This window comes from Leguminivora glycinivorella, chromosome Z, assembly GCF_023078275.1.
Source record: "Leguminivora glycinivorella isolate SPB_JAAS2020 chromosome Z, LegGlyc_1.1, whole genome shotgun sequence".
Taxonomy (NCBI): domain Eukaryota; kingdom Metazoa; phylum Arthropoda; class Insecta; order Lepidoptera; family Tortricidae; genus Leguminivora; species Leguminivora glycinivorella.
In genome coordinates, this window is record NC_062998.1 from 32,478,035 (window position 1) to 32,622,213 (window position 144,179).

Consider the following 144,179-nt stretch of genomic DNA (forward strand, 5'->3'; position numbering starts at 1 on the left):
CGCGGAGCGACCGGCGACACGTCTGCCTCCGATGAGCCGCTCACGGCATCTAATCGAAAGGAGAATTCTGACAGCAATGGCGAATGTATGGAAATTTTACGATAGTTTAAATTTAAGGTAAAATTTCTTTGTTGCCTTTGAGAGGAAAAATATAAAAAACCTCAAAACTTGTAGTCCATTTATCTGGCTTTTAGAATCACATAATGTTATAACTAAGGTATTGAATTTTTTTAACAAAGTTTACTAAACGGCAACATACGTTTTTCTCATTTTAGGTCAACTTTGTGTGGGTTTAGTTATTACACCGTTAATAATTGGAGATTGTGAATAGTCAAAAGTTGTAGACACACTCTTTAAGATAATAACTACATTTATTTTATTTCATTTAATTTAGAAATGTGAGCAGCATTTGTTAAACGCCGAATGCACTTTTCGAGGATTTCGTACGACCCCCTCTGTTTTAATTGTCAATGGTAAAGAGCGTCCAAAACAGTAAACATTATCCCAACTAATTTCTATGACAGACAGATAAAAAAATTGATCGTAATATTTATGAATAATTTAGTAGCTTGTCATTGACAGGTCCTACCTATTAAATATTAAAGAAGCGTCGCTGAAACAGCCGTTTGAACAGCCCTAATACACCTATTTGTTACGCGTAAGCCCTTTTGTCTTGCGGCGTCAAGATTAATGGTTTTTGCAAAGTATGCATTGTGTTATCTGTAAATGTGTAAAGGCCGGTCGCTGGTCGCGGCCTGTGGAATCTTTAATGTGGAACTGAGCAGGAACTGGGGATGCTGCGGGTGCGGGCGCCGGGGTGGCTGGCGGCGGCGGGCGCGCGGAGGGCGCGCGGCGCGGGCGTGGGGCGCGGGCGGCACCCGCCCTGCCGCCTGCCGCGTCCGGGGCGCCCGCCCTCACTCCGCCGATCCCGTGCGCGAGGTTCGACGCTCGCGAGCCTCCGCCGTCGGCCGTACCCGTTGTGCTCGAGCGAAAAACTTCTTTAACTACAAAAATGAACAAATCAAAACCTCACTACATTTTTCCGGTGACATAACACGAAGTAGTAGGAGATGTTAATGATTGTCATTCGCACGTTATAGATGAATAGTGTAGTTGACCTTTATTAATAATAAGCAACACTACTAATAACAAAAATGTCGCTCGTTGTAAAATTAAACCGTTTCAAGGTCCTGAAATGTAAATCTGAGAAATATGCGAGGTTGCAGTTCAGAGGTAAGTTTTCTTATGTCTAAAATGTTTTGTTATGAAGTTATAATTAAAAGCTAAGTAGTCAAGATTAGTTGAATATTTGGTATTTTGTAGTTGTGCAAATAAATGTAACCTTTTAATCAAGCTTTAGTAACCCTGCTTTGTAAGTTTTTAAATGAAAGGTGTTTTCGTGAACTGAAAGGCTAGTTTTCTTTACGCTCTACTTTATAAAGTTCCGTCATAAAATTTAATGAACCGTTTAACCCGCTCACCGCAAACTTTGCGAACGTTATTTCAGAAGGAGAATGCTATAGGTATAGTGACATTCAATTAAGAGTGCGCGAATGTGTTTTATTACTGGGACATAGTTGTTAGCCTTACATATATGATTTATTGGGAAATTAATAGTAAAGAGACAGAGAGCGAGAGAGTAAGAGTAAAAAGTAGGTATAACTACTCGTAACATACCAACTGTTACTTACGCGTTTTAAATTTACCAAAATATTATTTTAAAATGAATTCATTTAATGGATTTATCAATGGACTTGACATTAGAGCACTCATCCTAGAGGCACAGCTATAGCCATTCTTGTTCGAGAATATACAATGAGAGCGAATTTCATAATTATTTTAACATTTTATCAACTGTTGCTTTATTGCCGCCATGTCCATATGAATGAGGCTTTTGTGACGTGTTTTTATTGTGCTATTTTACTGAACGATTGAGTAAAGTAGGTAAAGTATTTAAAATATGGGTGATGGGGTGAGGTGGCGTGCTGTCCGTGGTCGTGTAGCAACAAGTCCGTGGAACCGTACGGCGTACTTGTTGCGGCGTGAGCGTGACGTCAATGCTGAGCCGCGGGTGAGCGCCTCTTTGTTGCCCAACTACGATAGTTTACCCGTAATACTATTTTATATACAATCGTGATATAATACAAAGCTTTTCAGTCAAGTACCATGTTTAGGCCACGAAGCTTGCTGAGTGGCCTAATAGTACGGTACGAGAGTGAAAAGCTTAATTATATCACTATTGTATACAATACTTTTTCTATGAGTCGTCATCTCCATCATCAATGGACGAAAAATATCATCATTCAAGTTAAAATTAATGTTAATAGTGTCGTTCACCGTTATATCAACATTGAATTACCTGGCAACCAATTGTTTGTAATAACCGTCTCTGATTGGTCGATAACGCGATAGATAAAATAAAAATGTGTTTCAGATGCAGAAAAAATTAGTTATTGCAAATTAGTATAGAATTTGTATGAAGTTCTATTTTTGAAATTTTTTCAGTTAACTAAAGTGAAGTGTAATGAAATATTATAGTCGACTAAGTGTCAAAGACTACCCAACACTGAAAAGTCAGCACGTACGGATAGTTTAGTCTGCAACTGTGATCATTTCAAAAATAGAACCTCATACAGGTTCTATTAAGCTAATTTGAGATACCTACTTAGCAATTTTTTTTTGCATTTGAAACACATTTTTATCTGTCGCGTTATCGGATTGGTTGCCAGTAAATTCAATGTTGATACAACGGTGAACGACGCTATTAACTTTAACTTGAATGATGATATTGTTCGTTCATTGATGATGAAGATGATGTCTCATAGAAAAAGTATTGTATGTATACAATAGTGATATAATCAAGCTTTTCACTCTCGTACCGTACTATTAGGCACTCAGCAAGCTTCGTGAGTCCTGCTGAGAGAACTAAACATGGTACTTGACTGAAAAGCTCTGTATCCGTAACGTATAACGTGTTTCCGGTAACACTCAAAACCTCAGACACCCCAACTGATTTTTATTTTTTTAAACTCATCTAGAGTATTCATTATTTAATCCGATGGTTACTTTTTTTTAATTGAATTTTTAATTTTCTGTACAGCTCTACTTGACTTTTAGCTCTACACTCAATAAAATAATTGCTAACTTCCATCATAAACCATAAAATTATTTATTTATGTACGTTACTGCAACGACATAAGGTTTACCAATAGACAGCTAAGATGTCACTGTAAAACACTTAGCAATGCGATATACACAATGTTGTATTACGAGTACAATAGAATAGGCACGTAAAAAATAACTAATGATATTAATTTAAATAAAAATATTACCCCCATCAAGATATAGCTCAATCGATTCTACTCTCGATTCTGAGCAAACTGTTTTCAGGTTTTTAGTGTTAAGTGAAACACGGTGTATTTATATCACGATAGTATAATAGTATTTTCCCTTCACTAGCTCGGAAACACGTGTTTTGTCCTTTCATACCAGCGGGTAAAAACGCATTTTATCCACTAGTGGGTAAAGTAATTTGACCTTGAATAAAGTCAAATTAACTGCTTTAAAATTGATAAAAGTATGTGAATCTAGTAATAAAGATGATTTACCACCTGTGGAACCACTGAAAGCAGTGATAAACGCATTTTTTGCGTTGTAGTTTCCTCGCTACCGTGAGGGGAAAAGTTTTGTGTTACACTCGGGTGCAAATGTATTTTACTTCTCGTGTTTTAAAAAACTAGCAAGTTCAGGATTCTATTTTCGAACCACTCGCTTCGCTCGTGGTTCAACTATAGAATCCTTTCACTTGCTCGTTTTTCAATTCCACACTCGGCGTTAAAATACAACTTTGCCCCCTTGTATAACAAATAACTATTTATACAATTGTGATATAATACAAAGCTTTTCAGTCGAGTTACATGTTTAGGCCACGAAGCTTGTACCTGGAAAAATACTAATCGGATGTAGGTACACACACACACCTACATAAGTAGGTACATAACACACATGATACCTAGGTATTGATGTAGTGGAATAAGGGCGATTACAGACTAGTGTGATTAATTATTATTAAGACGCCTATTGAAAGCCCATTTTAGGAAATCGTAGCATAGAAATGTAGCGAAACGTAGGTGTATACAAATCAAATGTATTGAAATAGGTAGAGCGTAGGAAAAGCTGGGCTGCCACCGCCCTCTAATGCCTAATTAAATTGAACATGATTTTATTCGACTTTATTTTGACATTTTATAAGTCTTCGTTATACTAAAATTAATTTAGGTAATTAGAAATAGGGACCTACCTATTAGCACTCGTTTTAGATTATACACCGTGTTTTTTATTTACCTTACATACGACACGTATTTAGGCTCACTAACAGAAGTTACCTGGTAATTATAAGTATAGCTCTTTGTTAACCGCCGCCTCAAATATCTCAAGGAAGGTGGTTTTCAATTCGTCTGTATGTTTTTTTTAATGTTTGTTCCACGATATCTCCGTCGTTACTGGAGCGATTTTGAAATTTTTTTTTTGATTGAATGTATATGCTTATAGATTGGTCCCATTTTTCTCAGAACCCAGTTCTGATGATGGGATCCTGGAGAAATCGAGGGAACTCCTCAAATCTGAAAGGCATACATATGGTGATTTTTGTGTTTTTAAAGGAACAGCATGCATTTACGTACGGAACAGTGACATTTGGTGCAGTGGAACTGCTGATGATGGTCAGAATGGAACTCCTCAAATCTGAACGGCACGCTTATAGTGACTTTGTTATTTTTATGAGAACAGCATGCACTTACGTCCAGAACAGTGACATTTGGTGCAGTGGAACTGCTGATGATGGTCAGAACCGAACTCCTCAAATCTGAACGGCACACTTATAGTGAATTTGGTATTTTTATAAGAACAACATGCACTTACGTCCAGAACAGTGACATTTGGTGCAGTGGAACTGCTGATGATGGTCAGCACCGAACTCCTCAAATCTGAACGGCACACTTATAGTGACTTTGGTATTTTTATAAGAACACATTAATGTATCATTAGTACTAGATACACAGTCAGGCGAAAAAAATGGCTACAGTCAAACTCTAGATCTTACGAAAAAGTACAGAGTTGGTGACTTATTAGTCATTCGCCGACCGGCGTCGAATGAAAATGTCGTCGTGCTCGGTTAAGAATTGTAAAAATAGCACAAAAAAACACAAGAAAGACAGTGGGATGAGTTTTTTTACGTAAGTAATTCAAATGTATTGACAAATTATGTATAAACTCGATGCAATTTCGTGTTTTAGAATAAATTTAATTAATTGCAAAAATAAAGGATTTTCATGAAACAAAAAGGTACGGAGTCGCTATTATTTTATTTACATTTACTTACATACGTTTTCTTATACATGTGCCTATTGACGAAAAAGTAGGTAGGCAGTGTACAGTAGCCATCAGATATATGGCAACGAACGAGATGTTCAAAAATATCTGAACATACACTCACACGTTTTCTGATATCTTTGAGTAACTCGTACGTTGCGATATATCTGACTGTATATTTTTAAAATACGTGTAGCAAACTTGAAATGGCAGATTTCATCACTTTGTCTCGTATGTACTTTAATAGCGTTATATTTTAATTCAAGATTCCCTCGGGATCCCAAGGTGGTGACAACACCGTCCGTCTACATTACTAATTAAAACTTAACCAAATATACTCAAAATAAACTAAGAAATGCCATCAGCATCCTCGGTTAAGTGGCTCTAATATAGGCCTATATTAGAATTAAGTTTTTAGTTTCATTTATACTGTAATTACTCTGTATCTATTTTGTCAGGAAGTATTAGTTTACAAGACTCATGCCTACTTGCTATCCCGAATCCCTTCATTATCGTAATTGGAAGAAAGTATACCTACCAGTGCACAAATTACTTATTCACATCACCTTCCGTCCTTAAATGGACTTTTTCTTCCCCGCTAGGAGAGATCAAAGTGGTACTTTTCTTCCCTGCTAGGAGGGATCAAAGTGGCACTTTTCTGTTCAAGGGCATTTATTTGCCGGTATAAAATATATTTTTTTGATAAACTTGTTGATTTGTTGAGTTATTATCTCATCATCCCCCTAGCGTTTTCCCGGCCTAAGGTAATGGCGCCTATTAACGTGGTACTTAAGGAAGATTTCAAAAGATACCAAAAAATTAAGGGTATCAATGCTCATTAACGACCACAAATATTTTTTTTATGGAAGAGTATTTATTGAACTATTAGTTTTGAAGAGTTCATTTCTCAGAGAAGAGGATCATTTTAGTTTATTATATGTCATAAAATGATTATTGAAGCCAACATACCTAAATTTTCTATTACCGTGGTAATGAACAGGCTGCAGTTCTATTAACGCGAATTGAGATTTCATTACCGAGGGTATGAATGACAGTGTTTTTCTGCCATCGGTAAATAGAAACCCATCTCAAAATTCGGAGCTTAATACCGACGGTTGAATATACAAATTATGACAAATACATATACCTATACTATCCTCCTTTATGAATACCCACAGAAGACTCAGTTTCACCTAAGAAATCTGTACTTACGGTACACTAAATGCCATATTTTGATACAAGACTAATATGTCGCTCGGTAATAGATACTTCTATAGGAACCCATACAAACCCAAACAAATATTGCATGGATCGGTAATAAATTCTTATATATTCTATTACCGAGGGTTATCAATCGTACCATCGGTAAGGGGGCGTCCATTAATCGCGTCATACTGGATAGGGGGGGAGGGGGTCATGAAAAAATCACCAAATATCACCATGGGGGGTGGGGGGGTTAGGAACATATCACGTGTATTTTTTTTGTTACACTAACGTAAAGAAAAAATCATATTTCTGAGCTATTTCAACTTTTACAGTCAGAACTTGCGTTGTGCAGTGCAAAGAGAACAGAATAGAATAGAATATAATATAATTTATTCGTGAACACAGTCAAGATTAATTACCTACACATTACAACACAAACAGAAAGGAATGAAGTGCCACGAAATGGCCTCATCTCAGCGTGTTGCTGGTGACTTCCAGCGCTGATCTTCCGATGAGACCATCAAGTAAGAAAAAAAGAGCTGTGTGCAGTCGGTTATTTTTAATTCTCAAAGATTTTTTGAGTTTGCCCTCATCACGTGTACACGGACAGTCGGTTATAGACGGTCAACCTAATCATGGCACTGAAAAAAGGCGGCAAATTTGACAAATGTAGAGTTCGTTAGAGAGTGTTAGGGGGGTGGGTACCCTAACAAAACATTTTTTTCCACTTTTTATTTTACCACTTTGTTGGCGTGATTGATATACATATTGGTACCAAATTTCAGCTTTCTAGTGCTGACGGTCACTGAGATTATCCGCGGACGGACGGACGGACATGGCGAAACTATAAAGGGTTCCTAGTTGACTACGGAACCCTAAAAAGACGAAACAAAAATGAATGTACATGTAATATTCAAACGCACTCAACACTTTCAAAAGATTTGGTAACTCCTTGCAGCCCCAGTGAGTGAAATTCGTAATTTGAGTTTTTTCTTTTAAGTCCAATTTAGGTTTGACTATATATTTCTAATAGGTTTTCTTGTAATCTGTACATTAAAGGCTATCTCGGGTATTTTTTTGAAAATTTTATGCTACATAATTAGTTTCGGAGATAAGGGAATGGTCATTTTTGCCTGTATTCTTAAATTACTTGACTGAAAATTATTAAAAACATATATTTTTGAAATACGTATAAGGGCCATCTTTTCAAAGTTGCCCATCCCACTTTTTTTGTAACATGGGTATTTTTACGCGACTCATATTCAGAAACGCGAGGTCTTTTGATCGTGATAGGAGAAAAAAATGTCTCAAGATTTCCATATTTTTTTTTTAACCTTCCATTCCGTTACCGTCATACAAAATGTATGAAAAAATGGTAACGGAATAGGGAAAAACCTTGGGACACTTTTTTACTCCTATTAGGATTGAAAGAGCTCGCGATTCTGAGTGGAAAGCACATAAAAAATTCCAAATAAAAAAAAAGTGGGGTGGAAAACTTTGAAAAAAAGAAATGGCCCATTTAACGCTCTTTCATTTGATATGTAACACGCTAAAAAAGTATTTCAAAAAACTTTGATTTCTAATTTTCACTTTTACCCCCCAAAAGTGGCCCCTAGAGATGTTTTTTTTTATTATTTAAATTACATGCCCGTCTTTGGGTCACAAGTTTACATATGTGTGCCAAACAAGTTAATCGGTTCAGTTGATTGATTCGTGGGTTGAAAAAAAAGTCTACTTAAGTTGCCAAAAAATTACACGTCATATTGGCCAGGGGGGGAGGGGGTCCTGAAAATATCACCAAAGATCACCATGGGGGAGGGGGGGGGTCTAAAATAAGTCAAAAACGTATGACGCGATTAATGGACGCCCCCTAATAGGCATTAATTGGAGTATTATAAAATCTAATTCCGACCCATAAAAACAAAGTCATACAGATGTATTTTCATTACAAATCAAAATAAAATATTGCAACCTTATATTAAAACCAAGTTTACATAACTGGTAAGTAAGCATCAGACTTTATGTCAATGTTTAAAAAAATTGACAAATTAACGGCTTTCATAGAAACTACGAAATCAGTCATGAAGTTTTTGCTAAAAATTAAGGTTTTGTTGAATAATTTTCATACCGCGTAAATAGTTCTTTGATAGCGTGAATAGATCAAGATTGAAACAACTGTAAGACATTATATAACTGATCACATATACTTAAAATAAAGCAAAAAGAACTAATATCCCTACTTTAACTATTACTGTGGTATACCACAGTAATAGAATCTACTCACGAAATGGCGCCTTTCACCGCTGTCTTTTAATTTCCACTTTAAACACATTTCCAGGCTAAACAATACGTAAAAAGTACTCAGAAGTCATGTAGAAAACTATAAACAATAATTTGAAATGCATAACTTTCACCTGTTTGCCATAATTATTACGTAAACTACTAAATGAGATTGGAGTTCACTTAGGTTTAGCGTCACACGTCAGTATGACACAACCTCTTCTCGCGGCCCCGTGGCAAAAACTGTCAAATAGCGAGCGTCTTCTTTCATTCACACTCTCTATCGCCTATATGTGCGTTAATCAACTAATCAGGCTTCCTTTGTGTGAGTAACTTTTTTTAAGAAAATGGTCGGTTTGCTTATAAAATGCGTATTTGCAAATGCGGCGGTAATGGACGTCGATTTCGATACCCGCGTTGATAGCCGCCGTTACCTTATGCCTCGGCTCAGGGAGAACCTAGGGGTCCGCTTTGCTGAGTTATTATCTAATAGTATTAAATAAATCTGTTTCATCTCTATGTGAAAAGCAGTATGTGTCACACGGTAGCAAAATTATTTTCACCTTGGGCATTAACACTTGAATCCTTCATTACGCTCAGGATTCCATTTCAGAATCCCTCGCTACGCTCCGGATTCTATTATATAATCCTCCGCTACCTTTAGGATTCAATGTACGCCCTCGCCGTAAATTTATCATTTTGCTCCCCTGAGTCACAATCTATTATTTGGGTTATATTTATCGAAATAAATATTGTTGCCGGTTTTACAGGTGGTTAAAGGTTTTCACGATTGTTGTATGGGAGCCCCCTTAAAAACATATTTTATTTTGTTTTTAGTATTTGTTGTTATAGCGGCAACAGAAATACATAATCTGTGAAAATATCAACTCTCTAGCTATCACGATTCTTGAGATAAAGCCTGGTGACAGACAGACAGGCAGACGGACGGCTAGACGGAAAGGGCCCCCACAGACGGGAGACAAAACTGTTTTGTCTCCGTCGCTCGGTCTATGGGCTAGTATGAAGGTGCGCACACGAGGCGACGCAACTTTTCATACAAATACGAAAGTCGCCGAGCAACTGTTGCCTCCGTGTGCGCGGGGCCAAAGTCTTAGTAATAGGGTACCGGTTTTACCCATTGGGTACGAAACCATAAAAAAAAATTATATTTACAATGAAAACCTAGGTATACTGCCAATTTGGCAAACAAGTGAATTTGTTTATTATAATAGATGTCTTAAGTCAAACCTTGTATAAGTATAAAATGTAAAAAGTGTAAATAAACTTATTTTGTTATAAGAGGTTTTTTATTACTCAACGTGCCTAATATTATTTATGCGACTCCATGCATCCGATATTCTGATGACTTGTAGTTTTGACATTGATTGTTAGGGTTCCGTACCAAAAAGGTACAACAGGAACCCTTATGGTGCGACTCTGTCCGTCTGTCTGTCCGTCTGTCACATTCCTAAATATCTCGAGAACTACTAATGCTATCAACTTGAAATTTGGAATAGTTGTGAACATTGTAAACCTCTACAAATAGAAAGTATAATTTTTTTAAATATATTAATTTTAATTGTAGAAAATGGCCAAAATGAAAGGGGGGCAAACTGTAAATTTCAAGTTACTAGGTCAAGTGGGGTATCGTTGGAAAGAGCTCAAATTGAACGTAAATAAACTATTTTTAATAATTTTTTGTTGTGGAAAAAAAAAGAATTTTGAAGGAAAATGTAAAAAAAAATACCGCCCCCCCCCTTATCTCCGAAGTTTACCAAAGAAAAATTATGAAAATTTTAGTAAACATTGGTTTTATGCTATATATTATAGGAAAAATATAATCGTGTTTGTATTTTGAATACTTTTTTTTTATTCACAAAAAACTTTTCAGATTTTTACTTTCAATTTACCCACCCTTGCGGATGTATATCGTACTTAAAATTAATACGAGATGTTACGTAAACCATATTCTGTCCAATAAAGTAAAAACTGTTTAAATCGGTTAACATTATAAAGAATTATCCCTGAAAAACCAGGTCGCGCAAATTAGTTAGCAAATTGACCGGGAGATGGCGCTATACACTGTAATACTCATTAGTGCCTATACTTTTGTCTTCTAGTCAAGTCATTAGAGTTATATGAAAATATGAGATTATTTTTACTAGGTAGTTTCAAAGACATATATAACTCCGTATAGACAGATAAAGTCTAAGAAAAAATCGTACCTCAGTACCATACCGAAAAAGGTACGGTGGCCTAGATGGCATTACACCTTTGGGGTACGCTCAGCTAGATGGCGCTATTATTAATATTTGACATTTTAAAACATATCAAGCTAAGAATATGGGCCAAATTGTCAAAACTGAGGTTCAAAAGTTTTAAGCCTGTGCCAAGAGATGGCAGTCTATGCACTGTGATAACACATTTTACTTTGACAGTAACTCTCTATAATACTCGATCCTCTTTGGTAGTTTGAAAGAAAGTTTGTACGGAACCCTCGGTGGGCGAGTCCGACTCGCACTTGGTTGGTTTTTATTTTTCAATGACGTTTCAGTAGTTGCCAGTATCGCGGTGATCGGACGAAAATGTTTATATGTTACTTATTTGAAAACTCGTATCGAACGGTTCATGAATTTGATTTTACGGCTTACATAACAAATTCGGTTTTCAAAAAATAGATATATTTTGATTTTAGGTTTAAGTTAGCGTTATTTGCACCTATCTGAATAAAGTTGGAATGTCATTTGAGGCCATTTTTTTCGACTTTTTTGTTCGGGACTGTGCGTCTATAGATATTTAGTCTAAGTAAGAACAGCATGCTCTTACGTCCAGAACAGTGACATTTGGTGCAGCGGAACTGCTGATGAAGATCAGATCGGAACTCCTTAAATCTGAACGGCACACTTATAGTGACTTTGGTATTTTTATAAGAATAGCATGCATTTAAGTTCAGAACAGTTACATTTATTTAGTTATGTTTGTTATTATGTTTTCAAGTCAAATTTTGTCAAGCTTCTATTTCTTATAATCGGATTCATGAGGAATTGTTGAGGAAACTCCTCAAACCTTAACGGTATATTATATGTATATTTATTTGTGTTGCCATCAAATAATTAAAGTATAAAAAGCAGTTTTAAAAAATACCTACACATTTCTACATAATCCAACATTCGCAAGTAGCTTTCACCAGAAACCCAAAGGCGGCGGTTTTTTTTTTCTTAAAAATTATTCATTCGATTTTTTTTTACTTTTCTAATCAATAAGGTTAAGAGAGCCTTAAGAATATAAAAGTGTCAAGGATCTGACGGCTTATGTCGAAATAAATAACACTATTAAGTTTATTAACTAGTAAAGGTCATGATACACTTTTTAATAATATTTAATAGGTACTAAATAACAGTATAAAAGTTAATTATTTGTAGCCTTAAAGAATTAATAACTGGCATAAAAACATGGTGTACTTTGTGTGTAAAGAATACCTACAAGGGAATACTGCCCATATCCTAATCTGAAACTAAATATATATGTAAAAAACAAAGTTTTAGATGGTTTGTATAGTATACTCATTGCAAAGGTGGTAAGTATATCCTGGCACCTTTTTGCAGCAGCAGTAAAACTAAGGAAAATTGGCGCAATATGGCAAATTTAGTTTAATTCTGTCTCTTTACTCCTGGGAAAGCCCAGACAGCATCTACTTCTATTTATTTTAAAATCTATATTATTATATATATTCGAGCCTAGATTCGCGCTTTCTATCACATGGGACCATACTAATCCATAAAAATCCACCCAACGGCACGTACTGTAATGGATCATCCTAATTTGTGCATTTACGCATGATACTGCACCCTAATAAGTATTTAAGCAGGCTTATAAATGGGGTGATTGAGTTCGTATTATTTGTATTCGTAAAGTTAATTGCTAAATTATAAAAGCTTGTTAAATTATGTTTTATGAAAAACATCATTTGTATTTGGACTTTGGAGTAACGAGAAAAGTTTTAAAGAAAGCTCTAAATATAAACGACCCGCGCGACAAAGCCAATTCGCATAACACAGTAGGTGAGTAAGTACGGTATTCTGTACAAACTTTATAACTGGCAGGTTAAAAAAGTTTACTACGCTCAAACTGTTTTATAGGCATTGTATTCTTTTATTTCAAAGAATGCGACTGCAACAGCTTCATAGCAGTTCCATCGTTTTTGGTCTAAAGGATCATAAATTCATAAATAAACGAATCTTCATAATGTGTGTAGGTACATATTTTTGACGTGCATGTATATGTTAAACGGATTTGGACAGAAAGATGGTTTAAACAGAGGTAAAAAGTGACTTCAAATGGTTTTTATTAATAGTAATACGAGTATGTATAGTTTACACATGGCCGCTGGCGCTGCCTTGTCAGTTTTTGTTTTGAACTTAGGGACCGGCCACATCCGAGCGTCGCGTGTCTCGGGGCGCGCAACGGACGTCCGCGCCACGCCACCTGAGTGTAATTCAAAAAACGTCTCCTCAGTACATTTTGTATAGGAAGGACGTAAGACGCGCCCCAGGTGGCGTGGCGGCGACGTGGCGCGCGCCGCGCCGCTTGGCGATAGTATCGGATGTCGGTCCGATGAAACGCATTTTTCCAAATCAATGAAGTATGATTTTGTATCAAAAAATATTTTTAAAAAGTTTTAATATTCAATAATTATAAGCACTATATTTAAAATATTATATTGTAAAACTAAAATAAGGAGCATAAAAAATACTTAAGAGTGTCAGGCAAAATAAATAATTTTATATTTAAATTTGTCTAAAGATGAAAAAAGTAGTATCCGCAATTCGGACCGATGAAGTACAATTTTTTTAGGGTTCCGTAGTCAACTAGGAACCCTTATAGTTTCGCCATGTCTGTCTGTCCGTCCGTCCGTCCGTCCGTCCGTCCGTCCGTCCGTCCGCGGATAATCTCAGTAACCGTATAAGCACTAGAAAGCTGAAATTTGGTACTAATATGTATATCAATCACGCCAACAAAGTGCAAAAATAAAAAATGGAAAAATATGTTTTATTAGGGTACCCCCCCTACATGTAAAGTGGGGGCTGATTTTTTTTTTCATTCCAACCCCAACGTGTGATATATTGTTGGATAGGTATTTAAAAATGAATAAGGGTTAACTAGGATCGTTTTTTGATATTATTAATATTTTCGGAAATAATCGCTCCTAAAGGAAAAAAATGCGTCCCCCCCCCTCTAACTTTTGAACCATATGTTTAAAAAATTGGTAAAAAATCACAAAAGTAGAACTTTATAAAGACTTTCTAGGAAAATTGTTTTGAACTTGATAGGTTAAGCAGTTTTTGAGAAAAATACGAAAAACTACGGAACCCTACACTGAGCGTGGCCCGACACGCTCTTGGCCGGTTTTTTTTCAATGGTAATGACCAATCGAATTGTCAACTGAATTGAGTTTCGATCATTAACAGCTATTTAATACACGCCATTTTTGTCACGCACACTACTACAAACGAATACCTACCTACAGTATATACGCACATAAACAAATATAATGGTGCCTCGGACAAAAACTGTTGCAGGAGAGTGCCATCGGCATTAAATCCGCAATTTTTGAATTTTATATCGTTTTTTAGTAATAATGATCTATTAAGTATATACATAAATGAAGACCTGGAAGGGCATAAATTTTACATTTTACATTCTTCCTACATCCGATATCGGAGCGGATAATGTGAAAACGGCCTAAGGAGCAACAGGAGCGAAAATGCTAAAATGAAACGGAGCCCTCCTTGCTATTTAGGAATTTTAGTTTTGCTGTACTTATTTATGCAGTACTTATTTGTAAATTTTTGATGAGCTTTACTTTTAAAATATAAAAAGCACTCCGACACGGATCAAAATAAAAATAACTGTGGCTTCTAAAACCAGGGAGGAAGGTCCGGAAATGTCGAGAGCGTTTACGTCCGTTCACCGTCGTCACCACGACTCTCACGCCATACTGGACTGTTTAACGGAATAAGACCCTTTGAATGAATGAATGAATTAATGAAAGTTTATTCACAAGAACATATGGTGCTTTACTAATATGTAAATATATAACTACCAAAATAAAATACTGACGCACGGTGGGCATGCAACATCTACTATATTTAATTGTAATTAAACTATTAAATATACACTTGCCATAATTGGATATATATTTTTTATTAAGTATGCAATTTTTAATGTAAACGTTGTTTGAATACATAGGCTGAAAAAAAACACAAAAGAAAATTAAATAAACCCTACCAAAATAAAGAAAAAGCTCACTTGTGCCGGCGTCGTGCGTGAGTTTACTTTACTCGCAATTAATTTTCTCGGGTTCCATGTAAATAATATTTAGCCACGCCCACTTGAAAGAAATACCGCTGCATTAGATCATCAATTTCTTTTATTTTAACATTAACCCATTGTTGCAGTTAATAAATAAATATTTAACTATTTCAGACGATTTATGGTGCAATGTCCGTATGCATGTATCTAAATTTCTAAAATGATCACCTTCAAATTCACTATTTAATTAAACATTTTGTTTCAGGTTCCACCAAACATTCCTCAGTGCTGGTGGACAACGAGGAAATCATCTTTGTAAATGAGGTAAGTAAGGCAACGTTGTCTCGTCCTAAGTATTGTAAGCCCGAGTGGCTGCTAGGGATTGCAATACCGATTAGTTTTAGCATTTTTGATCTTGCCTGGCCGGCCGCCCGGATCTGATCGGACCGGATACGGTTTTGTATATATGTATATCAAAAAGAGAACCTAATTAAATTGAAAAGAAAGCGTTTTACGCGAAAATACATAATTTTCACCTTATTACAACGTCAATCTTACTGTAAAAACGAAATAAATGTACATGGTGTTACAAGAAAAAAAAAACAGTTTTTACTAAATTTTTTTAGCCTATATTGTTTCCCACTGCTGGGCAAAGGCCTCCCCTGTTTTCCGCCACTCGTCACGGCTCTTTGCATGCTCCCGCCAATCGCCACAAAATGAGTCCAGGTCTTTCCGCCATCTCATTTTTGGCCTACCTCGGCCTCGGGTAATTTGTGGTGCCCATTCGGTCGCTATTTTGGCCCATCTGTCTGGAGGCATCCGACAGATGTGTCCTGCCCAAGTCCTGCCCAATCCCACTTGAGCTTGGCTGCCTTTACACCCACATCTGCGATACCTGTTTTGGAGCGCAACTCCGTGTTCCTTATCCGATCGATTCTGCGGACTCCGAGTATGCTGCGCTCCATTGCTCGCTGGCAAATCTTGAGTTGGGACTTTTGGGCTTCTGTTAATGACCAAGTTTGGGCGCCATAGGTTCGGATAGGCAGGATGCACATGTCGACCAGTTTGCGTTATAGTGCTATTGAAAAGTTGCCCTTCATTAACGCCTTCATGGACCAGAAGCTCTTCCAGGCATTTTTGATGCGTTGATCAATTTCCTTGGATTGCCTGTCATCGAAGGATGCTATCTGGCCCAAGTAGGTGTATTGGTCTACATACTGTAAATCCTGCCCATCTACTGTGACCCTATGTTTCGCGACATTGGTCATTAACTGGGTTTTTGCCCTGTTCATTTCGAGTCCAACTTGCTGTGCTAAGGTCTTGTAGCATTGTCTCTAGATGAGGTGCAGTGTGTGAGAACAAGACAATGTCGTCGGCGAAACGTAGGTTTGTCAACCTGTTTTCGCCGATTGGCAGTCAGCTTTTTGAATATTTCTTGTAAGCAGGAGGTAAACAACTTTGGAGACAACGGGTCACCCTGTTTGACTCCTTTTTGGATGCAGAATTTAGGGCCGGGAACATGCAATTTGATGCTTGCGGTGCTGTTTCAGTAGATGGTCTCAATGAGTTCAACATAGGTGTTATTAACTAGTTGTTCACGCATAGCAGTAAAAAAATTAAATTAAAATCTAATCTAAATTGAAATATATCCTAAACCTAACAAAATAAAATAACTAAAACGAATTAATAACCTAAGGGCCACTTGCACCAACGAAAATGGAAGATTAACCCGAGGGTTAACCCACCATTTTATATGGAATTTGACAAATGACAGCCCACTAACCCAGGGGGGGTTAAGTGGCAGACATTTGTAAGTAATATTATCTTAGGCTTAGGCCTCTATTTTCGTTGATGTAAGTGGCCCTTAGAATATGAGTACTTGTAGGTTTTTAGGGTTCCGTAGTCAATTAGGAACCCTTATAGTTTCGCCATATCTGTCTGTCCGTCCATCCGTTCGCGGATAATCTCAGTGAAAATTAGCACTAGAATCAGGGATAATTAGCACTAGAAAGCTGAAATTTGGTGCCAATATCAATCACGCCGACAAAGTGGTAAAATAAAAAGTGGAAAAAAATGTTTTGTTAGGGTACCCCCCCTACATGTAAAGTGGGGACTGATTTTTTTTTTCATTCCAACCCCAACGTGTGATATATTGTTGGATAGGTATTTAAAAAAATAATCGCTGCTAAAGGAAAAAAAGTGTCCCCCCCACCCCTCTAACTTTTGAACTATATTTTAAAAAAATATGAAAAAAATCACAAAAGTAGAACTTTATAAATACTTTCTAGGAAAATTATTTTGAACTGGATAGGTTCAGTAGTTTTTGAGAAAAATACGGAAAACTACGGAACCCTACACTGAGCGTGGCCCGACACGCTCTTGGCCGGTTTTTTAATTCATTTTTTGTTTTCTGTACTTTTGTGTTAGTTTATACCTAAGTGTGTATTTTTTGTGTGTTTTTGTAATTATGTAATATTTTAATTATGATTTATAAATATTATCTTAACGCAATAAATCTAAAACTTTTTAATACGTTCAAAAACTCATATCCACCTTTCAATCATCGCTTTTACGTCATTTACTTAGGTACTATCGCGTAATGTGCTGTGTTTAGGTACCTATTTTAATTTTAACCGGACCCGGTAGCTCCTAAAAATGCCGAATCCGACGGACCGGATCTCAATCCCTAGCTGTTTATTTATGTTTGTTGGGGTGCTTGCTGCCACTGGCAGTGCCGTGTGATTAGCTCGCCGCTCCCGAGCTCCCGAGGGACCCGACGGCTGTGCCGCGGCCTACTTCCTTGAGCGGGGGTCAAGGTTCTTTATAACTCCCGTATCTCTTACTGCCTTAACTGCTCTATTTTACCTTATCCAGTTAGGTACTTAAAAACCCTGTAAACTGTTTCAATATTGCCAGACAAAAATACCCTGAGTATTTAATTAAGACATAAATATCCGCACAGGTGCACACTGTTTACAGGAATTTCTTTCTGTTTAGAATTGTACAATTAAGTAACTCCCTTCCGTCCCAGAGTTCCTTCAAGGAAATCTAGGGACTAAAGTATGGGTAATCCAAATAAAAAGTATTGTATTGACACGGACTATGAAAAGGCCTTCGACAGTGTCGAACATTGGGCCGTGTTTGACTCTCTTCATCGCTGCTCAGTTGATGTACTTTATGTTCCGCCACACTATTTTATATAAGTGTACCAGGATTATTCATGTTTATACACTTTATACCCTATTGACATGTTTTTAAAGGAATAAATAAATAAAGAATAATAAAGAATAAAGATGCTCGCTACGTGGATGTGCTCCGGGAGCTATATAGCTCGGCAACAATACAAGTCCGGCTTTATAGACTCAGTGACCCCATATCCATCCAAAGGGAAGTGCGGCAAGGAGATACCATTTCACCCAAGCTTTATACGACGGTACTAGAAGATGTCATAAAAACGCTTGAATGGGACAAAACCGGTATCGACATCCATGGGGTCTTCTTGTCGCACTTGAGATTTGCCGACGATATCGTATTGTTTGCCGAGACCTTAGAAGATCTCCAAGGCATAGTCGAAGACCTGTACCATGCTTCATTGAAGATAGGTCTTAAGATGAATATGTCCAAGACTAAAGTTATGACGAACATCTCTGGTGATCCGATTCCAACCATTATGGTGGGGAACGAAGAACTAGAGTTTGTGAAGCATTACGTATATCTTGGACATATTCTATCTTTTGACAAAACACACCAGGAGAAGGAGATTTCTAGGAGAACCCAGCTGGGTTGGGCGGCATTTAACAAGTTGGTAGACATTCTCAAACCTGCTAACATTCCACAATGCCTGAAGACTCGCCTCTTTAACCAATGTGTCCTGCCCACCATGACCTACGGTGCCGAAACATGGACGCTTACTAAGAAGGCTGAGTTGCACAGAGAGCCATGGAGCGTGCCATGCTCGGTATCAAGATTCAAAATCGGGTAAGGAATGTTGAGATCCGTCGTCGGTCGTCGTACCAAGGAGCACTAAAATGGAGTTGGGCGGGACATGTTGCTAGGCAGAAGTGATGGTAGGTGGACTAAAATGTTAACGGAATGGTGGCCGCTTACAGATGTAAGAAGCGCTTGGCATCCGTTAGCTCGTTGGGTGGACGACATCCGCAAAATTGCGGTTCCCAACTGGATGAGACTAGCTCAGGACCGGGATACATGGCGTACTAGAAGAGAGGCCTCTGCTCAGCAGTGGGCGATAAAGGGCTGATATGATGATGATGATAGAATTAGAAATAGAAATATTTTTATTCATGGCAAAATAATACATAAAAGACACACACAAATACAGATCAACAACAGAGAATTATTTACACACATAACATCACAAAAGGTAAGTAAGTACACATAGTTGCCATGAATATGGTCCCGACTCAGCATGGTGTTAGCCTGGGTGGCCAACGCTGATCTTCCGTCAGGGCCATAACGAATGATACCACGGAAAGTATACACATTACATCGGAAAAATAATTGTATTGGCCTTTCGTTGCTTGGCACTGCTTTCGGAAAACATATAAGTACTCACTATGATCAGTGCGGATTCCGAGCCGGACGGGCGGCAGCGGCAGGCCAGGTGCGCCATACATTTACTTTACCTGAAATACCTATATGTAATCACTCTTATACATTGTATTTGTTACATAGCCTTTAATGTAATCCAGTATGAAATTCTGCGGTTATTGCAATTTAACTCTTATTTTTAATCAAGTTAGCGGGATGAACTGAGACAATAAACATTAGTACACATACAGATGTAGTGCGAAAAGGGTTTCTTCGTATATTTCCGGAAACGTTCGTATTTGTGTTGCTAGTTCAGTCAACTTGTAGGTACTGAGACGACTGAAATAGCATGACACGTTCGTACGTTTCCGTAACAATACGAAGGCAAATCTTTTCGCACTACGTCTGTACACACTTATTTATGCGTAATTTATTAGTGAAGTTTTTCATAGATAGAACATTATTATACAAAATCAACATAATGCCCGAATTAGAAAGCCGTATTCCACGTGGGCGTACGTACGATTCCAGTAAGAGGTGATATTTTATTATTCATGAAATCCTGTTGTCGTTGTCGCTTTTTTCTTATCTTTATAAGTAGATAAGAAAAAAGCCTAAACCTGTACAGAATTCCAACGTTTTTCTGTAATGATGCTGTAATCGAATTTATAATACAATTGGTTCAACTCTCACTTAGCAGAACTCAGACAATTTATTGATTCACGTTTCAGAATAGACTAAACGTTAAAAGTGACAATCTTTGACGCTAACGTGGCGTTTGAAACGCAGTCTGGCTCTGTCGCTATATTATACAGTTTATTTATTTATTTAACATTTATTATTTTTATTTTATGGCTAGATAACCTGAACTTTAAACAATATAATTTGTAAGCAGTTACTAAAAACTCAGTTCTTTAAAATATTTACGCGTTTTACAGTTCGCATTGTTTCAGGGATAACGCAAAATACCTAAACGTGACAATATTATTTTCACAACTAGCAATTGTGTAAGTACCTGTTTGAATAAGGTAGACACCTGTCAGAAAATCCCTACTAAATAGAAACTGTCGAGGACTGTCGAGGCCCGAGGGAAGAGCATGACAGGCCACTTTACTACATTTTAGCGCTCTTGCCAATCTTGCCGGTTGCTAAATAGGTACAATTTCAGGTCGCTACTCCAAGCTTCGCATAGAAGCACGTAGCCGTAGATGGGCGTTAAGAGGAAGTCAATTGCATTGTTTGTGTCATATAACATAGCAGTATTAACTTAAGTATTAACGAAGCAGTAGTTTCATATTATAGCACTCGTGCACTCGCCACGCCACTGCAGTTACACGACACGGGAACTTGACGGAGTACCTACCTACTAATTGGAAACAAGAACAATTTAGAAAAGTTTCCTTTACGCAGTGGACAAAGATTTTATTAAGTATAAGTATTAAAACTTTCTAACGTTCCGGGCGAGGGTGTTCCAGAGGGAAAAGAATAACTATGTAGTACTATTTTGATTTGATTTGGATTTGAGGACATTGTATTGTGAAATAAAATGAAATAATACTTACTGCCAAAAAAAGTGGAAAGGATCCATTAAAAGTTTTGTTTTATAGAGCATTATACCTAACACCGCATTTTGATGGAAGTGCGTAAAGTAGGGTATATCATAATTGTCATTATGTATGGTTCCCGGGTCCCGAGATTTATTATTTTATGACTTATGAGTCATGTTTATATTTTATGAGGCGAACATATATCTTGTAAAGACACTTGTGCATCGTAAACACGTCACAACGGTTTATCGACAATGCATTATTAGTTCAGCCTTAAATCGCCTTTGGCGTAGAAATGAAACAGGTATATAATTTTCTGAGAAAAGTAGGGGCGAAGATTTTTGTAACAGGATCTGCTTAACCGTTTAAATAGCCTCCATATTTTTGTTAGTTTAGCGTCGTATAGATAAATATAGGTAATATAATAATATTGTATATTATATGTGCAGCGGTTCGAATGGAGCGTGAACGGAGCGGTGGGCGCGGGCGAGGTGCTGACGCTGCAGCTGCTGGCGCGCGCGCGATGGGGCGCGCCGCGGCTGCTGGGCGTCTACCGCCTGGGCCTGCAGATCCTCGTGGCCGACGGGCAGCTCTCCATCACCGACACGCTGGTCGACGAGCGCAACAAGCCCGTGCCGGTAACTATACTACGAGTACACCCTCTTAGCAAGACCCTGGTTCAGGGGTCTAGCACAAGTTGCGTACTCGCGTGAGTCCATACGTCGTCGACTTCAAATTGTGCAAACCACTGGATCTATCAATGGGTTTTAGATTTGATTTGGAGATGGGCCCGGGTCGTTTCAAATGAAAAAAATATATAGCAGTCAGACGCTTTTAGCATTTTTAGGGTTCCGTAGTCAACTAGGAACCCTTATAGTTTCGCCATGTCTGTCTGTCCGTCCGTCCGTCCGTCCGCGGATAATCTCAGCAGCTGTTAGCACTAGAAAGCTAAAATTTGGTACCAATATGTACATCAATTACGCTGACAAAGTTCAAAAATAAAAAATTGAAAAAAATGTTTTATTAGGGTACCCCCCCTACATGTAAAGTGGGGGCTGATATTTTTTTTCATTTCAACCCCAACGTGTGATATATTGTTCGTTAGGTATTTAAAAATGAATAAGGGTTTACAAAGATCGTTTTTTGATAATATTAATATTTTCGGAAATAATCGCTCCTGAAGGGAAAAAATGTGCGTCCCCCCCCCTCTAACTTTTGAACCATATGTTTAAAAAATATGAAAAAAATCACAAAAGTAGATATTTATAAACACTTTCTAGGAAAATTGTTTTGAACTTGATAGGTTCAGTAGTTTTTAAGAAAAATACGGAAACCTACGGAACCCTACACTGAGCGTGGCCCGACACGCTCTTGGCCGGTTTTTGGAAATATACCTCTACTTATTAAATACCAACCCAGTATGCATTTGAAAACTACTCTCATGTTTTGCATATTACGTCAACAAGAATATTGGGACCGATTAAACTAGATAATTAATATTAATTCTATACAATTTGAATTCAACTAATATGATACCGAACAGAAAATAATTACTTATATTTTCGCTAATAGTCGCATATTCATGCGATTACTTTAACAATAGCCTACCTACAACATGTGTACGATTTTCAAAGCATTGAAATACATAGTTTAACCTTGAGTGGAGTTTTGCGTGAAAGCTGTCCGCGTGCTGCGCTGTAATTAACAGGGAATTAGATTACTCCAACCTACCACTTTCAGCGCTTGCTACCTACCTGTTCATTTTCTGCTTCACAGATTTATTAAAAAAGGAAGTACTAAGTACTTACTTAAATTTTGGTACTTTGATACCAACTTCCTACACGCTATTGTAAAGCTCTAAATAGTCTAAATAAGGCCTGATTCGTAACGGATTTGTCAAATTCAGAGTGCTTTTAGGGTTCCGTAGTCAACTAGGAACCCTTATAGTTTCGCCATGTCTGTCTGTCCGTCCGTCCGTCCGTCCGTCCGTCCGTCCGTCCGTCCGTCCGTCCGTCCGCGGATAATCTCAGTAACCGTTAGCACTAGAAAACTGAAATTTGGTATCAATATGTAAATCAATCACGCCAACAAAGTGCAAAAATAAAAAATAGAAAAAAATGTTTTATTAGGGTACCCCCCCTACATGTAAAGTGGGGGCTGATATTTTTTTTCAATCCAACCCCAACGTGTGATATATTGTTGGATAGGTATCTAAAAATGAATAAGGGTTTACTAAGATCGTTTTTTGATAATATTAATATTTTCGGAAATAATCGCTTTTAAAGGAAAAAAAAGTGCGTCCCCCCCCCTCTAACTTTTGAACCATATGTTTAAAAAATATGAAAAAAATCACAAAAGTAGAACTTTATAAATACTTTCTAGGAAAATTGTTTTGAACTTGATAGGTTTAGTAGTTTTTTAGAAAAATACGGAAAACTACGGAACCCTACACTGAGCGTGGCCCGACACGCTCTTGGCCGGTTTTTTCTTGTATAATTTCTAGCTTACTTTATATATACATTACACCATTCAAATTGCCAGATTCACAAAATTATTATGTTAGAATCATGTTTAAAAGCAATTCTCAACTAACTAGATAGATAAAATTAAAGTGATCGCTGAAAATAATTCGGCAACAAATTGCTGTCAAAAACTTGATTCCTGTTGACGAAACTTGCATTTAAATCATTTTCAACACTACCAGGCAACCAACATTATACCTTATCTGAAAGGCAATTTCTTTACGATTCCTATGAAACAATGATAATGTAGATGAGTCTCCAAATATCCACTTTACTAGGAATTGAGTCGATGCAGTGTCCGTTACTAAGCATTTAAAGCAAAGTAACCACTTTTCGATAAAAAATCTACAACAAAAACTGCTGAACGAAGCTGTTCGCAGATTTTATTTAATAATATGATCTTTCAACTTTATTCTGACAATAGCTAGATATCATCCACCACAGCTATGAAGCCAGCAGCCTGCTAAAGCCAACGCTCTTCAAATCGGGTAAAAAACTTAATTTAACGAAGTCTCATAGTATTCACCTATTAACCGGAATACGGAATAGGATGGAGTGTCTAAGAAATTCATTCATTTAAATGACACCAACCATAAGCCACCAACATATTTAAAAAAAGATAGTCCTTGATAGGACTAAAACTAAGAATGTGTCGAAAAACACTGTCGGATGTACGATGGAGGGCGCACAACAAAACTTACAACATGAGCGAGGAGAAATGGAGAATGATGAATTTACTAATAAATAATAAATTTTAAATACATTTTAAACACATTATAGAAAAACATACTTTGATTCGGCCGGCTCTGGTACCGTTAAAACAGTTTTGAATTTGACAAATCCGTTACGAGTCAGGCCTTATTTATATTGCAATGCAAATTAATAACAGCTGTTGATATTCTTGATGACTATTTGTATAGGATACATAAATAATTATAATGAATTAAAATGTCATTAATAAGCCAAGGGCGCATTTAAATAGTTTTGTGCAAACCATTGGCTCCTGTTTCCTACTATGTATTAATTTGCGATTAGGTACAATAGGTACGCTTACGCTTCTGCCCTGCCTGTGCCTGCGTAGCCGAAACGGCAATCGTTGCCGCTAAACGCCGATCGAAACGCAGTGGCTCTGTCGCGCCAATGTGGAAGAGCGATAGAGATACTTAGCTTGGCTACGTATCCTGAAACGCATATATTGAAAAAAGAAGGCCTTGTTTTACTGTTTTTTTTATGTAGGTATTTTGCCTTGAGGGTGTACTTCCTTGGACATTGAGTTTCATGGAACGGGATCTCTATGTTTACTAACGAAAACACGGACATAATCCAACAAGGCGCAGTCTGCTTTCAAGTGCCTGCACTAAATAGTTCTTAGGACCTATTAGGTTCTTTATGAATATCGTTTTTCTGGTTAGCCGTGTTGTTATTTTCTACTATTCCAAATTTCAAATCGCTTGCTTATGGTATGTTTATATGTTAGTAAGTCGGAGGTCGGAGGGAATTGGGCCATACAGAATACTTTAATGAAAACGCGAGCGTAAAAACGTTGCACAGTCAGCGATTAAGGCTTGTATCAGAAATTAACCCTCCGGAGATTCACCCTCAGGTAAAGGGACCCAACATACTGGAACAGGATAATACAAAAATGAATACAAAATTTTACCCATTTAACATGTCCCTATGAAACCAATTAAATCTTTGAGTGTGGACTTAATTACGTATATACTTAGGCAACTACTTAGAAAATTATGTAACCATAAAAAAAACATTTAGCTAGTAAAAGTTACAAGTGAAATTGCTACGGGTTACCAGTTAGACACTTAGGTAGTAGAGTGTCATTCGAGTCGGCTATCTTTTGAATAGGAGCTACATATGTTTGACTCCAAATGTCGGTCCTTCTGATGCCGAGGTCCATCTTATAGCCGAACACAGAAGCTTTAACACAAACTCTAGTTTACATTGGCTCTTTGCGATTTGTTTTACTGCAACTAAATAAATTTGCTCCACGATTATAGTTTTAGACCGTGTACAAATACAAATACGATACGGTGTATACGATACAAGCAAGGTGCGTTAGCTACTTAATAATAACTTGAGATATTTTAATGAATAATTCACGTGGCGCTCCGTAGTTTGGCTTCGAGTTTCTGCTCTTCCATTTCACTATTTGGCTTCAAACGAATACCTGACGAAGAGATTTCCAGCCAAGCCAGCCAATGTATGTTTGCTTTTAGACGTTTCGTGAACTTAGCTTAATACATATATGACAAACAATATATCACATAAATGTATGATTTCCATCAGGTAAGATAATTTATACGTAGATTTATTAGAAAAAACACTTAATTACCCATTAAAACAGCAACTTAAAACCGCGAACGGTTTAACTATCGGCCGTCATCGAACCTATTTGATTTAAGAAACTTAAGATAGACGAAGTTCGTCTACTTACTACTACTTATGACTTTAACGAGCAAACATTTAATATGTGAATAGAGTTTATTATTAATTAAGGAGTTTCATATTTACTGCATGCACCATCCACATAATTTATGCGAGCATATTTAGTAGGTAGTAGGGGGTTGGCCGTGTGGTGACGGGTTAAGAATTTCACCACCCCCTTTCATCCCGTGGGTGTCGTAGAAGGCGACTGTGGGACACGGGTTAAATTGTGGCGTATAGGCGAGAGGCTCGCAACCTATCACCACTGCAATGTCACAGTTTTGTTTTCTTTCAATCCCTTATTTACCAGGAGAGACGCTGAAACTTGAGTAGTTTCATGTGCTCTGCTTACCCCTTTATGGGATACAGGCGTGATTGTATGTATGTATATGTAGTAGGCATCAGTGGCGGAGCTCCTATACATTTATTTTTACTAGCTAAGATAAGTATTAATTATAAGAATGTAAAGCAAAATTTTCATCTCGTTATGACTAGGTAGGAATGAAAGGAATGTTAAAATAATACTTCTTACTGCTAACACGGGCCAAAATTAGAATAATCTGAAATATTCGGAATCGGAGGTTTCGGCATGTGAGTGTTTTTGCGTAAAGGCAGGTAAGTACCTAAGGCTCGGTCGGAGCGCTATGCTCCCGGTCTCGAGCGCGGCAACTTCTCACGGGCGAGGGGCATCTAACCATTATCTGTTTTCGTGGAATGGGAATGGGAAAGTTGCTTTTATTTTTATTTTAAATGCGATATACAGAGTAGCTCGAGATTCTACTGTGCCAACCTCGATATGCGCACAATCGGTATGTGTTATGTAAGTAACTAGAATAATAAATACTTAACTACCTTACATATAACCATTAAACGAATATTGTAACATAATAAAGTAAATCATCCCTCTTCTAGTCTTCTTAGATCGACTTAGTATTCCATTCGGCAAAAAGGACGAGATTTGGCATGCATATATTAAGTTTATAATGGATGTATGTACGTAGAATGTACAGTCAGCAGCAGAAATAGCGTAGCGGGCAAGGTGTTCAAAATGAACTTGACACGCTCTTATTGTCTTAAAAATAAGATCGTGTCAAGTTCATTTTGAACACCTTGCCCGCTACGCTACTTCTGCTGCTGACTGTAGATAGGTACACATACAAAATTAATTGATGCAGGTACACACCGATAAGTTATCCTTCTCCTTCCAATTTTAATTTTACATTTTAATGTTTATAATTTTTCATGAAAGCTACCTATAAAAATGCTTAGCTAAGTTTATCAATTGTCTGAAAAAATGTGCAATCATTTTCTTCGGAAGTATATTAAGACTTACAACTTTCAAATAAAGTTTTCCTATTATGTTCTGCGTTCCGCCCGCCGCGCTTGTACTGGTCTATGTAAGACAGACTTTTGTGATAAATAATGATTATAAAAAATAAGTACTTACCTTCGAAACATTGGCTTCCCGCAGGCACATTGCCATTTATTATTTACAGCGAGTCGTGTAACAATATTCCTGTTTCCTATTCAACATGCCAATGCACCTACTACTCGGGCCTGTATAGCATCGATTCGATGCTGTATAGTCATTAACAACCTGCAGACTCAGATCCCGGATGCCGACATATTTGCGGACAAATTAGGCAAGTTTGTTAGGTCCGCTGTGTTGGCTTTTAACATAAATAATTATTATATGTTGTATTTGTTTGATTTTGTATTTATTTGATTTATTATTTGTTACATTTTATTTCGTGTCTCGTGTCTGGTTTTTTAGGGTTCCGTAGTCAACTAGGAACCCTTATAGTTTCGCCATGTCCGTCCGTCCGTCCGTCCGTCCGTCCGCGGATAATCTCAGTAACCGTTAGCACTAGAAAGCTGAAATTTGGTACCAATATGTATATCAATCACGCCAACAAAGTGCAAGAATAAAAAATCGAAAAAAATGTTTTATTAGGGTACCCCCCCTACATGTAAAGTGGGGGCTGATATTTTTTTTCATTCCAACCCCAACGTATGATATATTGTTGGATAGGTATTTAAAAATGAATAAGGATTTACTAAGATCGTTTTTTGAAATTATTAATATTTTCGGAAATAATCGCTCGTAAAGAAAAAAAGTGCGTCCCCCCCCTCTAACTTTTGAACCATAAGTTTAAACAATATGAAAAAAATCACAAAAGTAGAACATTATAAAGACTTTCTAGGAAAATTGTTTTGAACTTGATAGCCCAGCAAACATTCTAAGTGCTTTTACCCATGCTCTAGAATATATTACTAATTTAGGTAAAAATTACATCATACGCACCACATAAATTCACATCTCGTACATTTATACTTCTGGGTAAAAATATAGAGCCATTGAAACGTAAATTTCCCTTCATCAAAGCACCATAAGGTCACAAACTTAAAGGTTGATTATGAGCAAAATATAAGGTAAAATTAACTTCGAAACTCGACCAATTGTTCATATTTACTTGTACGTCCATATTAGGTGTATATGCGACGTAATTTTTTCTTAAACTGGGGACCTTTAGGTTATCGATTTAAGTCGCTTTTGCTACCAATTTCGTAGTAAATATTACCTTCTTGAGAGACCAAATTTAGACCATAAAGTTATAAATACTTTAAAGGTACTAATATTACCATAAGGTTTCATTTAGATTTACCTAATAGTCAAATTAACCCTAAAAAATAACCAATAAGTCGACGTTTGCGAGGCGACCTCAGATCAAGTTATTTTTACTCACAAATAAGTCATTTCTCCGTGAAATAGGACGTATATACTCCATAGTTATTTCGGTTTTTTAAATCAAAAGTTGTGTTATGTTAACAATGGCCAAAGAGAAAAAAATATAGACATTACAGTAGTTATTATAGGAAGATTAAGAAGGCTAAGGCTAATTATAAGGACGTTCAGAGTGAAACATCAGAAGAAATAAATTGTGAATTGGCTTCTACATCCGGTTTTCAAGGAGTATCTACTTTGTGTGTTTCTTCTCTTCTGATCCTGATACCACACACACAAGCAAGGATTTTTTGCCATCTGATAATATAGATGAGAAGAGCGACGATGAAGAAATCTGTTCAAACAAGGAATCAGAAAATGAAGATTCTGGAGATGAGTATGTGACAAATAAAGATTATTTAAATATGAAACTTGTGGAAGACCTAAGAGAATGGACAGTACAGCACAAACCCACCAAGTCATCTTTAAACGACTTGTTAGCTGTACTGAGTAAATATGGTTTTAAATTGCCTAAAGACGGGCGAGCTCTACTGAAGACTGACGATGTCTTTATAGAGCCAATGGGCCAAGGAAAGTTTTGGTACCAAGGCGTAAGCAATTGCTTAAAGAAATCTTTATCGGATATGGATTTAAATGCAATATCCAGTATTGAACTAATGTTCAACGTAGACGGCATGTCGTTGTTTTTCATTTTTGTCATGAGACCACCTGGAGTCTGCTTTGAAATGAAATGAAATGAAATATGAAATGAAATATTTATTTTCCAAGTAGGCATATTACAATGCGCTTATGAACGTCAAATAAAACTACGCCGGCTCTAACCCTACGCCTCAGCCTCGAGAAGATTTCAGTCCCCTCTCAGTTGGAGGAGGGTATCCACTATGGGACCGGCAAGAAACTCGGCGGGCCACTTCTTTTCAAATCATTACATCTTATAATTAACATGCATTAAAAAAACAAGATACAATTTAATAAGCAAAAGTATTCATAAAAAAATATATATTAACACAAGAAATTATACAAAGTACAAAGCTATTATGATTATTAATAAGAGATGTTAGAGATATATAGAGTCTCTAAGTGTCAAAGTACATCTAAAAAAATTATACATGAAGAAAAAAAAATAATCAACACATTAAAAAAGAGCTTTACTACGTTTTCCAAAGATTGAAACGCGAACTTCCTTTGGAAGTCTGCCGTTCTTGATATTCCGGTCCAAGACATTTTTGTCATTAAATCCCTGGTCATAATTTGTTCCGCCATTTTTTTGCCAAGAATGTTTCTCCTCTTCCTTGACCATCAGCCCCAACAAAAGAACTGAAATGCTTTACCTAAAAAGAAAAAAACTTATTAGTGGGTAGTAGTTACATACAGCGACTCATATTATACACGGTGGAACATGAGGAACCCGAAAGATTTTAACTAGGCATTTCTGGGCAGCTGGGTCGAGCGCTGGCAGTGCAAATCGCCGCGTCAAAATACAGGAAACAGTGTGAATTTCACGAAAGTTATTCTAGAAAACTATTAAAAACTAAGTGCATGGTCGTAGAAAAAGTATTGTATGCAACGGTGTTTAACTGAGTCAAAAAATACTCGTGGCGTCTTTATTAACAATTTTCGGCTTCGCCTCAAATTGTTACCCACGCCACTCGTCTTTTTTGACCTCCTTTAAACTCCGGTTGCATAAAATACTATTACAATGGGGTAACATTTTAGTCCTAAAATGTGATTAGGAATGCGCTGATAAAATTATTATATATTATAAAATAAAGCGTTTTGATAGCATAGCGTATTATTAGACTTTTGTTAACCGGGATATAGACCGTGATTACCTTTATGTTTTTTGTTAATACATATAAGTCTAATGAAAATAACCGTAAAAAGATGGAAAAATTTACGCTTCCGGCGGGACTTGAACCCGCACCCTCTGCATTCCGTGCAGTGCTCTTAACCAATTGAGCTACGGAAGCCGCGCCGGACCTCGCAAATTTCACCTAATCTTGAGCGTTGCGAGGGTTTCAAGGCACGAAGGCCCCTTGTAAAACAAATAACTATTAATCTTCTCTTCAAGAAGTTTTTTGATTTATAAATTATTAAATTACAACGGGACTTAATCGCGTAAAACTTACGTTTATTTTAATTTAGATATGGAGAAATTACAGGTAAATTGATTTAAACTAACACGATTTACACTCATAATTTTAGTAAAAGTAAGTGTTTACGCGATTAAGTCCCGTTTAGTTCTAAAATTATAGGTAAATTACAGTACTTACTCAAGACTCTGCGTCGGTGTCCGCATTTTGGAAGGCTTTCTCCCATTCCAACGCCTCTTGATATGTACTGATGCCGCATTTCTTTGGAACACACTTGTACTTCGTCCAGTGTGGTTCCGGATAACTTTCCGCATCTTTCTGTAGCCGGCTCACCATCGTAGGAGGCCACGACAGAACACCGTTCTCCTCCCATGCTGAAGGGCAAAGCGTTATTTCCAGTCCCCTTCGGGACGGGGTGGCCACTGTCTTATATGACATATTGCAATAATAAAAACCTAAAACCAAAATTGGAGTCAATTAAAAATAAATATTTATGTAATTTTATTACATACACGCGTGAAGCACGTTGATATGTTTTAAACTAAGCAAACATTCATCAAATCAGGTATTATGTTGATCCCTAAAAACACCCGAAAACGTTTCAAAATCAATTATCACATATAACTTACCTATTGGGAAACCACTATGCGTAATATTTATCTTTGGCACGTCTAATCGTTAGCACGCAACCTACGTCCGCGCTGTCAAACAAAATACTGTCTTGCGACACGATGGTAGGTTCAGTAGTTTTTGAGAAAAATACGGAACCCTACACTGAGCGTGGCCCGACACGCTCCTGGCCGGTTTTAATATGCTATTTTTTTATTCTGTTTAATAATATGTGTGTTACCATATAAATAAGTGTTTTGGTTGTATTACACTGTAAGCTTATATGTGAAATAAATGATATTGAAATGATATTGAAATGAAATGAAATGCCGTTCACACGCCGTGGCAAGCAACATACCAATGTCTACGACACAATAATATAGATAATTTTTAAGAAAAAAAAACCGCCTTCCTTTGGGGTTCTGGTGATAAATACTTTCAAATGTTGGATTATGTTATCAATTCGTCTGTATATTTTTTAATGTTTGTTATTCATTATCTCCGTCATTTCTGAACCAATTTTGAAATTTGGATGATTCTGAAGTACTTACAGATGAGAATGATTACCAGAACGGAACTCTAACCAGGGGCGGCTCACTCTTCATCAGCAGTTCCACTGCACCAAATGTCACTGTTCTGGACGTAAGTGCATGCTGTTCTTATAAAAATACCAAAGTCACTATAAGTGTGCCGTTCAGATTTGAGGAGTTCCGTTCTGACCATCATCAGCAGTTCCACTGCACCAAATGTCACTGTTCTGGACGTAAGTGCATGCTGTTCTTATAAAAATACCAAAGTCACTATAAATGTGCCGTTCAGATTTGAGGAGTTCAATTCTGACCATCATCAGGAGTTCCACTGCACCAAATGTCACTGTTCCGTACGTAAATGCATGCTGTTCCTTTAAAAACACAAAAATCACCATATGTATGCCTTTCAGATTTGAGGAGTTCCCTCGATTTCTCCAGGATCCCACCACCAGAACTGGGTTCTGAGAAAAATGGGACCAATCTGTATGCATATACATTCAATAAAAAAAAATCAAAATCGGTCCAGTAACGACGGAGATATCGAGGAACAAACATTAAAAAAAAATACAGACGAATTGAAAACCCCTTCCTTTGAGATTTGGAAGGCGGTTAAAAAAACCGCCTTCCTTTGGTGTTCTGGTGATAAATACTTTCAAATGTTGGATTATGTTATCAATTCGTCTGTATATTTTTTAATGTTTGTTATTCGATATCTCCGTCATACTGTTGACTTACCCAGATAACCAAACATTGTAAATAATTCGTTCAGTAGTAGTTATAGTTTTTAAAAAAGCATGTAATATCTTTCTTTTTTGAGTGTAATATATTGTTTTCTATAATTTTGTTCATGTTACCTGTCGTGATTGTTTTTCACCGAATGGTTTAACCGGAAGATCAGCGCTGGAAGTCGCCAGCAATATGCTGAGGTTAAACCATTTCGTGGCACCTTCTCGTTTTTATGTGTTCCTATTTGTAATATTTTTCTCTTTTGTGTGTTTACGAATAAATTTATTCTATTCTATTTATTCTATTCTATTTCTGAACCAATTTTGAAATCTGGATGATTCTGAACTACTTACAGATGAGAATGATTATCAGAACGGAACTCTAACCAGGGGCGGCTCACACTTCATCAGCAGTTCCACTGCACCAAATGTCACTGTTCTGGACGTAAGTGCATGCTGTTCTTATAAAAATACCAAAGTCACTATAAGTGTGCCGTTCAGATTTGAGGAGTTCCGTTCTGACCATCATCAGCAGTTCCACTGCACCAAATGTCACTGTTCTGGACGTACCTAAGTGCATGCTGTTCTTATAAAAATACCAAAGTCACTATAAGTGTGCCGTTCAGATTTGAGGAGTTCCATTCTGACCATCATCAGGAGTTACACTGCACCAAATGTCACTGTTCCGTACGTAAATGCATGCTCTTCCTTTAAAAACACAAAAATCACCATATGTATGCCTTTCAGATTTGAGGAGTTCCCTCGATTTCTCCAGGATCCCATCATCATAACTGGGTTCTGAGTAAAATGGGACCAATCTGTATGCATATACATTCAACCAAAAAAAAATTTTCAAAATCGGTCCAGTAACGACGGAGATATCGAGGAACAAACATTAAAAAAAATACAGACGAATTGAAAACCCCTTCCTTTGAGATTTGGAAAGCGGTTAAAAATACAGACGAATTGAGAACCCCTTCCTTTGAGATTTGGAAGGCGGTTAAAAATGAGAGAGTTTAGTACGATACGCTACGGATTATATGAGCTAAGATGTTATATTCTATTTATTTTGCCCTGAACAATAAGCATAGTGCGCAAATAACCTAACATCGTTCATATGATATTTATGTTAGCTCGCAGCCGAGCGCATTATGCGCACACATGGAATATATTACCTCAACTCGGAGCGAATCACATGCACGATAAATCCCTTCTACAAAATTGAAATTTCTTTACAACATTCACAACCAAAAGGCACGAGATTTCTACGTTACAAGCACGTGAGGTACCGATTTCAAACAATGGCTTCTTACATACCTATTTGCGCTCTACCGGGAGTATATTGAAAATAGGAACATATCTGTATAATCTGGTATTCAATAATATTGCCTTTGTATAAAATGCCTTATTCGTATAAGGAAAAATATGCTGGAAATATTGTTCCATACCATATATTAATAAATATCCGGCAAATGGAGACGCATCTAATACTTGCATAATATGTTGTACAGTTAGCATGGAATATGCTGTGACGGCTCTATATCGTAACACACCTTTGTTACCATAAAGATGAGTTCTAATAAAAATGGGGCGCTTTGACTATTGCAGTATTTTCGATGCTAAATGTAAGTATATAAGTATGTAATTACCAAAATTACTTTACAATGTTATTCGTAATGAATTTCAAACCTTTCAAAGTCATCCTAGATTCAAGGCAGGCAAAACTATACAATCTAACGTAAGGCCGTCCTTTTTGCACTATTCGTAAGAGCGATAGAGACGCACCGATGCGATAAAGTTTATCCAACTACTGTGCTACGCCCGTAGTTCAGGCGCACCACAGTTTTCGCCGGTTTTCTCACTCAGTTGGATCTCGGACCGTCGACATCTCCTCTTGAGTTTTAGTTCGTTTCTTCGTTTAGCAAATTAAGTTTCTTTATTTTCCTGATTTTAAGGATTTCTTTTTTCGAATATATATATATATGTCGCCGGGAAATGGCCAAAACAGAGATTTCATCAAATTACTAAGGGATATGATCAAATCACGCAGGATGTCAAAATGGCAAATCCATTTTATCATTTCTCTAGAAAATTTCAGTCATTTGACTAAATCCCTTACTCTGTTTAGTGAAATCATAAAATCGATCAACAGACACGCCACGTTTTGTCATTTTACTAAATTTGTTTAGGGATTTGATAAAATCCCTGAACCACGTCAGTAAGTTGACGAAACGAGCTTATAAAGTCAACTAGTTTTATCATTTCGCTAAACAAGTTCAGTGAAAAGACAAAACGTTTTAATAAATATGACAATAATTTAAAATGAAACATTTTTAGCTTTGTTTCTTCACTTATTCTATTTTGTTTCTTATTTATAGAAAACCAAAAACTCTTAAAAACGGATTCAATTTTACCATTTCACTAATCTAGTCTAGTCTCATAAATCTAATTGGATATATTAGATTCTTAGCTTTGTCATTTCACGAAACCAGTTCAGTATTTGATCAAATCACCAGTTGAGACTTTATCATTTCCCTAAATTTGTTTAGGGAAATGTTAAAACTAGTTGACTTTTTGAGTTCGTTTCGTCAACTCACCGTCGTGGTTCAGGGATTTTATCAAAGCCCTAAACAAATCTAGTGAAATGACAACACGTGGCGTATCTAATCTATTGGCCGATTTTGTGATCTCACTAAACAGAGTCAGGGATTTAGTCAAATGACTGAAGATTTCTAGAGAAATGACGAAATGGTTTCGCCATTTTGACATCTTGCGTGATTTGATCAAATCCCTTAGAGATTTGAGCAAATCTCTGTTTTAGCCATTTCCCTGCGACATATATATATATATATATATACTGGTTACTTAGTCACGGGTACTTTTAATTAGGTATTTGCTTACATACATATATAATATTAACCTGAGCATTCAATTAAAACTCAAGTTAATTATTACTTACACTAATAGCTGTGCCCGAAGTTCTAACGACTCGTTGGCCATCAGCCTTTGTTTTATCCCGTCCCTCCTCTTTCCTTTCAAACAATAAGTAGTTGTATTGCGTAGAATTCCAAAACAGGGCCATGAGCGGAGCCAGTAATTCACGGAGTGGGATGTGGGATATTGATTTTATAAAGAACGTACTTTAAATAAACTCTGCTACCGAGTGATAGTCAACATTTATTTATTACCACAGGAAAATACAACATTGATTATGTTTAGTACTCGGTATAATTCAATTCGTCGATTAAAATCGGGACATAAGTATAGGTACTTTGTATAACTGAATTCGTTAAGGTGTTGACGCTGTTCAATGGGTATAAATTGAAATATAAATAAATTAACAATACACGTCTCACAGGTTTCCTCACGATATTTTCGTTCACCGAATACTTAGCTAAAAATTTAAAAAAAATATTATCCACATTTCTTTGTCAGTTTGGTGGAATATATTTACAACTCCCATTTTTTAGGGTTCCGTAGTCAACTAGGAACCCTTATAGTTTCGCCATGTCTGTCTGTCCGTCCGTCCGCGGATAATCTCAGTAACCATTAGCACTAGAAAGCTGAAATTTGGTACCAATATGTATATCAATCACGCCAACAAAGTGCAAAAATAAAATGGAAAAAATATTTTATTAGGGTACTCTCCCTACATGTAAAGTGGGGGCTGGTTTTTTTTTATTCCAAACCCAACGTGTGATATATTGTTGGATAGGTATTTAAAAATGAATAAGGGTTTACTATGATCGTTTTTTGATAATATTAATATTTTCGGAAATAATCGCTCCTAAAGGAAAAAAAAGTGCGTCCCCCCCCTCTATCTTTTGAACCATATGTTCAAAAAATATGAAAAAAATCACAAAAGTAGAACTTTATAAAGACTTTCTAGTAAAATTGTTTTGAACTTGATAGGTTCAGTAGTTTTTGAGAAAAATACGGAAAACTACGGAACCCTACACTGAGCGTGGCCCGACACGCTCTTGGCCGGTTTTTTAAATTAGTAACAAAAGATGTCGTGTTTAAACTGGCAGCTGCCACATCGAAGCGGTAGGCTTTAGGGGAGCGTGATTCCGCTGCGCCCAAAAGACATTAGACAGCGAGCATATATATTCCTTCTCGCTTCTCATTGTATTAGGAACACTCTGGTTTATTATTTTAGTTTTCGTGGGATCCCTACCTATTCAGTGGAGACTAATATTAAGATGAGAACATAATATAATAATGTAGGTATCGCAGACAGTGGGAGAATCGGGTGGCATTCCTCATTATTATCTTATTATGTTCTAAAAAATAGTTAGATAGATAGATAGATATACGTTTATTTGTTTGTCACAATACACACAGAATACACAAAAGAAATAAGTTACAAAAAAGAATTAGAATACATAATAAGCAAATTGGAAAACAGGAAATTACACAGATTTTTACCATAGCGTACTATGATACTGTGCGCGTCGCAACAAGACAAAAGGGTTACGGCTCAGTATTACGCTACGCCCTGAGGCAGCAGCACTGATATTCTGCCGGAACCGGATCAGATCACGATAACACATAATTGATTGAATAATAAATATTGTAAAGAGATGAAATTATATACCTAAAATATCTATAAATATCTATAGTTATTTATTTGGTGACTCTTTATAGAACATTGATTAACGACAGATATAAACATAAATATATAAGTAATTATGTTGTTAGACGTTAATAGTTTAATAAAACATGAAGTACAAGAAACTTCACTAGAACAAATGTTATTCACTATTTTCTTACGGTCACCACAAACATGCTTGGGTTACGATACATTTGTCCTTTATAAAGGACTTCCGGGCTTTAGTGGACCACTTACATATGTACGGGGACATACCCAAATGGTTATGTGGGGCTCCTTGTTAAGGGCTAACGAGGCCCCAAGTCTACCTACTAAACGACCCCACGACGAAACGACATCTGCTTCCATTATATTGTTGATATGGTAGAAATTATGAATTATGTCAGGTCAAATACCCTAAATAAGTTTGTTAGGAACTAAGAAATATTTATTTTCGTTTTATTAACGTACAATAGACACGTCAAGTGAAGTTGACATACCCAAAAGTACGCGCGCTGAGTACCTGGTACCTACAAGCGGCAGAGTGTAGTGTTATCCTAGGAATGAGAGCAGTGATTGTTATCTCGGAACATTACCCGACACGAGAGACAGGCGCGTTCGGCCTCTCGAGTCGCTCTGAATTTTAATGATGATAACCCCCAGCGTGCCGGCTGGGGCCTGGCGCGTGACGCCTGGGCGCTGACCCACTTGTCTTACATCGCCCAGTTGCTACGCTTTATATGTATACGAAACAATCATTATTTTATTTTGTTGTTTAACAACAATAATTAAAATAACTACTCGTAAAACATTTTATTAACTACACGATATTATAGTTATTTTCTGTAATTGTGAAACAGCGACCGTTACCAGTAAGGTACCGTTAAAGTAATTTTATTCCTTTATTTTTGATTGCCTTTTTCTACCTTCTGGTAACAATTGAAGAAATCTTGTTAGTTCTTAATTATGATAACAAAATGTATCTAATATTCATTTAACCTGCGCCGATTTTTCCTTCCTTCTTGGGAAGTATTTTAGTGTAAATGGGCTTTAGCGCTCTCTCTACAGAGTAGGTACAGAGTTCGCAATATCGTGCTCAGACAACAAAAACAAAAAGGACGGGATGTGTGCTCATTGCTCTCGTGCCTATTGCTTTCAACGAGCTATATGAGTTTCAATAGGGTACCAGAACTATTATGCTCTCAGCATGTCATTGTAAAACTTGTAAAAAAATATATTTCTTGTTGATGAATAATAAAGTTAAGTTATATTTTTCTACGAGACTGCCGCTAATTAATGCAGCGTTTGTGTATTATTGTAAACATAAATAGTGACATGGGCGACCGAGCTTCGCTCGGAGTTAAAGATAAAGAAATACACATAAAAAACCTAAGACTAAGCTAGATCGATTTTTCACCCCCGAAAATCCCCACATAACACATTTCAGCGAAATCGTTAGAGCTGTCTCCGAGATCACCGGTAGGTAGGTATTTACATAATAAATAAATATATAGGAATTGCTCATTTAAATGTATTAGATTTTCACCACACCAACTGGTAGTCTGTCTTGATTCTTCGAAAACAGTTCAAGTAATTTCATACAAAAACCTTAACTTAAACCCAGCCTTTCACTTCTATATACATAGGTACAATGTACTCGACATGTATGTAGATAACGATACTATGTATGATAGTAAATAAGTTCGCAAACTTTTCCGAGCAGGTGTTCGTGGACATGGACGTGTTCTACTCGGCGCCCGTGGAGCCGACGGCGGGGCTCAGCGACGACGCCGTCAGCCGCATCAGCGACGTAGGCTCCATGCGCGCGTCCGCGCACAGCTCCGCGCACGGCTCCGCGCACGACTCGCTAGCAGGCTCCGCGCACAGCTCCGCCAACTCCGACGTAGACGAGGAAAACGCCCTGGGAGACATCCAGCGCCATATAGACATGTTGGAACGCTCTTTACAGAAGAAGGAAACCATTCTCGATATAGACTCGGGCGACGAGTCTCGAGCCCGCAAGTTGAAGACTGTTGGCAAACGTATACTAAGGTGAGTCTTACCAGTGTCAAATGAAACACAATAGAAATATCCATTAAACGATTTGTTTTGGTCTTTGCAGCGTCTCCGAGCTAAAAAATTAATAGATATTACTGAAACAAGTATAACTGTCTGTGAACATCTAAAACAAAATAAGTCTTCAAGATCCATTATTAATTATCTACCTCAATATTTTTTAAGAAAAAAAACCCGCCGCTTTTGGGGTTCTGGTGAATGAAACTTGCGAATGTTGGATTATGTAGAAATGTATTTTTTTTAACTATTTTGAAGATAAAACTTTTATTATTTGATGAGAATTCAAATGAATTCCCTAGTTCAATTCCTCATGAATCCGATAATAAGAAATCGAGCTTGACAAAATTTGATTTAAAACTTAATATGCTTAACAAACATAACAAAGAGAAGAATCTCCTAACATGAGCTATGCTTGCTGAGGAGTTCCGTTCTGATCATCATCGGCAGTTCCACTTTACCAAATGTAAAATTTGTAATGTACGTCCTTGATTTTCTAATAAAAATACAAAAGATACTATACGTGTGCTTCCTCATGGACTCACAAAAAGTCACTGTTCTAAACAAAAATGCATACTGTTCTTATAAAAATACTAAAGTCACTATAAGTGTGCCGTTCAGATTTGAGGAGTTCCTTTCTGATCATCATCAGAAGTTCTTCTGCACTAAATGTCACTGTTCTGAATGAAAATGCATGCTGTTCTTATAAAAATACCAAAGTCACTATACGTGTGCCGTTCAGATTTGAGGAGTTCCGTCCTGATCATCATCAGCGGTTCCACTGCACCCAATGTCACTGTTCTGGACGTAAACGCATGCTGTTCTTATAAAATAACAAAAATCACTATTTGTATGCCTTTAACATTTGAGGAGTTCCCTCGATTTCTCCAGGATCTCATCATCAGAACCAGGTTCTGATAAAAATGGGACCAATCTGTATGTATATACATTCAATCAAAAAAACAATTTTCAAAACTGTCCAGTAACGAAAAAGATATCGAATAACAAACATTAAAAAAAATACAGATGAAGACGAATTGAGACCGGGTTCCTTGAGATTTGGGGCGGCGGTTAATAAGCACTTTAATTATAACAGTACTGATTTCGGTTTCTGTTGACACTTATCTCAAAGTATTTTCCAGACGAGGGTTCTCCATGGGTTCCGAAAAGGTAGTGAGTATATCGGAGGGTAATCGCAAAAGGCCGTCGACGTTCAAGAGCGTGCGCAGCCTGATGAGACTGGGCGCGCGCGGGCGGGCGCGCGGCGGCGGCGGCGGCGGCGATGGCGGCGACGAGGAGCGCGGGCTGCTGGAGCCGCCGCCGGAGCCCGAGCGCCCGCCAAGCCAGACCTCCGTGTCCTCCGACGAGCTGCTGGTCGACACGCGTTCGCCCACCGACACACCCAAGCTCAACAAAATGTACGTATACACATAATTCACAGTTCAAGCTCCAGAACCATAGCTGCACTCGTGGCGCTTGAACGTCGGGCTTTCACCCGACCAAAGAGTCGAGTGCGCTGTTACATGTAAAGCGCCCTTTCGTCCTTAGAGGAAAGAGTACTGAAACATGAATTAGCAAGTCATCATACATTTTATGATTCACGTAAACGCATGTTTTGGCTCGTATTGGGTTATTATTATTATTATAACACTGGTTTATCTTATCTATAGCCATTTTTCGGTGCTTAACTTTGCATTTCAAATACTTATTTTACAACAGATCAATTTCAATATTATCGTGTCAGACAAAAGTATGCCGTGGTCTCATAATAGTTATCTTTATTTATGCGATTTAGAGGTAGTTAACACTTAAGAGGCTACAGAAGCGAAAATACTAAAATGGAAAGGAGCCACCTAGCCCGCCGAGGGTTGCAAACAGAAAAAAACAAATGTTTTTTTTTTCAGAATTATGAAAAAACACCGAGCACCACTGTTTTTTTTTCAGATGAACAAATAAATCGACAATAACGGTTTTTCGTGAGTTGTAACGTGTTTCAATAACAATAACGTACCTACATTTTAATTCGATTAACATTCAGTATACAAACGTTTATTGGGGAATCCCCAATAAATGTTACTACGTACTATAACACCAGAAATTAAAGTTATTTGATTAAATTCGTTTAATAGGTAACATTAAGTCTACAAAACCGTATAAAATTATTAACTGCTTTGAAAATTTTGAGCTATCGTACTTTAGAAAAAAAACATACTCCAGAATAAGAATATTAAAAAAATCAAAACGGTCCGACCCTGATAAAAATAATAATTAATTCAAAAACCAGCGAAGAAAGAGTCAAGAGCGTTTGTATGGAGAATTGACCCCTCCCTATATCGTCTTAAATAAATAATATACCATTCCAGACTCAGACTCTCTTTGCCAGTGCCACGTACTTAAATTAATATTGAGTATAATAAAATCAATAACTTATTTTTTTTTTTATAAGGGTTGCTCACGTTTTTATAACAGTACTCAATTAAGTCACTAATTCAATTTTCCTGTCTTGGTTGAGAAGTTATTATGAACATCGATGAAAATTCTTGCTACATACCTTCTCGTCGTAGCTCGTAGCACGTTAATCTACCGGGTGCCCGGTAATTAATGATCAACCTTTTAACCTTTTCGAGATTTTCACACTTTTTAAAATTTTAGGTAGTATTAAAATTTTAAAAAGTGTAAAAATTTCGAAAACCAGACGAATTTTACTAAACCTTAAAGTCGATTTTCTGGACTAGTATAAGGTGCCCTCTTGGTGGTTAAAAGGTTGTCCATTAATATCCATTAAAATTTTAAAAAGTGTGAAAATCTCGAAAACCAGGCGACTTTTACTAAACCTTAAAGTCGATTTTCTGGACCAGTATAAGGTGCCCTCTTGGTGGTTAAAAGGTCCATTAACACTTTCGAAACCGGGCTCTACGCGGCGCTACGACATTTTCGCTACATACGGGGAAACCCATGTAATCGGCTACGCTTCTACGAGCGGTGTGCCCGACAGTCGGGTTCTTGGTAGCGAAAGTGTTAATTACCGGGCACCCTGTAGGTATGTCGCAGTAAGATAGATAAAGCCGTTATATAGTTATAACCCTAGGAATATAATTATACGTCGTAACATAGTTAAACGAAAGCGATTAATTGCTATCTTACTAGGAGTATAACTATAATACTAAACTAGTTTAGTCATATAGTTATATGACTGGATCCAGTTTAGTGAAATGATTGTAGGCAGGAGTGCGGCGGTGCGGCGGAGGTATAGTTATAACCCTAGGGATATAATTATATGCCGTAACATAGCTAAACGAAAGCGATTCCTTACCATCTTACTAGGAATATAATTATAATACGTTACCAGTTTAGTTATATAATTATATCACTGGATTAAACTTAGTCTAGGGATATAATTATAATACGTATCTAGTTAAGTAATATAGTTATACACCGTGTTTCACTTAACACTAAAAACCTGAAATCAGTTTGTTCAGAATCGAGAGTAGAATCGATTGAGCTATATCTTGATGGGGGTAATATTTTTTGTTTAATTTGTATTATTAGTTATTTTTTACGTGCCCATTCTATTGTATTCGTAATGCGACATTGTGTATATCGCATTGCTAGAGGTTGCTTACCTTTTTCAGTATTTAGGGGTATTAATACTGGCTGGTTACTTGGACGATACTTTTTCCGTTATACGAGTTTGACGTTGTTTGTCAGTTTAATCTTAATGTTTATCATAAGTCATAACAAATTGAACTCGTACCTAATTACAACCTTGTCATTTTGAATGTTGGGTTTAAATTTGCTTACCGCGATTAAATTACCGGGATTTCCCGGGAAATCAAGAACCGGGAAATACCGGGAGCATGCCCTAACTGTTACGTTTTAACTAATATAGCTTGGATTCGTTTGTTTAGTAACCAAACCTTGTGTACTATGTTCGGATCGATACAAAATAAACTTTGTTCTAACGTCAGTGACGATGTTGTTATTCCAAATCGTCCCGCTATACGTATTATAAAACACTGATTTAAACTTTCACGATTTTTACACATATTTAAAATTGCAAACGGGACTTAATACATAGTAATACGCGATTAAGTCCCGTTTGCAATTTTAAATACCGTATTATAATTATATTCCTAGTAAGATGGTTCTCAATCGCTCCCTTATATCCCTAGGGTTATAACTATACCTCCGCTGCACCGCTGCACTCCTGTCTACAATCATTTCACTAAACTGAATCCAGTCATATAACTATATGACTAAACTAGTTTAGTATTATAGTTATATTCCTAGTAAGATAGCAATTAATCGCTTTCGTTTAACTATGTTACGACGTATAATTATATTCCTAGGGTTATAACTATATAACGGCTTTATCTATCTTACTGCGACAGGTATATGCGCGCTCATGAAGCGTGGGGCAATGTGTGCATTTGTGGTACCTACTGTAGCGGCATTGAAAAGTAGAGAAACCAGTTGCACATTAATTTTTTGTTAATATGTTACAACACATAATTTACGATAAATTATATCGGTGGTTAGGACATGTAAAACATTAATCATCAATATAGGTAAATAGAATCCAATAAGCGAGATTTCGTGTGATTTATTCACTACGTACCACCGGACGCCGGACGCTAGGAAGTAATATTAAAAACACAAGGAAATAAATATAAATGTATGTACAGGGTATAATAAAAATATAAATGTAACATTCGTTATAAATCTAAAAGCGCAAATAGCATTTAAGACTAAATTGTGCAAACTACTTGTTTATCTGGTACTCGCTTATCTGTAAGAATCCCATGCTGAATTAGAAAACACTTAACGCTTAAGTATAAGAATAGTTATTTGTTATACAAGGGGGCAAAGTTGTATTTTAACGCCGAGTGTGGAATTGAAAAACGAGCAAGTGAAAGGATACTATATTTGAACCGCGAGCGAAGCGAGTGGTTCGAGAATAGAATCCTGAACTTGCGAGTTTTTTAACACACGAGAAATACATTTGCACCCGAGTGTAACACAAAACTTTTCCCCTCACTATAGCGAGGAAACTACAACGCAAAAAATGCGTTTATCACTGCTTCCAGTAGTTCCACAGGTGGTAAATCATCTTAATTACTAGATTCACTTACTTTTATCAATTTTAAAGCAGTTAATTTGACTTTATTCAAGGTCAAATTACTTTACTCACTAGTGGATAAAATGCGTTTTTACCCGCTGGTATTAAAGGACAAAACACGTGTTTCCGAGCTAGTGAGGGGAAAAACAATTTCTCACCTGTACCTACCAAAATATAACTAAGCGCGTACGTACTAAGTAGCAAGATGTGTGAGCGAATAAGATGAAATTATGACAGGTTGTAAGTTGAAATGGTTTGAATGTAGCCGCAGCGCCCTGGACACGGCGGGAGCGTCGGCGCTGAAGGCGGCCGACTTCCAGGTGTGCGTGACCGTCATCGAGGCGCGGCAGCTGGCCGGCCTCAACATGGACCCCGTCGTCTGCGTGCAGGTCGGCGACAGCCGCAAGTACACCAGCGTCAAGGAGAGCACCAACTGCCCTTACTACAACGAGGTGAGATAGCCTGACCACCAACTGCCCTTATTACGGCTATTACAACGAGGTGAGACCCTTAAAATCTTGATGGACGCAGGAAATTAGTACAGTACCGCAACCGCAAAGCTTATATTTTCCCTTTCAAAGCCTGACTTTCAGTCTCGACTCTCAAAATTTCATGAGGGAGGAGTTCATGAGGTAGGCGCGGGCATAGTACGAGTATATGTTACGTTCCCGTCTGTCTTATGTCATTATGTGTTATTTTGAAAGTATGAATGCGATAACCACGAGGTGGAATGTATGAATTATATATTTTTCGTTCAAATGTTCTTAGGTGGGTCCAACAAACGATTTCATAACTTAGTTACTTAGTTCGTTCAATTCCATAGGTACATGATAGTGAAAGGGTCTAAAAAGCATGAAAATAGTCCTATCAACGTACTTATCAAACGTATCAAAGTACAGTCGGTGTTGTTCATACGTACGATCGTTCTAACTATTTTTTCCATGTTTCTAAAAATAGATTGGCATCGATAATGTCAAACAGCCAAACCTATTTGAGCACTGCGGAAACGGAATTGCGCGGCTTTTGTGAAACGCCCTTTTGTAGAACCCATTTAGTTAGCTTGTGTGAAAACAGCTCGCACGCAGTAACAACCCGGGGTTCATTTTAAATTCACTCTCGACTCCGTGTAATTTATGATACTCGCTCTGACATAATGCTTAATCCTAAGTAAATATTTGCCCGAGTGAATTTGTTTACTTGCCGCTACGAATACCTATTGTATGGGTACTGATTTAAAAGCATGAGGATTAATATAATTAAATTAATTATGGCAATATCTAAAAATGTCCTTTCATTTACCTTTAACATATTGTACTATCAGCTGCAAAAGTGCATGGCGAATATATCAATGAATTCATTCATAATTTCTCCATGCACTTTTGCAGCTGATAGTACATACGCACGGAAATGATGTGATACGTCAGCTATGTACGTAGGTAGAATAAACCTTTTCACTATGTTGCCTACTCCCGGCGCGGCGTACGCACGCTTGCTTGCTCGATTGTTTCTTACAGCTTAATTAAAGTACCTAAGTATGTTATTGCAGTTGTAACTAAGACATCAACAGTAAAGTTTTAAGATTCAATTATACTCTTTATTCTTTCCCTTTATGTTATAACTAATATAATATAATATACTACGATTAGAATTTAGCACCATTCATTTTAATACAAACAAATTTCTTATCAAATTGAAAATCAATCCAATTAGTCAGATTAAAGCAGCTTAAAATCCTTCTTTACGGTAATCCATACTAAACTTACACACACTTTTAATAAAACACACACAAGTTTAATAAAACAAACACATTGGACCTGAATACCCCGAAACAATTTAACCACTCATTTTTGATGGAAAAACAAATAAAAATTATTTTATGACTTTTGTAATCTTTGGAGTAAACCCCCCACTTTCCTAAAATGTGGAAGTTTGTATGGAGTATTCCGCAATTTTCAAATTTAACAAGTCGCGGGTAAAGGCCAATATGTTAATAAATAAGAGTGAAAAAAAAATGTACTAGATTTCATAATTTATGCAAAAGTAACATTTGACTTTTGTTTCAGTATTTCGTGTTTGATTTCCACATGCCTCCAATAATGCTGTTCGACAAGATCATCACTCTGTCGGTAAGTTTTTGAGTTCATAGTTTTATAACAAAAATATGTACCTAGTAGATCCGCTTAGGGTTTCCTGATTCCGTATCTAAGTACTTAAAGGATAAGTATTAAATATTTGATGTTATTATAATATATAACTGCGTATAATGGTCGTTGCTTGCAACAAGATACATAGGTTAGTGAATTCAACATAAATCATAATCATAAATTATAATGACAATATAATTTATTGCACCATGGTTAAAGGTTGTGTATGGTCTATTTACCGTATATAGTAGGTAACGAGTCGCAAGCATTTTCTTAAGTTATGTAAGTTCAGTTGCATATGTTTCTCGATTTTGTACTTCTTGAAAATAAATATTGTTATTGTTATTGTTATTTATTGTTATTTATCAAAACTTTACTATAAAAAAAAATGCATTTATTTCAGACTATTTAGGTCCATAAGTTTGTTAATAAATTTTACAGAGATAAACCTTATAAACTAATGTTAGTATCTTAAATTACTAATTTAGAACCTAGACATAAATGTAGCTGAGACCAGTGTTTAATTAAACCACTGTCCCACCTACCTGCAACGACGGCTAGGACGCGAACATGCCAGACGCGCTGCAGTACCGCGGCAGCCGCAATAGTACCCTGAACGCGTCATTGTATTGCACGCGCAGGGCGTTAAACGCTTTTTGCTTTTTTTTATAAGAAGACCATAAGAAAGCAATCCTTGTATTAAAAAATGGTTGCAAATTAATAGGCATTACTTAAAAGGATAATCAAGAAATTCAAAGATCATTTTTTTTTTTTTATTTAGAACACAAACAGTCACATAAACAAAATGAGTTGGTGTACTACAATATATTAGGTACTAAGTAATTTGGATAAAAAAAGACCTGGAGGTTCATTACTGAATATAAAGATTGTTAACATACTAACAAAATTAGGTATGTAAGCTAATAGGTAAGCAAAAGAAATCATGAACAGTAGGTAATACTTAAGAAATTTTACAGTCATTAGACTAAATACTAAATACATTTTCTTTACTACGATCGGATACAATTATAATTAATTTAATTAGAGGAGGTAAATATTAGTTACTCATATTAAACCGAACAAAAATGTACACTTAGGCACTTAGGTATTTTATTTGTAATACTAGTGTTTTTAAATCTAAATCTAAAACACTTTTCGCTTGAGTAAAATTTTCAAACTACACAAAGAAGTGTTAAAAGGATCAATGTCAAATAGATACTTATTATAATAACTAGGGACTCGTCTGAAAAAAAGTGTGCTTTGAGTAATTTTTACGAGCAAAACTAATATGAAATAGAGGTCTAGGACGTAGGGGGTGTCGCGGACAACTGAAAGTAATTAAGTCTAAAAGGTTCGGACACTTTATCACGCCTTTAAGAATTTTAAATAAAAACATTGCATCTAAATAATGCCTACGACTACTAAGGGAAGGGACACAAAAATGCTTTGCAGCAGACGAAGTTCGTTCGAAATAATTACCAGTTCTGTAACACAGAGACTTGAGAAAAATATTTTGGATCCTTTCCAGTCGATCAATATGGACCTGGTACTGCGGCGTCCAGACAACGCAACCAAACTCCAAAATGCTCCTAACAAACGAAAAAAATAATAGTTTATAAGTGTTGGGCCGCCTGAAGGGCTGGCCAATCCTAAGAATCAGACCTAATCTTTTATACGCTCGATTACAGATATTATCAATATGTAAATTGTAATTTAATTGTGAATCCAGAGTAACACCCAAATCTCTGACTGAGGATACCCGAGTTATATTATTCCCTGAAAACGTATAATTAAAAATGAGAGGATCGTGTTTACGATTAAAGCTTATTACGTAACATTTTTCAGTATTTAAAAAAGATGATTTTCAGAACAATAACGGGAAAAGTTATCAAGATCGTGCTGTAATGCATGGCAATCTGCCTCCGAGGATACAGTTTTGTATATTTTAGTATCGTCAGCGTAGACGAGATGTTCAGAGTTCCGGAAACAGGTTGCCATGTCATTAACATATAAGATAAAAAATAGCGGACCTAGATGAGACCCCTGAGGTACTCCGGAAGATATAGGAAGGAAGCATGAGGTAAAACCCTTTAAAGCAACTGCTTGGCTACGATTGCATAGATAGGATTTTATCCATCTGAGGAGGTCGCCGTGTATACCGAGCTCAAAGAGTTTTCTAAGCATATGATTGTGATTTATTTTGTCAAAACATTTAGAAAAATCGGTATACACGACGTCCACCTGATCTCCAGAAGATATTCTGTTAATGATAAAATCGGTAAATGTAAGGAGATTAGTATCTACGCTCCGACCCTGACCAAAACCGTGTTGACTTAGCGCAATGTGTTGAGTGAAAGTAGAAGTAATTTTGTTGTATATGATCTTTTCAAAGATTTTAGCAAATATGTTCAGTTTACTAATGGCCCGGGAGACCGGCATCCGCGCTGGTCAGGCCGCGGCGCGCGCGCGCCGCCGCCACCAGCTCGTCCTTGCGGCATTAATGTAAGTTTGTTTCGACTACTCGCACCGCATTCCGCGACGGACGGGCGGAGTGGGCGGCGGCGGGCGGCTGGGCTGACAGCACATCGCTTACCGAAAACACGTCATAGTTATGAACAAACTATCCCAAACTCCTATAGCTCCAAAGTTATAAAACTTACTTTAGTGACACTCAAGCTACCACCCAAAGTAGAAAAGTTCAAGAACAGGGGACTTTTCGAGCGTATAAACGATGTAGTTACTCGAATTATAACATATAGGTACCTACAATATAACCAGTAACATCACACTGTTCAGACTAGTGTTCAAAAGTTAGTTGTATGATGAAGAAATGACGGTACCTAATTAATGACATGGTAGAGCGGGCCAAATCTCGACTGGGGGGCAATTGTAACTGATCCATTTTTTTCATTATTACACTATGATGATGAAATCTACATGTATCCACTGAACACGCCTACCATATATAACCGGTGGACACTCTATTTAATAATGCAAACATTGTAAAACATAGAAAAATGGACAAGTTACATTTGCCCCCCAGTCGAGATTTGCCCCGCTGTACCTAAGGTTAAATATCTCACTTTGGTATTGCAGAATATGATTCATATTATGGTTCATTAATGCATTAAGAACGTTTTCATCTGCAATTCAATTAATTGCCGATGAATCATAGGCATGGAACGCCACTTACTCGTATACGTAAGTATTTTATTATAACTAAATATTGAAAGGCGTATCTCGTCCCAGCTTGTTATTACCAAAGATAGAAATGTCATTCTTAGTGATGTCACACTTCGGACACTGGCGATCAAATATATGAAAGAGGCGCGTTCCTAGCACACATTCTAAGCTCGTGTAGGTGAACGCGTACCATGATTGTATGAGTGAGATATGACAGATCGACTGTTCGCGTTTTTGACAGGCGGTAACTGTGAGGTAACCGAGAGGGGGTGGGCGGCACTTTCAGTGGGGAGCGGGAGTGGCCATACTGTACGATAGTACTCTTTATTATACTGTGGTGATGTAGTGATACTTAGTGTTGAATCCATCAACTTCGTAACAGTAGCAGCCTCACCTCTCACCTCGGTTAAACAATGTACCTGTTCTGACCATGCAGTAACGTTCACCCTTTGTGGTGCCTTCGGGAATACCCTCATGCGTCAATACAATAACTTATTCATACTTATATCATCCTACTCGTTGCCTCATCTAACATTGTCGATTTGAAGCAGAGCCAGGGGCGGCTCACTCCGCGATTCTATCGCCGCGCTACAAGTACATCCTAGCGGCCGCGAGTTCGCGGCCTACTCAGGGGTGGCGCGCGTTCTCACGAAATGCCCGTTCGCACTTTCTATTGTTACTTTACGTCGCGAGTTTTTTTAAGGTTCATATGCGATGTCCGCGTGTTGAATGGCTAATAATAGGTTAGATAAATAGACATCATGAATAAAATAAATACCATAGGACATTCTTACACAGATCTACCACTGATTAAGTCCCACGGAAAAGTTCAATAAGGCTTGTAATGTGTTGGAACTTGAACAACAATATATAAATACAGAAAGTACCCAAGACTTGAATATAATAGTATAACATTGTATGTGAGTTTATTCGTTTTAATCCATAGGTAACCCTATCGCCGGACGCCGCGCACGTGCGGCTCGCTTCTTTATAAGAATTTTGTAGGTATTTAAAAAGGCGGCATTTTGTGAACATCAAAGTAGTGGGCCTTCTGTACTTGTACTATTATATATTCTGTGGTAATAGGTTATGTGTTAGTAATAAATAAATCATGCCATGTTGCCCCTATCTACTTATTTACATAAAACAAACTCATAACAACTATGGCACTATGACATCAAAGTAGAGTTCTGAAATGTCCTAATAAGGAAAAATCATCAACAAAAACGACTTACCCGTCCATTACGATAAATTGCGTTCCACGGGGCTATGCCCTAATTAAATGAAAGGCAAGATATTAAATTGCATTTTTTCATAAAGTTCATCATTTTTAAAATAATATCTGCGAGAGGTAGTAAACTTAGAACGCTGTTTCAATGGTATTTTTTTTTACTTTCTATATTACTAGGTATAAGGTAAATATTACCTATACTTACAGTCAATTTTGAAATAATGCATACCTACTGTGTCAAATAATGTTGAGATCTAAAAAACATCTTCCTGAATTATATTCCCATATCCTTATGGACTACTTACTATTAAATGCCAACGAATATTAAGTTCAACATTTTAAATATTTAAGTAGAGAAACGGTACAGCCATACTAGAAATAAATAAATAAAATTTCTATATAGCTGTAAGTATACAATTTTACGTGTTATAGAGAAGTAAGTCTTATTCACCGGATCCAGATCGTCAAAACTTGTGACCGGGAGTTCTGTTTTTACATATGGTCCATATGTAAAAAAATATAAACAAATTATTTTGAACTTGATAGGTTGAACAGTTTTTAAAATAAAAACACGGAACCCGAGCGTGGCCCGACACACTCTTGGCCGGTTTTTTCTTGAAGTTAGGGACGTAATTAAAACTTTTTTGAAGGTAGTTTCATAAAAAAAAACAGGAAATCAGCGTTTTTCAAACCACCCCTTAACGGAGTTCTAAGGGAGATGAAAATTTGTAACGGGGATGATTTGATTACAGACTTGAAATTGGAATACGCAAAACACTACGTAAAAGCAATTTCAGTGCTAAATAAAATCCACCTTGATCACGCGGACCCAGGGTGGTGTGGACGGGGCCATGTCTACCCTGGGTCCTATAGGTTGGCCAGCCCCCTGGAGCCTAGGCTGGGTACAAACTGACCATGTGACATTCCCCTGCATACAAAGCGGGATGCGCTCTGGATCTACATCGGAAAACATCAATCCACGGGACGGGAGCGAAATCGTGGGCAATAGCTAAGTACACATTAGCTACCTATAATATAAACACTGCCGGCGCAACCCGCAAATAAGCAGAAGCCGCCAAGTGCAGATATTGTCAGAAAGCTCTCTTCGAACTTTGTGCTTCAAGATACGAAGTTCTGCTAGTTCATTTTACTTAGTAGTTGCTGAGGAAACCCTATCTACTTAATAGTTTCATAATATCCAAACGTCAACATTTTAAAGTTTCTTAAGAGGAATGAGCGTCCCTTTTCCTCTAAAAAAGTTTCTCCTTCAATAGTAAGTGCGTTTTCACATTACCCGATCCGATATCGGATGTCGGACCGATATCCCTTACATTACAGGCGCCATCTTGGATTTTTTCCATTAAAATCCTTCCGACATCCGATATCGGATCGGATAATGTGAAAACGGACTTATGAAAAATACCTATAATTATATATTAAGTCGATGTATCATACATGTCGGCCTGTCACTCATAAATACAAGCATAGTTCGCGTTCACCTACACGAGCTGTGTGCTAGGAACGCGCCTCTTTCATATATTTGATCGCCAGTGTCCGAGGTGTGCCATAGCTATGTCCATAAAATTGAAGTTAGTCCAAGGTCTTATAATAATTATAAATTCGACAAAAATCTAACTTTTATGAACAGCTCGGGTCTATACCACTTACATACATATAACCTTATCAATTTTGATTATCAGCCGACGACGCCAGTCTACAACACAAGTAAAGACCCATTTCCCGTTTCCGTTCTGTAGTTAATAACAAAATGTTGGTTACTATTATGCAAAAAATCTTTTAATGCATGTCATGCACCCGATAATGAAAATGGGCGTTCATACAAGAGTCTCATGCAGGCACGGGAAACACAAAGTGATGGAGTGGCGTGTTGGCGTGTCAGCTCACATGCGAGCCGGCCCGGTGGCCAGTGTGCTGTGTTGTATTGCGACACATTCGCCGGTGCATTGTTTCAACTAGACGAGTAGGTAAGTACTTACAGATGTAGTGCGAAAAGAATTGCCTTCGTATTGTTACGGAAACGTACGAACGTGTCTTGCTATTTCAGTCAGTCTCAGTACAAGATGTACTGTACTGACATTGATTGAATTAGCATGACAAATACGAACGTTTCCGGAGAAATACGATGGAAACCCTTTTCGCACTACATCTGTAGGTACCTACATTTACGATACGTAGGTACTTATACATCCTATGTTTTACCTGTCTTAGAAAAAGCAGAAGGGATTTTAGCAATAGGCTACTAGACTCATATCAAATTGGGCACAATAAATTATTGTCTTCTGTAGTATTTGACATAAAAAAACAATATTTATAGATTTTGGGTATTAAAATTGTATAATGACTACATATTTTCGATTAAAAATGTGTTTAATTTTTGATTTATTTTCGCCACCGAAAACGCTGTCAGCGATGTAGTGACGTCATCGAATTCGAACCTTACTGCATGCCAAAACAATCACTGACATATTGAACTTTATGCGTTATTCATACTTAAAAAGTCAGAAAATGTTGTTTTCGAATGACCTGATGCATACCCAGCAAACATTTTAGGTAAAAATATCGATAAAACTACCTATTATAGGTCGCAAATCTGACAGTGACCAAAATGAGTTACCTCGAATCGACCTCGAATCCACGTGGAGTCGACCAAAGTGGGGAAAAAAAGCACGTGCCGGCTACGTCGACTCCACGTAATTTAAGTAATTGCGACCTAATGGTCGCCACTTAGGTGATTCTTGCGACGTGGAATCGACGTCGACACGACGTGCCATGGGTTGTAATGTACTAAATTGGTAAGACTTACCATTTTTCAACGTTATTTCAACGTGGTTTTTACCATTAAATTACTAAAAAAGGTTATTTTTTTACGAGGTATTATGCAAAGAAAGAGACAAACATATTACGAGAGTATTTTCTTTTCGCTCACAAAAAATGTCTGGCTAAAAATCTAACTTGAGTTTTGCAACGAGAATGGCGGCCATTACTTTACGTAAACTAATTATCTATTTAGGTCGATTACGCAGGAATTATACGATGAAATCTTGTGCGCTGAAAAATTTCTCGTGCAGTATGTTAGGTTTTTATTCAAAAGTACTGATGGGCTTTCGAAATACTTAAGTATTAGTTATTTTAAAGCTCATAAATAGTATGTATTGCTTGTAAATAGGTTTCGTAATTTTGTGTTCGGTGTTTGTAATTATATTAACTTAACTATATATATTTTTATCATATAAATGACAATAAAAACACCGTTAAATGTTATCGTTTTAATATTACAACATACCTATAATATGCAATTTACAATAACACCGTCTGATTGTAAGAAAACAAAATGTCGGCTCGACTAAGAAGTTAAATATACCTAAAAATACGACGTAATGGTATTTAAGTCAATTTTACGTAATATACACTTAATTCTACGACCTAATGGTGTCGAGTAACCATACAAGGTCAAAACGACCGCCATCATGACTAATGCTTCGACCATCGTGTCGCAAGACAGTATTTTGTTTGACAGCGCGGACGTAGGTTGCGTGCTAACGATTAGACGTGCCAAAGATAAATATTACGCATAGTGGTTTCCCAATAGGTAAGTTATATGTGATAATTGATTTTGAAACGTTTTCGGGTGTTTTTAGGGATCAACATAATACCTGATTTGATGAATGTTTGCTTAGTTTAAAACATATCAACGTGCTTCACGCGTGTATGTAATAAAATTACATAAATATTTATTTTTAATTGACTCCAATTTTGGTTTTAGGTTTTTATTATTGCAATATGTCATATAAGACAGTGGCCACCCCGTCCCGAAGGGGACTGGAAATAACGCTTTGCCCTTCAGCATGGGAGGAGAACGGTGTTCTGTCGTGGCCTCCTACGATGGTGAGCCGGCTACAGAAAGATGCGGAAAGTTATCCGGAACCACACTGGACGAAGTACAAGTGTGTTCCAAAGAAATGCGGCATCAGTACATATCAAGAGGCGTTGGAATGGGAGAAAGCCTTCCAAAATGCGGACACCGACGCAGAGTCTTGAGTAAGTACTGTAATTTACCTATAATTTTAGAACTAAACGGGACTTAATCGCGTAAACACTTACTTTTACTAAAATTATGAGTGTAAATCGTGTTAGTTTAAATCAATTTACCTGTAATTTCTCCATATCTAAATTAAAATAAACGTAAGTTTTACGCGATTAAGTCCCGTTGTAATTTAATAATTTATAAATCAAAAAACTTCTTGAAGAGAAGATTAATAGTTATTTGTTTTACAAGGGGCCTTCGTGCCTTGAAACCCTCGCAACGCTCAAGATTAGGTGAAATTTGCGAGGTCCGGCGCGGCTTCCGTAGCTCAATTGGTTAAGAGCACTGCACGGAATGCAGAGGGTGCGGGTTCAAGTCCCGCCGGAAGCGTAAATTTTTCCATCTTTTTACGGTTATTTTCATTAGACTTATATGTATTAACAAAAAACATAAAGGTAATCACGGTCTATATCCCGGTTAACAAAAGTCTAATAATACGCTATGCTATCAAAACGCTTTATTTTATAATATATAATAATTTTATCAGCGCATTCCTAATCACATTTTAGGACTAAAATGTTACCCCATTGTAATAGTATTTTATGCAACCGGAGTTTAAAGGAGGTCAAAAAAGACGAGTGGCGTGGGTAACAATTTGAGGCGAAGCCGAAAATTGTTAATAAAGACGCCACGAGTATTTTTTGACTCAGTTAAACACCGTTGCATACAATACTTTTTCTACGACCATGCACTTAGTTTTTAATAGTTTTCTAGAATAACTTTCGTGAAATTCACACTGTTTCCTGTATTTTGACGCGGCGATTTGCACTGCCAGCGCTCGACCCAGCTGCCCAGAAATGCCTAGTTAAAATCTTTCGGGTTCCTCATGTTCCACCGTGTATAATATGAGTCGCTGTATGTAACTACTACCCACTAATAAGTTTTTTTCTTTTTAGGTAAAGCATTTCAGTTCTTTTGTTGGGGCTGATGGTCAAGGAAGAGGAGAAACATTCTTGGCAAAAAAATGGCGGAACAAATTATGACCAGGGATTTAATGACAAAAATGTCTTGGACCGGAATATCAAGAACGGCAGACTTCCAAAGGAAGTTCGCGTTTCAATCTTTGGAAAACGTAGTAAAGCTCTTTTTTAATGTGTTGATTATTTTTTTTTTCTTCATGTATAATTTTTTTTAGATGTACTTTGACACTTAGAGACTCTATATATCTCTAACATCTCTTATTAATAATCATAATAGCTTTGTACTTTGTATAATTTCTTGTGTTAATATATATTTTTTTATGAATACTTTTGCTTATTAAATTGTATCTTGTTTTTTAATGCATGTTAATTATAAGATGTAATGATTTGAAAAGAAGTGGCCCGCCGAGTTTCTTGCCGGTCCCATAGTGGATACCCTCCTCCAACTGAGAGGGGACTGAAATCTTCTCGAGGCTGAGGCGTAGGGTTAGAGCCGGCGTAGTTTTATTTGACGTTCATAAGCGCATTGTAATATGCCTACTTGGAAAATAAATATTTCATTTCATATTTCATTTCATTTCATTTCAAAGCAGACTCCAGGTGGTCTCATGACAAAAATGAAAAACAACGACATGCCGTCTACGTTGAACATTAGTTCAATACTGGATATTGCATTTAAATCCATATCCGATAAAGATTTCTTTAAGCAATTGCTTACGCCTTGGTACCAAAACTTTCCTTGGCCCATTGGCTCTATAAAGACATCGTCAGTCTTCAGTAGAGCTCGCCCGTCTTTAGGCAATTTAAAACCATATTTACTCAGTACAGCTAACAAGTCGTTTAAAGATGACTTGGTGGGTTTGTGCTGTACTGTCCATTCTCTTAGGTCTTCCACAAGTTTCATATTTAAATAATCTTTATTTGTCACATACTCATCTCCAGAATCTTCATTTTCTGATTCCTTGTTTGAACAGATTTCTTCATCGTCGCTCTTCTCATCTATATTATCAGATGGCAAAAAATCCTTGCTTGTGTGTGTGGTATCAGGATCAGAAGAGAAGAAACACACAAAGTAGATACTCCTTGAAAACCGGATGTAGAAGCCAATTCACAATTTATTTCTTCTGATGTTTCACTCTGAACGTCCTTATAATTAGCCTTAGCCTTCTTAATCTTCCTATAATAACTACTGTAATGTCTATATTTTTTTTCTCTTTGGCCATTGTTAACATAACACAACTTTTGATTTAAAAAACCGAAATAACTATGGAGTATATACGTCCTATTTCACGGAGAAATGACTTATTTGTGAGTAAAAATAACTTGATCTGAGGTCGCCTCGCAAACGTCGACTTATTGGTTATTTTTTAGGGTTAATTTGACTATTAGGTAAATCTAAATGAAACCTTATGGTAATATTAGTACCTTTAAAGTATTTATAACTTTATGGTCTAAATTTGGTCTCTCAAGAAGGTAATATTTACTACGAAATTGGTAGCAAAAGCGACTTAAATCGATAACCTAAAGGTCCCCAGTTTAAGAAAAAATTACGTCGCATATACACCTAATATGGACGTACAAGTAAATATGAACAATTGGTCGAGTTTCGAAGTTAATTTTACCTTATATTTTGCTCATAATCAACCTTTAAGTTTGTGACCTTATGGTGCTTTGATGAAGGGAAATTTACGTTTCAATGGCTCTATATTTTTACCCAGAAGTATAAATGTACGAGATGTGAATTTATGTGGTGCGTATGATGTAATTTTTACCTAAATTAGTAATATATTCTAGAGCATGGGTAAAAGCACTTAGAATGTTTGCTGGGTAGATAATCTATAGATTAACATGACTGTGTTGTTTTCGCCTTTAAATATTACGTAAAAGTATACTTTAAAAATATTTTTTGTTGTTTTTAAGTCATAATAAAATATGGTAATATTTTATTTCAGTTGATTGGACAGTACTTAATCATATAAGACAGACTTTAAAAAAGGTTCAAGTAGCCTATTGTTATGTATTAATGAGGGTATATAATCAACTATTTATTATGATTATTATCGAAGAGATTTATTTAAAACATCTTGAGGAAACCGGACTAATTCCAATAAGGTCTGGTTTACCCTTCGGGTTGAAAGGTCAGATGGCAGTCGCTTTCGTAAAAACTAGTGCCTACGCCAAATCTTGAGATTAGTTGTCAAAGCGGACCCCAGGCTCCCATGAGCCGTGGCAAATGCCGGGATAACGCAAGGAGGATAATGATGTAATCACTAATCAACCTTGAGCCAGTATGAATTACGCGAATTTGAAGTTAAGCGACATACCTATTTGTGCGTTAGGTGTTTGTTACGTTTAGTTTAATCTCAAGTTGTGTTGTGTGGCAGGTGCTACAGTCGCGCAACATCTTGCGCGCCAACAAGCTGCTGGGCAGCTTCAAGCTGGACGTGGCGACCGTCTGGAGCCAGCCGGGTACGCGCTCACGCACACACTGCACTATTTCCTCACTTCTCACTTCAACACGAATCTTGTTACATGACGACTTTAATATGAAATAAATTACGATATTGGCATTCATTAATGGATTCAGTTGCTTGAATCTAATTAAAAACATGGCTTTAAAAGCAAAAAGTCGTTATGTATAAACCAATTACTTTTTAATTACACAATATGGACTCTTACAAAAAGCATTTTTTAAATTAAAATATTACTTAGCCTGTTTTTGAATGATAACTTAATTTTATGTCACAGTATTTTCATCATCAAGGTTTTACATTAATATAGATACCTACATATCTAGCAAGTGGACACGCCGCCTTCTTACCTATGATTTGCATTTCAGTTAAAATACAAAAATCACCTTACACGCTCTTAAAGGGAAAGCGTGTCGTAAATTAAACTTAATTTATAATCTGACAGCAATCCTTCCTTGCATAGTTTATACATACGTTGAATTTATTATACGTATAATTATTACCACTTTTTACCATTTTTATTCGTTTACGTGATGTACACGAGGTATAACGAAGTACATGCAACTTGTTAATGTCATTGACACGAGCATGCCTTTTCCTCGCTACTTGTTTGACGCACCTACTTTGAATTTCTTCACGCTTTTTCAGAATGTCCTGGCAGCGGAATGAGTGTCGCGCCTTTCTACCGTCGTTTGTTTTTTAGGTGATGAGGTACATAACCTATTTTAGGTAGATCTGCTTGTAACAATATTAAGCGCTTTTAAACTAAAACTTATTTTTATTCCATTTAGTTCCTTAGTTATAATATTATAATGGTTTTATGTTATTAACCATGCGTGGATTTATGCTTAGCACTAGCGAATCTCTCATGTCCTCGTTCGCTCCGGCTTATAGGAGTTGGAGAGAGTCGTAAAATGTTGAAGGTTATATTTACGAGTAGGTACTTTATGGGTACCTACTACAGCTACTTATTTGATTCATATTTTAGGCCCAATAGTAACAGGAAGTTTCTACGTTTGCGTATGCGAGAATATTTATACTGCACCATCATCTCAAATAAATATTTGTCACAAAAGTAAGTAAATTTATTAGAAGGCCAAAATGATTAACAGGAGGGATTTCCTATTAGTACAATTTTTGTTTCGAGTCTCTCGAAACGTATCTATCTTATATCAGACAATATTAACTAGGTATATCTACGAGATTAGTGATATATGGCCCTGTAGACGAATGGCATTTCTATCTCTATCGCTCTTGCATATTGGCGCGACAGAGCCAGACTGGATTTCTGCGGCGTTTGGCGTCGCAGCAATGCCATTCCGCTACGGGGCCAAGTCTCGTTGTTTTTTTTTATTCCGTGCGATTAGTTACCGAAAGAATGGCCTCCATTCTGAGTGACAGAATCCTTTACTGTCGCAATTTTTCCCATGCTCTTTTAGCCAATCAGTTCTCCTCTTGTTAGGGTCCCGTAGTCAACGAGAAACCCTTACTGAACTCTAGATTTACTAAATGCCTACATGATTTTAATTCCTACGTTTTCGTTGGTAGAGCTTTTGTGTTCATCAAATCTTACCCTGTGTAATTCCCGCATAGAATCTGAAAACAGTATCATAGCGGTACTACGGTAAATGTCATGGTTTGGTGGTGGCATTTTCAGGCTCTCGCGGTAACCTCTGTAGCACTGTTTGGTCCTACTCTAACACTTTACATAGGCACGTATTCATCAATTATTACTTTTAGCGCTTGTCAAATTTAATTTAAAAAATATGAAAAGTTTGTTTTATTCTTGTTCGTAGCATGTAGTTCGCTTGAGTTTTATTCTAAAGTAGGTAGTAGGTACAGGTACATACAATACAACTTATTTTGAATGGATTTACTCATCAACACAAAAACCTTTCGTTCTTGTTGGCAGCTGATCGTATAATACCCCCTTAGTGTTATGCTTAGTAAAACTTAACTTTAAAATTTTAATGAGAGGGTAACGGAAAAGGTTCTAACCGCTATAGTTATCGTAGCTAGCTCTCTCTCTCTATCGCTCTTCCTTATTGGCGCGATAAAGAGCTAGTTACGATAACGATATTAGCTAAGCTAATACTGTCTTTTTATATGTATTTAAGAAATTATGATATTATTTTAATTGATACCTAAGTCTGAAACATCTCCTCCACGGGACAGGCATATGCCTAGTGTGGAGATCAGTTAGTTGTATCCATGATTGTATTTTCTTGGAAATAAACAATTTTTTTACTTATGAGCTAGTATATTCAAGTATATTCAAGAGAGCGCATTGTAACTTCTAGACAATCGAATTAGCCTATAACATTTTTGATACCTGGGGCCTATTGCATAACAAGTTACAACTCATATTACAAGCGGTAGTCCCCCTCCAATTCATTTTATAAGAAAGAGAGTTCCACTTGTAATACAAGTTGTAAATTGTTATGCAATAGGCCCCTGAATTTATTTATTATTTATTTACCAACTCAACGTAGCTTTGTGTGAATTAATCGCTACTAATTATTAAACAGCACCTATCGCTAATTAGAATACTCGTATAGTAGCGGCAAATATTTATTTATCATAATTTAATGTTTCGTATAATACATGTACCTACACCTACCTTTGCATATTTTTTTAAAGGCTTTAGGACTCGATGACATATAGGTACAATAAAGGGCGCGTGAAAACGAGAATTTGATCCAGGGCTCATTATTCAAATAATTAATTCGCCCGACATTTTGCGGTGGGTATCAAATTATAAAGTAATGATAGGCTTTAATTTGGGTCTATATTAATTCGCATAACTGAATACTCCTAATATGAATTGGCATACCGTTTATTACGCATAACGTTTAATACGCATATCATTATTTCGCATAACAGATTTCGTATAATGCTAATGCGCATAATGTAAATTGTTATAACGATGAATTGGTATAAGTATAATAAGCATAACTTTGTTTCGTAGAATGTTTAAATGGCATACAAGAAAATTATATTTTCACCACACTAACGGGTAACGGCCTACTTTTCTGTTCGAAAACAGATAGCAAAATTGCATTTTACCCATAAGAGTGCAAAGTAATTTCATACAAATTTTAACTTGATGTCTTAAGCTAGCTGATAGAATTTTACCTATAAATGATGATTTTGAATCATAAATATTGAAGAAATCGATGGTTTTGATTTAGTTTGATGTTTTATAGTCAGTATTTTGTTCGTGTTGGGGTGGTGAAAAATTTTGTGTTTCAAACGCGGTGGCAATGTTTAACATGCCGTACGAAGGTTAATGTGCCTTGAAACCCTCGCAACGCTCAAGATTCCACTTTTTGAACCACTCGCTACGCTCGCGGTTCAATATTGAAATCTTCCGCTTGCTCGGGTATCGGTATTGGCACGTGCGATCTGCGAAAATCTGAACGATGAAATAATATTATTTAAATACTATCCATTTTCAATTTCTTTAGCAAGGTACAGCGGGGCAAATCTAGACTAAAAGGCAATTGTAACTAATCCATATTTTCCATTATTACACTATTTCCATTATTTATTTATTTAAACTTTATTGCACAAATTATAAATAAAAAGTACAAATGGCGGATTTAACGCCTTAAGGCATTCTCTACCAGTCAACTATTGGGCAAAACAGAGATAGTTAGTTTTATTCCATTATTACATGTATCTACTGAACACGCCTACTACATAACTGGTAGACACTATATTTTCTGAAAAACACTTATGAAAAACGAAAAACTTAATAAGTAATGAATAAATAAAATAAAGACTCCTTACCTCAAATAATCTTTTTAATTTAAGATTAACAGTTAAGTTCATTGCATGTATGTTTCTTAAAAATAAACAGTTTTTTGTTTTATAATACAAATATTGTAAAACATGGAAGAAATTGACCAGTTACATTTGCCCCCCACTCGAGATTTGCCCCGCTGTACCTTACTTACCCCTATTTTTTTCATGCTTAATAAGTGAGACAGTATAAAATTAAACACTCAAAATCGAGCGCTCGAAGTTGGAAAATCTGCCCCTGATTGATGCAATCGCTTGCTCCATATACAGTTAGTAACTTAGTAAGTATGGCAATTCATTTTAGGATAATTAAAGTTATACGAAATAATAGTATGCAAATTTCAATTATGCAGATTCATTGTTATGCGAAATAAGAATTATGCATTTTTAATATTATGCTTATTCAATGTTATGAATAATTATGTTATGCCAAATCTGTTATGCGAATTAATGATACTTAGGCGAAATAGAGGGCACCCCTTTAATTTTCAAACCAGAGGTTAACAAGTTCGATACCTTGATCCGTTGTGGTTTTATTATAAAAAAAAACCTTTCTGAGTGTTTATTAAAAAGAACTTGAATATTTGCTTGATTATAATCATATTATTATAACATACGTGAATAAAATTGGTGCTTGTGTGAACTTCCTAACCCGCGTTGCATCGTAGTCGTAATCATTCTCTGATATAACGATTTTTATAATATATATATTTTACTACAGCATTTCTTTTGAACATTTACAGACAACGAGTAGACATAGTTCAATAGTGTTATTTATTTGGTTATAGTCAAAGGATGCACTAACAAATATGAACGAGCATTTCTAACAAATAATTTCACACAAACCTGATAGGTATTTGTTAATAATGGTTGTTATGATTAATTGATTATTAATTTTCACTTACTAGTATTCTAATTGGGAAATGAAGAAGTGGGATTGATTTATTGTTCGCAGATCGTCAATTCTACCACAAGTGGGCGCTTCTCACCGACCCGGACGACATCGCCGCGGGCGCCAAAGGGTACCTGAAGTGCGACATCAGCGTCATCGGCAAAGGAGATACCATTAAGATACCGCCCAAAAGTGAAAAGGATGAAGACGATATCGAAGCGTAAGTACTCTAGCTGGAAAACTTATCCGCAGGCATCAAAACCGGTTAAAAATCGATACAGCCCAATATTTTGTAACTATTCTACGTTAATTACGCTGGAGTGAGCCATGTATTTATTGTAAAAGCTTCGTATCGTTAGATTATCCCATAGAAAATAAAATAATACACCAATAACGAACTCGAAAGGACTAATAATACCGATATTTTTGTGTGGACGGAATACCATTTCTGAATTGCATTGCCTCTCTGTACGTATCTGAATAATCGCAATTACCAGTATAAGAAGTAGGGGTAGGTTGAACTGTCTATGAATAATGTAGTGTGTGCTCGATAATGACGTTTGCATATCTCCCTATATGGCGCAGTCGGTAGAACTCGTAAGCCCAAGACTCATTGAACTACTGTGAAATACAAAATACAACAATACTGAAGATAGAAAAAAAAATAACAACAAGTATAGTGACAAATTTGTTGTTCATAAAAATATTACGCTATCAAGAAGTCAATACATAGAAATGTGATTTAAAAAAAATCCGTTTTCTTTTTCTTACTTTAATCAGTAATGAATATCTGATGTAATCGCATACTTATTTAATAAAACGTTATCAATTCAGACATGAAAATAAAATTACTTAACACAACGTTTTTTGTTTTAATATCTATCACATTATCACTGTTATTACAGAATATAATAATGATGAATATAACAATAATGATGAATGAAATTGAACAGTATTTTTTCTTATTCCTATAGGAACTTACTCCTGCCCGACGGGGTCCCCATAGAGCGGCAGAGGGCGAAATTCATCGTGAAGATATACAAAGCGGACGGGCTGCCCAAGATGAACTATTCCATCCTCGCCAACGTCAAGCGGGCCTTCACCGGCGAGACGCAGGATCTGGTCGACCCCTACGTGCAAGTGTGCTTTGCGGGAATGACGGTGAGTAATAACTTAATAAGTACCTATATATGTATGTACACATACGAGACCACCCATTACTCAAACATTGCCCTATAACAATAGGGATTTTGTAGTTTTCGCACTTCTGAAGACTTTTTGAGATTCAAGTTTAATATATGTAAGTAGTTATTAATAGTTAGGTACTTATTTACCAATACCTACTCTATTCGACCTTTGTTGCCTACCGTAACTAGATTTTCTGTAAGTATAAATAAAGAAATATAAATAACATCAGGTTAAGGTTATTCACTTTTCAGTCGTTCATATTCCGAGTTTTTTTATTACTTTATTACTTATTCATAAATAGTCAATACTCGTACCCACTTAAGTACGTATACATATATTTTTCCAGTTGGATTTTTTTGTTTTATTGCGAGTAACTATTAACTACCTCTTCACGCTTAAGTACACCGGTAAACTGATTTAGATGTTTCTTTCCTGTTTGGAGACTTTGAGACGCGACGAAGGACATAACTGCTATACATTCAATCAGTCGTCGTCATACGACGCAGACAAAAGCCAGAAGAACCAAATTATTACTTTTGATGAGTACTTAGGGCGAACTAACCATATTACAACAAACCAGGATCACATCTCAGTATGTTTTTATTTTAATATAGGGCTGCACATCAGTGAAAAAAAACAGTTACACTCCCGTGTGGAACGAGCAGATCGTTTTCACAGAGATGTTCCCGCCACTGTGCCAGCGCATCAAGATTCAGCTGCGGGACAACGATCCTGTGCATCCCAACATTATTGGCACGCACTTTATTGACCTTAAGTCGATATCTAATGACGGAGAGAAAGGTCAGTGACTATTCCTTCATTTGATCTTCAAATGTGAGTGTCAATCTACAAATGAAATATTATATGAAGTTATGACATATGTTGTATACATTATATTATACGTAATTATAATGAATTGCTAGGATTCTTACCAACTTTTGGGCCCGCATACATCCACCTGTACGGGTCGACACGTGACTACAGCCTGCTAGACCAGCACGCCAGCCTGAACATGGGCATGGGAGAAGGAGTGTCCTACAGAGCCAGGCAAGAAATTAACACTAACTACTTTCTAATAACGGTTGGCTCACGCTACGTAGACCGAACCGAAGCTTCAAACACGCCGTTTTTCCGTGTTCACCATTAGTCGCCGCCGTAGAAATAACCTGTCGGACGGCCTGGCCCGGCCACGGGCTGGTGACCTTCGAACTACCTAGTATTGAGCGCAGTTGCTGAACAGCAGCCTTACCACGATCTTTTTAAAAACGATTCAAACGCAGAGCAGTTCAGTTTAGGTGCCTAAACTGAGCGTCTCAATTTGCTACCATGATCTCCAATGTTCAGAGTCGAAACTGAACCGCGTACAAGTGAATGAAAGACCGATATTGTCTCTGGTTCGCAACTGAATCGTTTTGACAAGAAAAGGATGACGCTATAGGAATCGTATAAATCTATCTCGTTTTCCCCTTATGACGTTTGATCGTTCGAAAACCAGGAACGATTACTAATTTTTAATTTTATTTTATTCTTAAAACTGGAAAAAGAAACATTTAAAATATTTAAACGTAAAATTCACAATAATTACAATGATTTTGTGTAAAATATCGTGTCTTTTTGAACAAAACTGTAAATAAATGATAAAAATATATATAATGACATTAATGACAGTTCGTTAAAGCTTATGTTTAGAACATCGCGCCCTTGACTAGTAGGTAATTAATAATATAAGTTTTTATTTATGTATTTGAAGTGCTGTGCTCGGCTATAGAACTCGCAGTGTTTGGATGATATTTTAACAAATACGTAAGTCATTAGTATTTGTAGGTAGCTCACTCGTGTCTAAATTTAATGTATATCGCTAAGTTATGCTAGACCTAGTTGATTCCTTAGCCATCCTAGTTCTAGGCATAAGTAGTTTGTCGCAAGTGTTAACATGACTCCTTGCATATCGACTAAAAAAGGATCAGACTTTTTCTCGCTCTTTTTGATTTGCGTTTTTGCGAAAGTTGCGAGATCATAGGGCACTCTAAAAATGTAAAAACGTGTAGTTAGTTCGAATAGTTGGTCCGTAAATATTACTAAACAAAATCATAAAACTTTATATTTTATTATCGAATCGGTAAGGATCGAAAAACCAAAATAATAAATTAATCAGGTGATGAAACTAGCTTTAGTTATATTTTCCATCTCCTACTCCTTATAAAAAACACAAAACTATTTAGTATCGCTAGTGTTACAACAAAGCGATTCAGAATAATGCGGTAAGTGAGTAACTTTTTATGAATCGCTAAATTTGACATTCCTGCGATTCAGTTTAGGCTCAAGTGGCATGTCATGGTACGAAATACACTTGAGATGAGTGAATGAAACGGCTGGGACGCTTATCGCTCGCTCGGTCGAAATTTGATCGCAATAACAATGTCGTGGTAGGAAATAGCGACGCAGTTCAGTTTAGGTCCTAAACTGAATCGCGTTAAGAGATCATGGTAAGGCCCCAGGACTAATTACAGTATTTATCAGTGGCGGGGCGTCGATACAACTCGATTCCCTACGGGTTCCCTAAAATTCTTCAGTATCTGTAGAAGTTCATACAAGTATTTATTTATATAATATATGTACATAGTATTGAAGCGCTGTCACCTTTGTGTACACAATTACAAGTGCGACAGAGAGGCAACACGTCGGTCGTCCGCATTGATACGCGCTTGCTGCAATAATGTAATATCTATGGTCGGAGTAGTATACTAATAAAAGCCATAACATTCTTAGGTAACGGTAGACACAAAATGTCTTACCAAAATATATTTTTCAGGATTTTGGTGTCGATTAGAACTGAAATAACGGACAGTATCGAATGTCCCCCGGCTTCTGACGTGGAAGTAGAGATCATGCCCCCGATTAACGATGCCTCGTTCGGAAAGAACGAAGAATTCTTCCTATTTGCCAGTGTTTTCGACGCAAACATGATTGACAAGCGACTAACTGACAAGCCTATCCAGTTTGAATTAAGTATAGGTAATTCTGGCAATTCTCTGGATGGCCACAATGAATCAGTCAGACGCCCTCAAGATTTAGAATCCGATGAATTAGGTGAGTTATTTTTAAAGCTTATCGTCAACACCTTACTTTTTGAACACAAGCTTACACTATGTAACACAGACTTTCTACGAACTTTCCATTTTGTAATACCTATCTGTGAATGTCATCGAGTGACCACACCCTCTTCGCTCTAAGCTAGCTTAAGGAATAGGGAACTTGACTGTAGTTAAAATAAAATATTTTATACCATGCACAAAATAAGGCATCATATAATTATAAGAAAAACATGGACAGAAGTTATTTTTAAATCCAATTTCTATTTAATAAGTCTGGTAGAAATATACAAAGTAACAGAGTTGACCGTGACGTCACTCAATTTGATATCATATAAATTCCATATTAGCAAGTCGATTTGACTAGGAGGCAAGTAGCCTATTGAATGAGGAGACACACTGACATTTTATCCCGCCAGGCGGCGTCTGTGTAAGTGCCTAGGCATGTCACCACAGAACTTAATTTAGATAGAAGAAACAAATTCATATATTTGTATAGGGGCCGAGCGTGTCAAATTTTGTACTGAAGTTGATTCTTGCCTGTAATTTTAAATATGTCTCAGGCTCTTGATTGTTCATAATTTTTGTGTTGTTGCAATTAAATATCACGTAACGAGGCATTTTTTATGTTTTGGTTGACTTCAACTTACAAAAATTGACGCCCGAAAGCTGCAAGCTGCGAGTAAAGACGGACAACTCAGTGGATTTCACTGAGTTCATTTGACACGCTAAGTAGATACGTTTGCTTGATCTATGGTATATATGACATCTGTGCATGTCACTGTCATTCATATGTGAGAGAGAGAAAATAAATCATCTTCTCGTTCTCGTGTATGAAATTCTTTATCTGTGCAATGGACTATTAAGGTGTGGCGCTATCTGTCATAACCTTTGAGTGTGCCTCCTCATTGTACGCATTTTGTAAAATGAAGAACTTAAGAATTTGTTAAGAATACAATAAATACGTCGTGTTCCTTCAAACCGACTTTTAAAATACTACATGGCGCAGCCGGTAGGATACGAACCCACGCTCCCAGGGCACTATTAGGTACTTTTTTTGCATAACACTTCTTATGTACTTTTTTGGCACTTCATATTTTGAAACATGATCCTTTTAATTCTTCAAAAATGATGTAAAAAGCTGGCAGTTTGTGTCATAATTATATTATCAGCAAAATTCTTCCCTTTTTAGATGAAATGAGTGCTGATACAGGATACTGGCAAAGCACAACACCACCGACCAAGGCTTCAGCGTCGAACGATAAGAATTACTATTACCTTCCTTATTGGGACCACAAACAGTGCATGCATGTACGGAGTATATGGCCTGATCATCGACGACGCATGTACAATTCCAATATGATATGTAATATTATTGAAAAGTTTGTAAGTATACTTTGCGTCACATTTTTTAAATCTTAGGTAGGTATAAACCGGTATGTTTCAAAGTAATTGATTTTTTTGGGCTTACTCTTGGCCTCAGACTAGCCACACACAGAATTGCGATAGCGACTCTTAATATGTATACCGATAAGCTAGATGAGCGAATTGTTACAGGAAGAAGGGCTACAGGAAGCCCAGACCGCTATCGAGAACGACGCCGGCGCCGACAACAAGGGCGTGACGGCGCTGAAAGCGGCGCTGGAGGCGGCGAGCGCGGCGTGCGCGCAATACGCGCGCCACATGTCCAACGGCCCGCCCATCGGTAACACCAAATTGGACCGCGAGAGACAGAAAATGTGTCTGTTTGAAATTGTAAGCATATTTAAAAGTTTACAGTGGTTAAATTTCTTTTTTATATAAATGTTCCAGTTGCTTGCTACGCGATCCCAAAAGTTATTGCAGATATATTTTACTCGGCATTGGTATGACAGAAAAAAAATGACTACAATTTACAAATTTTCAGCATTCAGTATTCACGGTACGTCCTCTGATGATACCACCATGTTCAAAACTACATTTATCAACTAATGGCCCGAATAAAACGCGGAATTTCGAATAAGAATATTAGTGTTTTCACTTATTTAGGTACCTATATAATTCCCATAATGGTATTGATTTTTAGGAGCAGATGAGCACCATGACGAGAAGTTTGCGAGCTTTGATAACCAAACATTCCATCAAAGATCGCTTACGTACTGCACACACTTATCTGAATAAAATAAAACGCTTATGTGAAGATGTAAGTCTCAAATTTATCTTTTTAGTGTTTTGTCAATAAGAATGAATCAAATAATAGTTTTATGAATATGTATCTAAGAATATGTACTACTTAGGGCCACTTGCACCAACGAAAATGAAGGGGGAAACCCGAGGGTCAACCCACCATTTTATATGGAAGTTGACAGATGACAGCCCACTAGCCCACTAACAGTTAAGTACTTTCAATTATGCTTCGCGAACATTTAATATTAAAATTGACGTATTACAACAAACATTCAACTTCTCATTGTAACGTTAATCCCCTTAATGTAAATAAATTTACTATTTTACACTATTTTTAAGTACCACTCACACATACAAACAGTGTTTTTGTATTCCTTCTAGTCGATAATTTCACGCGGCGACGGCTTGTTTAAATAGCCTTGCGGTAAATACGTGCCATCGCATGATTTGCATGGAAGTACTGGGTTCGAATCCAGGACTTTTTCTCTTTTTTTTAATACTACGTCGGTGGCAAACAAGCATACGGTCCGCCTGATGGAAAGCGGTCACCGTAACCTATGGACGCCTGCAACTCGAAGAGTGTCGCTTGCGCGTTGCCGCCCCATTAGAAACTTGTACACTCCCCTTTGCTGCGTATGCACAGCAAAAAGGAGTGTACAAGTTCAAAGGAGGGTTTGGGTTGCCGACGACTCAAAGGACAATAGACGGAACAAATTAGTTCCGTAAGTCCTCCCGTCGTCAGCACCCCGCACCCTCGTTGAGCTCTGGCAGCCTTACTCACCGGCAGGAACACAACACTATGTGACACTATTTTTTGTTCGTCGAACTCAGAATTTCTAACATAATTATCCTAATCTGATATTTTAAAAAAAATCCAAAAAGTATAGATAAATTTTAGTTTCTAAACTACGATCCGAATGATTTTTTTTTCTAATTGTTTATTTTTGATGGGAAGTGGACTTTTTTTATCTAAGGAGTGATTTCGATAAAATATTATATTTAGCGAGGGTATTAAAAGTTGTGTTTTATATCTCAACCTAATAAATAGAAAATCAAAATGACAATAAAAAAATCAATATGTTCTCTAAGACAAAATTGATACCTTCGGCTCTCCATTCTTGCTCAGTCAATAAAAAAAACGAAATTTATATCCAAAAAAATACAAAAAGTTTATATAATCCTGGGAATCGAACGCACCTTCACGGCGTGACAGACGATTGTTCCCCAACGACGCCATTACATAACACGCTGTTACCGACGAAATTGGGCTATACATATATAATTATTTAAATATAAATAATAATGTCAAATCCATACTAATATTACAAATGGGAAAGGGTGTGTGTCTGTTTGTTTGTCCGTCTTTCACGGCAAAACCGGAGCGACGAATTGACGTGATTATTTAAGGGGATTTAGTTGAAGGGATGGAGAGTGACATAGGCTACTTTTTGTCTCTATCTTACGCGAGCGAAGCCGCGGTCAAAAGCTAGTTTATTATAAATGGGAAAAGCTGGTTACTCTATAATCTGAAGTGGAAGAATTCGTTGTTTCACCAAAGATAATTTGTGTTTGTTTGTTTGTCCGTCTTTCACGGCCCAACGGAGCGACGGATTGACATGTTTTTTAAGTGGAGATAGTTGAAGGGATGGAGAGTGACATATGCTACTTTTGTCTCTTTCTAACGCAAGCGAAGCCGCGGGCTAAAGCTAGTACAGCACGGGTAGCATGGTCGCGCGATAGACGATAAAATATCAGGCCGTCCCTGTCGCACTATTAGTAAGTGCGATTATAGGGACGGCCAGATGTTTTATCATTTATCGCGCGACCATAATTGCCTGCCTGGACCAGATTATATTGATGATAATTATTATTTGTAACCATTTAGTTAATATTGTCTTCAGTTACCGCGATAGTTACTCATGAAATAAAAACTATGAAAACGGATTAAATCGTGTATAATGAATTTACAATTTATCCCGACGTTTCGAACACGTTCGTGGTCTCTGAGCTCAGCGGGTGACTGAGGAAAAATTACAATGTGCAAAAGCTACCCACATACCTACATACATATTCATATATATAACTATTTAGTTGTTGAAGAAAAACATTCACACAACAATAACATAGGTCAACTAGCTCAGTAAATGTAAGGAAGTCAGCACATTACTAAATTACTAATACTATGCCACACTATGACCTATGTACCTGACCTGACGTGTAATATTTTATTTTATCAACAAAGGCATAATAAAGATTGTAATGTATTTTTGTATGAAAATAAAAAATAGGAAAGAAATATAGTAAGAGTCTTTTTTAATAGAATATTTATTCTATTAAAAAATAAAAATAAAACTTAATAAATCCAAAAAAAGTTCAAATTATTAAAAAAGAGCCCGGAATCGAACTCGAGATCTCCTGTTTCATAGTCAATGCATTTGACCGAGACGCCATTTCGATTTACACTAGCAGTGTCGAAATACACGATATGTATCTTTATTGACAAAATGCGTCATTATTTCTGAGTCTGCTTGAGTTAAGTAAACCAATATCTTTAAATAATTACTTGTCAAGAGCCAAGTGTCACTGATGACAATGTCAACTAAAAATGCGCGAAATATGACGGCTCTGTGTCTGTACACAAAATTTGGCACACACATTTTCGTAAAATTAATAAAAAATTCACATGGATTTGTCCATGATTTCTGTATGAAACAATGTATTTCGTTCAATACTGCGACGATGGATAATGTATAGTAGATGTATGCGCATATTTTTATTTAGTTGTAGTGTGCGGTGACTAAATAAATGGTAGATGTTTTTTGTATGGAAAGCGAGCCACCTTAAGTGGTTGGTGCAAGTGGTCCTAATAAGTTTATAAACTGAAATAGATAAAGATTAAAAACCGGCCAAGTGCGAGTCGGACTCGCCCACCGAGGGTTCCGTATCCGTACAAACTTTCGAGAGATAAATAATTTAATTTTTCTTATATAACTCTAAAGACGTATTTTTTACATTTTCCTTCAAAATTCTTTTTTTTTTCATAACAAAAAATTATAAAAAATAGTTTTGATATGTACAATTTGAGCTCTTTCTAACGATACTCCACTTGACCTAGTAACTTGACATTTACTGTTTGCCCCCCTTTCATTTTTGCTATTTTCTAACATTAATATTAATTCATTTAAAAAAATAATACTTTCAATTTGTAGAGGTTAACAACGTTCATAAAAATTCAAATTTTAAATCGATAGCATAAGTAGTTCTCGAGATATTTAGGAATGTGACAGACGGACAGACGGACAGAGCGGCACCATAAGGGTTCCTTTTGTACCTTTTTGGTACGGAACCCTAAAAACGACAAGGCCCACTGGTGGCTGAGCCGGGAATCGAAAGCGGGTCTTCAGCTGTACGCGGCTAACATCCCAGATTGGATAGTTATTCTTATTAGGCTAATTGGTTAAATAGATATAAAAATAAGTATTTTTTGTAACAGCCACAACAAGCGATGCCCGATATATTTATATGGATGATTAGTAATGGGAAGCGACTAGCATATCAACGAATCTCCGCACGTGACATAATCTACTCGGATTATGAGGACGAGTGTGGAAAGCACTGTGGAAAAAAGCAGACGTTCTTCTTGAAGGTCAGTGTAGTTCCAAGTAGTCTTAGTACATGTGTAAAATGTATATGTATAAAAATATTAAAGTATATTTTTATAAATTACAGTGGCCCGGCAAAAAAGCTTCGTCACCCAGCGGTTGGACCATACCTGCAAAGATAAGTGTATATCTTTGGCTCGGCATTCTTCATGATAAAAAACATTACATAGATGGCCTTCCGCAAGGCTATGAACTGAGTTCGGAAATAAGAAATGCAGACAAATTGCGATCAAATGCACCATCAGCAATATTCTACGCTGAAAAACACGTAAGATATATCCGCCATAGAAATAAATTAATAATTACATTCATATTCCACTGTTGGTCAAACGCCTCCTTCTTGCCACTTAATTTCATGTACTACTAAACTTGAGTTTAGCAGTTCACATTTATAAATATCTTACTAATCATTTTCGAAGGAATTGTTATTAAAATTAATTTTATATATAGACTTTCCAGATGCGAGCATATGTTTACCAAGCAAGATCGCTAATTGGTTCAGACTCTTCCGGATTGTCAGACCCTTTTGCAAAGGTAATAATAGGTGAAAGCACTGCCACGACCCAGGTAATCGACGAGACGTTGAGCCCAACATGGGATGAGTTGTTACTTTTTGAAGATATACTTCTTTATAGCACGTTGGAACAAATCAAAGCTGACCCGCCGACAATTGTAATTGAAATATTTGATCAAGATAAAGTAGGGAAATCTGAATTCATAGGCCGAACTCTAGCCAAACCTCATGTTAAGGCGTTTGAAGATCCATACGAGAGACCACAGTTTCCGCCCTCTTTGGAATGGCATGAAATTACTCGCGGGGACGATAGGGCAGGGGAACTATTGGCTACCTTTGAACTTTTAGAGGTACCAGCTAAGTTAGATTCCTCCGTGCTGCCTGAGTTACCAACTCCTAGAGAAGCCAACGGAAAACCTCCCCTTGATGCTAATAAAGGCCCCATTCTCCCAGTACCAAGAGGGATTCGACCAACTCTTTCTAAATATCGCATTGAAGTATTATTTTGGGGTCTACGTGACTTGAAAAGAGTTCATTTATTGGCAGTTGACAAACCACGAGTAGACATTGAATGTGCTGGAAATATTTTGTATTCATCTGTGATACAAAACGCAAAACGAAATCCCAACTTTACCAATCCGGTTAAGTTTGTTGACGTAGAACTTCCCGACCAAGATCTGTACAGACCGCCTTTGACTATTCGCGTCGTCGACTGCCGAAGTTTTGGCAGAATAACTCTCGTTGGCACTCACACAATTAATTCTATACACAAATATATCTACACCCCTATGAGTAAAAGAGAAAGAGAAATTGAAGAACGAAAGAAATCTCTAATACAATTACAAAATGTGGATTTGAGGGCAAATTGCATTGTTCAAGATGATATGTTCTCCGTAGAAAATGAAAAAGAAAATTGTCCTCTGCTCACTCGTGAAGGCAGGGCTACAGTGTCCTATGGTTCAGGGGTTAAACCATCTACACGAAAGAGAGATGCTAAGCGCGAATCTATGAAAAAAAGAAAAGCCAGTACAGATTCAATATTAGATGACGACGAAGGGAGTAAAGATTGGTGGACAAAATACTTTGCATCAGTGGAATCCATGATTGAAGAAGAGAAAGAAGCTAAGAAGGAAAGACAAGGCTATTTGCAAACCCCACAAGTAATGTTCATGGACGAGACCCGGTCGCCCCGGGAAGAGGTGCATTCGCCGCGTCCGGAGCGAGAGCGTATCAAACGCCGGCCGGTCTCGCCACGTCCCAAACTCAGCCCTACTATCTTGAAGAAAAATGAAATACCTAACTCTGCATTGTCAAAGGTAATTTATAAATCTTAAAAGTTGCGCTTTACTAAACTCAATATTATCAAAAAAAAAAAACAATATTATGGTAAACATGTGTCCGCTATTGACATAAGATACTTATTTCTAGATATATCCGCATGAACTTGAAGCCGTCCCCGAATTTGATGAATTTAAGGAATGGCTTCATTCATTTGAGTTGTATAGAGGAAAGAAGACAGGTGACGACACAGAAGATGAAAATAGAGTTGTAGGAGTGTTTAAGGTATCAATGTATTTATTTAGGTATTTATTATTATTTAATCTAAGTAGTTTCTTTTAATTCTGATAAATTAAGGAAAGTAACTCTTTTATTCATGAGGATGTAGATTATTTTATGAACTTAGGTATTAGCATATTTGTGACTTTTATAAGTATAATTATTATCCTCCTAAGGCCCAAGGTCCTTCCTATAGTAATAATTAAGTTGGTCATTCAGACCCAGCTTCTTCAACGACTGTATAGTCATAGCGTACCACGGTCCTACCAGTAGGACTTATTATAAAAGCCATCATTTTGATTCCAAATTGCGCACCAATCTAAACTGACGTCATACGATTTTCTAGAGGGGTATTTTAGTTTGAATGTGAACACACTCATAAGCTTGAAAAATAAAAACAAAATGTCAAACTGACAACTTACAGACGGCGACATGGGTATTCCGTGAAGGAGAGGTTAGTAAATCCAATTTTATTCATGTAATCTTGAGTAATTTTTTACTAATTTTTAAATTATCTTCATTTTTATAAGTTATTTTACGGAGTTAAGTAATAATTTCATTGATTTTGTTTATATTTTACGAAATACGGGATGTAAAAATATTATGTCCTATGAGTAGTACCTCGGGTTTATACAACTACATAATTTAATAATAATGTTTGTGGTGGTTGCAAAAACTGACACATATTGCTTTTATTGTTGTAGGATTAAATGACAGAGAAACATAATTCGCTCTTACGGAATCAGAAATAGAAACTGAAGATGAAGAAACAGACTTTTGCAACATAAAACTCATAGAAACAAATTTTGTACAAACAAGATCCCGGTATGATTCCTCTAGTTCCTATGTCGATATTTCTCTGTCAGAACTAATTTCAAAGCCTATCCACGGCAGGACTCGATATTTCGTCGTGCATCTTCTGCAGGACGTCGTCGAGGAGCGCCTACAAGTGGACGATCTCACGCTCGCAGTGGAGTAACGTTCGTCCAAGAAGAGCGTAAAATCTTAATTTTTGGGTCTAGTAAACCACTAAAGATTAGTGATTAGTGCATTATATAATTTAAATAAGACTATTATTTTATTGTTTTCATTCAATAAAACTGAAAAAGAAACAAATCTTAAGTGAGTTTTTTTTATTTCGTAATATAAATTACGTTTTTTTATAAGCCCATGGTCCTTCATGTAGGACTTTTTTAATTAAAATGAAATTATCCTAAAAGGCATCATAAACTGATAATAAATATGCCCCAAAGCTGTTGGTGGCATACAAGTACAATAACATTAAAAAAATGTGTTCCTAATGTTTGGGCCTGAACGAGTATAAAACAATAGTACTACTGGTAGTACCGTGGTTCGCAATGACTAGGGGCCGAATTTCGCCTTGGGCCTTAGGAGGTTATTCTGACTCCCTTTCTCTCTATATCTCTTTACAATATTTATTTATTTCATTTAATTTCTCAGGGCGCTATAAAAGTATACAAATGGCCACTGCCAAAAGGAATAGATGACCATACGGTAATGGGGTTCGATCCAAACTACGGATTCTTCCAAGGCGTGCCCAGCAACGACCCCATACATGTTCTAGTAAGAGTTTACATTGTTAAGGCCACAGATCTGCACCCAATGGATTTAAATGGGAAAGCCGACCCGTACATAGTTCTTCATTTAGGATCGAAAAGAATAAGTGATAAAGAAAACTATGTGTCTAAGCAGTTAAACCCCGTTTTCGGTAAATGTTTCGAAATCGAAGCGACTTTTCCCCAGGATTCCATGCTAACCATTCAGGTTCTAGACTGGGATCTACTGGGATCTGACGATCTAATAGGAGAGACGAAGATCGATCTCGAAAATCGATTTTATAGTCGTCATCGAGCTACTTGTGGATTACCAATGAAATATGAAGAGTAAGTATGTAACATTAGAACTGCATAGGTACTTCAAAAATGTATTATTACCTACTAATAACCTAATCCCCAAAACTAACGTCATCAGGCAAGGTTACAACCGCTGGCGCGACGCAATGAAACCGTCTCAAATATTAGCGAAACTTTGCAAGGACGGAAAGCTTGAGCCGCCCGTGTACGAGTACGGGCGGGTGAAGATCGGGCGCACGATGTTCAACATGCCCATGCACGACGTCGAGCTGTTTTCTAACCCCGACACCGTGGAGGAGCAGATGGCGCTGCTGGTGCTGCGCCGCTGGCACGAGGTGCCGCGCGTCGGCGCGCGCCTCGTGCTCGAGCACGTCGAGACCAGGCCGCTCTACAACCCAAACAAACCCGGTATGTACGTACTGACCCGGTAAAACAATTAGCGGTATCTCAAAATCATCATTCATCATCATTCTCTTGCCCTTATCCCAGTCACTTGGGGTCGGCGCAGCATGTCTTTCTCTTCCATACATCTCTGTCACTCGTCATCTCATCATTAACTTGTTTTAGTTCCATATCATGTCTCACACAGTCCATCCACCTCTTCTTCGGTTTTCCCCTCCCGTTACTTCCACCACCTTCCACATTCATTCGTAATACCTTTCTCGTCACATGCCTTTCATCCCTCCGCATTACATGTCCATACCATGCTAGTCGATTCGCTCTTACTTTTTCAACAATCGGTGCTACTTTCAGGCTTCCTCTGATATACTCATTCTTTATCTTATCCATTCTTGTCACGCCACACATCCATCTTAACATTCTCATCTCTGCCACGTGCAATCTCTTTTCATCCGTCACCTTTAGCGGTATCTCAAAATACATGAAATAAATAAAATTTGGGATACCGCTAATTGCCTTATGTTAGCAGCCTATACCTTCGGCCTACCTACCTTAAAGAAGGTACCTAAGTAATTCACCTAGCATGCCATGAAACCTAATGACTAAGTCACCTAACATATTAATTATCATACAGTCAAGTGTAAAAATATGGGTATAGATCTGTAGATAGGTACACATCTTACTCAAAAATATGTCCCATAGCATCTTAGTCCGGTGTAATAAGAGCGTAGTACCATAGTTATGAGACGATTTTTTCGATATATATATAATATTCTAGTGTTTAAAATCGATCTGTAATGTTTGCAGGCATAGAACAAGGCCGACTAGAAATGTGGGTAGATATGTTCCCCATGGACATGCCGCTGCCGGGGCCGCCGATGGACATATCCGCCCGGAAACCCAAGTCTTACGAGATGCGAGTCATCATATGGAACACCGATGACGTGGTGCTTGAAGATGACGCTTTCTTTACCGGGGAAAAAATGTCAGACATTTATGTGAAAGGGTAAGAACTATGTAATACTGTAGCTTTAGTTATTAGACAACGGAGAGAATTAGACATCCAATTAATCCATACTAATATTATAAATGGGAAAGTGTGTGTGTCTGTTTGTTTGTCCGTCTTTCACGGCAAAACGGAACGACGAATTGACGTGATTCTTTAAGTGGAGATATTTGAAGGGATGGAGAGTGCCATAGGCTACTTTTGTCTTATTCTAACGCGAGCGAAGCCGCGGGAAAAAGCTAGTTGTAAATATTTTTGTTTATGTAACTGACAGTTTTTGAGTTTTTGTTTTTTTTCTTTAATGTGGTGTATTTCTGGACTGAATGTACTTATATTCAAGCGATTTGCTTCATATTTTGAAATGATGCTATTTATTTATGCATATATGTATATTAAAAAGACTTACACCAGTTGTTATATAAAAAAAAAGGTCAAATAATATGTCTCCCTTACTTGAATTTATTCCAGTTGAAATTTTATATCCAAAATATTAAAATATTTTTTTTCTGTAACGCTAAGGTGGGTGAAAGGTCCCGATGACTGTCAAGCCACAGATATCCACTACCGGTCTCTTACTGGCGAAGGAAACTTCAACTGGCGTTTCATATATCCCTTCGACTACTTGGAGGCAGAGGAGCGTATCGTTATTTCAAGAAAAGAGTCAGTCTTCTCCTGGGATGAAACAGAATGCAAGATACCAGCGAGATTAGAATTACAAGTTTGGGACGCTGACCATTTTTCAGCTGACGATTTCTTGGGTAGGTTCCTGACTGGGTTCGTATTGAACAGACCCCCCACTTCAACACACTACAGAAATATAATAAAATGTCTTTCAAACGTTAAAATTCAAAATCATGTATATGAATGATATACATATAAGAGTAAATAACGTGCTTTATTTGCAGGAGCAATAACCTTGGACCTGAATAGGTTTCCTCGTGGAGCGAAGTCATCGAAGTTATGCACACTTGGCATGTTGAGTAACGATGGCACGGTGCCGATGGTCAATATTTTCAAACAAAAACGAGTGAAGGGTTGGTGGCCCTTCTATATCAAACGTGACACAGAAGAAATGGAACTTACAGGAAAAGTAGAGGCGGAAATACATCTCCTTACGCGTGAAGAAGCCGACAAAGTCCCAGCTGGCGTCGGGCGCAATGAACCTGACCCCTTGGACAAACCAAAGTGAGTATACAGCCTGTATTTTGATAGCGCTGCAACGCGAATGTGGCCCTGCTGTTTCTGTCGTAAGCATTTTATTTGTACTACATTTTTGTATGTTGCAAAACGGTTCGAAATAAGTATAATTACAAGTATAAATCCTTAAAAAATACGTAAGTATAATAATATATATCTAATTACTAATTAGGTATTATAAATTATAAAATTTCGTAGACAGATTTTCTTCTTGTAATTTCCGGCAAAGATAATAGTTATTTGTTTTACAAGGGGGCAAAGTTGTTTAACGCACGTGACATAATTGATATCCGAGCAAGTGAAATATTTCAATATTGGCTTCGTGCGAAGTGCATGGAGGGGGTAAGCAAAGCGATCGCAGTGCTTGTTCTTCAAGATTCCTTATGTATGCCTTGCCAGCACCAATTTATTGCCTCTTTCCCTGGTCTGCGGGCCGATTTTTGAGTCTCACGCGTTCGAATTCAGAAAATTGTCACTGAAAATAATAAGCAAGTCACCATTTTCAACCGGTATTTTAGTGACAAAATCCCGTATGCGAGATTCAAAAATCGCCCTCCTGGGGTTGGAAGTTTATATCATGAGTAATACTTTGGAAACTGATTTTTATTATTATATCCGGATGTCTTTATAATCTATGTACCTAAATTACACTTGAAATAGTAGCTCTTGTTATTCGATTTATAAGCCTGACAAGTTTTTATTTGACCCTCGCCGCGTTGCGGATTTTCAGCTGAACTAATTTCTTTTACTGGCAAGGATTACTATTTGACACCCGTTGTCGAAAGTCATCGAATGTCAGTGATGTAAACATGAAGCAAATATTTTAAATTTTCTAACGGTTTCATCGCAATTTTGTCCAAAATAATATAATTAAAAGTGAAAATAATTATACTAAACGTGATAAATTACTTACAACAAAATAGTGCGGTTCTCCTGTATTCATTTGTTGGTTTCGCGTTTAGCCTAATATATTTTTTGTTCTAATTTAAGGTGTCTGTAGCTCTGCCGTGAAAAATATGTATAGAAATAAGGAGGCCGTTCCATAACTGCCACCAGTACAGAACAAGGTCCCACGAAAAAAGAAAATAAACATCGATGACTTCGATTAAGGCACAAGATTCATGGATTTTAGGCTGTGCGGAAAGAAGTAGCGAGTCTTAAAACCTTGCATTTTAAATTTTGATTCTCTAAAACCATGTTTTAATTTTCTACAAATATTAACGGGTAACCAGTACACGCTGTCCGCAATACGTATGACGTCCGCACATTATTGCCATATGAAAGCGGTTTGTAGCGACACTCTTTCAGGGTCAAATAAAATCTTGTCAGACTATATTTAAAATTAACGAAAAATCGTTAAAATATATGTTTGTTTACATGTCATTTTTGACAATTGCCACTTCAAGTTCACATGGTAGGTGGCGTAATTGTCGTGCACGTAGCCAATAAACCGCGAGCGTAGCGAGTGGTTCGAAATCTGGAATCTTGAGCGTTGCAAGGCACGTAGGTTAAACCAATTTTGCCACCTAATGAAAAACAAATATTTCACCACACCTAACACAAATAAAATAGTAACTGTAAAACATCATTCTAAATAAAATCCATCAATTTATTAAATAAGTATTCATGATTCAAAATCGTCGTAGGTAAAGTCTTTCAGCCAGCTTTAGGCACTGGTCCCACCGCGAGCTAGTAAGCTATGAGCTATCGGCTATAAAAACGAACAAAAGATAATCACTACCGTGTAAATAAAAGAGATACGGCGATGTTTATAGTTACTCGCCCAGCGGTGAGCTATCAAAATCGCCGTGTCTCTTTTATTTGCATGGGAGTGCTTATCTTTTGTTCGTTTTTGTAGCCGATAGCTCATAGCTTACTAGCTCGCGATGGGACCAGTGCCTTAACCATCACGTTAAAATTTGTATGTGTGTAATGTGTGTAATCACTTTGTGCTCTTGTGGATAAAATGCAATTTTGCTATCCGTTTTTGAAGAATAAACAGAGCTTTTTATTGTTTACCTAGCCTTAACTTACTACGTTTATCATGTTTTAGCCGGCCCGACGCTTCATTCATGTGGTTTTTAAATCCACTGAAATCGATCAGATACATCGTGTGGCACAACTACAAATGGACCATATTGAAAGCGACCGTGATACTGCTGGTGGCAATGATGTTCCTACTCTTAATCTACGCAGTACCAGGCTATTCAGTCAAGAAATTACTCGGTGCCTAGGCACTCTTTTGTAAACATTATGTACAAATAAGTAAACAATTAATTTAGGCAATTACTTAGATACCCTAAACTCAACCAGTTGGAAACCATTTTTTTTTTAAAGTTACGAGCAGTTTCGTATGTTCTAAGGTTTTATTAATATTAGCATTAGCAGTGTCAACCTATACGAGTAGGTAATAGGTACGGTGTCAGGCACAGAGATGTGAGAAATACTTAGTTTTTAAATACAAAAATGTTCTTCGTGGTACAGTTGCTATCAGATTTACCGGAAACTGCCAAAGCTCTCACAAATATCGGAACACGCATGACGTCTTGACTATACCGTGTTCCAATATTTGTAACAACTGGCAGCTCCGATATATTTTTTCAGAATAAGTACTTTGTTTTGAATAGTTATCTATTTTTGGGATGAAAAGTAGGTATACTGTACTCTAAATAAAATAAATACTCCTCAGAGAATAGGTCTCCATACTTTAATTCTCTATTGTTCCCTCTCAAAGGTAGGCTTTAAATTTCTTTACCGCTCTAAAGTTTACTTCTAGTTTGAAAATAAAAATAAGTCCCAATAACTATATCAAATGAAATAGGTATGTACTTATGTACTTACATACTATTATTTCGGTATTTAAATACATAATATTTCTGTACCTACTTGCATTTCAAATAAAAGTAGGTAGGTATTTCGAAAACATCTCTGGTCTTGTCGCTGTTCCAACCAGCTCTACGAGTTGGGACTTACACTTAATAAGAATTAATAAAGATAAGTGCTTCGTAATTTTTTGTCTTCAAATTATTAGGTATCGTTATTACATTCTACATATCTTTAATCATAAACAATAAAATCTAAATTCTAATACTGTATGTAAATTTAATTATAAAAAATACTATAAAATCGTTGTTTTCTCTGTGCCAGAAACATTCCTTTGTCTTTATCCGACGTACATAACAGAACTGTTCATTTCTCCTCATTTTATCTCGCTCATCAACAGTTGTTATTGACACGTGGAATCTATCAAGTCTTGATTACCTCAAGTGTACTCTTGAGTCCATAGATATGTGTACGGTTCCCCTTGTTTGGTATTCTTTTTAGCATAATCTATATTGGCATAATTCACCTTTCGCATAATCTGTTATGGCATAGTATAGTTACGCATAATTTGTCTAGGCATATTTTTGTTTGTTCGTTGATATTTCATGCATAAAGGTTATTCGCCGAATGGTTTCTATGCATACATTATTTCTGCATAACATGGTTTAGTCGAAATTTACCACGCAGAATTTTTATCATATGTAATACTACTATATTAATGTTGCAGTTCTAACCTTTTTTTTATATTATAAGTGGGGAAATGCTTTACGCATACCTCCCCGGCGCGGGGACGGGCCGGGACGGTTATGTGGGAGTTGGGACTCCCTGCCGCGGGCTAATGAGACCCCAGGTATACCCACTAAAACCCCACTAAGTTCCACCTTTGTGCTGTAGCGGTGGCCTGCAGGAACGCTTACGCTTCACTACTGCAGCACTACCAGCACCGGTCCGCATCGCGATCTCCGCCTCCGGAGGCACCTGTTTGCCTCGGCCTTTTCAGAGCCGTTATTACGGCCGCCACCTCGGGACCTCAGATTGTACGGATGGCCGGCGTCCCCGTACCTGCCATCCTGAGGTCATGGGCGCCAGAAGATTTTCGGCGCCCAGCGGTGGAAATGGTCTTTGGTTCCACCGCTAACCACGTCGGCCGCAAAGGATAGGGAGAACGGCGCACCGTAATACCGGCACTCCTCTTCCCTTGCGACCCCACCAATGCCGCTACAGCGGAGCGGCCCCGCCAAGGTCGCAGGGGGTAGGGAGAGTGGCGCACCGTTATACCATCACGCCTCTCCCCCTGAGATCCCACCTCGGCTACCGTGGGAGGGCACAGAGCGGCATCCCATACTGCCGGATCTTCCCTCCCACCGCAGTCCTCCCAGACGCGTCTTAAGTGGGCTTTACAAGTCCACTTAGAGCGACCACCTCGGGCCAGCCAGCTCCCCAAACAGGCCGGCCCTGGGTACCTCTTAGCTTCACCGTGGGTGACCAGTCCACGGTTACTAAGCCCCCCAAAATATCAGGACGAATTCTTAATCATGTTGCTAAGAGAGTTAAGTTCATGTATAAAATAAATTTAAAAAAATCCTCGGTGTAAACTTGAATAAGTTTTACTTACTGCATTAACCATGAGATAAGGTATAAAACATACCTACTAGTTTGTTACTCCAAAGATATTCAGAAATAGTGTTATTTTGCGAGTGTCCACTGGAACCGAAAAACTGCGTACCTCCTATAATGGACAAGGAACAATTTACGAAACCAAAATTTAAAAGAAACAATCCTATGTTAAAATAACCCAAACTAATTTTATTTGGGGAATATAAAATTGACTCATTGAGTATCAGTTGGCTTTAAAAGTAAAATTTTAAACTTATTTCACTGTCCATAATGGGGGATCCATTACTGGAGAACTGCCGTCCATGATTGGAGAAAAAACACCTCGTTTTAATTTGTTAACTATGAAGAAACCAATGGGAGTATCTATTCTGCAATACGCTTGAAATGTATAAGAAGGATAAGACATTCAAGTTTTAACACGCTTAGCGGTAGAATTTTTACATGTATGAGTGAAATATCAAAAATAGGCAAAATTTTACCTTAAAACTGTCCATGATTGGGTCCGTTACCTTATTCTGATATTAAGAAATATGCCAAATACAATTATGCGAATTAATTTTATTCATAAAAACAATCGGCGTAAACAGAATTATGCGAACTTATTTTCGGACAAAGTTATATGTATTCGTATTATTTTAGATTATGACAAATAAGTTTTCTGTCAAATTAAATTCGGCGAAAATCGATTATGCGAAGTCTGTTATGCGAAAATCGTTTCGGACAATTAAAGTTATGCCAAATAGAGGGAACCCTTAAAAAACATTACTTGAAAAAGCAATGCAACAAATACCTACTTCGTGTTGTTAGCAATACGGTTTAGTTTTGTCATAGCAATTCAAGTCACATTTTCCCGACATCGACAAAAATTAAAATACCGAGCAAATGTTATTTTTTTATGAAGTGTATGTAGTTTAGGTACTTAACACAGGCGGGGGTATCAAAATTGTTGCCAACTTAGCTTGGTCTGACTCTAAGAACCTACTTACAGATAGCAATATTTAACTGAAATAATACCACAGTAGATATATTAAAGAGTACATCGTACAGTAATGACCCACTCCCGCTCATGCCTGCAGCATGGTACGCGTTCATCTACACAAGCTTATAATTGATCGCCATTGTCCAAGGTGTGATAATAGCCAGCTATAGATATGCGAAGTGTATGCGACGATCGCTTTACCATCAAAGCGATCGTCGCGTGCACGATGGAGAAAGTAAGTACTAGCGGGAGATAAGGTAATGGGTCAAAATGGAACGAAATACTCGAACTTCACCCCCATGTGAAGCCGGGACATTTCAATAGCTTTTTTTTTTACTAGCCCACTGCTGGGCAAATGCCTCCCCTCGCTTGTAGGTGTCAAGACCGCTACGCTTAAGTCATGTGGAACTGGGCTGGACATGTCTGCCGCATGCACCCTGAACGGTGGGCCAAAATGGTTACCAAGTGGGACCCACGGAACACCGTAGAGGGTGCAGGCCGGGGATCAGGCAGACCGAAAAAGAGATGGCGGGATGACTTGGACGCATTCTATCGCTGGCTGGTGGTACACACGTGACACGGTTGATTGGAAGAATTTCAATAGTATACCGGAAATAAATTCGGCATCATCTATATTTATATAAAAACGATACCAACCTTGATGAGTAGTTGAGATGACTACTTTGGTGTTTGCGACATTACACTTAATACACTAAGTAGCTTTTGCCCGCGGCTTCGCTTGCGTTAATTTCGAAAATTTGGAATGATCCATACAAATTTCCACCACTCATTTTAGGGAAGTGGGGGGTTAGGTAGCCTATGTCACTCTCCATCCCTTCAACTATCTCCACTTAAAAAATCACGTCAATTCGTCGCTCAGTTTTGCCGTGAAAGACGGACAAACAAACAGACACGCACACTTTCTTATTTATAATATTAAAATATGGTTATGGATTAATTCAGGTATATCCCTAGGAGTCCCTAAAATGAAAAGGGGTGATATAGGACATCTCAATAGCTACTACATTAAGCGATTTGATCTTAAGAGGGCTTTCATGTGAAAAATAGTGAAATCGCAACCAAGCACTTAATCATACCGTGTGTGGTATCAAATTAAAGGGCTTTTTGAGTAGTTTACAAATATATAACATATAATAGGACATATATTGATTTAGACTAACACGATTTGCACTCATACTTTTAAAACAAAACGTCGGGCCAAATATAAATGTAAGTGTTTACGCGATTAAGTCCCGTTTTGTTCTAAAAGTATATATAATAGGACTTTTTCTACTTGGTCTAACAAAATATGAGAAAATGTCTAGAAGTGGTAATAATTGTGACGGTGAAGGCTTGTTTTCAGCTCTTATAATCACTGAGGCATAAGAGCAATTTAAGTAAACGTTGCAGATTAATTTAGTACGAAAATAACTTCTATGTCAGCCATTCTCAAAGTGTGCTCCGCGGACCCCTAGGGCTCCGCAAAGCCTCTCTGGGGGCTCCGTGTGAATTTTGGGTACCTGATTTGCAACTTCAACTCTCTTCCATAAAACCAAATATTCACCAATTGATAAAAAACTCACATTAGAATCTAGTGATTAGATTTTACTATCATGATTGCTTATTAAAATAAAGATTGCAATAAAATAAAAAAATTAAGGGTTCCGTCAGATGTTTTACTTTCTAAAAGGGTTCCATGGGAAAATAAGTTTGAGAACCGCTGTTCTATGTTATGTTCATTTTCAAAGAAATTGTCACTTAATTTTAGGTTATTTCTGAAAAAAATTGAAATCGTCTTAGCCTCATTTACTCTTTTTCAAAACCTTGTAATAAAAATGTAGTCTAAGAACAGTACAGGATATACGTATTATAAATTTACCAGTTTCAGTATTCAAAATTGTCCAAATTTTACAAATAAGATCGACTAATTCAGCGCTAACGCTATACGCAGGTTTTCCTAAACGTGCATCAGAGAAAAAATCATAATAATTTAGTGAGTCAGTTTTCAAAAATCCAGTCTGATAAAATCAAGATAATAAGATGCTCTAATTGAAACTTGAATTAAATATATCTGTTAGATAACGGAAAGTGCAGTATTTCACCGACTAAAATTATCAGTTTTACATTATTTTGACGTTTTTCTTGAAAGCAGCCTTAAGGAAATCTGATCTGATATTTTATAACTTTTTAACCGCCGCCCCAAATCTCATAGTACGTTGCTTCTGGAAAGTTATGTATGAAAATATTGGCATAATTAATGGAAGATTTTTCTTGATTGGGATATGTACATTATAGGCCGAAGTTATTTTTCATCAACCCTCCCCATCTCTCCCCCCTCTGCGTCACCCCTCTTCCCCCCCTTAAATAACCGAAAATGCGGTTTTTCGCGATTTCTGACAAAACCGTTGAAGATACAGAAAAAGCGTGTAGGAACAAAGTAATCCTTAATAAATTTACTACAAATCATTCATTGACACTTTGGTTCTAGCACTTATAGTTTTCGCGTGATCCATCACGAATGTTGGTCCTTTGCTGCAATTTTCTTTAGTGAATGTTAAGTTTTCCCCTAAATTGCTTACGAAATCTGTTTGATATTACTAAAATATTATAAACTGAAAATGAATTTTAGGGGGAAAAATCACTACCATGGGTGGAACTTGAACTCACGGCTTCTGGATTGAAACTCCAGGGCTCTACCGACAGCTACCAAAAGCTCATCCCCAGTCATCGATATACTATATGGATCAATGGTACTCCTAGCGACTACTACCGTGAAAATATTACGTCTTAAATAGTTACTGGAATTCCAAGACATATTGGAAATTCCACCCATGGTAGTGATTTTTCCCCCTTAATTTTATTTTAGTCATGGGTTACAATATTTTAGTCATATCAAACAAATTTCGACGATTTCGTAAGCATTTTGGGCGAAAACTTAACATTCATTAAAGAAAATTGCAGCAAAGGACCAACTTTCGCGACGGATCACGCGAAAACTATAAGCGCTAGAACCAAAGTGTTAATGAATGATTTGTAGTAAATTTATTAAGGATTACTTCGTTCCTACGCGCTTTTTCTGTATTTACAACAGTTTTGTCAGAAATCGAGAAAAACCGCATTTTCGGCACTTTAAGGGAGGGTAGAGGGGTGACGCAGAGGGGGGAGGAGTGGGGAGGGTTGATGAAAAATAACTTCAGTCTATAACGTACATATTTGAATTAAAAAAAAACCTTCCGTTAATTATGCCGTAATTTTAGCTAATTTCCCCCTACTATCAAGGAAGGTTCTCAATTCGTCTGTATGTTTTTTTTTTAATGTTTGTTCCACGATATCTCCGTCGTTACTGGACCGATTTTGAGAATTTTTTTTTTGATTGAATGTAGCATACAGATTGGTCCCATTTTTATTAGAACCCAGTTCTGATGATGAGATCCTGGAGAAACCGAGGGAACTCCTCAAATCTGAAAGGCATATACATATGGTGAATTTTGTGTTTTTAATAAAAGAACAACATGCATTGACGTACGGAACAGTGACATTTGGTGCAGTGGAACTGCTGATGATGGTCAGAACGGAACTCCTTAAATCTGAACGGCACACTTACAGTGACTTTGGTATTTTTATAAGAACAGCATGCACTTGCGTCCATAACAGTGACATTTGGTGCAGTGGAACTGCTGATGATAGTCAGAACCGAACTCCTCAAATCTGAACGGCACACTCATAGTGACTTTGGTATTTTTGTAAGAAAAGCATGCATTTAAGTTCAGAACAGTGACATTTATTTAGTTATGTTTGTTAAGCATATTGAGTTTTCAAGTCAAAGTTTGTCAAGCTTCGATTTCTTATAATATAATCGGATTCATGAGGAATTGAGGAAACTCCTTAAACCTTAACGTTATATGTATATTCATTTGTGTTGCCATCTAATAATTAAAGCATTAAAAGCAGTTTTAAAAAATACTCACACATTTCTACATAATCCAACATTCGCAAGTACCCGAAAGGCGACGGTTTTTTTTTCTTAAAAATTATATAAGAACAGCTTGCGTTTACTTTCAGAACAGTGACATTTGGTGCAGTGGAACTTCTGATGATGTTTAGAACGGAACTCCTCAAGTCTGAACGGCACGCTTATTGTGACTTTGGTATTTTTATAAGAACAGCATGCACTTACGTCCAGAACAGTGACATTTGGTGCAGTGGAACTGCTGATGAAGATCAGAACGGAACTCCTTAAATCTGAACGGCACACTTATAATGACTTTGGTATTTTTATAAGAACAGCTTGCGTTTACTTTCAGAACAGTAACATTTGGTGCAGTGGAACTTCTGATGATGATTAGAACGGCACTCCTCAAATCTGAACGGCACACTTATAGTAACTTTGGTATTTTTACAAGAACAGCATGCATTTACGTTCAGAACAGTGACATTTATTTGTTAGGAGATTTGTTCTCTTTGTTATGTTTGTTAACACTTTCGCTACCAAGAACCCGACTGTCGGGTACACCGCTCGTAGAAGCGTAGCCGATTACATGGGTTTCCCCGTATGTAGCGAAAATGTCGTAGCGCCGCGTAGAGCCCGGTTTCGAAAGTGTTAAGCATATTATTGAGTTTTCTAGTCAAATTTTGTAATAGAGATAGGCCGAATATGGACTTTGCCGAATACGAATATTCGGCCGAACATTCGGTTCAGCTCTTACCGAACCGAACATTCGGCCGAATATTCGGTTACGCCATATTTTTAAATCGGATGTTGAGATTAAAACTATGAAATGATTGATAATGGTTACATATGTTACTACAACTATGTTCTTATGATTTAATGGATAACTAAAACTTAGTTAAAACAACTCTGAACTCTTCTCAACTCTTAAACTACGGTTTTTGGACTTTTTTAAAAACCAATATTATTTATATTTTGACGCATAATTATCTCTTTTTAGTAGTTCCTTAGAAAGCTACTAAAATAGGAGCTATGAAATGGAATACGTAAGATCTTTTTAGTTATTTACTTTGTTTATTCGGTAAATATTTGGCAATGCAACCGAATTATTCGGCCGAATACGAACATTGAAAAACCAGCCGAATATGCCGAATACCGAATATTCGGCCCATCTCTATTTTGTAAGCTCGATTTCTTATAATCTGATATCGGATTCATGAGGAATTGAGGAAACTCCCCAAACCTTAACGGTATACATACGTATATTCATTTGTGTTTCCATCAAATAATCAAAGATTTAAGTACATTAAAGTCAGTTTAAAAAAAATACCTACACATTTCTACATAATCCAACATTCGCAAGTACCTACTATAGCCGCCGTGCAGGATCAGGAGCCGACGACTTACTTATAAAAAACTTCAATATAAGTAGACTATAATTTATTTCCAAAAGTAGTACTGATTTACAATGCGTATGTGGTGCGCTCCTAAGTCCTATTGGCTCTTTATAAATCTTACGGAATTAGCCTCGCTCGATAAGTAAGTTCTATACAAAAAAAATGGAGAACCTCCTCCTTTTTTGAAGTCGGTTAATAAAAAGGTTGCGTTCGCAACAAGGACCTTTCACAAGCATCATAGGCCTGCAGCTTGTGGGAAAATCCAACTTTCTCCATCCATTTTTGGAAAATCAAGAGAGCGTCCTTACCAGTTGGCGTGGTTAAATAGTACATTGCGTTACAAGTGCGGAAAAGAGGAAGAATTTCCTCTTCGCACGCGTATCGCACGACGTTTTTCAGTACATATGGCACTTTCGAAGTTTCGACATTCGATAATGAACCACTTTTCGCACTAGTGCGATAAAATAGCACCACCATGTGTACTGAAATAGTACATTACGATACATGTGCGTAAAAAAGGAAGTTCGAAACGAGTGGCGATAAATTAAAACACGGCCGAAGGGAGTGTTTTAAATCGACACGAGTTACGAATTTCCTTTTTGCACGTGTATCGTACGACGTTTTTCAGTACAGATGAGCCTCTGAAGTTTCGACCTGGCATATCTATAATGAACCACTTCTCGAACTAGTGCGTAAAAAAACGACCATCTGTACTGAAAAATTAGTTAACGTTTAATTTAAACCATTGCACAATTTTGCCGACACGACATAACCTTACTAACTGCCTCAGTCAAATTATGTCTAGTGTGATGTATCAATAAAACTGCCACTAAAATTATCATTTGTTTTATTTAACTCTATAATAATATTTACAAGTTTTTAAAACATATTGATATAATAATAATCGAAACAATTAACATTCATTAGGTTTTTACAAAGTTCTGTAGACTTATTGCTTTATTTACTATTCTTACAAGAGGACTAGGCTGTAAGGCCGAATAAATTATACAAGCAAGCAAATGACGGAAAAACATGCCTCATAGGCCGGAAGAAGTTTTTGAACATTTTTATTCGAGCCGCAACAATGGGCTACTCAGACGGGCGTTTAAAATGCAACAGCGGGCCTATAACGAGTTTTAAAGCATTCGTAGCTTGCTGGCACTTTGCTAGAAAGAGACGAAAGCTTTACTGTACCCCATCATAAAATAGAATTATAGGTTAGCAGATCATTTTAGAGAACGATTTTTCTCGTTCGCAATAAACTGTGCAATAAGCTTATGAGCTGCTATTGGTATATTGATATATTATATTATAATGTTGTTCGTGTCAATCACGACGACGCGCAGATTTGTCAAATCTAACATTTAGGTAAATAGCATGACAATAAGAGCTAAAGCATTCGACATCATGAATGACACGAGGTACATAGTAGGGAAGTAAAGTAAACAATGATATGACTGGTGAGCCGAAAATTAACATTTATCGCTTTACTAAAACCCTCTTCCATGTGTGAGTTAAAGTCTTTGAATAGACATTCCATTTTTGACTAAACGAGTAATAACAGGCTCAAGTCAAGATTCTTAGTTGTGTCGCTTAACTTCAAAATAGGGTAAATCCATGCTATAAGGTTGATTATTTTTCAGACTTTATATATTTTTATACATAATCAACCTTAAAGCAGAATAGATTTACCCGAGTTCGAAGTTAAGCGACGCAGTTTTTACCATAATGCCTTAAGTCCGACAGTAATACAATCCAATGTCGTGCAATAAAATATAAATAAATAAAATGATATAGGTAGATATGAAACTTTTATGTTATGGAACACGAGCAAAAACTCTCTAGGAAAACGTGCTTTTAGTTGAGGAACTGGCGAATAAGTATGTAGTTACAAACCCAACACGCGTTGGTGCCATTAGGTTACCTATTCCATGTTAAAATTGTAATCCACCATTTTGAAAATTGTATTTTTATTGTTAAATAAAAAAAGGACATTATTATTGTTGGAACAATATTTACCATTAACAAATCATGCATTTTTTGCAAACTACAACTCAAAGCAAGGGCCTTAGTAAAGTTTTAGCCTAATACAAAATACTTTATTCGAACATCTTATTAAGCGTTCTCATGAATAAAGATACTTGCTGTTGTGTATGGCTATTTATTTTCATATGGGGGTATCGTGACATTCATGAAGGTTATCAGAATAGAATAGTTTTTTTATTGAGTTGTTTTTTGCCCTGGCATGAGAGAGGATAAAATATGACATTTGTCCTTTATAATGCTGGTTTTAAGTATTTCACTAGTTGTAGGTAATTAATTACTAAGTTTAACAGGTAGGTACGAATATTTCACATGCATTTGATTATCTTTAAAGACTGTTTTATTACATTAAGATGATTTTAAAACAAATCATAGGTAAATACAAATATACTTTACTTAATAATAGTTAAATGGTTATGTTCAACAGAGATATAGGTTCAACACCAACGTTAATACCTACTAACTGTTTTATGTTAGGACTGGTATATATGCCCACAATTTAAAACGGAGTTATCACACTTATTTTCTGCTAAAAATCTGAACTCGGTATAATATTTAGACTCACAGTACATTTCCCAAGATAGTCATTTATGAGGTCTGTCTTGTTGACTCATTAGATAATATTAATCGTTAGGCAATCATTAAGTCCAATTAAGAAAAATCTACATTAATACAATATATTTTTACGTTGTTTCGATTTCAAAAAATAACACATCGTCACTTTTGGCGTTTATTGACTTAAAATAATTGGACAGAGCCCATTAACTGACACCATTTTCCAAATTAAAGCGTTGATTACACATTTACTTCTGGTTTATTACAGGATACCTTAAGTTATCACTGTTATCGGTAAGAAAAGGCACCGAACAGAGTAGTCAGCAGCATTGATTTTTAGGGTTCCGTACCTCAAAAGGAAAAAACGGAACCCTTATAGTTTAATAATCTTAAAAGTGAATGATCAAGAGTTCCGTGTAAACGTCGATAATGTGTTACAATTACAGTCAAGGACATTTCGATATAACTAAAAGTCAAAATAAGTCACAGCTTTCACAATATTTTGCCAATTGAAAGACAAAAATGTTTATAAACCACCGATTACAATGTATACAAAACGTATACCGGTATTCAATCCCAGGTTAAAGCAGGCACTTACAAATGTGTTTGAACATGCAATTATGCATATTTTTAGTTCAGTAGTAGTAGTAAAAAACTTTATTGCTAACAAAAAACACTGGGAGAGTACAGTATCTTGGCTACATTGAAATTGAAATAGTTATTTGTTATACAAGGGTGCAAAGATGTATTTTAACACCGAGTGTGGAATTGGAAAACGATCAAGTGAAAGGATTCTATAGTTGAACCACGAGCGAAGCGAGTAAAATACATTTGCACCCGTGTGTAACACAAAATTTTTCCCCTCACTATAGCGAGGAAAGTACAACGCAAGTGTTTCACTGCTTCCAGTAGTTCCATTAGATTCACCCACTTTTGTGGAATTTAGAGCGTTGCGAGGGTTTCAAGGCACGAAGGTCAAACAAACATTGCCACCGAGTGAAACACAAAAATTTTCACCACAACAACACGAACAAAATACTGACTATAAAACATTAAACCAAAGACATATATAACTCCGTATAGACAGATAAAGTCTAAGAAAAAAATGTACCTCAGTACCATACAGAAAAAGGTACAGTGGCCTAGATGGTATTACACCTTTGGGGTACGCTCAGCTAGATGGCGCTAATATTAATATTTGACATTTTAAAACATATCAAGCTAAGAATATGGCCCAAATTGTCAAAACTGAGGTTCAAAGTTTCAAGCCTGTGTCAAGAGATGGCAGTCTATGCACTGTGATTACACATTTTACTTCGACAGTACCTAACTCTATAATACTCGATCCTCTTTGTTTAAACTAAATCAAATCCATCAATATCTCCAATATATTTATGATTCAAAATCATCATTTATAGGTAAATTCTACCAGCCACCTTAATACATCAAGTTAAAATTTGTACGAAATTACTTTGCACTGTTGTGGATAAAATGCGATTTTGCTGTCTGTTTTCGAATAGCAAAGTAAGCATTTGCCAGTTGGTGTGGTGAAAAATTAATTTCAAATACTAGTTTTTCAGAAAGTCAATCCATTAGTATGATTTAGTCGTAACAAGTAGTTAGTGAACTTGTACTATCAAATTTAAAGTTAGGTATGTCCATATACCATTTTGCATGTCTATTCTCTACTGCAGCTTTAAAATAATACCAAACTACTGAAATCCTGCCGGCACGTACACCGCTGTAACTTTATGTGTAAGTTAGTTTCAGTATGTTTCAAACAACATAGGCACGATAACCCAGTACACCTTTTCGTTTTTGCAAAGGACCACCTGCGGTGATATTCATAATGTTTGAGCGACGGTACAATACATTCAATATTTCTTAAATAACTATTTTAATCGTCCTGGCTGAAAACAACTTGATTGAATCCATAAATGTATAGGTATGGTATGTATGTAGGAAAATTTTTATCTTGGATTTGATACCCATAACATATAATATTCATAACATTATGTTCATTTGTTTAACATGTTTTTATAACTTCATAGGTAACAGATTTGTTTTAGGCTGTTATTTTTTATCATGGGTTGGTTATAAAAGAGTTGATCGATTGTAGATAACCTAACCTAACCACACAATTAAAATTTTGAAAAACCCCCGACTGCGACATAGTTGACCGATTTTCATGAAACATGGCTAAGAACACTCCCGACTAACTCAGCTTTCAGACAAAAAAAAACTAAATCTAAATCGGTTCATCCGTTCGGGAGCTACGATGCCACAGACAGACACACACACACAGACAGACAGACAGACAAACAGACAAACAGACAGACAGACAGACAGACACGTCAAACTTATAACACCCCTTCGTTTTTGCGTCGGGGGTTAAAAAGGAGCCGGCCTATCAGAAGTGACAATCATTCACGTTCCGAGGCGAACAAAACGCAACTGGCTCTGTCACACCAATACGGAAGAACTACAGAGGGGCACGCTACGGAGCGTCAACAATTGTCACCTTGGCTAGGCTGGCTGGTTTCGCGACTACTAAGTGTCAAAAATTAAAATACAGTCCCATGAATTTCAGGTGTCAAATTCGTGTTACGTTTATTTCTTACACTAAATCTCTTCCACTTCTAATGGATTCATTAGTATCATATTACGTAAACTTTTATGTTTAACCAATTTATTAAAATAATATGTATATGTATTTTTCCCGGTCTACAAATTAATTTATTTTAAAAATATTTTATGTACAGATTAAAAAATGAAACGTTCATATAAAACCTAGCACACTCATGTGCTTTGTTTTTAATATCTTAAAAATGCAATATACATATTATAATACAAAACAATATATTTATTTACATAATTTCCGCGTATCATTTTGATACCGTTATTCAAAAGCGATTATAGCGCACAATGCATTAAATATGAATAAGGGCCCTTTATTAACAACTTTTGGAGTAATACGGATTCCTTAAGAAAATTTAAAAGAATAAAATTACAGCATACATTTACGGCAAATTAAAAGGTTTTAAATTCCATTTCTTTGTGTAGTTTGATGTCCGGGCCAGACAGTCTGAGCGACTTTAAAATAAAACAGAAACGTGTGTGTGTGATGTGATATCACTAAAATACTAAATATACTTAGTTGAGTTTTAAAGCCACCCCCTCACTATCGTCTCCCTAGCGACGACATTTCCCTTAGAACAGCCAAGTGCTGACGCTCTAAATACACTAGTGTGGAATAGCCCTATAAAAGTAACGGATGTAACGTATTATAAACTGAGCGTTTGTACATGTTATAAATGTTATAATGCCACTATCGCGTAGCGAATTTTATCCGCCGTTGCACGTCCTGACGTAAAAATGTAAAATTATACACGGTATCGGTAATCAGAAAACAATTTTTCTTATTCAGTAATCGAATTACTTACATCAAAGAGGATCGAGTATTATAGAGAGTTACTGTCAAAGTAAAATGTGTAATCACAGTACATAGACTGCCATCTCTTGTCACAAGCTTAAAACTTTTGAACCTCAGTTTTGACAATTTGCCCATATTCTTAGCTTGATATGTGTTAAAATGACAAATATTAATATTAGCTCCATCTAGCTGAGCGTACCCCAAAGGTGTAATGCCATCTAGGCCACCGTACCTTTTTCTGTATGGTACTGAGGTACATTTTTTTCTTAGACTTAATCTGTCTATACGGAGTTATATGTCTTTGCTTACATGGAATTAAGTTTTTTTTTCATACCTAATTTGTTAATGATATTGTAAAAATTAACAGGCACTGGATACATGGACACCCTACATTTATTAAAAGGAATTAGTGTATGTTAAGTGCCATCACGTCGCTGGGGAATTTGACAGACCAGACGTGTGCTTTATGAAGTTTACAATAACAAATTGACAGTTTTCATCCATTAAACCTTCAGTTTTTTTTTAAGTAGGTACGACTTACTTTCGAAGGGGGTTTGAACTCTTTAAACTACACCGCTGATAGGGTGACAATAAACTTCAATGGAAAATATTTTTTTTAAATTAGGTATGATAAAATTAATAAAAAACACTTAACTCCGTGTAAGTGCCACATAAATATCGATTACTGAAAAGAAAAATTGGTTCCTAATTACCGATTAAATTTCACCGTACATAATATATTATGTATTTATATATAATTATGTATATATATTCTTATAAATAATTTTAATGTAGGACATCGGGGCTGAGGTGAAACACTATTATTCAACTCACAGATTTCATATACTACATACTTAAGGTTACCCGGAGTCAATCAAAACATTTCAGGTAGTCCGTCCCAGTTTTCGCGCGTCAATTTTTGAAGGTGGAAGTTAACGAAACCATAAAAATGCCTTGTTTCGCGATAAAAAAAATATTAACACTCAAGGACCTGAGACATACAGTTGTGTGCAAAATCTTAGCAATCAATAAAAAAATACCATAACTTAAAATCAATTAATTTGGAATTTTCGTTATTATATTTGATTACATTACTTAACATAGATTCCAACTTATACTTAAGTAAGTAAACAAAGTGGTCATGAAAACTGTTTTTTTACCTGTCAGGGATCGCTTTTAAAGTGATATACAAAATGGAAAGCATACAATCGTATTTAATTATAATAACACTTTAGTATTATAATCGATGTTTTGCACTCATCTTTCCCAGAAAAAAAATCTATCATATTCTATGTGACTATCCTCTTGCCGGCAGTGTTAGTAGGTCCCATATTTCGTTTTTTTGTTGCAGTTTGAGTTCTACTACTTGTTTTATTTGCTAAGTCAAACTGGTCAAAGCAATGACCAAAAACACCCATTAGTCAGTCAGAAAAGCCCAGAAGTGGAGAAAACCCAAAGTGGAGCTTTAGTGCATTCGGCGAGGTGGGTGAGCATATAAAAAAATAACATTATTTCTGGATGAGATGGGTGTAGAGTAAAACTTTGATTGACAACAATAGACAAGATACTAAAGTGTACAAATTGAATAGAATTGTATATTTTCCATTGGCTATATCATCAATTCATCAGGCAGGGGGTAAAAATACTGTAGTAATTTAGTAAAACAATAAAGGTAATTCCAAATTAATTGATTTTAAGTTATGATTTTCTCTTAGTTTTCATTTTTTTATTTACTTACTCCAATTATTTTGTACACAACTGTATTTCCTATCACAACTCACAAGAAGTAACAATGTCAGTACAAAATGTGACAAACTCGGCTCATTTACATATAAATATATTACCTCATTCTTCTATCTAAATTATGGTTCTGTGAGTGTAATACTACATACAAGTATTTTAGCATAGACGAGTAATGTATGTGCAAAATACTCTTCAGTTTTGTGCCGACTTTCCTGTATATATGGGTGGTGGTGCTAATAACACATAGATCATGGATTAGACAATGTCGCCTACGTTGTAATGTTTTAATGGACAGTTTCAGCGTTAGATCTCATAAATCCGGTATATAATAATCTTAATAATCATCCTGAGAGTGTCCTACATATGATTAAATTACATTACATGTAGGCTAAATAGTCAATAACTCGTCCCCTTTCAAAGACTGACCTCGTACTTGTACTAAAAATGAACTCTGCATTATCAGTAAACATAATTTATTAAAGTATAACGTAGCAAGTTATTGCAATGAGGTTATAGAAATTTCATGTAAAAAATAATCTTGGTGGCCAGTTATTCGACGCTGGCCTGTTACTGATAATTTACCATATCTACATTAAATTGTAACTGAATAAATACACAAGTGCGAGCGCGAGGCATGGATGTGGTTTCGGCGTTTTATTTCGGCTATTTGGGGCCTATTGCATAACAATTTACAACTCATATTACAAGCGGTAGTTCCCAACCAATTCCTTTTATAAGAAAGAGAGTTCCACTTGTAATACAAGTTGTAAATTGTTATGCAATAGGGCCTTGGTTGAGAAAACAGTTTATTAATTAGAATTAAAAGTTCATTTGATATTGTTGTTTTAAATCGATGCCTCTTATAAATTAAAATTCAATAAGAATGAAAAAACTGACTAGAAAAAAAAATTAAATTTGTAAAATCATAAAAATGTTATTACATACCTATTACAATCACTTAAGAGCCCCCAAAAAGAAAAATATATATTTGTGCAGTGGTAGAGCACTCGCAGAACAAAAGTTAGATTCTAAGGGCCGCGGGAGTCGTAGAAACGTTTTGCGCCACAATCCAGATCTAGCCTAGGCAATATCGCACAAAAAGGCCGCTAAATTATCTGACACTGTTTTTTGTACAATATTAATGCCGGTGACTGTACTCTGACGGGAAACTTTTCTTTCTATTTTATTGTGCTGGCTCAGGTTCAGTAACTGAGAAAAGAACCCGGTGCCGTAGCCGAATGGCATTTCTGCGACGCTAAACGAAAACGAAACGCCGCGAAAGGTAGTATGGCTCTGTCGCGCTAATACGCAAGAGCGATAGAGATAGAGAGATATCTACGAGCGTTTCGTTTCGTGGGCGTTTGTGCCATTCGGCTACGTACCCTGGACTTATTTAGATGTTTCGGAACAAAGTTTGGAACATTCATTGTAACGTTATGTGTCACGAGTGTGACCGACATACACTATTCATGCAAATGAATGGATCTCCCACATCTTTCAACGACAGTCAATGCACAAGGTGTGCTAGGCCTGACAGAATTAACTTTGCGTCGTGGCATGGCCACTGCTACGAGTGAAGACTAGCTGTCGAGACTGCAGAGACTCTAGTACCACTAGCAAAATAACATAATCGCTTAAGGGCTCGCGTAGGTTATGGTTGGGTTTCATAAGAAATAACATAATTTGGAGGCTAATACATAATTTTGAATTGACATATACGAGGCTCAAACTCAAGGTGTGTGGTCGAAGTCACGCTGCTTAAAAAAAAGAATGCTCTGATTCTCTAGAGATTTCTTACCTGTGTGCGTAGCCGAATGCACAAACTCCCACGAAACGCTCACGATAATATCTCTTTCGTAGCTATCTATCTCTATCGCTCTTGCGTATTGGCGCGACAGAGCCAGACTACCTTTCGCGGCGTTTCGTTTTCGTTTCGCGTCGCAGAAATGCCATTCGGCTACAGCACCTGTTCTTAAAAAAATCCCAGTAGTTACCACCAATTCGATTTGGTAACAACTAGAAGGCTTTATTTATTCGCAAATGGCAAAAGGTGGGAAAAATACAAGCTAATACCAGTGGCAACAACTTGTGGCAACCGGCGGAAACAGCCTGATTTGATGTATTTTAATCAATCTAAGCTAAAGTTTTCCACCGCAGATCGCTGAAGGATAAACATGACGATGGGTACACTTTATGAATTACATTAATCCCAAAGAATGATCGGGATACTCATACTTCAAGGCACAATTTGTCATCGCCGCTTTAAAGAGAGAAACAGGGCCGTAATTTGAAGAAGTTTGAGATTCTCTAATTACACCTTTATGTATATTATAACATAGTCATAATTATAAACCGAAAACTTTACAACAGTATCTTTATTATTTGATTATGCCTATCGCCTCAGTTTAAAATTGACGTTATAATCACAGACCAATTAATCAAAGCGGAACACGAAACAGTCACGAAAGCTGTTGTAAAACAATATTAATTATTGTATTGCGCATCGAAATAATGTCACAGGAAATAGTTACTTAGTGCACATTTGTATTGCATACCTATGTATATGCTGCTTCCTTTGGCTGGGTGTCAATCGTGTAGTTACATGGGCAACAAATATACTAGTCAAACTGTAAACAGTGTTTTAACCAGTCGGTCAGTAGTTAATGGCAAACTGGGCTTCTTACTTCTTCATTTCTTCTTATGTTTTCAACAAACACATTTTGTCTGGAGCTGCACTTGCCACTGTTAAAATAGTTTTTTTTTTCAGAAATCTCAGTTCCTGTTTGTCTTACTAATCCTATGTTTAATTGAAATATCAAGTTTCTGGCATAGAGCACAAGTCATAACATAACTTGTAATATCTGTAAATGTTGAATTAGCAGCGACCAACGATTTGTCAAACGTTTTTCGTAGTTACTTGTATTAAATTAGATTGGTATCGTAAGATCGCGAACTCACGCGTGTTTTACACAATAACCGGCGGGTTTATCACAAGGCGAGTTATATTGAACACTTAGTACGTAACCTGCATCGCTCACACCGTATCAATGTCGCCGACATTAATCCGGTCCTCGGCCGCAGTCACCGAGAAGCCCAGAATACGGGCATCAACTTTAAGCATTTTATTCTTCTTTGTCTTTTTGCCTTTGCCCTGAAATAAAATATTTCAAATTACATATAGCCTGTTTTTATACACCGAGATATAAATAATATGAGTTGGGTACAATGTGTACATCGATGAAGTCACCTTTACTTCCTGATAGTCGGAGCCCGACGTAGTGCGCGGGTTGACGGCTACGGCGGGCGAGCACAGGTCGTCGGACGGCGTCACCATGCCGACGCGGAGCAACTTGGACCTGTCGACATTCGCAAACCTCTCACATATGCTGCTCACATCACATCTCATCATCACTAATATTTCAATGTCCATTAATATGCGGTTAATATACTCAATTGGTTATCACAAGAATAAAATTCATGTATATATGGCAAATATATACCTCTTTTCAAGAAACTGGCGGGCGAAGTCGCTGGATTCTTTGGTTTCGCCCAAATAGCACTTTACATAATCTTTGACTTCATACGGTGATTCAATGTCCTTGAGGAAGCCTACAAACGTAGGCACTGCAAAATACGAAAGATAATTTATTGGTTGATAAAAATATATTTACCGATAGGTACAATACGAAGTTTCTCAACGTCTATATCCAAATAGAGAAATACGAACTCGTTAATGTATGGAAAGAATTATAAACTATGAACGTTCACACCCAATCATGGTCCACATACTTTTAATTAAATTTTGATCATGAAAATTAGACCTTACTTCTAGTTTAAAGAAATGGATTAATAGTCAGTAAAATACGAAACGCATTAAATAAAAAGAAAGCATTAAGTTTTTAACATTTAGTTAGTTGATAAGACACCCTGCAGAGTCACAAACCACTAATATTGTTGCACAATAAATCGTACGCACCATCGATTTTGGCGCTCCACGAAGCAAGCACGGTGTTACACCATGTGTCAAACTCTGCGCCGGGGGAGGCTTCTTTTTTCGAAGGTATGTTAAGAGTATTCTTTTTCTTATTTCTGGCGTTTTGTTCCACGGCCCGTTGCGGATCTTGAGGCTTTTCGACAGGTTTTGGAGGTTGAGCTGTGGCGGGCGAGTCCCAGAAACCGCCTGAACATAAATACAGTGACGTAAGTTGTTAGGAATTATTTTGAAATTAATCATAGCCTGGAAACTTGTCACTCGTTTTGATCGACACGTTCACACGTTAATTTTGATAAAGGGTATAGGGACCCCAAAATATATTAAAAATTTGAAACGAACTAAGTAGTGACCGATCGATATTTACCTCCGTTGTGAGTGCTGTTGCCCCACGGCACGTGGTTGGCGGGCGCCGGGCCGGCGGCGTCCTCCAGCACCTGTGCCGCGGCCTGCGCCGCCGCCTCCGCCGCAGCGGCCGTCACTGCCGATTGTTTGCGAGCTTCCGCCTTCAGAAAATAAACATTTCTACTTACAATCTTTAAGGTGTTAAATTTTACATATGAATAACATCAATATCACCATCATATTTGAACTTCTTAATTAGTTCATAACATTTTTTATTTATTTCATGCAATCTTTAAACAAACAACTTGTGCCTATTCATCGAGACAGTCACCTAATACTCGCTGCAGTTTAAGAATCTATTCTTTTACTGCAAAACAGACTTAAAATGTCATGTTTTTCAACCCACCTGTATTTCTGCCAGGGACAGTCCCGTTCCGACCGGATTAGGTTTCTTTTTCGCCCAACCCAAATTAGCTTGCATTTCCTAAAAGAATTAAACAACATTGTAGTTACAAAAGTAACATTACTTTCCAAGGATTGATTAGTTGTAAGTACATTACGGTCTAAAATGAATATACATGTAAAAAAGTAAAATAGAGCGACCTGTTCGCGCGCGAGTGCAGCGGCCTGCTGTTGCGCTATGACTTGCATCATCTGCTGTTGTTCTTTCATCTGCTCCAGCTTCTTTTCCCTTTCAAGCCTCTGGATTTCCGCTAGGCTCAGTCCATCTTTGGTCGTTGCCTGTTGAGCTAAATTCACAGCCGCTGACCACGGGGCTTTCTTTATTATAGTCTCGCTAGTCTCTCGCTGCTGCTGCTTCTGTTCCTGGTAATAAGTTAAATTCGATGATAAGTATACATGTTCACCACGATGTGTGACAGCCGACTAAAAAAAATTGGTTTATAAGTTTCTAAAGACAAAGTTACCTGTTGCTTTTTAAGTGCCTCTGCTTGCTTTTTCTTCTTTTCTTCTTCGACTGCGAGCTTTTCCTCTTCTTTCCTGTGTCATGCAAATTTTAATCTAAATGACGAGTTCAAATTATTTTGTCATTGTTGTGATTAAGGTCCATTTACACGGTACGTGAACTCACAAGCGATTTTATTCTGCTATTTAGATCAGTCAATGAATGCTCAAAAGGGGGGTCTAGGTGGAATGGCCGAAAGCAGAAAGTTTCACTACGGGATGTTGTTAGGGGTAGTCAGGAGACATACATACTAAAAGTCCTCGGACTTTGGACGTGAGCTCGAAGAGGGGGGGATGAAAAAAGGTCCCATTTTTTGGTTTTTTGCTCATATTTCAAAAACTATGCGTCATACGAAATTTTGGTTTACCACACATTGAAAGCTTATAAAATTCTCTATAACTTTGATCTAGAAACTTTTTTCTATTCTCAACCATTATCTAGGTATGAGCACCTAAAAACTGTAATTTTTTTAAAAATCGTGTCCCCCCCCCACTTTTTGCTTCATACATTGCTCCATATCTTGCAAAATATTTATCTTAGACAAAAGTTTTCTTAAAAAATCTTGTAGATCATTCAAATACCTTTCATAATATGTGTACATCTGCTTCTGGGTCATGTACCGTTGAATAATTATACGACTTTAAAACGAAATGAAACAACAAATGTATGTTGCCTGTGTGGTGACGGGTAAAGAATTTCACCACCCCCTTTCTTCCCGTGGGTGTCGTAGAAGGCGACTATGGGATATGGGCTAAATTGTGGCGTAGGCGAGAGGCTGGCAACCTGTCACTGCAATGTCACAGTTTCGTTTTCTTTCAACCCCTTATTTGCCAAGAGTGGCACTGAAGCTTCAGTAGTTTCATGTCTCCTGCCTACCCCTTTATGGGATACAGGCGTGATTGTATGTATGTATGTATGTACAACAAATGTATGTGATAAACGTGTAAAATATGTATTTCATGAACATGATTGTATTACGATGCTGTATAAATGCATCCACACAACAGGTAACAATACAATTAGCTGTATATAAAGGCTTTCTCCACAGACCAACCCCTATAGACATCTATTACAAGACGACTCGCGGTCGCCAGCCTTCCTAGTATTTGCACTGATATAAGCGCGGGCGCTCGCCGTGCCCGATCAGTATCGACCAAGTAACAGACCTGAAAGCAGCGCGTGTTTTTCGCACAAAAAAATTGGAAAAGGGTATTTTGATGCCTTAAAGATGTCCACCTGTAGTGTGAAATGGTGTGGAAAGGTAACAAGAAGCTCAAATTTAAAAACAGACGGCATTACATTCCACAAATAAGTCATATTTATAATTTATTCAGAGCCGGCATAGGTCAACTTACATTGGCCACTTACGCGTCAGTAGAGGGACAGTCATACTTCTGTCCCTTTTCATCTGGCGCGACTGCCCGCCGTCCTTGAAACGGCCAATCACAGCGCGCTTAACACATTCCCCGCCCGCTCCTCGCACCCCAAACACCGGTGACTCGTATCGCGAACCAAATATACAAGACTGCCACTCTATAGGAGGTTCTCTGTGGCCTTCTCACACCCACATCTACCATTACTACAATCTGTGGTGCACCGGCAAAATATTGACTTCAGTATTTCTTCCGGAGCAGCTGGTACTTTGGTTTGCACAGGAATCAGTAAGTTGCTTTCATTCCGTGCCATCCCCATTCATCATCCTCCTTGCGTTATCCCGGCATTTGCCACGGCTCATGGGAGCCTGGGGTCCACTTTGACAACTAATTCCAAGATTTGGCGTAGGCACTAGTTTTACGAAAGCGACTGCCTTCTTACTTTCCAACCCGAAGGGTAACTAGGACTTATTGGAATTAGTCCGGTTTCCTCACGATGTTTTCCTTCACCGAAAAGCGACTGGCAAATATCAAATGACATTTCGCACATAAGTTCAGAAAAAAGTCATTGTTATATTAGCGAGGCAGGTAAAAAAAGTGTGGAATACTAATACAACTAACTAACTTAGTTTCAGAGGTAAAAACTGCAAATAACAGCTTAAGTTACAATTATGTCCTAACTCTTAAAAGTTTTCTACTACTATTCTACTTTAAATCAAATTTTAACGTAAAAAAAAGGTTTTTACTTGACGAATACTGGACACAGTGCGCTAAAATACTCGTACTCTTAGATCTAGAAATACAACTAACTAACTTAGTTTCAGAGGTAAAAACTGCAAATAACAGCTTAAGGCCTGATTTAGACGGCGTGCGAACTCGCATGCGATTTTAGTTTGAGGTTAGATTAATTTTGCACAGCTATCAAATACCGCAATGTAATAAAACTCGTATGCGAGTTCTCGTACCGTCTAAATGGAGCCTAAGTTACAATTATGTCCTAACCCTAACTCTTAAAAGTTTTCTACTACTATTCTACTTTAAATCAAATTTTAACGTAAAAAAAAGGTTTTTACTTGACGAATACTGGACAAAGTGCGCTAAAATACTCGTACTCTTAGATCTAGAAATCAAGTACTCTTAGATCATAAACTGTTATAAATTTAAAATTCTCATGAATGCAGAAATAACCTCATTGATTTCGTTAAAACAAATCCGAATTTTTATGTTATTACGTGAACAAATATGTTAGTTATGTTACTTTGTACCTTTGAACGGCTCTCCTCTGTAAAATCATGAGTTTACACTTGCCTCAGTATCCTTAGGAGGTATGGATATAACTTACACGTGTTTTAATTTACTCGCTGCCTCTTTGGGCGGGATGATACTAATCGGTCTTCTTTGTTTGTTTGAAATGCTGTCGGTCTCACACCTTACTACTGTCAACACTGCAATTCTCTATTATAACCTTGTGTGTTACTGTGTTTGTTGTCCCAAATAAATCAAACAAATTGAAACTGTTTCTTCCATGTCATCTGAATCAGATGTGACAACTGTATCTTAGACAATATCCTCCCCGCCGTTATTATCAGTGTCTTCCTCTATCCTGGGGGTGTCGTTGACTTTCGATCCGGAGGTTGCGGGTTCGAACCCGGCTCGTACCAATGACTTTTTTCTGAACTTATGTGCGAAATGTCATTTGATATTTGCCAGTCGCTTTTCGGTGAAGGAAAACATCGTGAGGAAACCGGACTAATTCCAATGAGTTCTAGTTACCCTTCGGGTTGGAAAGTCAGATGGCAGTCGCTTTCGTAAAACTAGTGCCTACGCCAAATCTTGGGATTAGTTGTCAAAGTGAACCCCAGGCTCCCATGAGCCGTGGCAAATACCGGGATAACGCAAGGAGGATGATGAATGGGGATGGGCACGGAACGAAAGCAACTTACTGATTCCTGTGCAAACCAAAGTACCAGCTGCTCCGGAAGAAATACTGAAGTTAATATTTTGCCGGTGCACTACAGATTGTAGTAGTGGTAGATGTGGGTGTGAGAAGGCCTTTATGTACAACTAATTGTATTGTTACCTGTTGTGTGAATTCATTTATACAGCATCGTAATACAATCATGTTCATGAAATACATATTTTACACGTTTGTCACAAACATTTGTTGTTTTATTTCGTTTTAAAGTCGTATAATTATTCAACGGTACATGACCCAGAAGCATATGTACACATATTATGAAAGGTATTTGAATGATCTACAAGATTTTTCAAGAAAACTTTTGTCTGAGATAAATATTTTTCAAGATATGGAGCAATGTAATAGTTGAGAATAGAAAAAAAGTTTCTAGATCAAAGTTATAGAGAATTTTATAAGCTTTCAAAGTGTAGTAAACCAAAATTTCGTATGACGCAAAGTTTTTGAAATATGAGCAAAAAACCAAAAAATGGGACTTTTTTTCATCCCCCCTCTTCGAGCTCACGTCCAAAGTCCGAGGACTTTTAGTATGTATGTCTCCTGACTACCCCTAACAACATCCCGTAGTGAAACTTTCTGCTTTCGGCCATTCCATCTAGGATCGTTCGTTGACCAAGCTAATTTGATAGTTGTGCTGAATTGAAAGTATCCCCAGGATCTCCAAATGTACATTAAATCACATGCGAGGTGGCGTGCCGCCTAAATTAGCCTTTAATGCGAAAACAGATTCAACTTAAAAAAAGCAACTTTTCATCCGTCAGACATCATTCATACTTAATTTATTTAAAAAAAAGATAAATACCTCTTTCGCTCGGCCTCTTCGATAAGTTTGATTTCTTCGGCTTTCTTCTTGTCTTTCGGGGCTTTTTCGGGACCTTTCACGATGGTGAAACCTTCCTTGATCCATTCCTAAAAACATAACATTATTAGAAAACCCGTAGCATCATTCCAAATAATTATTATTATTTAAAAAACAATACACAAAAACTAAAGGTGAGTAAGTCAGGATTTAACAACTGGATTTGGCATAAGCCTCAAATCATTTCGACCAATCGCCCAATGCGATTTTACTTCAGATGAGGGCTTCAAATCTCCTCCACACGGAATCCTGACTGGTCAGTAACCGAAAAATACATATGGGCGCTCACATAAATCGAATATTGTTAAGTGTGTGTCGATTTGCTCACATAACCTTCCCTAGTGCTGAAAACGTTCATGTTGATAAATAAGACTGTGCGGGTAGTTCGAAAAACACATTTGGCTGTTTTTGTCCAGTCTTCTCCAAGACACAGGCACAACAACAGTGAACTTGAAATGTTCGGAGGTAAATAAAAAAATATCAAGACCTGATTTATTGATAATATATTGATTATTAATAGCCACAAATCTGTGCTTTTTTGTAGTTTTACTAATAACTTACCTTTTTCTCTTTTTCTAGTTCCTTTTTATTAACTTTTTCATCTTTTTTGCTCTTTGAAGGTGATGAGTCTTCAGACTTTCTCTGTAATGATAACGTAATGTCAATGTCTTCTCACATGTTTCAGTGTCAGTTTATGACTAAATAAAAAAAAGCTTTACTTTTTTATTACTTTCACAATCAAGAACCTGAACCTGGTGGACTCGACGAGTCGTGAACTTTGCTCAGATGCTGGAGAACCCACCAGTAGGGTTCTCGCCATACAAGTGGGCGGTTATAAATTAAAACCGGTTTCTAACGTAGTGCGCCATTTTTTGTCTGGTAGATAATGTGTTAATTTATAGTTGGTATTAATTTTAAAAAATCCCTAATCAAATACAGTCTGACCAGAATGAGTAGAAATTAAAAAATGGCATCATCGTACTGTCGCCCGTTTTCTCACACATACTGATTTGAAAGGGATGGCACTACAATGTTGCCACTTTTTAATTTCTAATCTTTTTGGTCAGACTAGAGTTAATGAATTAAAGATGGTTAAGTAAACATGTACATGGCAAAAAATATTTTAGCATTAAGAATCTCATTCTTGGAGCTAGTTGATTTCATGCAAGTCAACTAGATATGAATTATTCCACAACTATGTAACCAACGATACAAGGAATGATCGATATTAACCACATCTGCGTCTCAACGACTGACTAATTGATAGTGTCCTGCTTAACAGGCATTACCTTACCTCTACTTTATTTGAATCTTCTTCTTTAGTGGTTTCGGATCCCTCGTCCTTCTTTTCTTCCTTAGCTTTCTTGGCTTTAGTTTTGTTCTCTTTGTTCTTAGTGGCTTTTTCAATTTCAGCTTTGTTTTGCTTCGTCTGCTTGGCCTCCTGTTGCTTATTCTGTATACTCTCGTTGGGTTTTACAGATTCCAGTGAGTGCTCCAATTTATTAGGTTTATCGGATTTATTCTACAAAAATATGATCATTACAAGTATTGTGTCAAAGAAAGAATAATATGATCTGAGATCGGACAGTTGGGCGTCATTTGTATGACGTTCACGGAATAATGAACGTTATGTTGTTAGAAATGATGCTAAGAGTCCGATCACTGAATATCATACATACAAAACCTACAACGTATGTACGTACAACCACCAGACATAATTTATTATTTAGCCCAATAGTTGACCAATGTACCTCTAGTCCACTTTAGACTCCCTCTTTTTAATTTTATTACCGTTTCATTTCCTCGTGATTAAAATCCAGTATTAGCAGTTGTTGAATGCTATACCATGTCGGCGTATCCGGCTCTTTTCGGCTCAACGTTGATATGTATTATTAAGCTTAGCACAACTCCAAGTCCCATTGCGTGCACCACAGATAATTACTTCATTTTTTATTATTTACCAAACGGATAGAGCCATGCATTAGAAAGGGACAACACGATTCGACTTTGAACTACTGTCAAGCTTCGGTGTTATAGGAAGTGCCCTTTTTGAACGGTATTTTAACTGTAACTATTACTTATTCTGTGGTATTAGTCCTTTTGGCGGTGACGCATACCTAGATAAACAATACAATGTCGAAATTGAAACCAATAGGCGAGACGACTAAAAAAACTAATTAGTCCTTCAATTAGATTATGAAAGAATTTTAGACACGTATTTTTACTTTTTTCTCGTAAACGAAAAATGACGACGGTACAGTGCGTTAAAGTTTCGTGTGACGTCACGCCTAGGTAGGTACAAATTTTACTTAGAAGTGACGTCACAAGCACTCACTCCGGAACTATGATGCTCTATATCTTTGTATTTTTTCATTAATTAGAAAAAGCTAAAAATATGTGTTCAGTATTTTTGGACGATCTAACTGACGGACTAGACATAATGCCATTTTTGTTATGTAGACATCCCTATTCGATTGAACATAGACAGTCAGTACAAACTTAAGACCTTTAGTAGATTATTAAAGCTCTTAAGATAAGATAAGCCCTTGTCCTTTTTATAGCGTCAAATCTATAAATTTAGAAATCTGAATTGTATCAACATTTTATCATACAGCAAATGGTACTATTGTAAATCCGTTATTTTTTTCTTTCATAGTAATTTAACTACTTTACATCCTAACATAACATCCCTATAATATGTTTAAACGCGACAAACAAAATTGCCTTTATTTACAAACCGATGTTTTTTTTTATATATAGTGGTGTATTCTAACTGTATGCACATATGGCGCTATATTACCGCACTAGTTAGAGTTAGGTAATAAATAAGCCCACAAAGCAAAAAATTGCTTAGTATTCAAAAATTCAAATGGCCATAATAATGTTCTGTAAAACGTCGTACTGATCGTATGTATGTATATTGGCATTAAAATACTCGTGTGATCATATTAAGAAACTCATTTGCTTTGTTAATATTCTTAACTATCATATTATAGAACTCACATAAAACATTGTTTCGAATTATCATGCAATTTATAAAATAATCTTTTATAAAATAATTAAAGTAACTTAAGGCTTCAAACGATGTTAGTGAAATAACTAATTGACTAAGTATTTACCTGAACTTCTTCTTTGATTTCCTGTTTCTTTTCAGGGATATCAGTCTTAGCCATTAATGTGTCTTGTTGCATAAGTTTGTGCAATTCTTCCAGGTTAGGGGTTGCGCTCAATACTGCGGGGTCTTCCTCCGGCTTGGCTGGCGCCGCCACGGGAGCGCTGCTCTGTTCGCTCATAAACGCCATGTTGGGCATTGCCCCGGAGCTTTGGGACGCCCTTAGCTGGGCTAAAATTTGGTCTTCTGTTTTCATTTCTTTCACAATTTCCTCGGGAAGCATGGAATTAGACGTAACTGAAGTCTGCAAATAAATATATTAAAACATACAAAACATTTTTCGATAGCATTCCGTTTCAAACAAAACTTATGAGCCGTATCTAAATGAATGAATTAGAAAAAGTCATATAAACTCAAAGGTCTTTCTAACATAATGTTAAGACATTTACGTATAATCGCATGTAGCTTAAATACCCGTCATACTTGACATAAGAAATCGCAAATTATGATTTGTAAATAGTTAGGACCAAAACACCTGTGAGAAATTTCAACAAGCTAGAAACCGTTATAATATATGCATATATATATTTTAACTATCCTTTACGAGTTGAACCATAAAAGTATTTTCACCACACCAACTGGTAAAGATCAATTTTGCATTTTATCCACAAGAGTGCAAAGTAAATTTCATACAAATTCTTAACTTGATGTCTTTAGCTGGCTGGTAGAATTTACTTATAAATGACGATTTTGAATCATAAATATTGAATACATAGATGGAATTGATTCAATTTGATGTTATTTTGTTCGTGTTGGTGTGGTGAAAAATTTTGTATTTCACTCGGTGGCAAAGTTTGTTTAACCTTCTTGCCTTGAAACCCTCGCAACGCTGAAGATTCAAATATTGGAATCTTTCGCTTGTTCGGGTATCAATATTGGCACGTGCGCTTAAACAACGACTTTGGTCCCTTTAGTTTATCGCCACTCATTTCCAACTTCCTTTTTTCTGCACTTGAAAGTAGAAGTGATTCTAAGAACCTATGTTATACCTAAAAAAACATATTATATAAGCGTACAGGTATACTGCTCAAATCAAACGTTAGTTTGCGATTGTAATGTTTGATATGACGGACGTATTAATAAATTAATTGTTAAGATTCGTACGAAGTTTACCCTTACTAATGAGTAATGAAACCTATATTTTCGCACAGATGGCTGTAAAACTTAAGCAACAGTTTACATAATCTCTTTTAATAAAAGCCTTATTAGACTATACAATTACAGAAGCGTAAATTAAACAGCCTGAGAGAAAATATTTAAGAACCATTTATTATGTTTTTAAATACGAAAAAAGTTGATTGTAAAATAATATCAAAGATACTTACAACTTCTACTTCCAAACAGTTTTCGGTACAAAGATTTACAACAAGAGAAGACGTGCACATAGGCTTCATTTTGAAATGCAAATGCATGTTAAGTTCAAATCAAGATGAGATGAAATTAAAATGGTAAATTTTATGAAATTAGGCTGTATTAGCTTTGGTAACTTCTGCTGCTCTTAAGTCCTTAGGAAATATTGATTATGCGAAACTTATAAAAAACGACTCATTTGCTTACTAAAAGCAGAGTAGTTCGCCGCATGAAAACAATGTCGGTTGCCTGGCAACCTCATACTCTAGGTAACGACGCAGTGTAATCGAGCCCTTACTCCGTCATCCCCGTACCTAATGTTCGATCTTATTTAGAGACTGTCATTTAATTAAAGGTATGGTATGGTACATTGTAACTGTAATTGTAACTGATCCATTTTTTCCATTATTACACTATGATGTTGAGTTGTTCATGTTTCCACTTAAACGCCTACCATACATAACTCTATTTAATAAAGCAAACATTGTAAAACATGGAAAAATGGACCAGTTACATTTGCCCCCCAGTCGAGATTTGCCCCGCTGTACCTTAAAGCATGTAAATAATCCATAAACAGGGTGCCTCATTCAAGTCGGTCAGTATACTCAGTATGGGAAAGTTTGAAACTATAAGACATAGGTACGAGAACGAAGATCTGTTCTTAGGAACCATGTCATCGATTTTAGTAAAAAGAAAAACTGCATTCATACATTTGAAAAAAAACTGTACCCAGCTGGGGAATCGAACCCGGTTGTTTTGAAAAAATAAACTTACATTTTTGGTCACAATATCTACTAAAATAAATTATGTGAAAACAATGCATTTTAATCATTTTAGATATCAAGTTTCATTTATTGCTTAAGATCTACACAATCGATATGTGAATACACAGAAAAAGTGTAAGGAAAAACAAAAATTATAAACTAAAAACCGTACCCACAAGCTTTGTATCCAGTTTTTTCACTTTTATGTCCGTTAGTCTGTCTGTCCATTTTCACATAGATTTTTTTCTCGCCTCTCAACACACACGGTTATTTTATGATTTCCTTCCTAGGTCGGACAATCTGATAGTCGAGATCTTGGTATTATAGCTATACACGAGTAAAAGCCGCGACGGTACACCTGATATTGGGCACTGTTTTTGACAAGCAAAGTATGAGTGCACTGAGTAGATCTGAAAATACGGCGCTACATGAACAAGACATTTATTTTGGTTGGATTGGTCTTTAGAACCATAGGATGGCTTAAGAGTGAGTGGAGGGTTTTGGTGAAATTTGGTATTGAGATATTTGAGCAGCAAGGAGAAACATATAAAGACTGTATCGTTAAGTATAAGGACAAAAAACCTGGTCTAAATGTTGACATGTGCATAATTTTGTATGATTATGTTCCGAGAGTATGCACTATTTATTATAAGAAGGTCTGATATATTTTTTTTATTTTAGGAAGTTTATGATGCATTCATTAAGGTCTAGCAAATAAATTTCGGACAACCTATTTTATATGCTGCCAAAACGTGTTCTCTAAGAGTCCTCTTCATGGTTGTTCAATTGAGCACTTGCAGAATAAATGAGGTGAACTTATAAAATTAAAAAAAAAACGCATTTTTGAGCAACGTTTTAATTGCCGTTAATTTTCAATGCAAGCAGGATGAGAGAAACAGATAAAAAAATAGACACAGTTTGAACAGTCCCTAAACCAGATCGATATAAACACTATGATAGATAAATTCGACATCAAAGTTGGAGTTAGCATAAGCGCCATGCCACATTCTCTAAATGGCCGCCATACACAGATCCTCAACTTTATTTTTAACAAATGTGGATCATAACGTGTAGTTGAGGTTCGCACCGTACAATTTGTTTTCGCAATCGTATCGTTTTGTACGCAATTTATTAATTTTTTAGCAGCATTTGTCCGAAATCGTAATTGGTACTCGGGAGGACTAAGTCAATACTATCTAAACCATATGCTTTAAGTCGAGTTTCAAGGACAAAAAGCGTACCTTAAGGACTTATTAAGCCCCTGTCTTAAGAAAAAACAATAACAAACAAATACGGCTACTCAAAGTTGTCTCCATACTTAACGATACAGTCTTTAGGACAGATAAAATATCAAAAATAGTCTGTGTCAATTCTGCTCAAAATAAATATCTACATAAATTTACCAAATCACATAGTAAGCTCAAGAAGATTTGTGTAGTGGGCCCTCAGACAATGATATCCCAGGAACAAATATCATCACACAAATAAATTCCCTTGCCGGGATTCAAACCTAGAACCATCGGTTTAGCAAGCAGGCTAACGGGGCCAGATCGGTCATCAGATCTTTTATTCAGTCAACGGCGTTCTTTGCCTTTTTCGCACTTCTTCACGAGCAACAATATTGTGTGCCAGAATGTCGGGATCTGGCCGTGTAGTATCCATTCATGCGATAAATGTACAACCGTTCTCAATAGTAGAGTCTTTAGGGCTGACTCAGATATCTTGTTTGGCCCGATGGCAGTTACTACAACATACACTATGTTACTTATTTCTTCTGAAATATAAGAATTCCTATGATATTTGATATTGCGGTATGAGTAAAACAATATGAGCACAACTTAAGAACCAACGTTGCCATACGAATTGCATAAAAACCGGCCAAGAGCGTGTCGGGCCACGCTCAGTGTCTAGGGTTCCGTAGTTTTTCGTATTTTTCTCAAAAACTACTGAACCTATCAAGTTCAAAATAATTTTCCTAGAAAGTCTTTATAAAGTTCTACTTTTGTGATTTTTTTCATATTTTTTAAACATATGGTTCAAAAGTTAGAGGGGGGGGGGACACACTTTTTTTTCCTTTAGGAGCGATTATTTCCGAAAATATTAATATTATCAAAAAATGATTAAGTAAACCCTTATTCATTTTTAAATACCTATCCAACAATATATCACACGTTGAGGTTGGAATGAAAAAAAAAATCTGTCCCCACTTTACATGTAGGGAGGGTACCCTAACAAAACATTTTTTTCGACTTTTTATTTTACCACTTTGTCGGCGTGATTGATATACATATTGGCACCAAATTTCAGCTTTCTAGTGCTAACGGTCACTGAGATTATCCGCGGACGGACGGACGGACAGACAGACATGGCGAAACTATAAGGGTTCCTAGTTGACTACGGAACCCTAAAAAATGGATACTTAGGTTAGAAACCAACTGTATGCATGCATAGTTTCGCAGATCGAAGTTCGGAGATAAAAATATACCGCTACTTTTCAGGTTATAATATTACTAATCCAAAAGATATAAAGGGACATAGTTAATTGTCTAAATAATTTAAGACGTTTAACTTAGTTTTACATAGTATTTTAGTAAAACAATCACAACAATAATAGTTCATCAATTTAACGAAAATAAAGGACACTAGCAACAATAACACCCAGTTTATTTAATAATTAACGTAACTTAATCTAAACAAACAATCAACTTGGTCCAATATATATTAACAATAATTGGAAGTACCTAATTTGCTTTCACAGTTTTATTACTGTCTCCAGTGGCATAATTTGGCTTTCCTTAAATGTTCTATCTAATAGCATCGTGCAGTAAGACAAATCAACGTACACACATCACGATCTTCGAATAACTCGAATAGTCACACTCCCATAAACTTTATATACCTATAAATCAGGTACAGTCCACACTATAACTACGTAAAGTCAGTATGAAGGCAAATCTCTTTCAGAGACGTAACGTTCGTATGGTTTAACCGAATTAACATAATTACCAAATGAACATAGTAACAATGGTTTTGTGTTATTACTAAGATCTTATAATAAAAAATTAAAAGACACTGATAGATCCGATGACTTGTTAATTTTAGTCATTTATGCGTTAATCATCCTAGGTATTGTATGTAGCTACCTGCTAGATGAAAGTAGGTACATGATTTTCAGATTAAGGAATTAGAAAAAACGATATCGTTTTTAAATATATTGTAGCGATTGAGAGTAGGCTCCACGAAAAATAAAAAAAGATAAATATATGCATAGCGTTAACTGTCTGACATGAAATAAATAAGTAGCAAAATCCATAGCTCACGCTTAATCATGTTACTACGGAGCTAACATTTGAACGAGCTAGTGGACCTTTCTTATTCTTTGGGCTCGCTAACAATCGCCCGCATATATAGCAAGTAAACGAGTTCTTTAATATAAAGACAGACACACACACCATTCGCAAGTATATATCTAGGAATAATTTTATTTTAGAACTCTGCAAATTCGTTAAATACAAATTGAATTACTCAAGTTATTCAATATTCATGACTTACAAACATTGTAGAACCATGAGAAACATATTTATGAGCACATTAGAAATACACAAATCTGCTATTTATCTTCGTAATAAATCATAATTTTATGTTAACAGGGTAACTAAGGCATTTCAGCATTTATTAGAAGACACATTTTGTAGGTAAATCAAAAACCCTTTTAGTTCTTCGCCTGCCGTTTTCGTGAAATTCCATTGATATACAAATTTGGAACAACTCTTTGTGGCTCTATAGTTTATTGTTTGTTCTTTAAGTCTTGTAAGTTAATAATTGATTTGGACCGAACCATCGGTATCAATTATTTCATTGCAGAGCTGGAGCATCAAGTTCTACGTGAATAACAGTCTTGTGCCATCACATTATTATCTTCAATCCTTATTCCGTTTTCAATTATTTTTCAAGCCTGAAAACCATATGGGTTATTTAGCTAATTTTTCGACGTCAACCAACGAATCATAGTGCATCAAGAAACTAACACAAAGAATCATGAGATCATAACAGCTTTACCACTCTAGCGAGCCTATTCGAGTTCAAACTTACGGAAGCCCTGTATTTGTAATACTGATACAGAATGAGCAACTTAAATTACAGATAAAGGGATATCTGAATCTATAACAGATACGGAGGCGTCTTGGAGGAGACTTAAGGTTCATTTTAATTTATGTTTAAATTTTTTTTTTATTGGTCAGCCTGTATTATAATGACCGATCTAATCTTAAAATATATTTCATTCTTCTTTTCTCTTTTCCACGCATACGACATATATTGCCACCGCTGGTCCAACGCCGACCACCATCGATCACAGACTAACTGACTGGAGTATAGTAGTAAGTAGTGCAGACTAATAAAGTCCAATTTTAGTTTTGCCATTTGGGTGACGTGGAGTCTGTGTGACAGCGTTTTTGTTTGTCACGGGGTCGAAAACGTTTATGATTTGGAATGAAACGAAACCGTCACCGTTCACCGTTTGTGTCTAACCTTGGTTTATCCAAGTTCAATGTAAGCTGCATTTTTATATGTACTATTTTTTTATAATATATGGATGGCAATTTTCTATCTAACCATTTTACCATAATATGCGACATGTGTCAAGTAACTTATTTACACAGGGATTCAGTACGTTTGTACTCGAACAAGCTTGTTAGAATTTATTAAATGGGATATTTCGAAAACCATTTCGGTAATTGTGCTATCTGAATATCATAATTTTGAATTTGTGTTTTAAATTAAATTTGTGTTTTTCGAGATAATAGCAAATAAAGGAAGTGTGACGTCATGTCTAGTTACATACTATGGTTAATCGCAATGAAAATACAAATTGTCAATCGTAGAGATTTAGATAAAATCCTTACAAAATATTATTGTTCGAAGGAAGTACTTGCAAATACGTTTAATGTGTTGAAAGTAGAAAGTACTTCTATTGTGAAAGTAATTATTTATTGGGAAGTAATTAGTTTTATAGTTTTCGTCTAAATAGTAGATAAATTCAAGACAGATTTCGAAATTATTAAATATGTATCTCCACATGGATGTTAAATATATTATTTATAATTATTTTTATTATTCCGAATCACGATCCCATGAAGAGATAAAAAAAACTTATGAAGTTTAAATCGTGTGATAGGATAAATAGTAAATACAGCTTGTGTTGGAATAAAATAATGCTACAATTTAGAAATTTAACATGCAAATTACTAAAAGTATTCCGAAAAAAAACCGAGTTCGTGATTCGCAGAAGATACACCGTGTTTCACTTAACACTAAAAACCTGAAAACTGTTTGTTCAGAATCGAGAGTAGAATCGATTGAGCTATATCTTGATGGGGGTAATATTTTTTGTTTTAATTTGTATTATTAATTATTGTTTACGTGCCCATTCTACAAATTCGTAATACAACATTGTGCATATCATATTGTTAGAGGTTGTATACCTTTTTCAGTATTTAAGGGTATTAATACTGGCTGGTTACTTGCACGATTATTTTTTCCGCTACGAGATAGACGTTGTATGTCAGTTTAATTTTAAAGTTTATCATAAGTCATAACAAATTGAACTCGTGCCTAATTACAACCTTGTCATTTTGAATGTTAGGTTTAAATTTGCTTACTGCGTCACCTGTCCAATGTGAAATTTACTGTGACACAGTTTAAAGTGCTTTACAGTGACATAGCTGTCTATTGGTAAACCTTATGTCGTTGCAGTAACGTACACAATTAAACAGTTTGAAGGTTTATGATGGTAGCTAGCAATTATTTTATTGAGTGTAGAGTTAAAAGCCGAGTAGAGCTGCACAGAAAATTAAAAATTCAATTTAAAAAAATAATATTCATCAGATTAAAAAATTCAGAACATTCTAGATACGTTTAAAAAAATAAAAATCAGTTGGGGTGTCTGAGGTTTTGAGTGATACCGGAAACACGGTGTATAATGCTAACAAACATAAAATGTAACAAGTTGGAGATACAAATTTTAAAAAATTTTTGGTTATCTGTTTGATAACGACCATAAAAGCTACGTTTTCAATACCTACAAGGTATTGAAAACGTAACGAAATGAAACAAAAAAACTATTTTTTATCTCTATAAAAATAAAAAGAAGTCATAATTTTAAGTAGAAATATTACAAAAGTTCCCAATTTCAAAAACAGAAATTACATACATGGGAATTATTTGCCCTAGCTGAAACGGAGATACTGCGCTCACTCAGTCAATAGGTATATTTTGTATACGGTACAGCGGGGCAAATCTCGACTATTTTATGATGTTGAGTTGGACATGTAACCACTAAACACGCCTACCATATATAACCGGTGGACATTCTATTCAATAATGCAAACATTGTAAAACATGGAAAAAATGGACCCTTATAAATTGGCCCCCAAGTCGAGTCTTGCCCCGCTGTACCTTATGACGATACATGATTTATCATTAATTTAATAATTATTAATTCTAAGATCTGATTTGGTATTAGTAAATTTCAAAATAGTATTCTATTGATTCGAAAAAGGGCTAATTAACACGGTACGAGATCTCGCATGTGAATTACATTACAATGCGGCATTTGACGGACCGGCTAAATAAATTATAGGTATGTAACCGCAATAGTCCGCAAAGTGTATAAATGAGACTCAATACTGGCTGGCTTTAAGAACCTCATATGATCTTAGTAGTTATAAGTTTATAACGTGTGAGACCTATTATTCTGAAATTTCAGTCTAAAATATTCATATCAAATAAACTCTCTGTGACAATTTTTACTCTAAAAACGGAAATCGCTGCTTCTTTACGGTAACGTGTTTCAAAAAGGGCTTGTTGGCTACTTCTACGCTAAATTAGACAATATTACAAAGTAATAATAGTACGTTGCTCCTGGAAAGCTATGTATGAAAATCTTGGCATAATTAATGGAAGATTTTTTTAAATTGGGACATGATTATACGCCGCAGTTTATCAAACCATCCACCCCTCCCCCCTCTGCGTCTCCCGTCTACACACCCCCCCTTAAAGAGCCAAAAATGCGGTTTTTTCTCGATTTCTGACAAAACCGTTGAAGACCCAGAAAAAACGTGTAGGAACGAAGTAATCCTTAATAAATTCACTACAAATCTCTCATTAACACTTTAGTGCTAGCACTTATAGTTTTCGCGCGATCCGTCACGAAAGTTGCTCCTATCTGCAATTTTCTTTAATGAATGAAAAGTTTTCTCCCAAAATGCTTACGAAATCGTCGAAATTTGTTTGATATTACTAAAATATTATAAGCTCAGAATGAATTTCAGGAGAAAAATCACTACCATGGGTAGGACTTGAACTCACGGCCTCTGGATAGATAGATATGATAGGTAGATGACACTATCCATTGTCAGTACCATTGATCCATATAGTAGAAAGATTCGCTGACTAGGGACGAGCTTTTGGTGGCTCAGTAGGTAGAGCCCTGGAGTATCAATCTGGTAGCCGTTAGTTCAAGTCCCACCCAAGGTAGTGATTTTTCCCCCTTCGTTTTATTTTAGTCACGAGTTTACAATATTTTAGTTACATCAAACAAATTTCGACGATTTCGTAAGAATTTTGGAAGAAAACTTAATATTAATTAAAGAAAATTGCAGCAAGGACCTTTCGTGACGGATCACGCGAAAACTATAAGTGCTAGCACTAAAGTGTTAATAAGAGATTTGTAGTAAATTTATTAAGGATCACCTCGTTCCTTCACGCTTTTTCTGTATCTTCAACGGTTTTGTCAGAAATTGAGAAAAACAGCATTTTCGGCTCTTTAAGGGAGGGTAGAGGGGTGACGCAGAGGGAGGAAGGGTGGGGAGGGTTGATGAAAAATAACTTCGGACTATAACGTACATATCCCAATTTAAAAAATCTTCCATTAATTATCCGTAATTTTAGTTAATTCCCCAGTATTATAAAGGCCATGGTACACATCTTCAGCCATTTATAATAACTAAATAACAGTTAAGGCTGCTTTCAAAAAAAACGTCAAAAGAATGTAAAATTGATAGTTTTAGTCGGTGAAATACTACACTTTCTGTTATCCAATAGATTTATTTAATTCAAGTTCCAATTAGAGCATCTTATTATCTTGATTTTTATAAGACTGGATTTTTGAAAACTAACTCACTAAATTAATTATGAATTTTTCTCTAATGCACGTTTAGAAAAACGCACGTATAGAGCTGAATCAGTCGATCTTATTTGTAAAATTTGGACAATTTTGAATATTAAAACGGGTAAATTTATAATTCGTATATCCTGTACCACAATCATTTCAGACTAGATTTTTATTTTAAGTTTTTGAAAAAGAGTAAACTAGCCTAAGGCGAATTCAATTTTTTTCAGAAATTACCTAAAATTAAGTGACAATTTCTTTGAAAATCTACATCAAATCGAAGTAAGTTTTGTACTAAATTAATCTGCAACGTTTACTTAAATTGCTGTTATGCCTTAGTGATTATAAATTGCTATTATTGATTTTTGCCAATTTTTTGAAAACGAGCCTTCACCGGTACAATTATTACCACTTTTGGACATTTTCTCATATTTTGTTAGACCAAGTAGAAAAAGTCCTATAATGTGATATATATTTATAAACTACTCGCAAAGCCCTTTAATTTGATACCACACACGGTATGATCGAGCGCTCGGTTGCGATTTCACTATTTTTAACACGAAAGCCCTCTTAAGACAGTACATCAGTTAAAGACAGCTAGTTTATTAGAAACACTAATGGTATTTGACCTAAAAAACCTTCCCTTAAACAAAAATCAATAAGAATTATGCCAACGGCTTCTAATTCTAAACATCACTTTTGATGCAGCCACAAGTCAGATTTAACGCGAAGGCTATCAATTAAGTCAATGTGTTTGGTCAAACGTGAACTGGCCCTAATACCTGGTAGATAAATCTTGTAGTGGCATTTTATTGCATATACGAAGAAACAATCGGAACAGCAGAAGTTAGCCTGAATTAGAATTTGGTTAACATGCATAGTCTAGTGCGTTACTAACAAGCCAATCATGGGTGTTTGAGAGAGCGACGCAATATGGTTTAATGATACTGGTGGGTTCTATGCCAAACCAATTTAATGGCTCGGAAACTTGCTGAGCGGGTATGGACCTATGAACGGATAACAACCAAATAAAAAACTAAAACTTTCGCACGCATATCTGTTTCTTATTACATTTAATAAGACCGATATATATTCATGTAAATGAGGTTTGACGTATTCTTTAAGTGGGATACTTTTATAAGTCTCTTTCCAAAGTGGCGCTATTAATCAAAATAGTATTTTATAACTGTCCCTCTGTTGGATTTCTTATTCAAAAACGTTCGGAAGAGAAGTTTTGTTTACTAATTATTTCTAACTACGTAAATTAGACGTAGTTTCGCGAAAAGGATTCATCCTCTAAAAATATCCATTGGAATGAATGACTTTTCGTTTTACCAGAGAGCTCAAATACGCCTTAAAATACGCCCAATTAATTCTATGTACTAATTTTCTGCAAGAATTGGTAAAAGCTACATCACGGCCATACCTGCTGATCCCAAAAAAACATTGGCAGATTGACTCGCATGTCGCGGGCATTCATTGTCTGTTGCATCCACATGAGGTCCGGAGACGTCGAAGTTTGCCCCCACAGAGAATCCACCTGTAATTATAATGTATTGTCATTAATGTCATTATCGACTACACAAGAACGAACGAACTTTTATTGTGGACACGGCCATCAATGTACAATAGGCCAGTTTCCTACTAGTCAAATCAGCTTCTTTTTAAGAACTGTCAAAACGATTATAAATATGGAATTACTATGAAATACTGAGGTGTGACGTCACGGTCAATTTATTTACTTTATATCTTTCTCTTTGACTTATTAAATATAAATTATGTTTAAACATAACTACTGTCCATATTTTTCTTCTAATTATGCGGTGCTTTATTTCGTGCACTGCATAAAATATTTTATCTTAGGTATAGGAAACTAGCCTATTATTGTTGAATGTACTGTTTGTGTAAAATAAAATAATAGGCTACTTGACCCTTTTAAAAGTATGTCTTATTATTAATTACTGTCTAATTAGACGAAAAAAAATAATACCATATTTTTTTACGACTTAAAAACCCGCAAAAAAATAATTTAAAGTTTACTTTTACGTGATCAGGCAAAAACAACATCAGCCATATTAATCTATAGAATATCTATGACATGACGTAAGTCGATTTAGAAAAAATATTTGACAATGTCACAGCCGAGCAACGACTATGAATTTTAATACAATAGAGGTTGCTTCTATGGAGATTAGATTAGTACCTCTAATTTCCATAGTTGATTTGAATTATGTGACGTCACTCCATTGGCCAACACCGTTTTCGTAGTCCATAATTTAAAAAAAAACATACACACATCTTTAATTAAAAATACGCAGTCATCACGCACTTTTAATGCAAGCTATAAATATTGATTTCTTAAGTCAAATACTACAGAAAACAATAACTTGATGTGCTAAATTCGATACGAGTCTAGTAGCCTATACAAATCGCAACTAAAACCATTGAACGCACTCATGACAGTCGTGACAGTAAGCTTTCTATAATCGCGTTTACCAACATTTACTGACAGTATAAGCATCATAGATTTACCATAGGTTGGCCAAACGGTTGATTACTAACTAGGCTGACATTGCCAAATTGAAGATTATCCACAGAGTTATCTTCCACGTTCACGTTTGATACAACCTAAAATCAGGGCATTTAAATCTGAAGAAACACAGTAAGTTATTGTTAGGCATCGGAGTTTTATCGCACGGTAAGAGTTTAGCAGGGCAAGATTGCAACCTATTCATACTCAATTAGTTTTTTTTTCTACTCCCCAACTGTTATTCGTCATTTACAGGGTCGTGCATAGATCTTTTAAGCCCTACATAAAAGTCTATTTCCCAAAGCCAGGCCTCGCCGGCTTCCCGCACACACCACGCAGCGCAGTAACAAAAAAAATTAAGCTGGTAGTGCAAACCTTTGCGTCAAAATACAGGAAAATTGTATGCAACGGTGTTAAACTGAGTGAAAAAATACTAGTGGCGTCTTTATTAACAATTTTCGGCTTCGCCTCAAATAGTTACCCACGCCACTCGCCTTTTTAGGGTTCCGTAGTCAACTAGGAACCCTTACTAGTTTCGCCATGTCTGTCTGTCCGTCCGTCCGCGGATAATTTCAGTAACCGTTAGCACTAGAAAGCTGATATTTGGTACCAATATGTATATCGATCACGCCAACAAAGTGCAAAAATAAATAATTTTAAGAAAAAAAAACCGCCGCCTTTGGGGTTCTGGTAAAAGCTACTTGCGAATGTTGGATTATGTAGAAATGTGTAGGTATTTTTTTAAACTGCTTTTAATGCTTTAATTATTTGATGGCAACAAAATCAATATACGTATACCGTTAAGGTTTGAGGAGTTTCCTCAATTCCTCATGAATCCGATTATAAGAAATCGAAGCTTGACAAAATTTGACTTGAAAAGTCAATATGCTTAACAAATATAACTAAATAAATGTTACTGTTCTGAACTTAAATGCATGCTGTTCTTATAAAAATACCAAAGTCACTATAAGTGTGCCGTTCAGATTTGAGGAGTTCGGTTCTGACCATCATCTGCAGTTCCACTGCACCAAATGTCACTGTTCTGGACGTAAGGGCATGCTGTTCTTATAAAAATACCAAAGTCACTATAAGCGTGCCGTTCAGATTTGAGGAGTTCCGTTCTGACCATCATCAGCAGTTCCACTGCACCAAATGTCACTGTTCCGTACGTAAATGCATGCTGTTCCTTTAAAAACACAAAAATCGCCATATGTATGCCTTTCAGATTTGAGGAGTTCCCTCGGTTTCTCCAGGATCCCATCATCAGAACTGGGTTCTGAGAAAAATGGGACCAATCTGTATGCATATACATTCAATCAAAAAAAAATTTTTCAAAATCGGTCCAGTAACGACGGAAATATCGAGGAACAAACATTTAAAAAAAATACAGACGAATAGAGAACCACCTTCTTTTGAGAGATTTGAGACGGCGGTTAAAAATGGAATAAATGTTTTATTAGGGTACCCCCCCTACATATAAAGTGGGGGCTGATATTTTTTTTCATTCCAACCCCAACGTGTGATATATTGTTGGATAGGTATTTAAAAATGAATAAGGGTTTACTAAGATCGTTTTTTGATAATATTAATATTTTCGGAAATAATCGCTCCTAAAGGAAAAAAAGTGCGTCCTCCCCCCTCTAACTTTTGAACCATATGTTTGAAAAATATGAAAAAAATCACAAAAGTAGAACTTCATAAAGACTTTCTAGGAAAATTGTTTTGAATTTGACAGGTTTAGTAGTTTTTGAGAAAAATACGGAAAACTACGGAACCCTACACTGAGCGTGGCCCGACACGCTCTTGGCCGGTTTTTGACCTTTAAACGACGGTTGCATAAAATACTATAAATTTGTTTTTAATATAGTCGACACAATAATATTTGTAAAATACAGTGTGGAAATTAAACTCAGGCCGTGGAGGAAAACTACTTTAAATCCTTAAGCTAGCTCATTTTACTTAAAGGAGACATTCATTTATTTTTGAAAAGAAACAAATCTGCATTAAAAGATTTTTTAAACTCGCTTGCTTCGCCCGGGACTCGAACCAACTAAAATTTAAAAAATAAACACTCTTTATTTTATTATACTAATCGGTAGTATTAATATTCAGGATAAAGTTTCTCTAACAAACATTTGGTCTTAAAAATAAAAATAATCGTTAAATCTAACATCAACTTTATTTTACTATCAATTTTGTAACACTTAAATTATTTAACTGATAAATTAGCAAGCGTGTACTTCATACGAAGTCTGAGTGTTGGAGAGATAACAGAACTGTTACGTGTCTTTTACTTGTTAAAAGTGAACAGTAACCAAATATTTTTTAGAGAAACTTTATCCTGAATATTAATACTACCGATTAGTATAATAAAATAAGGAGTGTTAATTTTTTTTAATTTTAGTTGGTTCGGGTCCCGGGCGAAGCAAGCGAGTTTAAAAAAATCTTTTAATGCAGATTTGTTTCTTTTCAAAAATAAAGGAATGTTTCCTTTAAGTAAAATGAGCTAGCTTAAGGATTTAAAGTAGTTTTCCTCCAGGGCCTGAGTTTAATTTCCACACTGTATAATGCCAAGTAAATGGTCTAAGATATTATTGATAAGAAATAAATGCTAGGTAATATTAACATTTTGCAAAAAGATTGCTTTGAAAAATGTATACTGACAAAAAACATCTGTATGTTTTTATTACAATCTTTTATTTAGAACATACATACATACTTGCAAAGTATGTATGTATGTTCGGGTGAAATCTCGCGACTCAATTTTGAAGCAGATATCTTTAACCGATTGAGCTGAAATTTTACACACATGTATGTAAATCACGTTACAATGCAATATTATGGTATAAAGCTGATCTGATGATGGAGCAGAAAGGTTGCCATAGGACCTCTGTAATGAAATTTCGTATCACAAAATCCCCATCGAGTAAGGGGTTTTCAGAAGTCTCGGAGAGCAGCCCCTCTAGCACAACTTGCCTTGTCGCGCGCGAGTCCATACTTGAAGTCACGCTTGATGTATGGACTCGCGCGCAACAAGGCAAGTTGTGCTAAAGGGTCTGGTGACTGTTGAATGAAAAGTAGAGTCGGCGATAAAAGCGTGTGCCAAAAATGATTTTTTTTTGCAAAAAACTTTGATTTATTTCAACTTACTTGCACACACGCGTGCACAATTTTATTATTATTATCGCACTATTCCGAATAGTATTAAATACTTACATCTAATCCTAAGGCCGGCTGAGAGTTAATCATAGAATCGTGTGGGCCCTGGGTGCGCATTCCGAAGCCACTGCTCATTGAGAACGACGCCATGTCCTATAAAATTAACAATATTGTAGGTAGGATATTTCAGGTTTATCATCTTTGCAATTCAAAATATTTCATTGCATGTTTGAGTCAATTTCAGCGCTTCGGTAAGGCGTTATTTTTTGGGATTTAGTTCAGCGCGCCTATCGTATGATTTGGAAACACAGCGCAAAAACGTAACGTAACATTTTCTATTGATAATTTACACCAGGGACAAAGCCTTGAAACTACAACAATAATTCTGGCTTGCTACATGACAATGAATAATAATAAGTTCATTCTCCCACATAAAAATACAAACAAAAAATTATATATACCTAGAGGTTTTCTAGCAAGAACATTTCGGTGTTTGGCGAAATAAAAACGGTGACAATCCTGCACCAAAAAGGTACCCTTTCAAAATAAATAATTTTCAACTTTCCGCTTAGCACCTACTTGAAAAATATCTTAGTATAAAAGTGGATTTTTAATTAAAGTAGTATTAGTAGTAGTACACAAAAAAAATAGAATTAGTTTGAGAAACATGTATGAAAACCTGTATTCACAGTTTTACTGGCGAACACAAATTGAAAGCCAATAATCTGTGTTTTTCTGTATGAAGTATGTACAGGTAAACTATTCGTAAATTGATAGTTAAGGTATTACTAGTTTTGCTAATTTATTTCCACATTTTCAAACACCATTCTTGTTAATGTATTGTTATATAACATAACAGTAGCATTGCTACTTTAACTAGTGCTACTGTACGTATCGTGGTAGGAAAATCTCTAGGTCTACTAATAATAAAATGATGTACGTACCACAGGGGTAAAAGGTACCACGGACCCATAAGAACCCAAGGGTCGCATATGCGTGTCGCATGCGCGTCTCACCATTAGACTAGGGGTAAAGAACCCTGCTCTATACCAGTTGTACATGTCTTTGGAAGAAAAAGGTCCTTGTACAGTTTTCTGAAAGAAAAAAACAATAGTTAAAGATTTATATAGTTTCAAAATTTAAAGACACATACCAATCACTGTGTGCTACTCTGCGGCGGCGCCACCATAATGAAATTCAACTAATTATATGTTAAAATGATGTTCGTAAGACGTACAGTATGTACGTATAATGTTATGACTGTACCTATAGCGGGAAACGAAATAATGGGCTTTTATTGTGGCGCCGCCAGGGAGCATACTCTGCAGCGGCGCCACTCAGTTCTCATAGATAGAAATGACATCATCTACTTTTTTCTCATGGAAATTGATGTACCAATGCTGTTTATTATGTACGTATTGAAAAAATCACTATAACTTAGTAAATGTATGTACTTTCAGTAATTCCGCATTCCGCCTGAACGGTATGAGCTAGTATGTAAGGAGGTGTACCTACGGGTAAGCGAGAGGGAGATATGTTCCTTCCCGCTCGCTCCCGCGCTTTGCGCGTTTCGTTCTAGGTTTCAATTATTATTATTAAATTTATGCCCCTGTTGTACACTTTGCTTTTCACTTCGATTGCGAGGAATTATTATTATATATTTTTCTCGGCAATTTACACCACGAAATTGTCGTGAAGCGAAAGAACATAATAGGTACATAAGATAACCAATTCCCGCCAACTTTTTTTTCAACATGTGATCAGAGTTTCAGACGCTTGGTTTTTTGCCAAGTCAAACATTTTTTAAACGGGAAGTAATCGAATCCTATTTTATTTTATTTACTTAATTTAATGACAGAAAATACGGAATTCCAATAAATTATAGCAAAAATAAAATAACCTATCAAAGTTTTGTCACCTACACAATTTTATTGCTCAATAAAATTGTGCATCCTTTTCTATTGCTATAGAAAAGGATGAAAATAGTTTTCTTTGTTCTTATTTACTGACAGATTTAAATTGTTTGACAGTGTTTACATAATGTAATTTTTTTTAAAAAGAGTATTATTTTAGTAATCATAGTATATAAATATAGTATCGTTGGCAGGCATTTCTGTATAAGTATAACAAAAAAATTCGTTTTCACTTCTCATGCTCGAAAAGTGCACCTTTATGTAGTGCGAAGATGACATAAAATCGCATTTTACATTCTAGAGCATAAAGTAGGTACAATTTTCTTCTAAGGCCGGCAACAGACAGTCTTAAAATTCATAATCTTAAAAAACAAGAGTGTGTGTGGACAGTCGCGAAATTATATGTAACTCCATGCACTCGATCTGATTTTTGTACTGATTATGACTTTATCAAATTATGAATTTTAAGACTGTCTGTTGCCGTGCCGGCCTAAGACTAAGGTAATCGGTCTCAAGAGACAAACAGTTAAAACATTTGCAAAATTTTATTGAGCAATAAAATTGTGTAGGTGACAAAACTTTGATAGGTTATTTTAGTTTTGCTATAATTTATTAGAATTCCGTATTTTCTGTCATTAAATTAAGTAAATAAAATAAAATAGGATTCGATTACTTCCCGTTTAAAAAATGTTTGACTTGGCAAAAAACCAAGCGTCTGAAACTCTGATCACATGTTAAAAAAAAAGTTGGTGGGAATTGGTTATCTTATATACCTATTATGTTCTTTCGCTTTACGACAATTTCGTGGTGTAAATTGCTGAGAAAAATATATAATAATAATTCCTCGCAATCGAAGTGAAAAGCAAAGTGTACAACAGGGGCATAAATTTAATAATAATTATTGAAACCTAGAACGAAACGCGCAAAGCGCGGGAGCGAGCGGGAAGGAACATATCTCCCTCTCGCTTACCCGTAGGTACACCTCCTTACATACTAGCTCATACCGTTCAGGCGGAATGCGGAATTACTGAAAGTACATACATTTACTAAGTTATAGTGATTTTTTCAATACGTACATAATAAACAGCATTGGTACATCAATTTCCATGAGAAAAAAGTAGATGATGTCATTTCTATCTATGAGAACTGAGTGGCGCCGCTGCAGAGTATGCTCCCTGGCGGCGCCACAATAAAAGCCCATTATTTCGTTTCCCGCTATAGGTACAGTCATAACATTATACGTACATACTGTACGTCTTACGAACATCATTTTAACATATAATTAGTTGAATTTCATTATGGTGGCGCCGCCGCAGAGTAGCACACCAATCACTGACTTCACAAATCGAAATGCTAATTCAAAATGCTTCATGGTCATTACCTTAGGATCTTCGTAATACCAATGGTCAGCTAAACTCTGGGAATTATGTGTTGCAGTATTATGTGGTGGTGACTGTCGCATCATATTCATGTTACCGTATAAAGAGTTAAATGGCGCCTGAGACCCTGAATGTGCTAGTCCGTGCATTGGGAACATGTTATTTTGCGCGTGGTTTGGCATCTGTATATCAGAAGATGGTGGCATCTGAAATCAATTATAAATATTTAATACAAATTTTGAAGAACTGATATAAGATGTCGGATACGTCTTTTCTTTACTACCTGGGCATTATTTGGATTTTGTCCAAGTCCAAAGAGAGAATTACTAGTATTTGGCATCCCTTGAATAGCCGACGAATTTTGAAATCCTGTCAGCCCTGTAGAACCTTGATGCATACTGGTTGCACTCATGGCCGAATTGCCCATGTTAGGGTTAAGAAGTAACGGCGGCGGTGACATCCTCTGATGAGGAATACCCATAGAATTATTTGCTGAGCCTTGCTCTAACAATCTGGGACCCTGTAGTCTCATTGCAGAATTGAGTGCTGTGTTGGAAATTCCTATGTTATGCATTGAAGATGTTTGGTTGCCTGCATTCTGTATACCACCGGGCTGCAAAGCAGATGGTTGCATTCCTAATGACTGCATACTGATACTCTGCAGGCCCGGAGCTTGCAAGCCAGGCATTTGTAGCGCGTGTTGTGGCATGCCGGGCGTCGAAAGTCCTTGAGTCTGCATTCCAGGCGAAGGCATTCCTGGGTTCTTTGGACCTGGTGTTTGCAATCCAAGTGTATGCAAGGTGGAATTCTGCATTCCCGGCGATTGCATGCCCGCATTCTTTTGCCCAGACGCCTGCAGCCCTAATGTTTGTAAGCCCGAGTTTTGTATGGACGGCGACGGTATTCCAGATGGTTGCGCGCCAGGAGATGGCAGGCCGTGGGCCTGGAGCCCGGGGTGCACGGTGGATTGTAGCAGCCCGTGTGGATGCATTCCCGGAGACTGCAAGCCTGGCGCCTTAGCTACAGAACTCTGCATTCCTAATGTGTGCATTGTATTTGAATGCATGCCAGGCATGCCCGCCATAGATAGGTTAGGTTTATGCATCACATTGCCTTGGTTTTGAGCACTAGGACTTACGGCTCGGTTTTGCATAGCGGCGTTAGCAGCCGCAGTCGCCGAGTTGCCCATAGAAGCCTTGCCTGACATTCCCGTATTCAATACATTCAGCTTCGAAAGAATATCTTTGTCGTCCAACGTTATATCAAAAATGTCTTCGACAAGAGCATCCTCGGCCGATTTACCAGAAAATTTGGAGTGTTCCCTAAAACAATGTACATATACATTATTTATTTATGAGGGATGTATAAAAGGTAACAGCAACATTAATGTATATCAAATATCAATATTATCGTGAAGGGAAAATAAATCCGGCCAAGTGCGAGTCGGACTCGTCCACCGAGGGTTCCGTGCAAACTTTCAATAGTTGAATCATCAAATGTTATTCATATAAGTCTACAGACTTGACTAAATCCCTCAAGACTCAATTTCCCACATAACAAGTAATATTTAATAATAAACAACTAAAAACAGCATCATCACAAACAAATAATTATATATACAGTCGAGTTCATAAATATGTGTACATTTCATCACCTTAACTCTAAACATACTTATGTATAAACTAAGCGCTCACGGGCAAAACTGCATGGTATGTATGTAAATACTAGTTTGTAAGTCTCAATAAGTGAAATGTATATTTTTTTGAGAAAAATAAATGTCTTTAACCCGAACTCGTTGCAATAAGGTGAAAAAATGTACACATATTTATGAACTCGACTGTACCATCAACAACAGCCGCTTACGGCCCAGCCACGACATTGGTCTATTAAGCTCGACAGCGGTGAGCGGCAGCCATACGTGCGAATGAAAAGTCCCATCGCTGTGTCTCGCTCCAAAGTATGGCCGCCGCTCAGTGCTGTCGCGCTTAAACCAATGTCGTGGCTGAGCCGTTAAGCTCGAACTTTCGAACGACTTGTGAAACAAGGCAAATTCCAGAAAAGTGTAAATCACATTTTGTTCTTTAAATGTGCTCAACATGGCAAGTGGTGGGTGTTACAGTATCACGCAAGATACTTTATCTATCTTCTATTAACAGTAATATCTAATTAGAATGGGACATGCAATTAAAATCATTACTTTCTCGTATTAGTAAAGCACGTTATGTAAAACTTTATCTAATAAACAGTCCATACAAATAAAGTAATAACACATACTTATCAGGCATTTGAGTGTCTTGCATCCCAGGTTTCCGAGCTTGTGCATTTGGGTTATCTGCTGCCGATGCCACAATGTTTTGATGTTTCTGGCGCAAACTATTATTAGGTTTGATAGTCACCGATTGGAAATTTCCTCTCTCATCAGTGGCCTCATCCATGTTTATATCAGACCTCATTAATGCATCAAAAGTTTTGTTTTCTGCAAACTTGGGCCGGTAGGCATTATTTTTCGAATAATTATTTTCGGTCTGACCACTATCAGACGAATCTGGCGAAGTGACTTGGTTTTCCTGTGTATCTTGAGTCATGTTGGTCTCTTCTTTACTAGTACTGCTTTGTTTTGAACTCGAACTGGTGTTGCCGCTATCTTCTGCCGCTGTAACACTTACTTGCTGAAAATGAAACAGATTTCTATCTTACTCATCTGATCTGACCTGTGAAGAAAGGTATTAGTAGTTTAACATTAAGTAAAAGGGTCTTAAAATAATCGGACTCCTGTGTTTATCAGCCGAAATGGATGACGCTAAACGGCGCCATATTTTGTATTAGTGTTAATATCAAAAATAAACTTTTTGACCATGTTACCTACACCAAGTTAATATTCAATTTATTATAGCCAACAAGTTGAAAGAGTACCTACACTTTTTGGCTATAATAAATTGAACCTTATCAGGATCATAACATACAAGCTGTACAGCAACACCTACTTACAGCTGTCCAATTCAATCAATTATTTCTTTTGGAATAATTTACTTCTTCTATTAGGTATACCTTTTTGAATTTGATTTCACTGGCATCAAACTTTTTCGGTGATAGTTTTTTTGCCTTTGCCGAAGCCCACCATTCCTCCGAACCGTCTTCTACAGATTTTAATCTAGCAAAACTGCCGTGAGTGTGTGATCTCGTCAGAGCTAAAACAAATAAAAAGTATGTATCAGTAAGAAAAATAATTTGAAATCTTAGACTTAATTGAATTTAAAATAAAAAAAAGGCTCAGACTCCAACCAACTTAATGGATGCCTGAATGATTTTGCTAGACTCTTATAATAACTTCCTGAAATAGACCGCTGCAAGTTACTGCTTACTCGAATCAGTGTCATCACCATTAATCTTAGACAGAATAATTATCATCATGACTGTACTTAAGTCTTAAGAGTCTCTTGGAGTATTATGTAACGTTTTCTGTTCGGCGTTCTTTTACTTTTATAAAAAGTGTTCAATGTTCATGTAATATACGAGTAAGTAATATCAATGCCCAATATTTCGCTTCTACTGAATAATACGAAATAACTTGAAATAAGACATAATTCATAAACAAAGCCCGGATTACGGGAGAAATTATGTGTTGACATCTCAATAGTGCGAGGAAACACATTTTATAAGTCGATAAAATGCCGATAAATAGCACGACGTACTCGACCACCATTACGAAATAAAAAAAAATGGTAGTTGTAAACAATTTTAAAAAGAGCTGTTTGTATTTTTTTTTTTTCAATAAGTACTTTATATAATTTTCGTAATAAACAATTAGTATTTTTTTAATATATATTTTTCAATTATTGATGATTATTATTGTATGTAATTAGTTTACTGAAATAATAAATAATAAGCTTACACATTATGTAACAATATGACATGTAAGACAATAACTATAATAAAGATCAATAAATTTCTGATTCAAAAATTGTTCGCATGGATGTCGATAAAATAGTCGATATTTAACTAAGCACTATTGAAAAGTGCATTTTTGCTCCCGTCGTCCGGGCTTTGTTCATAAACGAGAAACTTGTGATCAGATGTCTAGTGTGGAAGGATGCTTACAATAGGAAGCTTCCTGGTTCCTCGGCAGGTTGGTGTCGTCATTACTGTAGCCGTGGAAAGCCCCCGACGCATCGAACGTGCCTGCGCATGCCTCCGCGTTGTCCATTGCCCTTAAACATATTAATGCAATTAAAATATAAGCCCACATTTGGAACAAGTTACTTGATCACGGTAAGGCCCTCTGTCTAGATTTACGTCCATTTTAAAATAAATACATGAAACGTTCTACAATAACACACAGTAGAAATTAGGTATTGTTTGGTTGTCAAGCCAAATAAATATAATACGACGAAGATTTAATAGAAGTCATTAAGGTGAATATTCCTATGTAAGTCTATACAGGGTGGAAAGATAAGTCAGGCCCTGGATCCCAGGCCCAGGGCCTAACTCATCTACCTTAAATCCTTATACTGGCTCAGTTTACTTAAAGACAAAGATTTAAGGTACTTTCCCTCCAGGGCCCCACTTATCATTCCACGTCCACACTGTACATGTTAAATCTTATGGAGGAGGAGAAATAAAATCAGTTGCACCAATTACCATTCTGGTAAAATTTCCTCGTTTTGTGCGTCCCCGCCCCACGTTCGCCGGTTATGGTTCCACAATGGTGGCTTGTCCTGATTAGGCCGGTCACCCCAATCTCGCTCTACAAATTGAGTAAAAACGTTGAATAAAAAGTTACATAAATCTATTAAAAAATCACGTATTACATAATCCTCAGATATAGGTGAGTAAAACCATCGGAAATTCTCCAAAGGATACAATACTCTTTGGATTGTTAAAAGCTCACCCCACTTGTCTTGTTGGCCAGTGCGAGGCCTCCCAGCATCTGACAAACGCCATTCCTCGCCTTCTTCGCGGGTCTGTGGTGACCTCCAATTCGTGTTACTAGTCGGCCGCTTGCTAAAAAACAACAAGAATGTTTAAGAGATATTGTTGCTGTTCTGTCCTTTTAAAAATCATCCATAAAGAAAAGTGATATCACTGTAGACTGTTTTAAGACAATAAAGAAACTAAAAGAAAAGACTGATATAGTTATTAATATACCTTCGGAAAGTTTTATTTGGTGTCCATTCAGATTGTTCACTAACAGCTCTGTTAGTGGAAGGTCCTCCATTACTATTGCTCCAGGAGCGCGACACAGGTGGAGCATCTTCATCGGCACCAGGCACATAACTTGGTATCCTTTGATGGAATGCGTTTCCCCTGTAAAGTAAAAAAAAAAAATAAACAAACGTACAAAACATAAATCTGACTAATAAAATGAAATTTCGTTTTGTACTATTACTATAACAGTAACCCAGCCTGTAATAATAGTAACCTGGCCTGCTAAGCCGCGGTCCCGGGTTCGAATAGCGTTAAGGGCATTTATTTGTGCGATATTTGTTCCTGAGTCATGGATGTTTTCTATATATGTAAGTATTTATATATTATATAATTATATCGTTGTCTGAGTACCCACAACACAAGCCTTCTTGAGCTTACCGTGGGACTCAGTCAATCTGTGTAAGAATGTCCTATAATAGTTATTTATTTCTTTATAAATTCAACTAATCATTTCAGCTGTAACTTTACTTAAGTTACAACTCTAAATTTATTATACAAGTCATCCTATTTCTTGTCACTTTTATCATTACTAGACTAATAATACTTTCCTTCCCAGTGACGGTTGTCGGACAAACGGCATCCGTGGTCTGCCGCGGTTGTCAGTTGCAGTTAAACCTCTGCTCATTCCTCTACCAAACTTGTCAGGCGTCAGTGCGCCTATAGGTGGCCCGCTTCGTAGATTCTCCCGCTATAACAATATTTTCATGTTAATTAAGTTATCAAGACTAATTGGGTTCCTACTTTTTTTTTAGTTACATATTGTCATACTGAAAAATATATTACGTGTAATCGTAATCGTAGCTATCCCAAAGTGAGAAAAAGGCAGCTAATAATATAAGCGTCTTTTTACTGACTGGTTGGGTGTGTTTCTAACTTTCTATGTATAATGGTAGTAATTGAAATTTCATAAATACTTTTACCATTTCCTCTTCAAATGTATTATGTAGCGCAAATGGTGGTTTGCCTCTAGGTTGATAAAGCTGGTCTATAGATTTTAACTCTGAGGGTGCTTCCACGGTCCTGTCATAAAGCGCAAGCATCTCTTCTCTGCCATACCTGAAAATAATATTTCAAAAATCTGTATGTTTTTGTTGAAGTTGGGAAAAGATAAACTAGACAGTCAGACTATGCAAAGTATTATTTAAAACAATAGCTAAGTAAGCTGTAGGACGTAAAATAAGTTACTTATCATACAAAATATTGGCGCTTAAGTAATAGCAAATTCCGCATTTTTGAACTGGTTTAACTAACTTTTTTTAAGAATGTGGTCACTAACTTTCACAAGAATTTGTTTAGAATTGCGACCAGTAGAGGACATTAAGTGAGTTGAAGACAAGAGGTCAAAAATTAATGTGAGTTGGATTCTTTACATTGTGGCATTTTTTTATATCAAACTCTAGACTTAGCAGTACAGTCCAGCCAAGTTGGAAGAGAAGATAGGTGTAAGAAGGGCATAATAATGTTTTTTTTTTACTTACCGAAGTTTTGCAAGGTGTATTTTTTGCGTGGTGTTGGCAGCGCAAAGTGGATTTCCCGGGACTGGTGATGTGGCCCGCGCCGGTGCGCCGCCGCCCGCCCCGGGACCGGCGCTGTTTCCCGAGGCCATCAGCGCGTTCTGACTGTTGGAGCCCTGAATGCTGGCATTACGTTCTCGTGCCAAGTTGCGCAGCCACTCCGGTCCAAACTTGATGGGGTTATTACGGTCGCCCATTGTTCTGGACGATCACTCAATCAATACACGAAAAACTGAAAGCGCTGAAATAAAACACGATTTTTAAAAAAGGTTTTATAAGCACTATTTGTATTTTATATTAACCTATTATATTAATTACCTATAAACACTTCAACAAATATTTGATGCATTTAAGTACAACAAATTGTGTATAGTTATGAAAAACTGGCAATACAAGGCATAAAGATAAATCGGAGAAATTTATACTTATATATTACAATAGATCTGTGGATAGTTTGAGTAAGTATAATATATGTAGCTTATGATAATAGCTATCAGCAATGGTACAAAATCCAAATAAAAACTAACTTAATAATTTTATGAGCTTGCTTGGTACTATTTAACTTATATCAAACATAGTTAATTTTCTTGCTAATGCTATAATTTTGAAATTTGCTAGTAATATATGAAATTTTGACAAAATGTTAGCATGGCAGCTTGTGAAAATAGTGTTATGTGTAGACATTATGTTGTGGAGAGTTTTCACTAAGGGAGCAATTAGTATTAAAGTAAACCAACAGGGGGTGAAACGTTACACTGACTGACATCAGAGTTTATGCTATAATTCAATTTCCGTTCACAGAAATTAATGTATGTCTTCACTTGTTTTTTACAAGTGTATGACTAGTAACAAAATTTGATAAGTGTTATGAAGTTAAATATCTGGTCCTTCTAATTGTTAATTTTAATTATACATAATAGTAATGTTCATTATACCTATATTCTGTTTCAACCTCGCTTTGCAATATAAATATGTGCCATTCCATGTTTAAAGGGTCCTTATGGTGGTATGGTTTAAAAGGTCTCTTTTCTGATGGAAGGCTACACATATTCGCTATGCTCATTTCAAAGAACAGATGGCTTCTGACAGCATGCATAGCAATCACTATTACTAACATTCTGCTTCCGTACAGATTTTGGACTAAACTAGTTGGAATTGTGACATTCTCAATTAAACATGTACATACTATGTTTGATGTATATTAATAATTTCCATAAAGCATTAATTTGATATCAACCTTATCAATAAATAACGACATGGTACCTTTTAATTGAAAACATCACTATTAGAACCTCCCATATCTGAATATTACCTTTCTTGTGGGATATTATAACACATATTTGGAATTTAGATAGTATTATTATCAAACAACTAGTTTAAGTGTGTAAAGTCTGTCCTTTATACCACAAACATAGCATTTTCCTCTAGTAGACTGCATAACTATACTTTATGTACATTGACATTCTTTAATTAGTATATCAATGATTTATGAATTACATGCCAAGATAATACTCAAAATATTTTTTTATAAAAACAAATGTATTTCACAATATCGGATATCTTCTGAAATTTAATAAACTGAAGAAAGTTCAAGAACAACTTCCAACACTTTTAGGACTGTGCATCAGGACAGGGCTCTCAAAAGCCGTGACGAACTTTTAATCTAATACCTTTGAAATAAGACTTACCATGACTCACGGCCAGCTGTCACTACTCATACACTGCTACATCTACATCCAATAAGACCACATAATGGCCACTGAACAGCGAACATGATAATTAACATATACCATGTTGGATAACACAATATGTATCAACAAATATATGAAAAGGAATAAGAGAGAACTCAAAATATGTTTATAAAGAATAATGTTTATTGTAGCAAGTTTTTTTTAATCATTTGTGGTGGCTATGAGTAGATTATGTTATTAAGTAAAGTCATTTTCAAGATGAATCAACCATAGATAATCAACATGTTTACAATTAACAACATAGAAATTATTTATTGTATTTGTAGTTCCAGTGGCTTGACAATCACAAAGGTGACAATTTCATTGATCTAAGTAACATGTCTTTAAAACTTGAATAATGTTTAAATTAAATGTACCTATAATGTATTCACATAGTACATAATTATTAAATCTGGAACTGAGACCTAGGACTAGTAACTAAATTTTTACCTTTTGTCTAAAACTGGATTTCCAATACACTTAGCAACATTTAATGTAAATTGAAAACTTTATTTACTACACGTACAGTCACTATTTAAGTTATGGTTATAAAATATTTCCAACTGAGGCCTTACTTTTGTATGTGGGGTACATACTTAAAAATATTTCTAATTTGAGGTATATTTGAATCATAATAGTCGTTTTTTTCTGGCAGCACTACAAGTCAAATCAAAACCATAAACCCAAAACAAAGACGTGCTATGATAGTGTATTTTGAGATAATTTAAGTAACAATACATATTATACGCCTAATAAATACCCGACTAACATTCATACTCAGCTTTTTTCATAAGCGTGGGCAATATTCTTTGGAATGCACTATTTGTAGATCACAGGAGGTATAAATTATCATACGTAGGCACCTCGTGTATGTTCATTTCACCAGATTGAAACACATACCTACCTAATCCAAGAGTCAAGGTAGTAGGAAGACACAGAGTTAGAGCTGTATACGTATTAATGACACACTGGAGCAAATTCGCGATAAGTCAACAAGATACATCTGATCAGATCAAAATAAGAACGATGCGAAATTAGATCATAATTACCTAAGAGCCCGAGTGATAATCAGACACACGCACAGCAACAGAGCAATATGGCCGCCCAAAATGAAGTGAAGTGAAGTGAAGAAAGAAGAACGCATGCAGACTACGAGATGGCGACAATGAAAAATGAAGTATTATCAGTGCTGCCAACTTCTTTTATACATCATGTATGATGCATTGGATTTGTGCTATCTGTTGAATTGAATTTGTTTTTTTAGGGGCTATACACAACAATCAGATCTCTTTGCAATTTTTGTTCCACCAATCGATGTCGATGCAGGAATACAATTATATAATTATAGGCACGCCACAGAGAGTCTTAAAAATTCATAATCTTAAAAAAAATTGTATGCAACCTGTGTCAGTTCAATCTGAAAATTCTGTCAGTTTGAACCATTGAGGTATATGTACTACGCATAGATTTAGAATTATTAAACTAGATTGTGGGATCACATTCTTTGCCAAACTAAATTGAACCTCATCACTGAGACCGAAAGGTGATCGTATCAGACTAGCGAAAACGGTCCACATGAGAGGGCATTGTTTGGGCTGGTGTCCCTCTCGCACGTGTGGCCAGTGTTAATGAGGTTACCATAGTAGTAGTATTTTGATCTGTATATTACCTGACTTTATAACTTCTTATATTATTTTAGTGTCATATTCAAACTAGGGTTTCGATATATTTCAAAGAATTGGGAAATAATTAAAATGTAATTATTTTGATGCCAATAAATCAAAGATTTGTATAATTAAAAAATATGTTCAAATGGGTATTAGTAGATTTGGTAGTAACTTTGAAAACTGACTGGTATCCCCAATGTATGACAGTGATGACGTCACTAAATAATGTTGACATTGTCAGTAAGTGCGAGAGGGACACCAGCCCAAATAATGACCTCTCATGTGGACACATTTTTTGACCTAACTACTCATTCTGGTTTAACTGTAATTCTGTGGTACTACGTACTAGAGGCGACGTTGCGAAGAAAAAATGTTACACACCCCACTGCGGTCCATGGACCGCAGCGTTGCCAGTCCTCGCCTGGTCCTTGCAGTGCAGTGACGTGCCGTGATCCATTTACTTTCCACATGAATAATGCCTTCTTGTGTGCTTAAAAATTGTTCTAATCACTCGAAAAAATCAAATAAAAGTCAAGGTGTGACATTTCATCGGTAAATTAAACAAAAAACTCGTCTATAATAGTTTAAGATTAAATATTCTACAAATACGCGAGCGGGAGCGGGACTGCCGCCATTTTGGTGACGCAATCATAGACTAACCGCGCAGATGTGCCATTTACATTGTTCCTACTAATGTGTTTCACCTCTAATATACTTGCGAAATATATATATTTCTATTTGGAAAATTATTAGGTGACTAATTACTACTTCATGAATTATGTTACTATAATATAAAAAAAGTTTATTTGTTTAATGATTGTTAATATTTTTTGAGTGAAATTGTATTTTTAGCACGCTCACTTTTTGCGGTTTTCTTTGGCCTGGTCATGAAAAAAGGGAACAATGGATACGCTTTGTCCAAAAATTGAGCTAAGGAAACATGGTTACCAACTGACCACACATATATATGTTCATTCATTGTATTTTAAAGAAGAAGATAAGTACAGCACAATTATATTAATTTGTATTGTTTAAGTTGTAAATAAATAAATCATTTTGACTAGAATAGCCGTATTTTAAAATGTTAAATTTCCGTTAGGCAGAATATAATAATAATGTGTCACATCTGATGGTGGACCTACTCTATGCGTAAATGGCCGCTCCCCCCACCCCGCGCATTTGTCAGCATGTGCAGTGTTTTCGCTTGGCAACGTCGCCTCTAGTACGTAGTACATATACCTCAATGGTTTGAACTGACAGGTTGCATACAAAACTTTTTTAGGATTATGAATTTTTAAGACTGTCTGTGGCGTGTCTCAGCCAGCCCGTCGCAAAGACCTTTACAGGGGACAGCTCAATCACATTTTTGCCATACTAAATTGAACCTTATCACCGAGAGTAGGCTTGTGTCGTTCACGAACTATGAACTGTTAGGAATAAAATCCCATCAATGACCGAAATGAACTGAATGTTTCCGTGGTCTGAGAATCGGTCTTTGCTCATTTAGTTCAGTATAGGATCTGCGAGCGCGAGCGGTTTGGATCGAGAACGGGTGTGTGACTGCGCCGACCGAGAGCGAGAGCTACTTAGCAGAGCAACAAAAAAAGTCAAGTTTTCATATTAAACTTCGGTTACTTACAACCTTTCGGCCCGGAATGTTACTATCTGTGGACTATTTGTATAATTTTGACACTATTCGGTCCCATTCGTTCTGATCTTTCCGACCGCAGTGGTCGCTGGTCTAGCTGAACTAAATGAGCAAAAGACCTAAAAGAGCGAACTAGTTCATGGGAGCGATTGAACGAGATCGGAGCGCTCCGATCAACGAACGAAACGGCACAAGCCTAACCGAGAGAGAAAGTTGATCGTATCAGACTAGCGAAAACGGTCCACATGAGAGGGCATTGTTTGGGCTAGTGTCCCTCTCACACGTGTGACCAGTGTTAATGAGGTTACCATAGTAGTAGTATTTTTATCTGTATATTACCTGACTTTAAAACTTCTTATTTTATTTTAGTGTTATATTCAAAGTAGGGTTTCGATATATTTCAAAGAATTGGGAAATAATTATAATGTAATTATTTTGATGCCAATAAATCAAAGATTTGTATTATCAAAAAATATGTTCAAATGGGTATTAGTAGATTTGGTAGTAACTTTGAAAATTGACTGGTATCCCCAATGTATGACAGTGATGACGTCATTGAATAATGTTGACATTGTCAGTAAGTGCGAGAGGGACACCAGCCCAAACAATGACCTCTCATGTGGACACACTTTTTGACCTAACTACACAATCTAGTTTAATAATTCTAAATCTATGGCCCGTCGTCACTCCATAGCAAGGCCTATTGACTTCCTTAGAAACGTATGTCTCTTAGTAACGGATCCAAATGTTTCTATGTGTGCTCTATTCCTGGAAGTTATGTTGCTAGTAATTAACACAATCATATTTTACTGTAGCAACATTGCTTCTAATGGTTTTGGTTTTGTCTAAGATAAAATTTCGGAAACAAATCAAATTATATTATTTAATATTTTGATTATTGTCACACTTCCATTTACAAAAACTATTATTCATAGAAATTGTTTCTATACATAATTATTATTATCTATTCCAGTTTAGTCTTTGGAATATTATGAATTGATGTTTGTTGTCAATGTCACTTTCCAACTTATATTTGCAGTACCTAGGTTGCTGCTTCTGATGGCCATGAGTTATAACAATGATCATAGGAAATGTACAAAATGCGGAGCCACATCCTCAGAGGACTTTTCCGTAAAATTTCACCGCTTCCCTAAACTGGGAGAGGGAAATTTTTTTTAAGGTAAAGTAGATAAATAAACGAAGGGAAACGAGTAGACGGATCGCCTGATGGTAAGCGATTACCGCTACCCTTAAACCCTCGAACACCTGACTGATTGCAGAAGCGTTGCCGGCCTTTAAGATGGGAGTATGCTCTTTTCCTGAATATTTGAAGGTGGTGTTGCTATGGAAATACCTTCGCTGAGACCAAAAATTGCCTACGGTAAAAATGGGTCACTTTATGCCCTTGTTGTACAATCTACTATTCACAATATTGGTAAATAGCCTAGGTGGCTGGACGCAAAAATTAAGTTGGCTCGCCGATTGTACGTTATTTAATTGTAAGATCATGATTAATGACCGAAAAAATTGAGGTGACGACGATATACGATACGATATACGTATACCAAAAAGGTACAAAAGGAACCCTTATGGTGCGACTCCGTCTGTCTGTCAGTTTATTTGAATGTATGAGATCACACTTTTTTATGAGATAGGAGGCAAAAGAGCAGACAAGTCGCCTGATGGCAAAAGATCACCGCCCAGAACCATGAGATATCGAGAAATACTGAAGCTATCGATTTGAAGTCTATGATAGTATGAACAAGGCTAACTCAGTGGCATTGTAAGTGTACTAGATCGTCTATACAAGTATACAT

The 144,179-nt window shown here is 36.5% G+C and overlaps 2 protein-coding genes and 2 non-coding genes across 4 annotated transcripts; 2 read left to right on the plus strand and 2 right to left on the minus strand.

The window, feature by feature from the left end:
* The first annotated feature begins 1,154 nt into the window (after positions 1-1,154).
* LOC125241093 (otoferlin-like) lies at positions 1,155-83,204 on the plus strand. Its single transcript, XM_048149408.1, has 26 exons — positions 1,155-1,233; positions 15,434-15,492; positions 21,713-21,901; positions 39,242-39,570; positions 40,734-41,009; positions 44,976-45,162; positions 46,774-46,836; positions 58,678-58,762; positions 63,524-63,680; positions 64,435-64,621; positions 65,263-65,449; positions 65,572-65,695; positions 67,461-67,738; positions 68,933-69,126; positions 69,298-69,495; positions 69,806-69,922; positions 73,400-73,552; positions 73,636-73,836; positions 74,019-75,398; positions 75,511-75,645; positions 77,101-77,543; positions 77,632-77,921; positions 78,720-78,918; positions 79,438-79,676; positions 79,824-80,103; positions 82,169-83,204. The coding sequence occupies exons 1-26, from the start codon at positions 1,155-1,157 to the stop codon at positions 82,347-82,349; spliced, it is 6,210 nt and encodes a 2,069-aa protein (XP_048005365.1). The 3' UTR covers positions 82,350-83,204.
* Positions 30,868-30,940, minus strand: Trnas-gga. Its single transcript has one exon. It is a non-coding gene; the product is annotated as a tRNA-Ser (tRNA).
* On the plus strand, positions 55,631-55,703 carry Trnas-gga. The gene has a single exon. It is a non-coding gene; the product is annotated as a tRNA-Ser (tRNA).
* Positions 83,205-97,123: 13,919 nt separating the features above from the next.
* LOC125240792 (GRB10-interacting GYF protein 2) lies at positions 97,124-140,193 on the minus strand. The gene is made up of 27 exons (XM_048148875.1): positions 140,097-140,193; positions 137,282-137,558; positions 136,724-136,859; positions 136,352-136,491; positions 135,744-135,902; positions 135,487-135,599; positions 135,237-135,342; positions 134,697-134,806; positions 133,647-133,786; positions 132,873-133,267; positions 130,882-131,920; positions 130,601-130,804; positions 128,251-128,400; positions 127,364-127,459; positions 123,044-123,157; positions 111,281-111,577; positions 109,456-109,683; positions 108,723-108,803; positions 108,105-108,211; positions 103,917-103,989; positions 103,594-103,815; positions 103,397-103,474; positions 103,013-103,151; positions 102,631-102,834; positions 102,155-102,278; positions 101,902-102,010; positions 97,124-101,805 (listed from the first exon to the last, which is right to left on the minus strand). Exons 2-27 carry the CDS (start codon positions 137,512-137,514, stop codon positions 101,689-101,691), a joined length of 4,914 nt encoding a protein of 1,637 aa, XP_048004832.1. The 5' UTR covers positions 137,515-137,558; positions 140,097-140,193; the 3' UTR covers positions 97,124-101,688.
* Positions 140,194-144,179: the final 3,986 nt, after the last annotated feature.

Excerpts from the sequence above, each read along its gene's own strand:
- LOC125241093 (XM_048149408.1), top strand. The coding sequence starts at position 1,155 with ATGTCGCTCGTTGTAAAATTAAACCGTTTCAAGGTCCTGAAATGTAAA. Across the intron at positions 75,399-75,510 it reads CTAACTCTGCATTGTCAAAG|ATATATCCGCATGAACTTGA; the intron begins GTAATTTATAAA and ends ACTTATTTCTAG. Across the intron at positions 75,646-77,100 it reads GAGTTGTAGGAGTGTTTAAG|GGCGCTATAAAAGTATACAA; the intron begins GTATCAATGTAT and ends TTAATTTCTCAG.
- LOC125240792 (XM_048148875.1), bottom strand. The coding sequence starts at position 137,514 with ATGGGCGACCGTAATAACCCCATCAAGTTTGGACCGGAGTGGCTGCGC. Across the intron at positions 103,152-103,396 it reads TGTCCCTGGCAGAAATACAG|GCGGAAGCTCGCAAACAATC; the intron begins GTGGGTTGAAAA and ends TATTTTCTGAAG. Across the intron at positions 102,279-102,630 it reads GTGGAGCGCCAAAATCGATG|TGCCTACGTTTGTAGGCTTC; the intron begins GTGCGTACGATT and ends CGTATTTTGCAG.